General features: G+C 40.7%; 2 protein-coding genes across 5 annotated transcripts; both read left to right on the forward strand.

Annotated features, from left to right (window-relative positions):
- The first annotated feature begins 413 nt into the window (after nt 1-413).
- abhd17b (abhydrolase domain containing 17B, depalmitoylase) lies at nt 414-29,756 on the forward strand. Its single transcript, XM_036598517.1, has 4 exons — nt 414-790; nt 4,596-5,072; nt 27,833-28,012; nt 28,632-29,756. Exons 2-4 carry the CDS (start codon nt 4,606-4,608, stop codon nt 28,849-28,851), a joined length of 867 nt encoding a protein of 288 aa, XP_036454410.1. The 5' UTR covers nt 414-790; nt 4,596-4,605; the 3' UTR covers nt 28,852-29,756.
- A 7,407-nt stretch (nt 29,757-37,163) lies between these two features.
- On the forward strand, nt 37,164-101,669 carry cemip2 (cell migration inducing hyaluronidase 2). 4 transcript variants are annotated; one of them, XM_036598487.1, is made up of 24 exons: nt 37,164-37,345; nt 43,632-43,971; nt 45,210-45,350; nt 47,211-47,778; nt 58,657-58,826; nt 63,742-63,930; nt 66,785-66,954; nt 68,259-68,471; nt 68,966-69,171; nt 71,423-71,492; nt 76,215-76,343; nt 80,258-80,346; nt 82,559-82,690; nt 83,504-83,539; nt 83,954-84,109; nt 85,712-85,889; nt 89,109-89,324; nt 90,305-90,516; nt 92,476-92,658; nt 93,311-93,527; nt 94,948-95,049; nt 95,139-95,284; nt 96,841-96,947; nt 97,389-101,669. In XM_036598487.1, the coding sequence occupies exons 2-24, from the start codon at nt 43,653-43,655 to the stop codon at nt 97,583-97,585; spliced, it is 4,146 nt and encodes a 1,381-aa protein (XP_036454380.1). In that variant the 5' UTR covers nt 37,164-37,345; nt 43,632-43,652; the 3' UTR covers nt 97,586-101,669. The 4 variants fall into 4 exon arrangements, with proteins under 4 accessions (XP_036454380.1, XP_036454382.1, XP_036454379.1 ...); XM_036598489.1 differs by lacking the exon at nt 37,164-37,345 and adding an exon at nt 37,439-37,482; XM_036598486.1 differs by lacking the exon at nt 37,164-37,345 and adding an exon at nt 37,495-37,794.
- Nucleotides 101,670-144,179: the final 42,510 nt, after the last annotated feature.

A 144,179-nucleotide genomic window follows, 5' to 3' on the forward strand; every position in this document is an offset into this window, starting at 1 on the left:
TGTAGTGTACAGCGTAGGTCCTGAAACTGGCTTCTACAGCCAAGTAGTGCGCTAAATGTTAGAGAGTTGTGCAGCTTATGGTTCAATAACAGTGTCTTATATGCCATAATGATGTTATATCGCGCACCATCTGGGTGCAGAAGCCCTTACTTCATGTCCTACATAGTGCACTACATAGGGAGCCGGGAGCCATTCGGGATTCATCCGGAGGATGCGCGGCCGTGTTCGGCGTTTCTCACTATTTGTTTGTCCCCATTGGAGACGCGGCGTCATCGTAGTAAACGCTGATTGGCTCCCGAGACGTCACTCAAGCCCAGTCGTGTTTACCTTGCGTCTGATTGGTCGAACGGCCCTCCCAACAGTGTGACGTGCGTGTTTGGTCCCTTCCTCCAAGAACCTAAGAAATCCGGTGAAGCGCGAGCTGCCCGGTTTCTGCTGCTCGCTCGCTCGCTCGCTCTCGACGCTTCGCGCCGGTCGATCTGGGGAACGGCGGCCGAGGATTTTGTCCTCTTATGGTTGGATTTGGAGTGTCAGACACGTTTATAATTGGGACCACATGTTGACGAGGCTTGCCGAGCTCCAGCGGTCGGCGGACGGTGTCGGAAGAGTCTCGAGGCGGCGTAGCGCGAACGTTACATCTCCGCAGCTCCGCAGAAAGAGGAGGAGGGAGCAACCGGCGCGTTGCTGCTGCTGCGGCTACGGAAACGTATTGGCTGATATAACTGACAACGGTCGATAAACCGCTGGATACATCGCTCCTCATCCCCGTAAACGAAACAGAAAGCGCTCGGTAGGTGAACTACATCACTCACAGCCTCATAACGAGATTCCTGTCTGGGAGAGTAACTCGGTGACCGGAGAATCCACCAGCAACAAACGGTGGTTTCTGACCGAGGGAGACCAATAGCGAGCAACGGTTTTTATCCACAGGTATCTGTTGTTAGCTTTTCTTTCGCCAGCTTCTTTCTCCAGCTTTCCGTTCCACCTTAAATGGCTCAGCTGTTACATTCTGGCGCCTGAGGCGCCTGTAACATTTAAGCCGTTTAAGGTGGAGCGGAGAATTCGAGGAGGGAGCCAAACGTCAGGCTCTTACCACTTGGCTAGCTAGTTAGCAGATACCTTAGACCGTTTAAATAACGTTATAAAGGCAAGAAACATAGTTTTATATTCATAAAAAAAACATGAAGTCCATGAATATGAACGTACGTTTGGTTAGCCAGCTTATATGTTGTAAATAAACTTGTAAATAAATGCTAATTACGAGCTAATTCTACCTCAGATGCTAATACAAACCCTATGTAAGTCCTATAGCTATATAGAGGACCAATACAGTCCGAGGTGGAATAAGCAGAGAGAGAGAGAAGTGGTTACTTATGTGTGGCCCAAACCGAGGTCAGTTCTGTCCATGTGAATGAATGTCTGCTGTTAAAAAGGGCAGCAGTGGTGCCAGAAACTGCCTTATCTCGCTTTCTCTTATGAATGAAGTACAGTTGCCCTGCTGAAGCCTTATCTACAGTCACTGTAGTGAATGTATTACTCTGCAGCTGTGACTCACACGGGTGATAAGCATGCTCAAATGGCAATGTTTCACACAAAACTGGATTTCTCAGCTGGAGAATTTAAGCCAAAAGTAAAGATTGTAAAGTTGGAACGTCCCTCGTCTCCTCTCATTGGCTAAATGTTTGCCAGGGAAGTTTAATGTAGTGTTTAAACACTGTAAAAGTTTCAAAAGGTACAGTTTATATGGGACATGGAGACTAAGCTGCCAAAATGAGGCCTTCTGGAATTGTTTTTGTGATGTTAGGAGAACCCAGTCCATTCATGTTGAAGGTATAAGGAGTGTTTCATCCTGAACTGCTTCTCCAATGAGGCGTGATACTGGGCAGCCAATCAGAACACAGGTCATTTACATGCATCAGCCTTAAAGGCACATTAACAGAAGAAGCCTGTTTAATTCTGATACCGAGAGGTTGGAAAATGGTTGTGTGATGTATAAACGTAGGAGTGGATCTCACCTCTTCTTCCGTCTTCTTCTGTTGGACGGTGTAGTTATCCAGCTAACCTAGACCCCTAAGGACGCTTTCACAAGAGTCTTCAGTAAGCTGGATAATTCAATCCCAAACTCTGGACTGTCCAGTGGAAACGTCTTATTATTCCTTTCCTAGAGATTTGTTGGGCCTCGTTTATGCCTGGCCTTATCATATGTCTGAGATCATCTGATCATCAGTGGATGCTAAAACCTCCCGTCCTCGCTGTAGAAGGATAGCCTGAATCAACTGTCTTCACGGCAGAGATGAGAGCAGCTGTGTAGCTTTTTGCTTCGTCTCCTCTAGTTTGTTAATACTTTGCATTAACAGTCCACGCAGTCATAATGTGAGCGAGAGACTGGCGTATTGTTGTGTAGTATACCAGTATAGGGGATAGAAAGGAATAGCCAGTCTTTTAGGGTTAGCCTTAGACTAACATGGACACCAGACACAAAAGGCTTGTCTGAGGTGCTGCCAGATTTGGTCAGCTGCATCAGATGGCATTGCGGTTTCCTTGTCTGAACAACAAGTCGTGGACCAGCTGGTACTGAAGCCTGAATGACTGTAATGTTTTCCACATTCCAGCAGTGTCTGGCAGTCGGAGGAGCAAGTGTGCGGGACACATGTATGACACAAATGACCTGAGAAATTCAACAACACTAACGTTGGCGTCTTGTTAGAATTCCCCATTCCACCTTAAATGGTGCAGCAGTCATATTCCGGCACCGGTACAAGTGCTTGAGTGTAACCATTTCAGGTGGAATGGAAAATTTGGAGAAAAAGTTGCCTCAGAAATTCAGACGTTACCCAGATTTGGCACATATTTTGCTGCAAAGCACTATTGACACAGGTTTATCTGTATATCGTTCAGTTTTGTTTTTGCTGTTTTCCACACTGATATATTTCAGGATTACTTTAGTTGTTCCTTAGCTCTTCTCCTCTCGGACAGGCTTGACTTTGGGTTTAACTTTGGGTCTGGTTTACTGTTAAATCCTGCTCTGTGCAACCCAGTCCAACCCCATTGACCTCTAGCAAGTCCATGGTATTTTCCAGCAAGATAATCAAGGGCTGGAGAATGCTAATGCTGAACCTGGCTCAGGTCAGAGCAAAGAGGATGCAACAGAAAAGTGGAGTAGCCGGGAATTCCCAAGGTCTGGATCCAGATCCAGACCCTCTCTAGTCTAGACTCATCAGGCCCGTCTTTTCAGTTGAGCTTACACGCTCAGAGAGGGAAGTGACTGTGTTCAGTGCCTCAGGGAAGCTGAACTGAAGTGTGAGTCAGTCTGATTCCAGTGCACAAGCACTTGAGCTGCCATGAATTGTGGCTTGGAGTTATTGCCCTCTAGTTCAGCGTTGCCTCGTTGTAGGATATGCAAAGTTGCGGGGAGTTCTAGTGAAATTGTGTCTAGTGAGCGTGGAGCTTTCTTGGTATCCCATGACTAACATAATGCTGAAATGGAGGCTAAGTGCTTTTTGAATGCTTATTTTTCCGTTTTGAGTGCTGAGATGGGACTAATGGGACTATTTTAATGAATGCAGGGAATTACATCACTGATAGTTTATTATTTTCTTTCTCTAGATTCTTTTTCTACCCTTGGATGCCTGTTAGGTTTAAAACTCCAAAGACTAGACCAAGATTAGTTGAGTTAAGCTTGTCCAAGACTAGGTTAATGTCTATTTAGGAAGGCCGTGTAGAGTGCTTTGTTTACACACAAACCTGTTTTTCATAATTTCTGTTTAATTTAGTTGTTAAGACGTAAGCAAAGTCATTCAGAGTGGTTTGATGTGAAGTGATCGGTTGTAGAAAAACTTGCCAACTCAGAATTGTTCACAGTGGTTGGTGGTGTTGGGAACAAGACGTCTGAAGAGTGTGTTGCCGCTAAAAGCTACCTCACAGAAAGTTATAACGTGAAACGTTTAGAATAATGCTGGCTGATGTCTGAGACACTGTTTTGCGATAGTTTAGAGAAGATGTTGGACTGAAATGTATTTTTAAAAAAAATGCATTCACAGCTGAGAGGAGCTGAGAGGTACATGAAGGACATTATATAGCAAAATAGTAACCAAAGAAAGAATTATTTTTTCGGATTTCCCATTATTTTATCATCAACAGATTCACTGGTGTTTTAAAGGAAATAAAATCTCTCGACTCTTGGTTCTTATCACTGTCGCTACAAAGAAAATCCACACGTTTTTCTACATTGGACCATTTCACACTAAACCACTCTGAGATTGATTTTGAATACATCTAAATGACTGAAATAGGCAGAAATCTTTAAAAAGTGGTGGAATGCAGATTCTCCGTTAAACCAGTTTTACTTTTAGGGTTTCCTAAAATCTATTCCTGGAGGATCATAGTGCCACATACAGTTTTGTGCTTCTTTCAACGCTACTAATTCATGACTCATACTGACTCATGATGGGCTGGATAATTAGCGGAGGAGCATCCGGGACTAGATATGTTGAATCTTGGTCTATCTTTGTCTAGAAAACCAGCAACACATTTTTTTTTACAAGAGAAATACAGAGAGATCTTGTTACTAATCTCATTTCTTGCCCCCCTGCCAGTGATTTTAGGATGAATCACCTCTCTCTGAGTGAGCTATGCTGTCTGTTCTGCTGCCCGCCGTGCCCGAGCAAGATCGCCTCCAAGCTGGCCTTCCTGCCCCCTGAGCCCACCTACACGCTTATGTGTGATGAAAGCGGTAGCCGCTGGACGCTGCACCTGTCCGAACGTGCTGACTGGCAGTACTCAGCACGTGAGAAGGACGCTATAGAGTGCTTCATGACGAGGACGTCTCGGGGCAACCGGATCGCCTGCATGTTCGTCCGGTGCTCACCCAACGCTCGCTACACGCTGCTGTTCTCCCACGGCAATGCAGTGGATCTGGGCCAGATGAGCAGCTTCTACATCGGCCTCGGCTCACGGATCAACTGCAACGTCTTCTCCTATGACTACTCGGGCTATGGAGCCAGCTCAGGCAAGCCCTCCGAGAAGAACCTGTACGCGGATGTGGACGCTGCATGGCAGGCTCTCCGGACAAGGTGAGGTAGCTCACTGTAGCTCACGGTAGTTCTTAAATTATTTGTCCAAAATGGACATAATTCCTCTAATATTTGTTGGGCTTGGATTGGTTTCAGATTTCACATTCAGGTTTTTCATAGCCTGTCTTTCATGTTTAACAGACTTTCCCGTACATTTACTCTGCCTTAGTTTTTCTTTCTTCTATATTCCTTCTCTAAACTGTGGAAATGGATTAATCTCCTTCTGATTTCCATTTTTTTGCATAATTGGTTTAAGATCGTCGTACAAAATATAATATAAGACAAGGAGAGCATGAGGATAGAAAAGGAGAAAAGTTTTACAACACCTACATCACACATGTGGAAAAAGATTGTGCCACTTGTGGCTGCAATAATTGTGACAGAATGCTTCCTATAACGACATCAATCTCTTACATGCTGTGGAGGAACTTTGGCCCACTCATCTTTGAAGAATTGCTTTCAGCCCAATTGCAGGGCTTTCCAGCATGAAGTTTGCTGTCTTGCCGCAGCATCTGGTAATCTTTGACTAGGCCACTCCAAAACCTTTGTTTCTTTCGAGCCATTCAGACGTGAAGATGCTCTTGTGCTTCGGATTGCTGCATAACTTGGTTGTGTTTGAGCTTTAGCAAGTATTCCAGGTTGTGAAGCAGCAAAGCACCCCTACACCGTCACACTTCCACCGCCATGTTTCACTGTTGGGATGATGCTCTTAACGTGGAATGCTGTGTTAGCGTTACGCCAGATGTAACGGGAACCATTCTTCCAAAAACATCCACTTTTGACTCCATGGAAGGCTTGGGGTCATCAAGGTGTTGTTTTTTGCAAATGTGACACAAGCCTTAATGTTCCTCCTGGTTAGGAGTGGCTTTTGCCTTGCAGCTCCCATGGATACCGTTTTTACCCAGTCTGTTTATCTCTCTTTATGTAATCATTATCAACTACATTTAGTTAATTTGTTCACTGAGTAATTAAGGGGGAAATTACTAATGTTTTTCCTTCAGTAAATGAAATAAAATCATTTAAAAACTGTATTTTTTATGTTTATGCAGGTTGTGTTTGTCTTATATCAAATTTAGTTTGGAATTTTTCTTAGGCCAACTTTTTGGCATTGAGGTCTGCCCAAGCCATCGTGTAGCACTAGTTCAAATTCGGGATGTTCTTAAAAGAACGCTGATTGATTAATAAATTCACTAAAGTGGAACGTCAACTTAATTTTGCATAGCTGAGATTTAGGCTTTTAGTTGTTTATCTGATGATTGATGGCTGTCGCCATCGCTAAAGTAAAGCTATTATTAGGAATGTCGAGTTTTATTTGGTCTCTGGTTGGTGCTGGATTGGTTCAGACAGAATTGGTGTATGGCTAAACTTAGTACTGTAGGCTGATTCAGACTTGGGCAGAGGAAGTTCTTGGGCTGTACTTGGGTTCTGATCACAATTTCAGGCCTGATTAAACTTGTAGCTCAGTTTGGCCCAGCTTTGTTCTTGGAGTCTCAGAGCATCTGTTCTGTTGGTCTTATCTGTAATCTGTACTGTGATCTACAGTGACTCAAGGCCTTCAGAAGCATATAAATATTACACCCAGATATGTTGGATAAGGGATGCTGCTTGGTCTAAAGCAATTAGTTAAAGTGGATCTTTCAAAATCCCTGCGTAATAAAATAACTGCGATGTAAACAAAGTCAATCAGGGTGGTTTGTAGTGAAATGATGCAGTGGGGAGAAACTTACTGACTTGATTTCTTTACAGTGGCGGTGATAGGAACCAGGGGTTGTGCTGTGTACCGTGCAAATACAGCCATTTTATTTACTATGTAAAGTGAACCTACACATGTCTTTGAGTTTTTATATGTAATGTTGATAGTAAAATAGTAGTAAATCTAAACAAATAGGTTTTCTTTGGGGACTATTTTGCCTTACAGTGCCCTGCATGTACCCCTCCACCATGAATGGATTAAAAATATGTTTTATGTCAAAATATTCTCAAAACTATCATAAAAAAATACTTCTTTGACATCATCAACATAACTTTCTGTGACGGAGCTTTAAGAGGCATTAAACTTTTCAGTCGTCTGGTTCCCATCACCACTATGTGAGTAATTCTTGATAACATTCATGAATTTTCCACAGAAGTGGAAGTTACCGTTTTGGAGATATGAGGTTTTGTTCCGACAGCAGCGATATGTGATATGTACTGTACTTAAGAGTAGCCTAATCACATGTAAAGCATTGCTTATTGTGGTAACAGTGGTCATTAGTGTGAAATCACTGCTGACTGTTTTTTAAGTAATCCAATACTGAACTGTGTTTGCGGGAAGGCCGGCCTTCGCGACTCTTCCTCCTTTGCGATGTGCGCATTTTTGCTCAACTTCATGTGCAACCTCTAGGCTGCAGTCTCTCTTTTGTTGATCTCAGGCTGTTTCAGGTAGACAGCGGTTTGCATTGCTTTAGTCATCGTTCTTTACTCTAGTTTTAAGCCAGTGAAGGTTAGACAAGCTGATCTTCTTTTAATTCTCTGCTGAAAATGTTTTTTTTTAGACATGCTGGAAAAGACTAGATATGAATATATGCACTCAGGAATATGTGACTTTCTTTAAACAAGGCAAAGTGCAGCTTCAAACCGGCTTCTTCGTTTGTCTGAGTTCCTCTCTACCCCTTGATTGTCCATCTTTGCTGTCGTCTCTTCCCTGTGACACCAGATTTGTTACTCTGATTCTGTCTATTCTTGCTTTTTTTCTTGTTTTCCTGTTTGTCAGTCTTCCCTTTTTTGTGCTTCTGTCAGCTGCATATGGCTCTCGGTTACTCCAGAGTGTTTGTTCACTATTCAACGCACATAAATGCACAAAAGCGTTTGGACGCTGTAGCTGTTATTGACCCCCAACCCCCCTTGAAGATGCCTCCAGCCCTTCCCCCACTTCCTCAACTATACTCACTGTTGGCTGACGTTGTTTTGCTGATGTTCACTTGAAGAAACTGTGCTGCATAGGCTGAATGGGGTTGGGAGGGTCAGTGGTTTGAGCTGTTGTTCAGTGTGCAGCAGGGACGGAAATTGGAATGCTGAAAAAAGCAACCAGTGTTTTAACGTTACGTCAGTCCCAAAGCCAGGAGAAAACTGGTTGATTTTGTTCCTTTGACATAGGTAGTAATAACTGTCCTTAATTGAATATAATATTAATATTGGAAAGTGTAAAGACAATTGTTTATATTGATTAGGCCTTTGAATTTTAGTCTTTCAGTACTTGGTTACATAACTAGCTACACAGTTGGAAATGAAGGTTCTGTGCAGGTTCGGTACATTTTTTCGTTCAGGTACATTTTCATTCGTTCACTGTACAAACAATGTAAATGTTCCCTCAGAGGTACAACAGTGGTTTTAAGGTCCAATTGTGAACCTTAGATAAATATTTGTGCCTTTTCATAATGGAATGTTTCAAAACAGAACAGTAAAATAAAAAGCCTTTGAGACGAGACGGGGTGTGTGGAGTCAATACAACGTAGAAAATATAATTTCAGTGGGTTATGGTACAGTTATGTTCCCTGACTAAAGGTACTGAGATGTACCACCTCAGTGACAGTTTCATGCCTTTATTTCTGAGTGTAGTTAGTCAGAATGGCCATCTCTAGTCTGGCTAGCTAAGATGCCATTCTTCTCATTTTCATGAATGTAGCATAAAACAAACAAAAAGCAAATCTGTCTACTGCAGGAGTCACCAGTCTTATCCACAGTGGGCTGGTATGGCTGCAGAGTTTTACCAGTTTTTGAAGAACCCACCCACACGTATCTGGACATATATATAAAAATATATATTTCTCTGTGTTTTGGCCTCCAGTCCACACAAAAGTGGCATTTTTGTTCTTTGTAAACAGATTTCTGAAGATGCTCTCCAGTGATTTTTGGAATATTCAGTTTTCTGTGTTTTCGCTTGGATGCGTGAAACTTCTTGAAAATGCTAGCATCCCATTGTTAACCTGCACATGTCTCTGGCTGCTGTTATTAAATGTGTTCTCTCTGAAATATGACCATATTGTTTCTGTGCACTCAGCAATTTAGGGGTGATTTTGGAGTTATCATGTTGACTGAATTTGGTCTTTTGATGTTTTCTTTAAACCAAAGTAAAGAGGCAACAGAATGTAGTTCTTTTAAGTGGGGTGTAAAAATACCTTAATGATTCTTAAGTTAGATTCTAATGAAATCCTTACGTCATAATTCGAAAGGGGTGAAAAGGTAGAAAAGCTTGGCTGATCGGGACTGTATGGATGACTGTATGGACCGTGGTTTAGCCATGGCAACTTAAACAACACCACGACAGCAAGCAGAAGGCTTTCTTTCACTTGTTGAAGCTTTTATTTTCGGGCAGCAATCAGACTTTGAATCTGTGTGAATTTTGAGTTACAGAGGTCATGCAATGTTTTTACCAAGCCTCTGTCACATTGTCTCTGCTTTAGCTTTGCGGCTTGCTTTATATTTTGCACACAGTGTTCTTCCTGAGGTGTAAGACATCAAATATTAAGCCATATTATCGCCCCCTGCTGTGCCGTCACGCTTGTGCGAGCGTTGTTGAGTCTCATGTAGACAAACAGATTTTCAAAAATGTTACTGTGTGGACGAAGAAAAAACTAAAACGAGTGGAATAGTGTGTGCTTCCGCTTGATTACAGTAAAAATCTATAGCCACACCGGGCCTTCATGGGCGAAGCTTGGTGACCACTGATTCAATGCATACTTTAACCTAACAAGGTTTTATGTTAAAGCATTTATTGTCGGTTTAATTTGTGCCCTGGTGTGCACTCCTAGCAGAAACGCCTCATTTTAGGATGGTTAAAAGCGATCACATAATCAAACCGCTAAGATGTAAAATAAGTCATTCAGAGTGGTTTGGTGTGATCCTATCATTCTAGAGAGACTTACCAAGTCAGAATTGTTCACAGTGGTGGTAACCAGACATGAGTTTAATGGAAAATTCCACTGCTTTTTAGTAAAAGTACATCATTTAGTCATTTAAGTTGTAAACAAAGTAATTTGGAGTGTTTTGATGTGAAATGAGAAACTCACTGACTGATGCTGTGGTGCTGATAAGAACCAAAGCTTGTGATGTCTACGGCACAAACACAGCCATTTTATGTATGATCCAGAACCACCAGTAAACCTACATGAGTCTTCTGAGTTTTTCTACGTAATGCTGATGGTAAAATAGTGGTAAATTAAAAAAAAACAAAAATTAGGTTTTCTTTGGGGACAATCTTGCTTCACAATACCCTGCATGTACTTCTCTGCCATAAAAGGATTTTAATATATTATATATAAGCGTATTTGAAGCTAAAACAAATGTCTTAGATGTCAGGCAGTGTATTAATAAAATTTCATATAATAACTTTCTGTAAGGAAACTTTAAAAGTTATTAAGCTCTTCAGTCGTTTGGTTTCTGCAACCACCACCGTGAGCAATTCTGACTGTGTAAGTCTCTCTAGAACGTAGCATTTCACACCAAACCACTCTGAATGACTGTTTACATTTTAACCTTATAATTATGTAGGAAATTTAAAAAATTGCTGCACTTCTATTTTTAAAGCTCCTTCACAGAATGAAAATGCTCCAGATTTATAGTTTTACAATAGTTTTGAGATGATTTTAGCTTCTTTTTTTAGTTTTACCACTGTACCATTATCAATATTACATATATAAAGATTGATTTAATTCTCCTTTAAGCACAGTCTGCTATGCTTTGTAGTTGCTCTTCTCTGTCTTGTACCACGGAATGTGACCACATACTATCACATGTGCTGGCTTTGTGTGCATGTATGCTATGCTTATGGGTCACGAGAAGCTAATGCTGCTGAATGTGACTCTGTGATGTAGCTAAAGATTGCAACGCAGTTGTTCAGGCCAGAGAAAAGCAAAATACAAAGAGGCTTTGTGTGCGTGAGCACATGAACGCTTCAGTAAGTCTATGCGACAGCAGCTTATGTGTGTGTATGCGCTTGTCTCGAGGTCTGCACCATGTGGGTGTGTTAAAATGCACTCTTGCTCTCGTGTGTGTGTGTGTGTGTGTGTGTGTGTGTGTGTGTGTGTGTGTGTGTGGTGTCAGTAAGCACAGCTGATGCTCTTGAACACATTCTGTCCCTGTTTGACAAATTTCGTCCCTGGGGGCCACCCAGCCCTTTAACGACAGAACTACAGCTCTTCTACCATTACAAACACACAGAGACTGTGGCCAGCGTGGATTAGAGATCGGACAGATATGAGTTATGAAAGTTTTCCTTTTATAATGTTTGGACCACTCAGATAACCTTGCTGTAACTGTCCAGTCTTGGCCCAATCGCCAGACGGGGGCGAGTTTGAACCCCAGAGTTGCCACAGCCGTCCACGACTCCATGTCCAAAAGAACATAATTGGCCTCGTTCTCCCTCTCCACCCAATCACTCCGTGTGAAGCTAGTAGGCCTTTCATAATTACTACATAATTGCTTGATCAGTGTTTTGAGCTGATTGCAGTTATTTTCCTCAGATGTTAGCTTTTATGGTGCCGTGTTTACGGTGCTGCAAACAGTGTTAGTTGGGCATGTTTTCATCTGCTGTGTTGAGTTGAATGTTGAGGTAAATGAGGTAAATGCAAATACAGGAAAGCAAGAAACAAATTTGAGTTCATTGAGGGTCAACTGACTTCCTTTAGCTCCTTTAGAGGGCAGCAGTGAGTAATGTTTGTTTATATGATGAATGTTAATAACACCTTTAGAGGGCAGTGCTTTAGTCAAATGTGGTTCTTAACTCCAGGGAGCATGTTTTCAGTACTCCGAAGTCCAGTGACTGTGTGCTTTACACCGCTCCAGCCGACACTTGGCATTGCACATGTGTGCACCTGCTTAGCCATGGAAGCCCATTTCATGAAGCTCCCAAAGCACAATTCTTGTGCTGATGTTGCTTCCAGAGGCTGTAGTGAATGATGCAACAGAAGACTTTTGTTTTATAAAATCACTCACCAGGCCTGCTTTGTGAGTCTGTGGGATCTACCGCTTTGCGGCTGAGCTGTTGTGGGCAGATCTAGCAAGGCAGAAATTTCACAAACTGACTTGTGGCAGACCTGGCGTCCTATGACACATTTGAAGTCACTGCGCTCTTAAGTACAACCCATTCTGCTGCCATTGTTTGTCTGTAGAGGTTGCAAAGCTATGTGCTTGATCTTATACACCTGTTAGCAAAGGGTGTGGCTCAAACACCTAAAATTATTAGGAGGGTTGTCCACATACTTTTGGCCATATAGTTTTATTTTGATGCAGGGACATAACTAAGCAATAAAAACCATGTAGAGCCTTCCAAACATTCCTGAAACTCTTTATTGGAAAAAGAGTATGCGGTATTTCTAGCACCAAGGAAAACTGTTAGTTTAACTATATTGCGTTTCCAGTACGGCTGCTGTTAGCTGTTCATATTTTAAGCAGGAGACTAAAGCCATAGGTGCTTTACTTCCACCATGAATTTATGTTTTTACATGGAAACAGCAGGGCGATCACCAAGTTTAATACATTTTTGTCCTTTAATCTGTCTTATCCTACTATATTGAGCTTGGCACTAAACAGTAGACGTTCTGATGTCGCATCATCCCTCTGCTGACTCATATGATCATATTCACACAGCTGTGAAAGTCAGAGACTGATCCCAGATCAGCACCGTTACTATGAGAAGCGTGATTAATACGAAAGTGTCAAAAGACTTGGGAGCTGAGATCAAAGCTCCACTAAACTAGCCTGACTGCAGCTCACACAGGGTTTAGCCACAGAGTCGACATCCTCTTTTTCACTGAAGAATTAGCTCGTTTCTGCCTTACTGCGCACACAGTTTGCCTCGGTGGGGAGTCTCACTCCTGTAGGAACGTTTTTTTTTTGACAAGAAGTCCATTTGACAAGATAATTGTACTGTTAAATGTAAGTTTACTTGGTTTAATTGATCACTGAAATATGTATTTAACACTTTATGTATTATTATTAAACATTGTTAGTAAACAAACATTGTATACAAACCGGCCACTTCATTAAGACAACCTCCTTGTTTCTGCACTCTTTGTCCATTTTATCAGCTCCACTGACCGTATAGGAGCACTTTGTAGTTCTACAGTTACAGACTGTAGTCCATCATACTTTGTTGCCCTGTTCTTCAAAGGTCAGGACGCCCACAGGACCACCACAGAGCAGGTATTATTTGGGTGATGGATCATTCTCAGCACTGCACTAACACTGTGTGTTAGTGTGTGTTGTGCTGGTACGAGTGGATCAGACACAGCAGTGCTGCTGGTTTTTTTAAACACTGTGTCCACTCACTGTCCACTCTATTAGACACTCCTACCTTGTCAGTCCACCTTGTAGATGTAAAGTCAGAGACGATAGCTCATCTGCTGCTGCACAGTTTGTGTTGGTCATCCTCTAGTCCTTCATCAGTGGTCACAGGATGCTGTTGGCTGGATATTTTTGGTTGGTGGACTATTCTCAGTCCAGCAGTGACACTGAGGTGTTTAAAAACTCCAGCAGCACCGCTGTGTCTGATCCACTCATACCAGCACAACACACAATAACACATCAACCACATCAGTGTTACTGCAGTGCTGAGAATGATCCACCACCCAAATAGTACCTACTGTTTAGTGGTCCTATGAATAGCAATAATAATAGTAATAGTAATAATAATAATAATAATAATATAATAATAATAGGCTTTCTCTACCTTTTCCTTTCCTCTCTTTCTCTTTCTTCCTTTTCTCTTTCTCTCTCTCTCACCTCTTTTTTTCTCCTCCCTCTTTCTCTCTCTCTTCCCTTTCTTTCTCTCTCTCTCTCTCTCTCTCTCTCTCTCTCTCTCTCTCTCTCTCTCTTCTCTCTTCTCTCTCTCTTTCTGTATTTCGGTATTCACACACACTCCTTCTGTTCAGCATGTAGGCTAAGCTGCGCTGGCTTGTCCTCCTTTTTGGCAGAGCACCATTTTACTCCACTCATTCTCATGCAGCTGCACCGTCCACTCCTCCGCTGGGGAGGGGAAAAAAGAAAAGTGGAAAAAAACACTGCCATTCTAATCTCATTCCATCAAAGCAGGCCGATGTCGCTGAGATTGATCAAATTATACTGAGCTAGAAATTGCATGCTCTTGAGGGAGGAGGAGAGAGGGAGAGGGAGAGAGAGGGAGGGGGGGGATGCTCTTTCAGACAGCTAGAAGAATGGCATTAGCATTGAATGGGACTCGACAGCCCCAAAATCAGTTCATTTCTACAGAGCGAAGGAGAGCCGCAGAGCATGCTTTAGCCGTCTCGGCCCAGATACGATGCAAAGGAACGCTCTGCCACTTGATGCTGTTGGTTGAAGTTGTGGCTGTTTGGCTGTGAAGCGCGTTACTCGGGCCTCCTCCGATTAAAGCGCCGCTCCTTTTAACCATGTGTAGTTTTATCCTCCGTTTTGAGTTTTTCTCTGACGTGGTTCAGCTGCCGACCGGATTAATTCGTCACTCTGACACGGCGGACTCTAATCCACACGAAAAAAGCTCTTTCACAGAAACAGGAGGCCTCAGGTAGCAGCAGCGTTTGGGGTTTTTTGTGCTTCACAAATTCGCCATCTGATAAAGCAGGCAGTGTAAGCTAGTGTGTATCAGGCTGTGACGAACAGACCACTGAAGCATACGAAACTTCTAGAGCTGTTCCCTTTATGTCGCTTCAAATCGGTCATAGGAGGGATGTTAAAGGACAAATACGTTAATGTTTGAACCAATGCTTTTGGTTAAAAAGTTAATTTAATTTCCGCTAAACGGTTTATACTTGAATAACAGGGTTTTTCATCCAACTTGAGGACCATTTTTGAATTGTACACGAGGTTGCAAGAGCACAGCTTATTCTGGTAGCCCTTCTCAATGATGCACAATTCAAGGTTTCGACTCCTCGATTCCAATAGTATCAGAGCAATCGATGAAGAGAAGTAGCAGAAATTAAACAAACCTCAATGTAGTTTTGCACTATTGCAAGTAGAATATTTAACCATATGCTGCAGTACTGAGGTCGGCCACAACTGGCTCTTTTTAAAAATTGTGTTGCTTCTGCTGAATGTAGCCTTAAGCTTCAGCCTGCAAATGTGTTTGTTAGCCAAAGGTTGGCCTATGAAGTTAGACCAATGACAAAAAAGCTTAAAGGCTGCAATCTACCGACTTTATATTGATTATTGTTGTTTAAACTATGCCAGGTCAGGTCATATGTTTCTTATCTTGGGCGAATAACAAGTAAGTGGACTTAAGTTACTGTCGTATCTGTTACATTAGGCTTTGTTTTTTTATTCAATGAAGATTAAATCGTTTTTATATAAATAAAACAGTGCTGTGTTTGACGTTTTCATGGGGCGTATCTGTGATTTTAGGCCAAGGTTATAGGTTATCTGTCAAAACACTTCATATCCGTAGGTCATAGTGTAGGTCTTGGTTGACTAAGGTTTTCAGTTGACTAATTATATTTATTTATTTAATTATGTATTTGTTGCTTTTTCTAATAAGTGACATGTAGGGGGAAAAAAAAACACTTTAAAACATGGTTTGCGTGCGCTGCTGCAAGTCGCCCTATTAAGCCTGAAATAATCATTTAAAAGTCAGGAGTTTTTAATTGATCACTGTCATACAACTTCATGTGTTAACATCACACTCAGTCTCAAAATAAAGGTCTGGGTCGATGTTTAGGTCTCAGATCATGCAAAATCAACATTACACTGATGAAAATATGATGACAGTAGTAGATAATTCACTTCACTAAGTTTTGACCAAGTTCTCTTTGAATTCTCTTCCAACATTCTTGTGATCGTCAGATTCATCTGCTTGGGGAAGGGGTCCAAAACATAACCCATGTTATAAAATGTTCTTCTGCACGTTGTGTGCAATTACAGTGTCACCAGCGTGGTCTTCAAATCCCCAAATCTTACCTTGTGCCCTCTGCACACAGTGCAGATATCTGACTCTTTGCCAGTACCTTTTGTCTTTCTGCAGTGCAGGATGCAAATGAGCCTGTTAATCATGAAATCGTGGATCTATTCTAATCTACTTAAAATGGCATGACGTGCTTCTGCTCTAGCTGTTGTACGCTAATCAAACTATACTCATCTATTAATTCAACATTCTAAATAAGCTACAGCATGCAACGGTGAAACGATTATGCCAGCAATTCTTCTTTCGCTTTACCCAGATGGAACATTGAGTGTGTTTACATGCACTTAATAATCCGATCTTAACCGGATTTCTGCAGTTATCCGATTATTCAAATGGTCATGTAAACACCATACTCCGATCTAGAAATCCGATTAAGAAATCCGATAAAGAGAGCTGGATTTTAGCTCAGTAAGCAGATTTCCCAGTGCATGTAAACTCTTACTCTGATTTCTTTCTGATTTCTCAGTCAGCGCATGTGCGGAAATAAGCAAGCAGCGTCGCCGCGAGACACAACAAAACACGTCTGGAGCGATGCTGAAACCAACTACATTCACGACGAAACGAAGGATTTAAATGTTGTTTTAAAGCAAACCAAGACCAAGCTGCTCAGGGGGTCTCTTCCACTTAGGGCCTGATCCCATTCCACCCCTTGCCCCTACCACTTAGCTCTTAGCCCTCCATTTTGCACGTTTACGTCCAGGGGTAGGGTGACCTGATTTTTGATGAGATAGAGGGGTGGAGCGAAGTGTTGGAGGTTTTTCAGAGACACACTCCAAACAGAGTGTTATGAGAAAAAAAAATAAAACAGGCAAGATGGCTGCACAAGCGACCAAAGAAACACTCAAATGTGATAATTTTCTCCGTTAACAAATCATCGTTTTATCTTAGTTTCAATGTATTATGGTCCTTTTCTTCATAACAAGCATAAAAAAAAAAATCGCTAATACTATGCTAATGTCTCGGTAGCTAGCTAAATTTCCCGTTCCAGCTTAAATTGTCCAGCAGTATCGAAGCCTGAAGCGCCAGAATGTAACTGCTGCTCCATTTAAGTTGGAACAGGAAAATTTGAACGAGGAAAAAAACGACTTCAGCTTCATGTCAGTGAAGAATTAGGGTTGGGCGATAATAAATAATTATCGTATCCCACTCTCTGAAGACATATGACTCCCTAAATGTAACTAAAGCCCAGCAATGAGGAGCTGAACTTTACCCTCCTCTGCTATCACTGCAGACTGGCAGGGTCGCCTACAGAGCAGCGCTAGTAGCCGGTTAATGAAGTAATGTCCTTCTTTATTTGAGGATCCCGTTTCATTGAGAAGATTTTAGTTGCTACCCGTTGTGACTCAGTTCCAAGGGGCAAGGTGACACTCGAAAACAAGGGGTAGGGGTGAAAATAAGAAATGGGTTTGGGCCTTACTTGGTACGCACCACAGTTTAGATAACTGCGTTCCCACCAAACCTGCTGATTCTGAGCACACCCTAAGAAGGTCCCTGGACACTTTGTGAGCTGACCCAGTTTTTTGATCACCAAGGGTGAATGTGATATAAAGGGGTTTAGACTCTAAATATTCTGCTAATTGAGAAGCAGGAAACCTAGAGTGATGTTATCACTGCTAGGCTAGCACTGTGCTAAGCAGACAACTAATGATGAAGTTCAAGTTTACAAAAGGTCCCTAACGTTAGGTCCCAAATGAGGCTTTATTTGTATCGAAATGAGACAGTGATTGCAGTTTTAAAAGGGGAGCAGAGTCAAGAGAGAGGCGATACGTCAGGACTGCTTCAGAAAAGAATTGCTCTCGTTTCATTTGGGATGGTAGCAGGCAGAGACAGAAGGGGAGGAGAGAGCGAGAGCGAGAGAGTGAAAGTGAGAGCTGTCTTTCAGTAGAAACTGTAAAGGCATGTTTTCCAACCTGTAGCTGTTTGCTGAAGTGCGGTTCAGGGTGGTGTTTGCTTTCACTACAGAGACAGAATGAGAAAAACAAGTATAAAGACAGTCACGTCCTCAAACCTGTGTGGTTAGCTTGAGGTAATAACACTTGCACTTCCAATAGCGTTACATGATAAATTACATGTTCTGTATGTTTCAAGTCCAAATCTGATGTGTCTCGTCTGGCCATGGTGTCAAAAGTGGAAACGTTAAGTATGAGTGCTGCTGCAAAACTAAATAAAATAAACCCAACACTCAACAAAAGCACAGGGTCCACCAGAGTGCCCAGTGCAACAGCGTGAAAATGTAAAGAATTTTCAAATCATTTTTGGCCATGGCCATACAGTTTGAAAATGGTTAGATTATAAAAGGATGTAAAAAAAAAAAAATTATATTTGATGTAGACATGAGTGACCATGGCATTAATGTAAAGTCACAGTTCTCAAAGAAGTTTTCATGATACAGGACATGTTGACATGCTGCACTCAATCCAGGACAAATTATTCTAGCTTTGAAATGAAACATGCAGTTGGGAGGAACTGACTGTGTCCACGATATACTCAGAAAAAGCATATTGTGAGGTAATTTATCACTGTAACAGTAAATATTTTTATGTTGCTAATCCCTAATTTGATGTCTCTTATTTCATTGGCTGGACTAATCATTAATGGTTAAACATTTAAAGATAACTGTTGTGATCCCTGTTGTTAGTTTATTTGGACCTTTATAAGCAAGAAGTTTGATGTAACTGGACCTTTGGAAGTTTTAGTTTAGTTGAATACTTCTGGTCTGAATATATCATATCGGTTATTTTAATTAAAATTATTGTGGTCTAATATTAAAATGAATATCAAAGTCTAGAATTGACATTTTTTAAAGGGGTCCAAGCACCGAAGGTTTTTCATCCAAACCCTACGAAACTACGAAAGTCTGAACCTCAATAATTATAGAAAAAAAATTGCCATTTGTAAACATGGCAGCCACATGCCAATCACTCCTTCTGGATCAGAGCTGTAACTTATGAATGTTTTGTCTGATTCCAATGATACACAATAGTAGATTATCACCCTTGAGCTAAAATGGATTTTCAAGTATGACTAGATAATTAAACACGGTGTCCGCCATCAATCAGTCGGCTTTCAGCAGGCATTTGACAGGCTTAACATTGCCAATCACCTTTTCAATTATCTTAGAAACCTTCAAAAGAATTAACCACTGAGTGGCGCTTCTCAATTTTGCAACAGTTTAATCAAGTATACCTCATATGTCATTTCATTGGAGGACATGAAACTGGATTCAAATAATGCAATAATGCAAGTGTTTTCATTAAACTGTACTGTAGTTCTTCTGCCACAAATTCTTTAAGAAACATCCTGTTTGGGGGATAATCTAGTTTTAGGATTTTGATCTGGTCATTTCAAAATAATCTGTGGCATCTGGAGGCCAATAATGATCAAAAAATCCTTTTTTTGCACACCACAATAGAGCATATTTATTAATATTTCTGGCCTTGGCAATTTTGAATTCAATTGGTAAAACTCCTAAATTGCTAGTCTGATCATCTGACCCAGATCGGTCGTGGATTTGTTACACAAGCTTTGTTTGATTGTATCAGTTACATAGTGGTGTAAATGACAAGAAACCTAAAAGAAGTTTCATCACAGCTTGGCTAAACATTGCTGTCTGTTTTCATGGCCGAGGGTGTTGCCTTAAAGAACGGCACATCCTATGTGTGTTGCGCCACCTCGGGACGTCGATACGCCCTTCTACCTACCTGGCCAGGTGAGTCAGAGATGAGTAAGCGGGTGTGGCTGTTTAAAGTGAACACATGCACACAGTTTTAGGAGAACATGTGACCCCAGAGGACCTGTGTAGCAATCTACTGGCTGTGTTTTGACGGCAGCAAACTGTGAAAGAGAGAAAAGAAATGAGAGAGCAATAAAAAACAGCAGAACAGCACCAGAGATAGGAGGGATAAGGCAGAGACCAAGAGATGGCGGAGGACAGCAGCTCAGAGGAAGATGGGAAGATGTAGATAGAAAGGGAGAAGAAGTGTAGGAAAGCCATGGGAGCGGAAGGATGGAGGCAGCTGGAGGAAGGAGAAAAGGAAACGGAATGTGTGGGCGATTCAAGAAGAGACAATGAAGAAGAAGAAGGAGGCAGTTAAGTCACAGAGGAAGCCGCTCAAAATAACAACCCGGACTAAAAGACAATCGCCGCGTTTGAATGTGCCTCTTCCTATTCACCGTTCCCTGCACTGAAAGATCGTCAGAGTTATGTAGAGCACAAGAATAGAGAACAGAAATGGTTCCTAATCACCGTTTCATTTCACCGTCAGGAGCACTATATGGAACGTTATTATAGAGAACAGAAATAGTCCACTATTCACTATTCTCTTCATAAAACACTATTTAAGAGAACAGAAATGGGCTCTAATCACTATTCCCTACAATGGGGTACTTTAGGGAACCCTATTATAGAGAACAGAAAATGTACATTAATCACTGTTCCCTCTGCTGGAGCACTACATAGAACACTGTTATATGGAACTGAAATTGCCCCGCAGTCATTATTCCCTACATTGGAGCACTATATAGAACACTGTTATAGGGAACAAACATGGTCCCTAATCGCCATTCCCTACAATGAAAGATCAAGAACACAGTCTAGAACGCTATTTTATGGAACATGACTGGCCTTTAACCACTATTCACAACACTAGGTCACTTTAGAGAACTGAAATTGTACACTCTCTCTATTGCCTACGCTGGAGCACTATATAGAACACTATTATACGGAACTGAAATGGTTCTCTAGTCACTGTTCCCTATATTGAAGCACTATATAGAACACTTTCATAGGGAACAGAAATGGCCCCTAATCACTATTCAGTACGTTACAAAATTAGGAGCACTATATAAAACACTATTAAAAGGAACAGAAATGGTCCCTAATCACTGTTCTATGCATTGGAGAACTATATAGAACACTATTACAGAATAAGGTTAATGAAAGGTTTATGGGTCATGAATTGCACACTACCTATTGCTGTACATTGTGGTGTTGTAACAGTGTGCTGGATGCTTTCTGCTGTGTTTTCCTACAGCGCTACAGAATGGCAGACATCCAGAGCGGTGGACTATACAGAGAACAGCACATGGTTTATGACCTTGTCAATGGTTTACATGTCCAGCTTAATTTAACCCCTACAATTTACGGAGGAACCCTGTCGGAGTGTCAGAATCACATCGGGCCTTTTTTTGGAGACGGAGATGGTTTGAATTGTTTGTGATGTCGGAGATGGAGTTCCTGTCTTCTACTGAACACTGAGCTGGGGGAGGGGCGGAGGGGTGGGGCGTGCTGACAGCCTCTCCTGAAAGTCAAATATTGACCGGTCGCCTAGCAACCAATTCCCGATGAGTCCTGTGAGGGCAGGCCCCATAGCAGCCATGGCAACGTCTCCTGCCCAGGAAGTAAAAAACAACTTCCTTGACCGTATCAGTCAGCGAGACGGCACACGCATAAGGCTGCTGTCGTCATCGATGATGTGCCTTTATTTACAGTATTGCATTTGTTTCTGTTTCTGCTATCAGTCGGTTACTCTTTGTACATCTGTACTGCAGCTTATTGTCTACAGAGAGGAGAATCCTCAGAATTACTGGGTTTATCAGTGTGAAGTTTCAGCATTCAAGCGTATAAATGACAGGATATCTTTAGATCCTCTTGTACTTCTCCATATAGTAAGTACAGGCCTGTACTGAAGCCAAAGAGAGAAGGCATAAGAATGAGAATGGTTGGCGAGAGAGTAATGCACTATTGAGCGTAAATGTCCCCGAGGATGTAATTACCCCGCTGACCTCGTGTAACCAGAGAGAGTCATCCATAAGGTCGTGTGAGTTTATAATTGAGGGGTCGGTGAGGGCTTCCGGCTGAAGGTGTAGCCTAAAACAAAAACAAAACCACAAGACATGCTAGGAGTGTAACAAATGGAAAAGTATTTGATTTATTTGCCTGTCAGATTTTGATAAAATGTACACTTTTGGAATAGAATACATCGGCTGTCTCGCTATCTTGTTTGTGGGTTACTTTAAAGATAAGGTCTTAAAGCTGATAAACAGCAATGTAGCTAACTTTAGCTAAGTGAAGGAACTGTTTTTTTTTGGTAGCTAACTACAGCCACTTTCAGATTACCAGGCTGAAGTGGTACAAATCTATTTTTTTCCACTAACAGGTACAGATCTAATGTTGTCGGAGCTGTGAGGGCATGCAAATCTGATCTTTTTTCTAATCAGCCACTTTTATATGTATTTTATATATTTTATATATTCGTATCCGATTTGTGGTTGTGGGCCCCGTGCTGGTAAACGTTGCAGAAGCAATGCTTTTTCATCTTCGTCTCGCTCTGATAATGAACAGCTGAGAGCTGCTCAGAGCAAGTTAACTTCTCGACAGAGCCACTGATACTGGTTAGTTTGTCACTCTTTGTGTATCTATACCACAACATACGGTTCACAGAAAGGAGAATCCTTCTTAGTCTTCCCTGAGCGCTGGATATCAGAATTACTGAGCTTATCAGTGTGAAGTCTTTCAGCGTTCGAGCGGAAAAATGATAGGATATCTTTAGTGCGGGTTCCTCTTATACTTTTACACATAGTAAGTGCAGGCCTGTACCGAGGCCAACAGAGAAAGCGAAAGAAAGAATTAGAGAGAGAGAGAGATGGAAATAAGACCCGAGCCCTGAGCAGTGCGTTTCAGGATGCAGGTTTATTCGCATTAACAACAGATTTGAGTCACTACGCGACTGTGAACCATCAAGTTAGAAAGATCGGACACAAGCAAAAAAACAGAATTCAGCAATGAGACTTTGTACGTGAACGCGGCCTAAGTAACCAAAGACCCGATGATGACCATATTCACTGGTCAGTCACACGTTTTTCTGAGCCACAAGCTGCTGTGGTTACCGCCACTACGCTCTGCTACTGCAGTAATTCACTTGGTGGATCCAATGTATGGATCCGATTTAGGACCACATATGAAAGTGGCTGAGGTCGGATTTGAAAGTGTCCACACAGCTCTGAAAACATCAGATCTGAGTCACATTAGGGCAAAAAATCAGATTTGTGCCACTTCAACCTGGTAATGTGAACGTAGCCTTTGATTCCTGTTAGTTACAAACTGGAAGTGTGGCTTAACCCACAAATTAGTGTGAGGTGTGTCAAAAACAAATTACATTTTCTGAAACTCACAACCAAAATTCTTTTTTTTTTTTTTAATTAATACACTTTTACTTGATTGAAACCTAATACATTTCTAAAATTGATCAATTCTGCTTCTAATAGAACAAAACTGACCTGGCAAACTGTTTACATAGAACAAATTTACTAAAATTATGACAGCATGTGGGCTGGAGGATGTGCCATGAAACCGTGAAATAACAGAGAACAGTCGTTCCAAAGAAATTAATGCCACTATTTTTAGTTATACTCTGTACTTTGGCTGTCGTTTATGGCTTTGACATGCTAGCAGGCACTTTCCTTTCTGCTTCTGCTACTTTGATACATTCTGTGTGTCGTGTGGTCGTGTTTTCAAGTTTTGCCAAATCTGTAATGGAGAAGTTCTTGAGCGTTGTGTCCTCTCGATAAACGAGGGATAACAATCTTAGATTCCATTAAAAAGATACAATGTGTTTTTTTCGACTTTGGTCTACGGATACCCAAACTCTTTGAATGCATCTGCTTCTTGTTTCTTCATCTGCTTTCAGTTTGTTGTTTTTATCATCAATCAAATAATTTGTCAAGTTTTAGTTTTTGACACCTTTTTCTGCCTTTTTTTTTCTCCTTCGGACACTCTTTAAATTGAACGCAGGGCGTGAAATGCACCTGCTTCCAGTGAGCTGAACAATTTTTAACTTGTGGGATGGCATTACAAATACATTTAATATTTTGCCTGCCACGTTACATGATTCGCGTCAATGTTTTGAGTGACAGCTTATTATCATTTACATCAACAATGACGTGACAAAGCAGCCTTGCTAGTCTGTTCTGTTTTGCATTATGTAATACAGTCGAGGAGCCTTTAGAGGACCCACCAAGTGCAGTAGGAGAGCACTAATGTGAGCAGTGCTGTGGCCTTCACAAACTGAATGAACGACACTGGTCTGTGGGTTTATGGCCTTTGGAAAAGCCTGGTACACAAGTTCATCAGGTTGTGCCATCAAAAGGAAAACATTTGCACTAATGCGTTCTTGACTTGTATTTAACTGCTTTGTGGTCATATGACTTTCCCTGCGTAGGGAAAGCCCGAAACAAGTTTTGCCACCTTTAGATCACGGAAAGCAGACATGCCCTCTGAAAGCATTTTTATTTCCTCAGTAATTGCATAAATGGCATGGTTTTATTAGCGGATCTGTCTGAACAAAGCAGTTACTTTCACTTTATTTAGATAGACCCCTATAGATAATGTTCATGCTGTTTACAAATTATGCGGTGAAAGCTTTTAGGGCAAATTTAAGATGTTTAGATGAAATAGACGTCAAAGGCAAGAGAAGCATCTCTAAAGCGTCTACAATTGGCTGTCTGAATAAAATGTTCCCCGAAATATGAGGGAAATTGAATAGTTATACATTTGTGGGTGGTGCAGTAATACTCGTCCAGTTGTTGACTATTTTTAAATGAACAGAAATATCTGAACAAAGCGATTTATTATGAGTTTTCTCCCTAAAGTAAAGCCTAAAATTTTTCAAAGAATATTCTTAGACTGGGTGTTGTTTTGAACAGTGAATGATAATTGCAAACAAGGAGAAGAACAAAATTATAAGTGCTTTACTGTGCGCTCCAGTGTCTTTAGGAACACCACCCGTACTCCAGACATGAGCTCTCTGTGTTACCAGAGTCAGCTGACTGGTCACATTTACTCTAATCAGGAGTGGAATGCAGTCTCAGCAGCGCCCCCTAGGCGACAAACACCATGTCTCCAGCCTGACCAGTTCAACTTAACCTTGCAGTTTCCCTTCTCACAACCTGATCTCAGATCAGGCCTAAAAATGGCAACTGCTACTGACCCTGCTGGTCTACCCTAGAGCTCTGGCCTTTTAAGGGTCTGCTGACTTCTGACCTACACGTCAGGCTCCTGACCTCAGTTTCATTTACTGCAGTCCCAGACTGACAGGTTATATATATCAATTCACAGGGTTTTTTGACTCACTGCTTTACCACTGCTACTGTTTAACTTGCTGTTCAAAATGCATGTGAAATAATCTATCTATCACATACTGATTCATTAGAACACTTCTGATTTATTTGTTTCTCACAGCAAAGGTTCCAAATAAATAACAAAACACAAAATATATGCATATTGTTTCCTGCAACCCACTGTGAGTTCCAACCCACAGTTTGTAGCCACTGTTAGAACACTCAAAGGATCCTGACTCGAACTCTTACAGGATCACTTAATAATTAATGGAAACTGCATTATGCTATACTACACATACTGTACTAGTGAATAGACTTCTAATGGTGGTCTTCTATTTTTGGACCCAGCTTAAGTGTTCTGATGATTCATTGATTCTTTAGGGTGCTCATGGGATCGCCTGCTGATTCACTGATTCATTACAACACTCGTAGGATTCCTCTGTTTACCTTATTCGTTAGGACTGTCATGGGATCATCTACTGACTCACAAACCCATTAGAACACTCATAGGATGACTTGCTGGGAATGGAGGGTCAGTATCGTCATCCAGTGCCTAGAAATTCCTGTGATCCCTTGGGCCTCTTTTCGACCGTAGGGCCGAGCGATTCTCTGATTCTCAGCACGGAGAGTAACTGTTCCTGTGGCTTTTCCACACAGACACGGTTCAACACGGAACACTTACAGCATGGTTAGCTAACTGTGTTTAGCGTAACACATGTCAAACCATCAATCTAACAACTGATGCTAAATGTTAAATAGCTGGATGACAGAAGCTGCACTGACGCAAGTTAGATGACTCAAATCTGAGGGAGCGGAGTTGGCCGGCTGGACAGAACGCTGAAATTAAACTTGTTGGTGTTTGGATCTGTAGCCTCCTAGCTAGGCTAATGCTAGCTGGCTTCTCTCTCCATGTTAGCAGCCCTCCTAGTTAGCCTAACTAGTGGCCTACAGATCCAAGTATAGATGATAAACGTTGAATTTTAAGCTCTTGCTGGGCTAAACTGACGCTAGTGTATTTAACAGGCTTAAGGTGCCACCTACCACAGTACAGCCTGGGCACCAGCTAACAAATACTCAAATAACACACCTTTCGAGGGTAAACACACCTAACCACGCACCTAACTAATGCTGTGATGGCCATACAAGAGGCCTTAGAATGCTGGTTTGCAAAAGAGACCTGTTACTGAAGAGACCAGGACTGAAAAGGCTCAATGTGTCTTTCTAAATGGAACATATCATATTGCTTTTTACCATATCATACCACAGAGGCTGAGCTGTGATAGTGACACAGGAGACTCTGTGTAGCTCTTGTCTGAGATATTGCTGTTACTACTGTAAACCACAGGCTTCTTTTCTCATGGCCTCCTCCATTTATCATGTTTGGTTACTGTTTGCATATCAAGGACAGAAACGTTTGTGTACGAGGCGTAACTGCTGTCAACGGAGTGAGTAACACGCTATTGGTAGACTCGCTCTGTACTTGCAGTAATACAAGTTAATCTTTCTCTTTTCCTTGCATTATACACAGTGGACACAGTATCTAACCCACATATCCACCCACGTACCACAGTCACGTTAAAACCTACGGCACCTACACTACCAGCTAAGATCCACTGTAGCACTGCAATTCATTGCGACTGGTTAGAGCTGGAACTGCAAACCAAGCAAGCCAAAATTTTTAAATGTAAATTAGTTTCTCTCTAACATTAAGTGTTCTCACATTGAAAAACCATTAGATGTCTGAACTCCATAATCCATACCAGAAGGCAGCGTCTCACATTTTTACCATGTTTTAATCAGCTGGATAAAAGTTACCATACCGTATCAGAAGCAACGCACAGCGGACAACTATAGCACATGGAAAAATGGTAATAAACAAGAAGCTCAAGTCCATTTATCAGCTAATTATTGTTTCACAAACTCCGTTTTGGAGCTGAAAGAAGGTATGAGTTGAAAAACAGGTACCAGTTGTAGTCCATCAGCAAAATGTCAGCCATAAGATTGGAATTGCTATGTTCACAGTGTTTGTGGTAGCAAACTATTCCATCTGTTATCAATGACAATGCTGCACAACTTCATTCCTCTGTTAGCCTGTTAGTAAGCATGCTAAACACTACACAACTGGCAACAACAAAAAAACAAAGGGAATAAACTGAGGGTTAAAACCAAAGCAAATAGCCAGACGAAGCAATTATTGACAAAATTTATATGTATTTTGAAACTACTACAAAATGGTTTGGCGTTACAAAGTTGGCATTACTAGCTGATCAGGCTCACTAAGTGCATTCCCCCCTCCCCTCCACCCCTTGTGCTACAATTGGTAACGGATAGAACGAGTATGGATTCGTTTCAGTTCAGATATGTGTGTGGAGCAAGCCAAGTGTGACAGTGGCAAGGAAGAACTTCCTAAGAACAAGAGGAAGAAACCTTAAGAGGAACCAAGACTCAAAAAGGGAACCAATCCTCCTCCACATGGAAAGGAGTATAAGGTTTAGTCATAGTGCTGGCTCAGCTCAGGTGTTAATCATTTGTCTCATATACAGGTGTGATATGAAGCGAGTGTGTAAAGCAGGGTCCTCCGGGACCTCCCGAGGGTTTGCTTTATTCCAGCTCCCAACACATTGATGGTGCGAGCTGTGGACAGTCTGGCGGGTGGGTCTGAGCTGGTTTTTGTGTTTTTGTGTACATGGTGTTAATGGTGTGTCTCTTGTTGCAGGTACGGTATAAGGCCGGAGAACGTGATCATTTACGGTCAGAGTATCGGTACGGTGCCGTCAGTGGATCTGGCCGCTCGGTACGAGAGCGCTGCTGTCATCCTTCACTCACCGCTTACCTCTGGCATGCGCGTGGCCTTCCCTGACACCAAGAAGACCTACTGCTTCGATGCCTTCCCCAAGTCAGTATACCCTTCTATTGTCTCTTCTTTCTTGTCTTTCTATCAGTGTCTTGCTGGCGCTCATTCTCTTTTTCTGTCTTTTTGTCTTTTCATTCATTTTTCTCAACACTTAATGAACCCTGCTTTGTCACCCACATAGGTGTCATACATACCATCTACACATTTAAAGTGGAATTCCACTTTTTTGTTTAAAATCTTTTGCATAATTAGATGGTTAAGATGTAAACAAACGGTTCACAGTGGTGGATATAGGAACCAGACACCCAGACAACATTAATGCTTGTAAAAGCTCCCTCAAAGAAAGTTATTACATGACATGGTTGCCAGATGCCTGGAACATTGTTTTGGAATAGATTTTTAAGATCAATTTTTGGCCTTAAATGAATTTTTTAAATATACCAGGAGTAAAAAGGCACATAAAAGGGAACAAAATAGCCTCCAAAGAGGCTTCATATTTGCCACTACTTTCGATCATTTCATTAACGTTCTTAATTCTGGATTCATCAACATTGTTAGGGTTATACATATTGCGCACTTTGGAATGAATCTTTTTTAGTTGCTTATTATCCGGTTGTGTGCTTTGCAACCGCAAACCGCAAACCTTTGTTCTTTTCTGCAGCATTGACAAGATATCGAAGGTGACGTCTCCGGTGCTGGTGATCCACGGGACGGAGGACGAGGTCATCGATTTTTCTCACGGCCTGGCGCTGTACGAGCGCTGCCAGCGACCCGTGGAGCCGCTGTGGGTGGAGGGCGCCGGCCACAACGACGTGGAGCTCTACGGACAGTACCTGGAGCGCTTGAAACAGTTCGTGGCCCACGAGCTCATCAACTTATAAAGCGAGCCGAGGACTGGGACCGCCTGGACGCGGTGGATGATCGTACCTCTAAAACGCCCCTTTTTGACAACTGTGAACTTGACAACGTTTAGCTTTTTCGGTTTTTGTTTGTTGTCTTGTTTTTTCTTTTTCTATATGTGGTGGTGCAGAGTGGCTTAGCAGGAGCTGGCCTAGCTGCCTTTTGAAGGGGTGTGTGTGTGTGTGTGTGTGTGTGTGCGCGTGTGATGGAAGGGTTCATTTCGGACCCCAGCCCATCCTTATGAGGTCAATCATGATTTCTTTTTTGTGTTTGACTACTGTACATCAAATCTAACATATACTAAACCTGTGTGTGTGTTAGGGCTGCACGATATAGACAAAATTTCATATTGCGATTAAATTGGAATATGTTTTGATTGCATTTGCAGTTTAACAGTGGTGCGGCAAAATAGAAGTTCTCAGCCGAAACCAGAAAATACTGAAAACTAAAACAGTTCACGCAAAATAAACTGACTAAAGTTTCTACAGTATGACGGCTATAGTATGTGCCATGAAATCAAACACACAACAGACAGTGTTTGGTCATCTATGGCTTTAATTCCATTATGTTTTTTACTTATACTTTGCACTTTGGCTCAGTCATAAATTTTCAAAAACGTAGGCTACAGATAGCATTAGCGCAGTCCCAGGGACTTTCCCTTTACTTTCTGTAGCTTCAGCGCATCAAGAAAGATGTGGTATAAAACCTGTAGCGGATACGTTCTTGGGTGTCGTACAATTGTATGAAAAAGTTTAGGCATCCCTGGTCAAATTAGGTGTTGTTGATTTTCTAAGTGGCAATTTGTGAACAAATCCTCTACAGACAACTCACTTCTGCACTTTTGAAAACACGATTGGTTTTTATTTGCTGAATTTAACATATTGGAGAAAAAAAAAGAATAATAAAATGTGACCTGTGTAAAACTTGTGGCACATTTTATATTTTGTGTTTTATTTTTTTTCAGTGTTAAACTCGGCAAATAAATAGAAAAGGCTAAACTTTGCCAAAAAATGCCATATTTAGGTTTGTTCCCTGTAGATGTTGTATTCAAACAAAATCAACAAAGTGTACTACGACTGGAATTGTACAAACTTATGACTTGATATCTCCTCTCGATACTCAGCATAAACAGTGAATATAATCTTTTGTCTAATGTTCCTTGTAAAATCCTTGAAATACCTCCAAGTGAGCGATATTTTCACTGTTGATCTGCTGCAGCTCAAATTGTTTGAACCTGTCCGTGCTTGTAGGAGAGCAAAGAAAACTGTTTTAAGTCACAATGTCTCATTTAAATTATGTGTAACATCTTTTTCTGTGAGACTTCATTGTAGGCCTGCTTAAACTTTTCTTTTCTAGTCTCAGTTTTTGTCTGCTTTTCGTTTCCGTCCAAAAACTGAAGATGCTATTTAAAACCGTATTCAACTGAAGATTTTCTGGTCATCCCTGCTATGCCATCATTTTTCCAAACACCCAGAGAACATCTGTTTGGTCAGCTGTTCATTAGAGGTTCGTTGCATATAGCAGCCTCTGCGACACCAGTATTGTGATAATGATTAAGGAACACTATATCGTGCAGCCCTTGTGTGCATGTGTGCATGTGTTATTCTAGACCTGGACAAGTACTGTACAAACTGAACCGCGGCCCAGACATGCACAGTCACCATGTAAGCGATGCCAAATGCTCCTCATAAAGAGCTTTATTGCAGAACCTTTTTTTTGTAGACACCTTTCTAGAGCATCTCTGGTCAAGTGTACATTCTCCATCCGTGTTCTTACCTGGTTTCATTTTGCGGAGCGTTCAGTGTTCTTAAGAGTTTTCCGGCTTGTCTATTCTTACAATAGGTCTTTTTCTCCTGGACCTTGTTGGGGGGAAAAACAAAAAAACAATGCTGGACAATAATGATGGAAGAACGGCCTGTTTCCACTCTTAAAGACTAACACCTCACATCTGTCTTCATCCTGAACCGAAATGTTATGAAGTGGAAATTGGACATGACGTCAGACTCCAGGCCACAACACCTGGTTCAGGTTTCCAGGCTGAACTAGCTGAATCTTCAGGGCTGAGGTTCGACAGCCCTAAAGTGGTAGTTCGTAATCATGCTTACCCGATTTTTCCCCCTTACCCCAAATGTAGATGATCAGCCAAGACATGTTTGGTGTCTGAGGTTTGCACTGGAGCTATGAGGCTAATGTAGCAAGTAACTGAAGCTTAGTCTTAGCGACTTAGCATTGTGCAAACGGCACCATCTGTAAAAATGGACAGAAACAACATAAACAAGTCTATTTGACGTTATTTGGTCTCAGCCCACGTGTACACAGTGCATAGCTATGGGAAGCCAAACTAGCCACAAACGAGGGTCTGTGGTTGCTTATGTTCTCAATCAAACGGCCCCTTCCTGTCAAAGTTGACGCTTGTTGGCCGCCTTAATTAACAACAGCATTAGACTATTAAAAGCTGGCCTGAGTAACAAGACGACGTACTAACTCGATCATGTTTGACCACCTACATTTGGGGTTGATTCCATCGAACTATCTTATTTAAGCGTTAAAATCTGTGACCGTTTATGAGGGCTTCGTTTAGTCAGGTTACTTCTGTGCTCCTTTTGCACTTTTTTAAAACTCTATTCCCACCATTACGTCTTCTCGTCCACTTGCATGGGTATTACTGGGTTACGCTGTACTGGATCATCATTTTGTTGTCTCGTATCTCATCACAGCTCCGTTTGTAAGGGTATGAGGCTTCGCCGAAAACCCTGTATTATCAGGCTGCATTCTGATTGGTTCGTGCTGCGGTGTTGCCATAGAATCAGAGTGCTGTATTCTCTTTCTGTGGATTGTTAATACCGACCACTACCACAGAGCGTTTAGACTGGTCCTACGAGTTTGGATGAATGTGCTTGAAGATGTCTATAGATGAAGTATCGATAGATAGATAGATAAATAAATAAATAAATAAATAAAATACTCTCTGTATATCTCAGCTTCTAACAGATGACTGTTGTCCTATTCCACTTTGTACATATTGTTCGTTTGTACGGTCATTTTTTTAATTGCTGTATTCTTAAAATGGTAACAATGCAGGTTATTACTAATATAACTTGAAATGATAATTATCGTTATTAATACTATTATTACAGTGATGGTCAGGATGAAAGTTTATTGCAAAAAGTCATTTGATTATCCTGACTTAATGTTTTTTTTTCTTTGTTTTTCTAAGACGCCTTTCGTTTTTGAAGGAAATTGTCATGATGTATGTTCTGATGCTTTTAACGATAGTTCTAAAATAATACGAATAGAGGAAATAAAGAAGAGACAAATAAATGTGGTGTATCTGGTTTGTCCTTAGAGTCTTGAAGGGTAAATACGAGCTCAGCTTCATTACCAATAAATACACATACATAAGGACGGGGGGCCAAACCTGCAGTGGGCATTGCCGTGGGGTCAAGGAGTCCAGACGTGTTCCATCCTTCCACAGTAGCCAATTTCACCAATGAGCTCTCTTCCTTAAGAGTTGGCTTGATGAAAAAAGTCACAGTAATAAACCAAGACAGGTTTGGATAATCAATTTAATTCTTGATGAATCAACGTAGTTATTACTTCACAATATGAATGACCAACTCTGCCCAGGTCATTACAAATCCATGTTCAGCAGTCTGAACATTCTCCACAAGGGGGCACTACTAGCACTCGAATTGATTTTGGACTTGCAGCGCTCGAAAGAATGTTCAGATCAGATGTTGTTTATCGACCATGTTATTCTGACTGAATATCTGTTGACTTCAACAGCAGACTTGGTCAAAAAATCTTACAGCAGGGGTCTTTTTTAGAGTGCACCCCATTTTTTAAAGGTTAAATATATTTAACGGTCTAGACACACACCAGTGAACACATTACAGAAATTACAGAAAAACAAATCACGTTAGTAAATTTGGTCACTTAATGGGATGTCTGGGCCTGAATTCTTTAGCTAGCACTTTGACACAAACCAAGAATTTGAAAAAGTGCTTAAGTTCAGCACTTAATCTTTTGGTTCAATCAGGACTTTCCCTCACTAACCAGCTCACCCAGTAGAACTTCATAGTCGGTATAAAGTGATAAATGAGGTGTTTTTGGAAGGAATATATTGTCGCTTTCCAAAGAAAAACAAGTATGTCCAAATGGTAACTTTACAGGAGAGGGCAAAAACACTCTTACCTTTCCATTTAAGTCAATGTAAAGAGATTTTATTCCAAGTGATTTTGGAGCATTTCTATTGGTCCATGCATTTTGAACTTTTCACACAACATAAGGGACAGCTGGTGTGTTGAAATAATACAGAAAACTAAAAATCTTCAAAAATGGAGATACGTGGTTTTCTTTGGACAGCAACGATATGTTTCAGAAAACGGTCACGTTAGCTGGTGAAGCTGGTGAATGAGCGACGTATATCAACTAAAAAAAAACTAATGCCTCTTTCCCACTCAAGTGACGTGGCTTTTTCACCAGCCAATCATCAAAATTATTTTCTCTGTGTTTTATAAGGTATATTTCTTTTATAGCATGACAGGTTAAGAAGCCAGTCTTCTAGGGTTCCAGAAAAAAACATTTTGTATAAATTTTATTGGATTTCTCTTATATTTTGGAACCAATCCCTTAGGAATCCTATTGATCATCCTAGATCATCCTAGAGTGTTCCTGTTGGACATCCAAGTTAAAAGATTTAGATATGAGTTATATTCTGTAATAAACAATGCATTTAAAATGCTGTCTTACGTTTCCATGTAACTACCAAAACACAACTGCTGTGTCCAAAACCACATACTACTGTACTACACATAGTATGAATGAATGGACTTCTTTTGGTGGTGCACTGTTTTTGACATACTCTTTAGTGTGGTAGTATGTGGTTTTAGTCTGGGGACGGGGTCTAATTTTAGCCACACACCTGCATTTTAAAGCAGGAAGTGAGACTGCATCCCTGTCCCTTATGGCCACATGGTGAGCAGTTAGATCCCATGGGTCCCAATTTCTCAAAATCAGTGTGGAACATTAAGAATCGTCAGTACCGAAAAACTGCATTTTAAGTAAACTTTTTTGTGTTTTAATTAAAATATGATGATTTTGTTATGAAGCGAATGAAAACTTGACGCACACTAAGTGGTATGAGTGTACTTATTATTATTATTATTATTATTATTATTATTATTATAACTAATGGTAGTACCAATTGTGGTTTATGGTGACAGAAGAATTGCCAATAAACATAAAGATGTGCTTAAATGAGTGAGTGTGTTAGTTAAACTGCACTTTTTTCCTGGTGAATTTCTTTCTGGAGACCACCTAGTTAGTGACCCACAGGTAATTTGAATTTGTGACCCCTGGTTTAGAGCTTCACTTTCTGAAATGAAGCTCACTTCTCAAGAGCAGTGCATTTGGATGTGTGGACTTCAGACTTCAGACCCCAGTCAGCTTGATTTTTACTGATGAACCGAATCAAACCTGAACCCTAAACTTCCACACGGTTCCCGAAAACTACAGGATTCTTGAATTTTCTTGCATTATGGTATTCCACTCCTTAGATCACACTTGATTCTCCAAAGCTTATTACCAGTCCTCTCAAATCCAGTGCTGTGGTGGACAGCAGCAAAACCCAAGATGTGAAAAGTTGTGCTGCAGTGGCCTCTTGTGGTCAGACTCTAAATTTGCTATTACAAGAAAAAATGGTCTAAATCTGCTTGAATAACTTTGCCCTTTAGATGCCATGAGGGAATTCAATTAGTGGAAAAAAGCACTGCAGAGCAAAGCCAGTGCTTTTAGCTCTAATGGGCTCCACTTCATGGCACTTAGCACCACCAGAGTTTACAACCTGAAGGTCAGAGGGGTCTTATTAGCAGTCTGGAGCCGTTGACCTTTAATCTCCAAAGCCTGACCTGTCTTCTCTCAGGATGTCGTCTAACTCTGGGCTGTGTTTATAATGAAAGAGTGGAACGATCTTGCCTTTGGAGTTGAGTCTATGTTTGAACACCCTGGTCAAGTTTTTTTGTTGTTCTAATTGAAAATAAGTGAGCACATCCTTTATGGAGAACACACTGAAATATGGCATTTTCTGCACATTTGAGCACATAGAGGCACTCACTCCGGCCAAAATGAACAGGGTTACCATGGTTACGTCTGTTCTGAACAAGCCTGCTCTCCTCCTACTGTGGAACCGCAAAAGTCCCCTGAGATCTTCTGGTTTAAAGATGAGGGAACCCCCTTTCTGATGGTGTAAGTTGAAGGTGGGAGGAGCACTTTTTTGGGGTGGATTTTTAGGGGAGTATGGAAGTCTGGAGAGGCCATGAGGTAGTTATAATTATCTGGATTGTTATCTTGTAATAACAAGTGCACTATCTTGTGATCTCAAAATAACAAAAGTTGTTAACTTGAGACCACAAGATAAATAACTTGTTATGTCAAGATAACAGCTTATAAGTTTTAACGAGTTAAGTATCTTGTGATCTCCAGATAACAAAGTTGTTATGTTTCCATAACGAGTTAAGTTTGTTGTGATCTCAAGATGACAAAGTTATCTTGAGATAATGAGTTAAGTATCTTGTGACCTCCCGATAACAAAGTTGTTATCTTTAGATAAGGAGTTAAGTATCTTGTGATCTCACGATAACAAAGTTGTTAACTTGAGATCACAAGATAAATAACTTGTTATGTCAAGTTAACAATCCAGAAAATTATAGCAGCAGCTCATGGCGTCTCCGGACGTCTGTTGGGGCTGTTTGGATGTTTTTTTTTTGTCTTGCTTGCTGGCGAACTGTGGGGGGATTTCCAGTGGCTGTATGGTGTATTTGCATAATGCATGCTGGGTATTGTAGTGAGAGAACATTGATGAATGAAAGTACAAAAAAGACACCAATGAGGCTGAGAAATGCTTTACTGAGCTGCTGAACATCACTTAACATGACAAATAACACATTACACGCTTCTTAAAGGCCTGAATTCCCTTTAAGGCTAAACTGCTGTGACCGTTGGTGGAGTTCAGGAAGAGGGAGGAGAAGAAAGATGATGAGAAACATCTTCTGCTTGTGAAAGGTTTCTAAAGGACACTATAGAGGAGCAGAGAGAGGCCACAGTATTTGACCTCAGGAAGACTAACTCGAGGACACTCAGCAAAAATTAGCATGTGACGTAAGCTGTCATGACATTAAACATTACAGCATCTGACAATTACACATTACAACAACAACAACAACAGCAACAACAACAACAACAAAATAATAATAATAATGATGATGATGTTATAAGGATCATGTTATGATCTATTTAAACTCAAGGCATTAATAGAGATCTAATAGAGAGTAACGCTCTAAATAAAACAAAATGATCATGTATTGGGTACTTTCTATTGGGAGGCATCTATCCCAAACACTAACCCCTAAATTTACATTTGTGAAATTTTTTTATTATTTTAAAAGTTTTTTACTGTTTTACTTCATTTTGATTTTTTTTCCTGAAGTTGAAAGATGTAGATTTATTGTGGGTTTAGTTTTAAAAATAAAAACAAATCAAAAAACGCTGTCCCACATTTTCATCGAAACACAGAAAAAAGGTTTTAAAAGGAAAAATGAAAAAAAAAAAATTTAAGAGTTTTTGTCCATTGCCTTGAGCCTTATTTTAGCCACGCCCCTGACGTAAATGTGTCCCAACGTCTGAAAATCAGTGTGTAATATTGAGAGTTGTCAGCACAGAAACTGCTTTGTGTTTTAATAAAATATTATGAAAATAAAAAAAATAAATATTATGAATTTTTGTGTGTGCAGCTGTTCAAAGCTGTGTTTGCTCGCCATGTAGTGTTTTTGAGTTCTGCTCAAAATGAGCTAAAATTGTCACCGAAACAGTCACGACTGAATGAAAATGGATTGTTAAATTATTTGTTCTAATAAAATAAACATAATTAAAGTACTGTGGTCACTCAAAGCAAAAGGATTTTGGTCTAAAATACAGTTAAAAGTACAAAATGTGTTTTCAACTCATTTCGACCGGTTCAGTGGAATAATACAAATACAAATAATAATACAATACAAATTTTATTAATTTAAAAGAGAGAGAAAAATAAACTCATGAGGCTTTTAAAATATCATCATAAATTACAATATTTTATGTTTTTCTGGTGTTTTATAAATCTAAAAGTCCCTAATATTGAGGCAAAGCGTAATAATCACTTTTATGAACGAGTTTGCGTCGTGCGTGATGACGTAGGCACAGAGGCCCCGCCCCCTCCTCGCTCTCCACCGAGCGCTGCACGCGCCTCTTATTTCACTTCCTCTCAGAGCGGAGCGGGTCGGAACCGCACGAAGACAAAAGCGGCTCAGCATGTCGAGCAAAGCCCGGAGAGCGCAGATCAGAGCCGAGATCTCCGCCGGACCGGTCAGCCGACACTGAGCTCGGGTCGCTTCCGGAGCGAATGGAGAGAGAGAGAGAGACGGAGGAGAAGATCTGAGAGAGGTGAGAGAGAGAGAGAGAGAGAGAGAGAGAGAGAGAGAGAGAGAGAGAGAGCAGAAGATCTGAGAGAGGTGTGAGAGAGAGAGAGGGAGGCGAAGGAGAAGATCTGAGAGAGAGAGAGAGGAGAAGATCTGAGAGAGGTGAGAGAGAGAGAGAGAGAGAGAGGGAGAAGGAGGAGTGGAGTCCGCAGAGAGAGGAAGGTGAGAGGCTGGCGGACTTCAGCGGGACAGCTGTGGGGGCTCTGTAGGAGTTTTGGGGAGCACAGAGACAGAACAGTGCTATTTCAGAGGTTTTAGAGCGCCGGACTCTTAGCTTCGGTTTACTAGCAGGGAACGGGAGAACAGGATTTGCGAGAGCAAAGTGAGACGAAACGATAGTTTTGCAAAAGCATAGTGAGACAAAACCAACGTTTTGCATGAGAGAAGTGTGACATAACCACAGTTTTACACGAGGTAAGTTATGAAATATCATAAATTTGCGAGAGCTAAATATGACAGAACCATAGTTTTGCCAGTGCTGAGTGTGACAGAACCACAGTTTTGCCAGTGCTGAGTGTGAGGGAACCATAGTTTTGCGAGTGCTGAGTGTGAGGGAACCATAGTTTTGCAAGAGCTAAGCATGATAGAATCGTAGTTTTACAAAACCTAAATGTGAGAGAACCAAAGTTGTGCGAGAGCTAAGTATGATAGAACCATAATTTTGTGGGAGAACCATAGTTTTGCGAGGGGTAAGTGATTTAATATCATAATTTTGCGAGAGATAAGTATGATAGAATCATAAAAGGAGAACCAATGTTTTGTGTGAGTGAAGTGGGAGAAAAACAGTCTTGCAAGAGGTAAGTGATGGAATATCATAATTTTGTGAGACTTAAGTATGATAGAGCCCAAGTTTTGCAAAACCTAAATGTGAGAGAACCAAAGTTTTGCAAGACGTAAGTATGATAGAACAAAAATTTTGTGAGAGCAAAGTGTGTGAGAACGGTTGTTTTGCAAGAGGTAAGTTAAGTGAGGAATATCATAATTTGGTGAAAACTATGTAGGATAGAACCAAAGTTTTGTGAAAGCTAGGTATGATGGAGCCAAAGTTTTGGGAGAGCTAAGTGTGAAGAACCATAGTTTTGCAAGAAAGTGTGAGAGAACCAAAGTTTTGTGAGAGTGAAGTGTGAGAAAAACAGTTTTGCAAGAAGTAAGTGATGGAATATCTCAATTATGTGAGAGCTAAGTATGAAAGAACCAAAGTTTTGGGAAAGCTTAGTGAGAGAGGAACATAGTTTTGCGAGAGCAGAACGTGAGAGAACCATAGTTTATGAGAGGTAAGTGATGGAATATCATAATTTTTCACTCGGCAGATATGATTGAACCGAAGTGTGGGAGAGCCAGTCATGCAAGAGCTAAGTGAGAGAAAGCCGAAAGCCATAGTTTTGCGAGAGCTAAGCCAGTACAGCCCGAGTTTTGCGCGAGAGTAGCCTGGTTTTGTAAGAAAGAAACGTGAGAAAACAATGCAGTTTTGCGAGAGGTGAGCGCTGGCTGAGGGACACCAGTAGCAAGGTCAAAGAAATTCTACACGAAATGATTATCCAACTCCGTTTAATAGATTTTGCTGATGCTCAGTAATTGAAGAAAATGTCTGAAGCAAAAGAGTTTTGTGAAAACAGCCGAGTACATTTTCAGGTACCAAGGTTGCCAAATCTTTCTGGACTCTTTGGGACCAGTAATGTTAAAAATGTGAGATTTTGTTACTCAGTGTAAAAACTATAACTATTTGAATACGGAATCCAGTATTAGATTTTGGACTTGTAGACTAACTGAATCAGTAAATCAACTCTCCTCAGGTCACTTGATACTTGATACTTCTGTCAGGATTCTGTGTTGTTTTTACTGTTTATTTTCACATTTTGTACATTAATTTCAGCATGTGAGATTTATTAAGCCGCATTTTCAGCAGCAGATGCCTCGCTGTGAACACAGCTTATCTCTCATTTTTAAGACCCCAGTGCAGCCGTTAAAATATGTACTTCCCATTAGGGTTCTTTTACGTGATTGCTTTCATGTGTTTGCTTTCAGAGCGTCCCCCCCAACACCCATCTTCAGTGTTTTAGAGAAGTCATACCTGCTGCTTTAGTGCAGTTCTGTGAATTTCAAGTCCTAGATAGTCACCGAGCAACCATTTTTCATATGCATCACTTACTGCAATATCTAAGCAAAATGTATTCATATACAGCATGCTAATAGCAACATCTAATCAACAGTCTTATATATATATATATATGTGTGTGTGTGTGTGTGTATAGATGTGTATATATATATATGTGTATGGATATATACACAGCATGCTTACTGCTACATGTAGGCAACTTTTATTAATATACAACATGCTTCAAGCAACATCTAATCAACGTTTATTCATATGCAGCATGCAAACAGCAACATCTAAGCAATGTTTATTATATTAATATTAACATTTATTAAGTCACATCTAAATATACGTCAAAATATTTTTATATTCAGCACTTAAGCAACATGTATTTATATGTGGCATGCTTCCAGTGACATCTAGGCAACATTTATTCATATACAGCAAACTAAAAGCGACGTCTAAGCAATCTAGTTAAATATTAAACTAATTTTTGGACATAAGGTTCAAAATCCTCCTGGTTTAGCATTACAGAGATTGATTGATTTACAGTATTTATTGCTGTGGGGTTACGAATGCAGTGAAATCAATATAACGCAGACATTTTCGTAAAGTAACCCAGCGTCACCTAAATACAACAATGCTAAGTACAATAAATACACAACTGAATATTGATTTGAAATATCTGTGAAATTTAAGCAAATATCCACCGGATTTCAATGGGGCTGACACAGTTATTCGGCATTAGTGATGTTTATAAAAAAAAACACGTCAACAGATATTTATTGGCCGATTTCTGATCTTTAGATACCGATATTTTTTTTAATGTCCAACCTAGAGCGCATTAACAACTTAACCTGAAGAAGCCGACAGATAGAAAAAATGACAGATAGTCACGTACAACATATGCAAGTCTGACTGTCAACAGAAGCACAACGTTGCCTTCGACCACTGGAAAAGAAAACATGCTGGTGTCATTCGGAGCCAGCAGAATGGTCAGTAAACATTGGCTTTCCCTCTAAACTGAGCCACTCCCTCATTACCATTGCCTTTACGAACATCACTAAAGCTCAGGGTGTTACATTCCTAACGGTAGTCACTGGAATATTCTAAGCCATGTCAGTTTCTGTTAATTAGAAATATTCAGCAGCTTCTTCAAAAAACAACTGAACATTCAGCAGCTCCTGTTGCAGTGTTAGCTACCTAACTACGTACAACTGCCCAGTTAGCTTAAACTGCAACTCGTTCTGTAAACCTACCTTTCACGTTAAAAAAAGGCATCCACTCGTTCTTGAAACGTGTTCACACAAAGATCATCTAGTGAACCAGTTAAATCATGCTGCAACCTGAAGAACTATATACTGTAATTCGTATTATGTCCCTTATTTTTAGCTAATGCTGTTCACTTACTGTAGCTCAGTATTATGGGCTTAAACAAAGCACCACATTTGTTTTTGTCCGTGGTGGTAATTTAGCTCTTGGTAAACAGCATCTCAGTTGGTCAGAACATTGCCAAGCATTTTGTTGTTACTACTCTTCGCATTTACAGCCGACGTTTAAGCCGATTAATTGATTATTTAACGATTAATTGACGAATAATCAAATTAAAAAAAAAATTTGCAGGCCTAGAATCCAGTATCATCATGCATCCCTAACGTTTCATTACAAAAATCTAATTTGGCCAACATGTTGACATTGTAACCTCTTGTGTAGCCTGGATGCGGACGACCCCTCTGAGCTTTGCTTTGCTTGGACACTCATATTGAATGCCGTTAAAATTATACCTCACTGGTTTTTCCCTAGTCTCTTCTTCTGCATTCTCTGCATTAACTCCTGAGACTGGGCCGTAAAACAGAACTTGTAGCGGATGGAGCCCTCAGGATCTCCGGAGCGCGTTATTAAGGCCCTGAGACCTCCCTTTTTGCCCCGAAGGGGCCGTTTCCCTCCCTGCCTGCCCGCCCGGCTCTCATTAAACCACTTGTTGATTTGTGGAGAGGAGCTGCAGCGGGGCCTTGAAGGAATCTGCTGGTATTCATTTACCCCCAGCCGCTGTCTCTGTGCTCCGAGCAGCCAGACCGGAGCGTGACTCGGGATTATGACTGCGCGTGTTATTTTTGAGCCATGTGCACGTGCGGGGGGTTGCAGTCTGCAAGGCCGAGAGCGCTTCCGAAGTGTCGGACTGGTAGTTCTTGGGAATCTCCCTTTAAACAGTGGCTGCACCGTGATTCTAAAAGCAGACTTCAAATCCTTTCAGCAAACAAATCAGGACAGTTGGGCTACTGGGTAAAGAGGCCTGTGTTTGCATGCATTGTGGTGGACAGTGCTCTCAGAGCTGGGGGTGTTTGGGGAAAAGTGTGCTCCTTTTGGCTCGAGGGGGTGGGCTCTCTTTCTCTTTTTCTCTCGTTCTCTCTGTTTAGCTTAATTGGTGCCATGTGTTTGTGTAAATACCTCGAAAATGTGAAAATCCACAAAAGAGCCCCCAGCACGAAACACACGCTGCAAAACTGCAGCCTGAAATTCGAACCGCGCGACCAGAGAGCCATAACAGCTCTGCTGAAGTCATGCTTGCGTAACTTTGCTATTGAAACAGAGGCGTGCGGACGCATTCTTTATAGTGATTATATGATGACATAAAAAAATGAATCGCCCTTTTCCAAACGGAACCGAGGAGTTTCATGGAAGGAAAATGCTTGTTAAGGAAGCCTCATAAGAATAGAGGTATTTTTTTCACATCATTTAAAAGTGACAGCTGCTGCTTATGTTGAGTAAACATTTGTTTACAAATGGGAAAGAAATTTTGAAAGCAGGACCAAACCAGGTACACTTTTTTTTATTGCAGTGGTCTTGAAAGCTGGGCCTTGAATCCAGTTATCAGTCCGGTAGGTGAGACACAAAGTGGTCAATCAGCTACGTCAACAGTTCTGTTAAGCACCAGTGATTCTTAACTGCAGGACTTGAACTACATGCATGGTCAGGATTTGAGGACAGGCCTTAATGGATGGGGTATCAGCTACATTCTTGGCTGAAACTGAAAGCGTTCAGTTCAGGAAGGTTGAAAACCAAACCTGAAGAAAGTAGAGCAAAACTGAGCTGACAGTAACGTTCAACTTAAATGTACTACAATTATTACTGTATGCACATTATGGGCCTATGAAATCCAGCGTCCCCAACAACAGAGAACGGTTGGTCATCCAAGACAGTTCCATTAATTTCATATTAAAGTCATATTTTGCTCATTCGCTGCTTTCTGTGTGTTTTTTTGGGTGTAATTTTAAAAGCTGAGGCTACAGATGGCATCATTGTAATTGCATGGGTGTTCCATTTGGCTTTTGTTGTTTTGCTGTGTTCTGCGTATCAAGCGTGATGTCATGTTCTCAAGTAATAATAATAATAATAATTTGCTTAAATTTATATGGTAAAACAGTAAAAGCAAAAATAAAAACAATTGAAGGACGTGTTTAATAAAAATGGCAATAATTTAAAAGAAATAAAAAGAAATTAATAATTAAAATAGGAAGACAACTGATTAAACGCTATGAGAATGAAAAATAAAAACAGCTTTTAAAGCTGGTCACAGATGATGCCTGATGAATGTTAATTAATAAAGAGTTCAACATTTTTGGGGTGTAAAAACTGAACGCTTTTGTGCTTCATCCTGGGAACATTCAATAAAGCAGCACTTGATCTTAGAGCACAATTTAGCGCGTACTATGTCAGGCATTCTGAGATGTATGTAGGTGCTAATCCATTAAGAGATTTTTAACCAGTAAAAGAATTTTAAAATCAGTTCTTAACAGGACAGGCAGGAAGTGTAATGCAGCTAATGTTGCTAGGCCATTTATTCTCTCTTTTTGGTATGAGTTAGTACTCAACATCCGATGCCAGCCTAGTGTACGCTGCCGCACTGCGGCTCAAGCTGGCAGTGATTGAGGGTCAGTATAAAATGCCATGTTACTCACTTAATAAAAATAAAATCATTTTACTTTAACGATGTGGCTGTATTATCTAAAAAGACAAAAGATTTGATTGGTATCGGTCAGTGCTCAACATTAAGGTACTTAAATCAGGACATCCTTTATTTTAAGTTAGGTTTATTTTAAGTTACGTAGATCCAACAGTGACTCGAGCTTATCCCATGTGATTTTTCATCCTCTAGAAAGTGGCAGACGCTTGGACCATGCAGGTGAACAATGGCCCTGGCCGCCACCCCGTTTTCATGGCTCCGTCCAACGGATCTGCAGGCTACACCCCAGGCAGGGTTGCACCTGTTCGGTCTCCGCCTCCTGCCAAAGCCCCGCCCCCTCCGCCTCTGAAGCCCCCATCCCTTGCCCCTGCACGCCCCGCAGCCTTTCACCTGTCTGAGGCCCAGAGCCGGAGGGAGCATGCTCAGAACCAGCAGAGGAAGAACACTTACATCTGCGCCGGAATCTCCCTCGGGGCGCTCCTCCTCACGCTCATCCTTGTCCTCAGCCTTACGTCTGGAGACGTCCTGGATGGTGAGAAGCTGCATGTGTTCCACAGTTTTGAATCAGTGTTTTCAATGTTATAAGAAATACGCCACACGATGCTGTGCGTTACATAGATTTCTGAGATTTTGATCTATTATTAATTAAAATCACAGTAAATACTTTTCCTGCAAAGCTCTGTGATACTTTAGCTGTAGGTTATGGTTGCCAAGCATAATGGTTTTATTAATGTCAATACGGAAGGAATACAAAAGTCAGTTGTTTTTGATTTTCCCCAAGTTTCTCCCCAATTTAGTCATATTCAAATCCACCCACTAGTTAGGAATCCCCCAATCACATGATACCACCAGCGCTACGAGGGCAAAGGCAGCAAGGCTTCCCCCGCATCTTTTCGAACTGCCACTCACACAACGTCATCGGACAGCTGAACGTGGTCGGAGGAAAGCGCCAACCACCAGATCTGTTACGTCAGTTAAATCAGTTAGATGCCTGCACTGACTAGCATCGTGCTGAGTGACTGAGGGGCCCAACCAGGGAGCAAGGCCAGTTGTTCTCTCTTGGACTCCTGGCCATGAACTGGCGATCTCCTGACAATAGGGCCAATGCTTAGATAGTTGCCCCACTTGGGAGCTCCATTATGTTACATCATAAAACATATTAGTTATAGTAGAGTATGGATACTATTAGGACAGATTAAACAGAGGCACTTAGAACATACAGAGGAAAGATCCGGGAGATACACCAGTGGCCGATGGTGAAGTCTGTCAAATGTCTGGAAGATCCACATGTTGTGTGCGATCTAGACAGGATGATGGATATGAGAACATGGTGGAGAGCAAGTCAATATGAGCTTGAGTCAGGTTTTTAGATCTTCCAGAAATAGATCAGGAGTTCCCACAAGGGGTGACAGCTGTAAAGCTCATTATAAACCATGGTAGAACTCAGAGGGGGACATGATGGTAGACTATTCAGTAAAACCTCTGGGAAGTGCAGGTGAGGCTTTTATATGTGTTTATGTATTTTCGTCTGTAACTATGCTTTTGCCAGCAAGGCTTGGCCTCCATGAACACACAACAATCCTGTTCTGAATCCCAGCTCAGCCCAGTGGCAGTAGAACATCTCCTGTTGGCCCACAACCCAAGAGCAAACACATAATTAATCACTTTCTTCGTCAGACAGTATGCTCAGCTCCTAATCCCTGCAGTGCAGTACACCAAACAAGCTTCCTATGTGGTAACATCAGTCATGTTTCTGTGTGTTTGTTGTAGAGAACTGTCCGGATCACGACCCGACTTTGAGTAACTGGAACCCGGGACATGACCTGAAGAAGGCCGTGGTGGTGGGCAGCGGAGAGCGGTTCCGCCTGGTCGCCTCTGCCACACTCCAGTCTCTCACTGTCCAGTCAGGAGGTGAGGTTTGGCCTGCCAACTTCATGGACAAGGGGGTGAAAATGCACACTTGATAGGCTCAGATCTGCTAACAAAATTTCAAACAAAAACACAGTGTATAAAGGATTGTTTCATTTTTGAAGGAAAAAAGGTTATCCAGCACCGACTTGCCCCATATGAAAAAGGAACCCCCTTAGATACCCTGCAAGAGAATGTCTGGTCAGCAGTCCGTGATCTGAAGCCGAAGCGCAATTGGGTTACGCAGCAAGACAACAATCCTAAGCACATGTTCAAGGCTCAAAAGACAGGTCTCAGGTCTGTCTCAGGCAAGTCTCAGGTGGAGTCCCGAGTCAGTACAGGCAAGTCTCAGGTCAGTCTCAGGTGGAGTCCCGAGTCAGTACAGGCAACTCTCAAGGCTCAAAATAAAATGAAGATTTTGGAGTCAAAGTCCTCACTTGAACCCCAATGAGATGCTGTGGCAGGATCTTAAACTGGCTCTAGTTTGGCACAGTCCTGCAAAGAACATGGGAAAGGCTGATCTTTACTTTTAGGAAGAATTTGGTTTCAAAATTGTTCTAGGGTTTAGTGGGGGATAATTACTTTTTTTACATAGGTGCTGCAAAACTTTCTTTCCTTCAATTATAGAAATGATCATTTAAGAGCTATGTTTAGTTTTTCCTCATGTTCTTCTTGTCATACTCTACATTTTGTATGAGGATCTGAAACCATTTACAGTGACAAATATGCAAAAATAGAGGAAATTTAGGAGAGGCTGAATCTTTTTCACAGCACAGCACACACTACCATGTCAGTGTCGCTGCTGCTGAGAATTAGCCACCACGCAAATAATACCTGGACAAGAACAGTCCTGTGGTCAGAAACTTTCCAGTGGTGAATAGAGTAGAGGGGGTCGATCAACTGTAAAGCAATAGATGGGCCACAGTCTCTAATTGTAGACCTATATTGTGGACCTATAAGGAAGGTGGAGCTCAGAAAGTGGACAGCAAGTATGCAGATCAGGGCTGCCTAAAGTTGGCCTTCAAGGACATTTGATTTGGCCTGCCAGAAGGTTGCTTCCCCCACTTTACCCAATAAAAGAGTGAGCCTTAATAGAAAAACCTATAAAACAAATTTTGTAAAAAATGTATGGCACCATACAGTCATCACTAACTGCAACACAGAGGTAACATCACACATGTAGCTACCGGTTATGAGCTATTAGCAAAAGTAGACAATGATGATAGACCTCTGAGGTCACGTTCTCATTCTGTAGTTGCTGTCTTGCTCTTATATGAAAACTCCAGGTCCAAGCTGGTTATCTTTATGGGAAAAATTAATGCCCAGTATTAAACAAAAATATCCCAGAAGTGGAAATAGGAGCTACACCACCGCTACTGAATTGACATCATAAAACTGGCAACCTCACAAATACCCCAAATAAACCAGGAAGCTTTATCAAATGTGGTGGTTTAGAGGCTTTGACAGTTTTAGGCTACAGTTTAGGTAGCTGGTGTTGGTAGTTAATAGTGTTGAAGTTTAAATAGTGGACCTAGTAGTAGATTGGCCAAAAGTATGTGGACACTTGACAGTCACACATGTATGAGTTTGTTGGACATCCCATTCCAAAATCATGGGCAAAAATATCGAGATTCTGGAGTGTGTCTGTAAGAAAATTGTTCCCATTCAGTCAAAAAAGCACTTTTGAGGTCAGGCACTGATATCAGAAAAAAGACTTGGCTCGCAATCGACATTCCAGTTAATCCTGAAGGTGCTAGTGCTCTCAGCCAAGCACCTTGAGCTTTCCTACAATGTTTGTAAAGATGAGATGTTCACTTCATTTGTCTCAGATGAGTCATATGTAATCATTGTTTGTCTTTGCAGGGCTGGTGGTCTTTGCGGACAACAAGGACGGCTCAAAGAACATAACCCTACGAACGCGCCATGTTCTCATTGAGAATGGGGGTGCCCTCCACATTGGTGGCCCAAAGTGCCGCTACCGTTCTCGGGCCACCATCACACTGGTTGGCCGCTCAGATGACACCTCCATCGCTGAAGTTCCTGGCTTTGGCCGTAAGTTTGTAGGCGTGAGGGCTGGGGGCACCCTGGAGCTCCATGGGATTGAGCGGCCATCCTGGACCTTCCTAAGCCGCACGGTGCCCGCCTCGGGCCTGGCCACAGGCGGCTATGCTTTCCAGAAGAACTTTAGCAGGGGCATCAACCTACGAGTGGTGGACCAGGACAGTGGTGCTGTGCTGTACACTCAGCGCTTTGACACTCATGAATCTTACAATGACAGCCAGAGGCTCGGCCAGCTGCTGCGGACGCTGCCATCCGGGCGCATCGTAACACTGGCTATAGGAGACTCAGCTGTCAAGAGCCTCCTGGACGAGACTAAAAGGACCATCCAAGAACTTCTGGGCAGCACATACGTGAACAACCTACAATACAGGTACATATAGCGCTGATCTTCTTACATACTGTTTTCAATAATATGAAACTAGTTTTATTGCAGGTACATGTTTAAATGATTCTAATATGATGCTAAAATTCTACCACTTTACAAGTTTAAAATAATGTGTGCCAAGTTGTAAAAAAAAATAAAGAAATTGTAGAATTAAAGTCGTCCATCCTAGATAAAGTGTTGCAAACAGGGTCCGTACAAAAGAAAGAGCCACCGTATCTCAGACTGAGAAAACCGAAATAACTGAAACAAAGAAAAATACTGCAGTGAGTACTGAGCTTTATCACGGAAAAGTAAAAGGAGCACGGAGAGTTTCACCACAATGTAATCGCAATGTAATTTTTTTTGCCATATCACCCACCCTTATGTCTGAGAATAGAAAATGAATAATTACCGCTCTGTGCTGTATGCTCAGTGGTCTTTTTTAAATAAAGCTTTAAAGCCAAAAAATTATACCGCCAAGTGGAGGTTAAACAAATATGCATCTTAACCTTTTGAACTGAGCCCGACCTCCTTTCTCATGCTTCATTTCTTTAGCCTGACATCCAGCACTTGGTAGCTGGGAAACATCATGAGCTAACTCATTAGGACAGTAAGAAAATGTTCAGTTATTTTTTAGTGTTTATTGTGTTGTGTTATAAAATCAATCAAAATTGACAGGCTACATTATTTGTTGTAATATATTTGTTTGCATTTTAAATGATCTGGTCGGTAAAATCTTGTGTAAAATCTTTGTCAGTTGGCCGCAAGTTGAGGTTGAGAACCCCTTTTGTAGATTCCATACTGACTGAGAAAGCTGCAAAACATTGAAAAGAAAGTTGGTGTTTCTAATGAAGTGGACAGTGGGTGGAAGTCTAAGTAGATATTTCTAATGAAGTGGTCAGTGAGTGGACATACAAGCAAGATGTTTCTAATTAGGTGGCCACTGAGTAGACATATAAGGTATAGGTTTCCATTAAAGTGGCCAGAGAATGGACATACAAGGTATGTGTTGTTAATAAAGTGGCCAGTGAATGGACGTAAAAGGTTTAGATTTGTTAAAAAGTGGCCAGTGAAGTACAAAGTACGTGTATCTAATAGTAACAGTGTTTAGAGGTACAAAGAATTGTAGAACTAACAGTCTCATAGTACTAGTGTATTCGTGGCATATGCAGAGAAATACTTTGACATTTTAGACAGGAAACGCAAGCTTGCTACAAAGTCTGGTACCTAGAATCAGTATTCATTACAAGAAATGTTTTTGTAGCTGTTCTATTAGTCTCTTGGGAACAGTAGCAGGGGACACTGACCCCCATCACTGCTGTGTTTGCTTTGATAGCAGTGAATATTTAAAGTTGTTTTGTTTGACCACATAAAGTGTCCTGTTGTTTCAGTCCAAGTTCACTGGGTCTAACATTAATGACTTATATCATTAATGTCTTATAGGTTCATATCTCTGCAGTGCACTGTGGTAGAGTCTTTGGATCTTCCCATGCTTGTTTATTTTGTGGAAAATGTTCCCGAGAAGCCCTCCCCTTGTTTCCCATTTGCACATTCCTACAGGAAATATACCTCTAGAAGGTCAGGCAGATGCATTTCCAGGATTTGTGCAGTGGAAAAAAGCTGACTAGTGTGTTTCCATGCCTGTCTCCACAGTTCTCCAGTAGGACAGACTGCACTCAAGGCCAGTTCATGATTGATAAATTCCAGTGATGCAAATGGTTTACCGCAAAATGTTTGGAAAATGCTCCATCCTTAACATCCTTTCTCAAAAGAATAGTTTGGCAAGCAATCTAAATTGCATGGTTTCCCCTTAGCCCAATTGTAGTTGATCAGTCAAGGCGAGTTTGGCATCTGAAGTTTAATTGTTTAGTTTTGCACTGAAGCTACGAGGCTAATGTAGCTAACGAGCAATGGATGTGTATAGCCCTCTCGTTAGCCTTGTGCAAAGTGCCTGCCTAAATAGTCACAATTGCCTCAGATAGCAACACACCTGGTAAAACTGACTTGGGACTCAGTCTGTGACTGATCTGAGACTTACTTGTACTAACTCGGGACTCCACCTCAGACTGACCTGAGACTTACCTTTACTGACTCAGGACTCCATCTGTGACTGACCTGAGACTTCGCTGTACTGACTTGGGACTCCACTGGAGACTTGCCTGTACTGACTCAGAACTCCACCTAAGAGTGACCTGAGACTTGCCTGTACTGACTCAGGACCCCATCTGAGACTGACCTGAGACTTGTCTGTACTTATTTGAGACTTTAATTAAGTGCCAAGACTTGAGACATGCATGTTGCTTGCAACTCGGTGACTTGCTCCCACTTCTGCTGTTAACTGATAACAAAGTGTCAGAAACCACAGAGGCAAATCTATTTGAGGTTACTGAACACTCAAAACAGTGGGTGATGATTTAGACACAGTGCTTGGGTACATAACTTTCCAGCTCCATTAGTCTCATAGCTCCAGTGCTAAGGACGCAAACTTCCAAACAGGTCTTAATCAGCCAAGGCATGTTTGATGAATGAAGTTTGTGTAGTTTGGAGCTAGAGGGCTAAGAGTAACTATTCCTTTAAGGCTCGCTCTTTACAGAACGTCATTTTTTACTTATTTTTTGGCCTGGATTTCTCACACGATGCATTTATTTCCTCCCAGTGTGGACTGGTCTTTCAAACCCCGACTACAGCGTCCCCTCCTCTGCCCCAGAGACGTGGAAAATCTGGCTGTTTATTTAAACCTCCTGTAGCCACAGCTTAGCCTTTAAGGCTCCAGGCCAGGGGAAAGAAGAGAAATGAGCTGGTGTTGGGCTGCATGGAGGAGGCGTGTTGACGGCAGTTTTGTGTTGGGTTGTAGTGTAGAAGCTTGAATTTGGAACGAGAGGAAGTAAGGGGCAGGATGTACACACAGTGAGGTGTGACATTCAGGAAACCTGACTCAAGCTTTTTACACCCACTGTGATCTAAAACACACACACTTTGACACTTCGTCCACACACCCACATCCATTTACCATTTAGGGTCAGTGGTCGGTTTTGTTTGTTTATATATTCTTTTGGACCGTTTTTATCCTTTATATTGAATTTTTAATAATAACCAGCATTAACTGGGAAGCTGAGGTTGGTACCGGGCCAGGGATTATTTGATACCATGCTGCAACAATGCGTCAGTGAGCTGCGGGAGTTAGAAATCTACTGTTTTATTATTATACTTTATAGAAATCATATAATCTGAGTGTTTTTATTTATGCTTTCATTCTTTCCATTATATCTTATGGAATGTTATACAAACTGGCTTACATCACATCTCTGTATGGCCTCGAGAGTGTGTGTAGGTTGCCAGTGGCTGCTTTCAGCTGAAGGCTGACGTACATAAAGAAGGCAAAAATGAAAAATGATATGAACAAATGTTTTACTGGGGCTGCAAACCGCATTCAAAAGCATCATTGACTCTAAAATATGACAGCAGAAAAACTGCTAAGAAAAACAAGGGGCGACAGATCTACTGTAGATATATTTGAGGAAGCCTCATGTACAGGAGTCACTTGGAGAGCCACATTAAAAACAAGTCACCAAATACTTTTGGAAACTGTTAGATATTGATAGAAATTAGCCCGCTCATTTATCTTTCCATAACATACAGCACATTCCAGTACGAAGTGATGTATACAAACCCTTATGTTAATTGTGATAGCCTTTTATGGCAAAAACTGGAGCTGAGTTATTAGGTATATTACATGTTGTCAGCTTCTATCATCAGTTATCAAGAGTTTTCATATTGGTTGGGCTGTAAGAATAGGAGCACTATACAATTCTGGAGAACGACTGTTGATATTTGAACTCAACAGCAAAACCAACACACTCCTCCCTTCAGGGCTCCTTCCAAAACTCTGCTCCCCAGTTTCGTGGACGCACATTGTCGAGGCCAACGCGCCTTTTCAGATCTTGTGGCCATAAAACCCTTCGTAAACCTTGTACACAGAAATACCATGAAATAACGTGAGAGTGAGCAATGGCACAGCAAGTAATGTGGCTAAGGTTAGCTCGGTAGTGGGTTAGCAAGCTGTCACTACAGTTGCTGTTGTGAAGCTAACCAGCTGCTATTATAAATATGCACAAGCAAGACAAAACAATACTGACCTATTGATACTGTGAAACAGGAAACATGAGTTAATGTTACCCACCTGTCCAGCAGGAGCGACCTCCTCATCCCTTTTCGGGCATTTCAACTCTCAAGCTGAAATCAGCGTGCCCTCACGCTATGTGGACGGTCACTGTTTGGGGAGGGCAAAACAAAGCGTGGGGAGGGCGATGAGTTCACAGTGCGGGACTAACATGCACGTGCGGCCGTCCTGGCAAAACAAAAAAACAAAAACTCAGATTACAGCACAAACAAAGGGGGTGTGTCTTCATTCTCTGCTCAGGACAGTTACTCTACTATATCTTTACATGGAAAATAGATGTTTGCTGCTATTTTAATGTTTAAAATGTCACATATATCACCTTTAAAGCTGTGTACCTGTCAAGAAGACTTAAAGGGTTAAGGTTAAGAGCAAACCTCCTTCGTACTCAGATCTATGTCTCTCTCTCTCCTTCTGTATGTATGTGTGTATATATATATATATAAAACTTTCTCCTGTATGGATGCCATTGAAGGCTCGGCTGGCGCTGGACTTTGCCAGCCCGCCCTGCGAAAACAGAAACATCTGGCACTGTATGTCTGCAAAGTTACGCAACATATGCCAGCAAGGCCAAACTTCACAGACTGCCTCCCTCCCAACCACCACCACCACAACCCTGACCCCAAGCAAGGTGCGGTTCCCTCCTGTGCAGTTTATACCACATGCTAAGCTCTGATACCTCATCACACTGAGATTTATGAGTGGAGCAGCTTCCTATCTGGACAGCATAATAGAGTAATCTTGTTAGGTCAGATACAGTAAAGCTCATTTACAGGAAACTTTTGTTTCATGTATCAAGTTCACAAACTTTCCCCCTTACACAAAATGTACTTGATGAGCCAAGACATATTTGGTGTCTGAAGTTTCTTTCTTCAGTCTATAAAAATGGAAAAAAGCGTGTTGTAAATCTGAAAAACAGTACAAAAACCTATACTAATGTCTTTTTGTCAATTTTTGTAGATAGAAGTATCTACCACATACGCGAGTCTGCTGTGGACACCGAACATGTCTTGGCTGATCGATTACATCTGGAGGAAGCTGGGGTGGGAGGGAGTTTAAATTAGGCTGTTGCTGGGATGGGTGGGAGTTTAAATATGGCTGTCGCATATATGTAGAATTTTACATTAAATCTTGTTTAACCATCATATGTTTTTTTGTTATTTAAAGATTTAAATGGTCATTAAAGGACATCTGGCACAATATCTAATATTGTTGTGTCAGTTATATTGCGTATGTGCACATTATGATCTGACTGATAGGAATTTTTTTTAGCTGATACCGATTTTAAGAGGCTAAAATTAAGATAACTGATGATATCGACCAGCATAATTGTGTATTTATGCATATTTATTGTTTCGATTTAAATATCATACTTCCACACGTTTAGTTAAACAAAGTGGTCATTAGTGACACTTCAACTTTCTGTCCACTTCTGAGGACCCGTAGTCCCACCTGTTCAATTATATTAAAATATTATTATTTTTTTTTATACATAGAACATTATATACAGTGTATTGAACATATAAGATTTTTGGTCAAACAAATTGCATATAAACATCCTTTTGGCTGCACCAAACTGTCCTCTTTTGAAACCTTTTGCTTATTTCCTGAGTTTTTCGTAGACCTTGGAGCTAAATTCTCGCTCTGTTTGAAATGGTTCTTTTCATTAACACACTCACTGTTCGCTCTGTTGGTTTAACTACATAGTGAACTGACCGGGGTACAACCATGGAACGGCGGACAGTATTTCTGTAATACGGAGCAAATATAGAATGCGAATGGGTGACGACAATGTGGCAGATTAAACATAATAATGCTGCCGATGCTTTGAAGGGGATAATCGTCATGCCTCTGCTATAATGATGGAAATCACATTGTTTTTCCATGTGTAAAGAACATGGGCATGGCTGAACTGAGTGATTAGGAGGGTGTCCACATACTTTTGGCCATAGATTGCATCCGAGAACTGACGTTCAACCCAACTTGAGCACTCTGGTTCTTGCTGGATTTGGACAAACATTTCAAGCCCTAGTACAGGCTCCGCTGTAATTACCTTAAACTTGGCCTACTGCTTGTGCTACGTATCCTTATCGTCCCCTTAAAAGCTTTTAAAGACTAACGACGCATGCTGGCTCATTTTGACCTCTCGCCCTGTTTGTGTAAACCTGACCCTGCACACAGTTAATAGTTGGTACAGACCTTTCCGCTGACCCTTCATCAAACACCCACAAGAAACTCCTCAAATCCCTCTGTGCATCCCAAACTCCATTTCAACTCAGTTTTCCTGGACACACTTTGCACATCTGCCGCGGCGGAACTTGTGGTCATCTGCTCTCCAGTCAGCTAATGAGACTCTTGAGCCAAGGCCTTCCGCTTATCCGTCTGAATACCCAGGTGACTCTTCTTACTGTCCTACAGGAAATGGACATTATTGCTCTGCTTTGAAGTGGCTAAAGCTTTGCTGGAAAAGGGGCTGGACTGTTTGATTTTTGGCCAGATAAGCCATCATTAGAACGTCATGTTATTTCGAATGGGGAACAAAGCATTGTGATTGGTGAAAGGAGGTGTCTGATGTTTTATGACCAAAAGGCAGGGGTCAGTTATCTTTCATAGTGGGACATTTGAAACTCTGCCTATTGTTAAAGTGCAGGAAACCCTCTGCAATCTACACATATTTGCCTGTTTCTGATACCTAGCTTTAACAGTAAATAGAACCACAGTGCTGCATACATGGTGCTGTCCAAGCTTTTATATATTAGCCCCTCTTCACCCTGGTCTTTAGTGGTCAGAACCCCCACAGAACCACCACAGAGCAGATATTATTTGGGTGGCGGATCATTCTCAGCACTGCAGTGGAATCAAGTTGTTAAATAACATGTAAGACATTTGCTTCTTCAGTTTTGCACTGGAGCTACGAGGCTAATGTAGCTAACAAGCAATGGTAGCTAATTCCTCACTGAGGTACCAGTAGTCTTTTAAGTAATCCTAAATAGACTCATGTAGTTTAGGATACAGTTTGACATACTGTTAACTACAGAACAGGACAGTAGCATGTTAGCATAGCTTAATAATGGTGGCAGCCACCTGAATTTCGTGTGTGCTTCTGCCCTGAACTAGCCGCTAGCTGGCAAATGCAGAAAGAAGCAACATAGCTAACATTAATACTAAGAAGCCAAATATATTACTGTAGCTGTATAGCTGTACTGACTGTCTTCACTAAAGTGGAGAAAATGGATTCCTCAAACAAAAGAAACGACTTGTCAAATGTGGAGGACAACAAGCTAACACCAAAAGTTAGCAAGTTTGCTAACTATCAAGATATCTTACCTCAGTTTGGCCTATTTTCTCTGGCCGAAAGGGTAAAACTTGTCTCTGGTGTCCATTTCGTGCAGCACTAAGATAGAATCAACAACCGACATAAGAGTTACGGCAGTGTTAGCTTTTGAATTTATTAGCCTATTGCTTATTGACTGTGCTAGCATTCAGGATTAACTGGCACCACAGGGATTCCCAGTGGTTTTGTCGCATATTTGCGTACATGGGTATCGTAATGAGAGAACAGAAGACATAATGATATAAATGTGTGTGTTCTGTCAGATTGATGAGGTTGAGGGATACAGTGCTGAGCTAGAATGTTACAAAAACATAACAGATATGGTAGTAAATGGTCGTTTTAGGCTGGAAGGCGCATTTTTGGGATGTTTTTTTACTGATATTTCTGAAAGGTTGCACAAAAACTGAAGGAATGCTGGAGGACAGATTGCCTGACGAAGCATTCACCCCCTGATCCCAGCGCATTTACTGTTTTATTAGCTTCTGTCTTGAGGCTTAATTAGAATCGAGGCTTGAGCTCGGTTTATTAGCTTTACTGGGAGTTGGGCAATTACCGGACAAAGTTTTGTTCGTCTTATTTGAACTTTACCTAACCTTCTTGTTTTTCTCTGTCAGAAATAACAGTTAATGAGAGAGAGTTCTTGAGTTTAGGCGGTGGAAATAGTCCGTGGAGCTGTGAGCGAGAACGAAATGAACACCAGTTGAAGTGCTTTTCATGTGTAGCCGCAGCAGTAGTGCTAATACCAGAAGCTCTGGGAGCTTAACTAGCCTGTAAAACACTTACATCAGGGATTATTTTCCTGTTAAGCTCGATCTTTGCAGGAAAGCACTGCGTCATCATTCATTTCAGTCACAGTTTTAGCTTCCTGCCTTGCCAAAAACTGAGGTCACCCTTTGGTATGTGGCAGAGAGAGTGAGAGGGTTTGTCATGACTAGCCAGCAATGAGGCAGAGATGAATCACTTAGTAGAACTAGATCATAACATGTGTTGGCTGTATGTACGTTTTAAAAAATCCCAAAGATTATGTTGCTTTGACATCCAAGAGCCTGGGCTTCATGCGGTGTTCACCAAAGACAAGCAGATGGACAAATTTTACCTCATAAACTGCAATTTGTTCTACAAGTCACAATGTTGCATCATTCTCAGATGTTTCCTGCCTAAAATTGCTGTTCCGTTTGCATTGTAACTGAACCTCACTAATGCTTTTTTGCTGCCATGTTATGAGCAGTTTATTTCTTCTGCAAGGAAGGAAGAGACCAGTTAGTGTGATGCCAGCCAGTGGCTTCCATTTCCTTATTGCTGACTTTTCTCGATTTCTGGTATTTTGTGGAAACAGGACGAGTCTTTAACTTTCTGTTGACCCTTTTTCATTGCATGTGGAATTAGCTACATTGAACTACAGTACAGCTTCTTCATAGCATGATCTAAGGCTGTAGGAACGACAGAAACAGTATCACAACCTGTTCAGAGGTCTTCGAAGATGGATCAAAGGGTTAGCAAGTTGAAATGGAACTCTGCACAGTTAGTGGGGCTGTAGGAAAGTCTGCACTTCATGGGCATGGCCCCACCCCCTCATCTACCACTCTTCCTTAGTAGCAACTTTGAAAAGTTTGATGTGAAATTGAGTAAATGTTACTCTGCCAACAAGTGCAGGAGGAAAAGCAGATCATTATTGCACACAGTTGTGAAAGAGATAATGGTTAAAAACTTGATGCTGCGGTAATAACAAAGAAGAAACATTCACCTGCATTATAAACACTTTAAGCGTGAAGATTTCAAGAAGCATTTAACGGTTGGATGTTTGAAACATTGTTACTGCGTTCCAGTGTGGATACTTATTTCCATGGACACTCGATAGAAACGGAAAACCTGAGCTAGGCTGATAACATTACAACATGCTTGTCTCAGCTCAGCAAACTGACCTGAAGTATACTGAGGTAAATTCATTTGCATTAAAATGACTTCACTGTGCATTTCTTGTACTGCAGCTTCTGCTGTCTCTCTTCTGTCACTTAGTCTGTAGCCAAATGCTGACCCTAACCTAACATTTTTATTATGGGTGTAGTCAACATGAAGCATAAGTTCCTTAACATGAGCACATTGCCAAGGACACAATTTTAAGGAAGTGGCTGTTAAGGCAGAGGTTGCACAGGTTCATTGGCTTGCTGCTCCAGCTGATGTTGACTTGGTCCAGAAACAACGCATTTCTCAAAATAACATACGGGAACATTGTCCTCTGAGGACAATGAGTCTTCATCAGCATCCAACATTGTACCAGTTAGCTTGTTTTGTTTCTTTTTTTTTTTTTGGCCATTGTTTTTTCTTGCCCTCACTGAGCTATAATAGCTACTTGGATATCAGTCAAATATCAGCTACCATTAAGCTGAGCCTGAACACAGCTGAGCCTTACCCCTCATAACTGCTTTTGCACTCAGTTTAATGGAGTTACTAAATGGCTAAACAAGGTTATGCTAAATTGATAAGTTTACTTTTACTGAACTGTTGGGTTCACATCAGCAAATTTAGTGCCACCAATGAATTTTTGTTTTTTAAAAAGTTACAAAACTGCCCACGTATGTGGACACCATGTGTGAAAGATTCATTTTGAACCATTTAACTCGCTAACCAATTCATCTAGCTTCATAATATAGACTCCCACACAGTATCTTTAGCAGAGGGCGTGTCGTGAAACAGCTGTGCCAAATCTTGTAAGTTGGCCTACGAGTTCTGAAACGAATTTATTATCAGGTTTATAGATAACAGTGTGTCATACTGTGTCAGAAACCAGATAAGCAAGTGTATTAGAGATTTCTTAAGAACTTGACTTGATAATAGACACAGGTGTGATGACTTAGGCATGTCTTGGCAAATCACATTTAACTGACAAGGGTGTGGCTTTCAGCGAAACATCCCCAATGAGATACTATTTTCACAAAATATTTTGTTGAAGTGTTGAAGTCATTACGACTCCTGGTTCCTATCACCACCACTGTAAAGGAATCTGAGTGGGTCAGTTTCTCTAAAATCAACCATTTCACATCAAACCACTCTGAATTGCTTTCGAATGACCTGAATTATGGCGAAATTTTGAAAAATCTGTTCCACTCTAAGTTGTACCTTATTCATCAGAAGGGGATGGAAAGGAGGGATGGTCGATTTACAAGGGGGTCTTAACTGAGGGGTAGCCAATGGACCCCCCCCATCAAATTGCTGTGCATGTTTAATTTTTTTTTTCTGAACTGTTTCACTGTAAAGCATTTGGAAAGTAGATATGCTTTGGAGTCTGTAACAAATGTGCTAAAAAGGTAGAGATTTTTATTGAACTTCCTCTGAATTCATTTGAATGATTAACCTCTGTCTGTCTCCTTCACAGGCAGGCGTGGGCCCTAGTGGCAGTGCTGGGCGGAGGAAACGGCTCATGCACAGAGGACACCCGAGAGCACGAGAACCACGACACGGGCGGCAGGGCGCTCGCTCGCCGAGACTTTGTCACAGTGGATGGCGTACGCTTCTCTGTTGCGGCCTACAGCGAGTGGAGAAACGGTGCGCCCTTAAACCACATTCAATAAAACAGAACAGTGCTCACAGGCCTGGAGATGGCTAAAAATACTGTTTATACCCCAACCGTAGTCAGTCAACTGAGACAAGTCTAAGGTTTGCCTTTTTAGTTTTGTACTGGAGCTACGAGACTAATGTAGCTAACAAGTAATGGAAGTTTATACCTACGTGTTAGCATTGTGCACACTGCATGCCTAAATCAATATACATTTGCCTCAAACTGCACTCAAATAATCTAAAATAGGCTTGCTTAAGTGATTTCTGACACTATTTGAGAGACTGTTATCTTTAAACATAAACTAAAGTATAGCTAGTATTCTCTTTCTAAGTAGTTTAATTTCATTCTTGTCAGCACACAACATACAGGCACAAAATATGTCCCGTGAATAACTGACCAATACCCAATAAATGGCCAGAATCTCCTCATTTGATTTAAACTGGGCAATCCTAATCCTGGTCTTGTGCCCATTAGCGGCACTTACACCTTATGTTGTGTTCCTCTACACTCTCTCTGTGGTCGAATCAGAGAAACTCACCAAGCAAAAGCTAACCACCAAGCGCAAGCTAACCTTAAAAGCATAATTGAGCATAGGCATATCAAGCTAGTTTGTCGATCATCTGTCCATTTCTTAGTTGAGTGGGACACCCCCATATTCTCTGGAGGCACATCCAGTTTTAAAGTGAAAAAGAAGTTTACCTGTTTAAGGATGTTGCCATATAAAAGCTGAATAATGTTTTAGTGAGTGGACACAGTGGGCTAGTTTACAACATGACCTGTATATGACACATTTCACTCCTTTCTTAATGCTTTGCTTATGGGAGTGTTGGAATAAGGGCTGGCATAAAAGAATATTAGGACATGCCCAGACAGCTCTCAGATAAACAGTCTCGTAAGTGATTTTCAAGCTGTGTCTTATTAAGTTGGCTTGACAAAACTAAATTGCTGTTCTTTGTTATATAACAGGACACATTTTTCGAGTTAAAACCACAAAACTTTGCATAATTGTAGAGCCTGCATAGATATTATGCACTTTATTATGTGCTTTTGGGACTGATTGCATGTGTGGTTTTCATACTACATTTGGTCAAACAGTTTTCCCATAGCAAACGAATAGTCAAACGTTGAGAAAGTTCAGATCTAACTGCCACAAATGATGACAAAGAGGACATCTCTCCCACTGACCCTCATAGATATTGCATACAGACTCACAAACATACTAGTACATATTAGCAGCCACCTGGAACACCATAGAGATGGCCTAGCAGCAGCTTAGCGACCACATGGGTATAACATAGCAATGACCAAGGAACACCTTAGCAATCTTCTGGGACACCACAGCAACACCTTAGCGACAACTTAGGATAACTTAGCATTGGCCAACAATACCTTAGCAACCACCAGGATTACCAAGGCCTAGTAACAGCTTAGCAACCATCTAGGGGAGTTTATAGTAATGTAATTTATAGTAGTTTTATTTTTTTTTTAATAACACTCACTTTTAATATCATACAAATACTTTTAATATTAACCTCGTAGCTCCAGTGCAAAACTAAAGAAGCAAACTTTGGACATCATGTGTCTTTTCTGATTGTCTACATATGGGAGGGCAGGGGGGGATTTCTGTCAAATGACTTTTTCACCAAACTATTCCCTCAAACAGTCCTTTACAACAGGCTTTTCTTTTTGTTAATGCATAGCTAAGCTCTGTGTATTGTTTCTGAGGGCAGTTATTCTGTCTCCAGGGTTTGAGAGCAATGACCTTGGTAGCTCCAGCAGGCTTCCTTTCATTTCCTAAGAAACAAAGGCAGCTCTATGTATCAGACTCAACTGTGTGGTGGATGACCAAGTGTGTGGCTATTATCGGTGAAGGACTAGCGTGACTCTGAACGCTCTTGAATGTGGAACTGCTTGCAGTGACAGGACGAATGTTCACAAGGTCTGCATTGACCACACTGGCCCATTTCAGCTGAAAATCATAGCTGTTTTGGTCTGGAAATGTTACGTTCTGTGATAAATTGTCACATTTAAGCTCTTGTAGCTATTATTATGGGCTTGGACTGCTTCTTCGAATTCTTAGCAGCAGTTTGAAGTTGTATTTCTCCTTAATGCAGTTATATAAGCAGGAGGCACAACTCATATTTATAATGTGTGTCATAGATCATCTGATAGGCTCAGAATATGTAGATGTACATTCACTGGCCACTTGGTTGGAAACATCTACCTTATAGATCCATTCTCACAAATTGAGCAGAAAACTATACAGAAGCTTCATCAACTAAATATATCATTTTTTTCGATATTAGTGTGTTCACTCTTTACCTTTGCTAGAGCTTCCGTTCTTTTCAGGAGTCTTGCTTTCAGTTTTCAAGGAAATCTGCAGGGATTTGTTTTTTCACACCTCCAAAGTTCAGTCTTAGAAGTTGGTTGTATTTTCTACTTTGCACAATCCAAGTGATCCCAAGCGCATTCAGTGATGTTGAGGTCTGGACTCTGGAGTGGTCAGCAGCTTCTTGAGCTTCTTCACAGCTCAGTGTTTATACCGCTGCTTCAGATTTTATGAAATGTCATGAAGTTGCAATTACAAAACTCTGCTGAGGGCTTTTAATTTGAATTGACAGTTACAGGAAGTCGAGGAACATTGCATGAACAGTCAGAGCAAAGTTGAGCCAGCGTTCCAAATGATACGGTTGTCAGTGGAGTGGACTGTCCAGGCTGACTTAGCACACTGTGAGGAGGTTGGGTTGACCTTATTTTGCAATTTTATTGGGTTCAGTTTTAAATTTTGTGGACTTTTGCAGACATAGGTGGTCTGAAATATGAATAAAGTGGGTCAAAAGGAACTGTTTATCTGTTTTGGACTGTATACCACTTGGCTACTTGCTTGTTATACTGTGTTAATGCTAGCCAGCAAGCCAACGAGGGCAAACTACTGTTAAGGATGGTATATCTTGTTTGTTTACAACTTTACAGTGAGAAAATGCACTGAATGAAACGGGTAAGGCTGAAGGCCTGTGCCTAATCTTCAGTGGCTGGACAGTAGAGAAAAGAAGCTGAAGGTGGGGGAAATGGCTTGAGGGGGGTTGGTCTTGACCCAGTCGTGGGGTAGGGGGACGGTGTCTGGCCTGTCACCGCTACTGAAAAAAATCCTAGAGGACACACTGCAGCTACACATCCTTTCAGACCCATACCTTTGAGTTTTGAGTCTTCTTGCAGTGGAAGGATGGACAGAAACACCAGGTCTGAAGCAAGAGTGGAGCTTTATCTGATGGGGACAGTTTTAGTGGTCTATCAGGTCTTGTTAGGACTTTTAAGGAGCTGATTAGTTGTTAGGAGTCCCACTTTCTGTTTTGGAAGTCCAGTTTTGAAACTCCTTACTTTTCTTACCTTATGCAAGTGAATTATCTCACCTGTTGCAGTATATTTTACCAGCCCCCCCCCCCTTATTCATCATTGGTCAGTTTCTGTCCACAGGATCACTGTTGACAAGCGGTTGGTTTGGCTGTTTGACCATTTTCGGCACAGAAACTGACCACTGATTAAGAACTATAGCAGGGGTGCTTAGTCCTGGTCCTGAATAATTTAGCTCCACCCCTAATCTAACACACCTGATCCAGGTAATGAAGGCCTTCAGGGGCATCTGAACATTAGAACCAGGTTTGTTGGATCTGAACTCCCCAAGATAGTAGATCTCCAGGACCAGGACTGGGCCATCCCCCGATCTGTGGTCTCAAACTGTACATCAACAAGGCAGAAAGGTTTCTGATCAGCAGGCTGGTGAGGGTGTATGGAATGCCGTTGTTGTGTAACGCCACAGGTCAAGTCAAGTCAAGAGGCTTTTATTGTCATTCCATCTATGTACAAGTACACAGTGGAAGGAAATTACGTTCCTCCAGGAACAACACAGTGCAACAAGGAACAAGAAGTACAAAAGTACAAAATGACAAAGTGCGAACATGCAGACAGTGTGCAAACTAAAATTAAGCTAGAAACAATAAAATAAATACGATAAATTAAACAGACATTAGACACAGTAAACAGACCGGACAGTGTAGCACTGACACAGCACAGATTTCTGGACATGAGGTAGTGGAATAAGGTGCAGACATATTTAACATGATGTGATCTGTAAGTTACGTCAGATAACATACATATACACAGCAGTTACTGAGGTAGTAAAACAGTTACTGAGATAGTGAAAACAGTGTAACACAGTGTAAACTCAGTATTGGCAACAATGTTCCAGATAGTGCAAGTAGAGCATCAAAAGAGGTGTGTATGAGTGTTGTTTAGTTCAGTCCTTGTGAGTTTAAAAACCTGATTGCTTGAGGGACAAAGCTGTTGCAGAGTCTGGCAGTGATGGCACAGATAGGTGAACAGGTGTTATTTTGGATGGCTGTATTCAGCTCCAGGCTGTTATTTTTTGCATGCCTGCTCTAAAAGAATCCTAATCTATTTATTGCACGCCCATGAGGGACGGGGAATTTTCAGATGGGCGTGTGAATGTGTAGCGGCTAACATTCCAGAGCCCCTTCTCACTCTCCTTCAGTTCACAGGCAACTCTCAAAAATCATGTTCTATCCCTGTGATCTGCTCTAGCGCTATGGTGCGGGTCTGTTTGACACGTGTTCCCTTCTGTTTGAAATCTGTAGTTGTTTGTTGTTGCGAGTTGTCAGTCTGTTCCAAGGCCGCTTTTATGGTGTTTATATGTCATCTTTGTTCTTCTCTGTTCTTCTCTTTTTTCTGGAACTGTTTGTTTCACTTTTTTGTCTCTTGAAGCAGCTCAGTGCAGGCCTGGGTGATTAAACGATAATGAAAATTGTTGATCTTTTTCAATAGCAGTTGTGCTTTCTTGAGGTATTTTAAAATTTGAAACAAACCATGTCGTCATTTGTCCGGCAGGTTTCCCAATATCAGGGTTCCAGGTGGACGCAGTGGACCAGGTGGTTCTGAACCTGCAGGATGACGTCAGCAGCTGGAGAGCTGGTGAGCGGATCGTGGTGGCCAGTACAGACTACTCAATGCACCAGGCCGAGGAGTTCACCCTGCTGCCCTGCCCCCACTGCACCAAGAGGCAGGTCAGAATACAAGGTGAGAGTTTATATGGTTGTCCACCAGTGATGAGCATTGACTCCATACACACTCTATGGCCAAAAGTATATGGATACCTGACCATCACACCTGTGTGACATTGTTAGACATCCCATTCCAAAACCATGGGGATTAATATTGAAGTTGGCCTACCTTTGGTAGCTATAACAGCCTCCACTGTTCTTGGAAGGCTTTGCACAAGAACAGTGGGAGGGAATTTATGCTCATTCAGTCAAAAGAGCATTTGTGAGGTCAGGTGCTGATGTTGGATGAGAGGGCCTGGCTCGCAATCAATGTTCATTTCATTCCAAAGGTGTTCAGTGGGGTTTAGGTCAGGACTCTGAAGTTCCTGCACATGATTTGTGCACAGGAGTACAGTCATGCTGGAACAGGAAAGGGCCTTCCCCAAACTTTTGTCACAAAGTTGGAAGCATATAATTGTCTAAAATGTCTTTGTGTGCTGAAGCATTAACATTACCCTTTACTGAAACTAAGGGGCCGCAGCCCATTATCCCCCCACTACCAAACAGTGGGGCAGTACATTGTAATTGTATTTCATTTGTGTATTTTATTGTGTTTGTGGCTGTTTGTGTGCATGTTCTGCTGCGGTTTGTGATTTGTAATACCTTGTCAGGAGAGGCTGTTTTACTGCTTATTATCTTTTTGTTAAAACCTCACTGTGTTTACAGCTGGATTGATTGATTTTTCTCAGCATTTCAGCGTCCATGCCTCAGGGACATAAAGCAAAAACTCATCTTTCAGTTTATCCCTGAAATATAATAAGTAACAGATGCTGACAGTGGAGATAAGGGATTTTTCTCATGATATTGACTGAACTGCGTCTTCCTCTGGGACAGGAAAAGGGTGGGGGATGTTTACTGGTTGTTGTTTACTTATGAACACACGGATGCTGTCAGTAAAGAAAATATCCAGTGTCTCTCGGTCTCCAGGGGTTGTTTGATCAAAGTGAGTTGGTATTTGTTATTTTACATGAAGCTGGCACTGGGGGCTTCCCTCAGTCTACATAGAACAATGTTTTTATTACAAGAAAAAAAAAGCTTGTTTGTAGACCACAGACCCACTAGGGATGGGCATTTTTAAGTAGAAGTGGCAATATGTGCTTACTGAGGTTAACCTTTTTATCTGAATGGGTGAGACAGAAAGGAACCACTGTTTTTAAGTCAGGTTTTTTTTTTTTTTTACCAAATCAGCTCAGTTAAACTCAACCTGGCTATGACTGAGGTCAGCTCAAGTCGGCTATGACCGAGCTAAACTTGACTGTGACTGAGCTAAACCTGGCTATGACTGTACTAAACCCGACTATGACTGAACAGAACCCGGCTATGACTGAGCTAAACCTGGCTATGACTATGCTCTGCAAAACTTGACTATGACTGAGCTAAACCCAGCTTTGAATGAGCTAAACCTGACCATGACTGATCTAAAACCTGGCAATGACTGAGCTAAACTCGACTATGACACAACTAAATCAAGCTACGACTGAGCTAAACCCAACTATCACTTAACCTAGCTATTACTGAACTAAACATGGCCATGACAGAGCTATGACAGAGAGACTATGACTGAACTAAACCCGGCTATGATTTAACTAAACCTGGCTAACGTTGTGCTCTGCAAAACTCAGCTATAACTGAAACTAAACACAGCTATAACTGAAACTAAACCCAGCTATACTTGAAACTAGACCTGGCTATGACTGAGCTAAACCCAGCTATAACTAAAACTAAACCCAGGTATGACTGAGCTAAACCCAACTATGACTGAGCCAAATCTGACTATGACTGAACTAAACGCAGCTATACTTGAAACTAGACCAGACTATGACTGAGCTAAACCCAGCTTTAACTGAAACTAAACCTAGCTATACTTGAAACTAAACCCAGCTATAACTGAAACTAAACCCAGGTATGACTGAGCTAAACCCAACTATGACTGAGCCAAATCTGACTATGACTGAACTAAACGCAGCTATGACTGAGCTCAACTAAAACAATATAAATAAAATAAAGTGAAATAAAATTATAAAACTTCTTATAAACTGAAAAAACAAGGGGCTAATAAAAGCTGTATTTCAATAAGAAATAAATTCAATCATAACAGCATATAGCGCACATGCAGCTGGGCCTGAACTGTAGTAACAAACATGCTTTAAAATTATTGTTAAATATTGAATGTATATATAATTGTTTTTTAAGGGGTTAATTTGTTGACGAATATGTGAGTACTTGTTTGGAAATGCCAGCAAGTGTTCAAAGCCTGTAAAATGCTGTTGGGCCTAGCGAATGCATAAACATTAAACTGATTTGGTGATGAGTTTTTTTTAGTTTACTTCTTTTTTTAGTGGCCAAAATGTGAAATGCTTGCCTGTAGTTTATTACAGCAGCAGCCAAGAGGTTTTACGCCTCTCCACCACATGCTGCACTTTGAATCCTTTGCTCTGCTTCCAGACACAAAACATTTCCCAACTCTGGTGATCAGTCCTGGTGCCAAGTCAGGCCTTAGCTTGGATTAGCTGAGCTGTGTCTCAGCAGACTTTCCTCCAGTAAAGGTTCCATGCTTTACAACAATAATGAAAAAACTCAGTTTGTCCCTTAGCTCAGATATAGTTTATCAGCTAAAACATGTTCAATTTGTCCCTTAGCTCAGATATAGTTTATCAGCTAAAACATGTTCAATGTGTGAACATGTGGCTACGTTAGCCTCATAGCTCCAGTGCAAAAATAAGATGCCTTAACTGATTAACTGATTTGGTTAAGGGGGAAATCTGTACATTAGATTTTTTGCTTTAACATAAACTGCCACTGTAGGAATTTGTTGTATGCTTTACTTTTAGGGAAGCCGCAGTTCACTCACATGGGCGAGATTGTGGATGGAGTGGACATGCGAGCGGAGGTAGCTCTGTTGTCCAGAAACATCCTGATCCAGGGAGAGATGGAGCGCTCCTGCTACGCTAACAACTGGTGCCAGTACTTCAGCCACGACACCTTTGGAGGACACGTCAAGGTCAGATTATTCAACGAGATGTTTGTGTGCATTTTTGCTTGTTTAACACTGACTTTACACTACTGCCAAGCTGCTGGCCTGGTTTTCTGGGCTTAGAAAAGTGCTTTGGTCTGCTCAAGGGAAGAATTCTTAGGTGGGAATGAAGGTGTGGTAGCCACTCTCAGAAATCTCAGAGTGCTTTTAGATGAATTCAAGTGACAAATGAAAGGAAAAACATGTTACATGTGCAAAAAACATCTTAAACAGATGATACAATCATCTTTGAATATAAAGGAGCATCTGGGAAAGCAGAGTCCTTCCTGAGCAAGTAGAGGCTCGCCACTTTGCCAAGAAATGCCTCAGTGTACATTCCCAACAGCTTAGGCACAGATGGCACTGTATTAAAAACCAGCCTGCTTCTGTGATGGATATGAGCACATGAGCTCAGTAATACTGTTTAATGCTGTGTCCACAGAAGCAAGTTAAGACTGTACAATGCGGAAGTCATATGTCAACAATGCCCAGAAACGCTGCTGACTTCTCTGGGCTCAAGCTTGTCTGAAATAGACTGTTGCACAGTGGAAACGTGTATTGTGGTCTGATGAGTCAGCGTTTCACTTGGGAACTGAAAAGTAAACTTATGTTTATGGAAATAATGCACGTCATGTTCTCCGGGTCAAAGATGAAATGAGTTGTTACCAGTGTAAAGTTCAAAATCCATGGTCTGTGATGGTATGGAGGTGTATTAGTAGGTAACTTGCACACATGTGAAGGCACCATTAATGCTGAAAGACATACATACATTTTGAAGCAACATACACTGCCTTTTAGATGACGTCTTTTTCAGGGACATCCACGCTACAGCAGCACAACCATGTAATCAGAGAGTGCAGGGAATGATCTCTTTCAATGATGACTGTGCTCCCATACACAGAGAATGAAGGGTCACTGAATGGTTTGTTGAGTATGTAAATGATGTACATCGTATGCTGTGGTCTTCAGTCACTAGACCTCAGTCCAGTTGAACACTTACGGGAGATCTGGACAACTGTGTTAGACAGCACTCTCTACCACCATCATCAAAACACCAATTGTGGGAATATCTTCTGGACAAATGGTGATCCATCCCTCCAGTACTGTTCCAGGGACTTGAACAAAGCCATGCTAAAGTGCACTGAAACTGTCTCACAGTGGCCCAACACCTTATTAAGACTCTTTATGGTGTCTTTTTCCCTTTAATTTGTCTGTAAATCCTTAATTTAAAAGTAACTAATAGTAACTTTGTTCTTTCTTTTTCTTTCTCTCTCTCTGTCTTTCTTCTGTAGATCTTGGGTAATTTCACCTCAGTGCATCTCTCTCAGGTTGAGCTGAAGCACATGGGTCAGCAGGCGGTCAAGGGAAGTTACCCCGTCCACTTCCACCTGTGTGGAGACGTTGACCAGCGGGGAGGTTACAACCAACCAGCCTACCTCGATTCTCTCTCCATTCATCACTCTTTCTCTCGCTGCGTCACCATCCACGCCACTAATGGCTTGCTGGTGCGTGTATGAATGTTTGAGCAGTGACTCATATAAAAATCATTGTGCCTATAATATTTGTATATGTTTGTATTTGTATTTTATTTTTATATATATATATATATATATATATATATATATATATATATATATATATATATATATATATAGTTATTAGAAACACCCACCTTGTTCTTCCACTCAGTGGCCACTTCATTAGAAACGCCCACCTTGTTCTTCCATTAACTGTCCACTTCATTAGAAACACCCACCTTGTCTGACCACAGGACTGCTTTTGACCACAAATGAAAATGGATATGTCTAAGTCTAAAATGATGTAATTATGATTAGCAAATTAACTGAGTGTAATTTAGTGTAATGCTTTGTTTCTGATGAATGATGAAATGGAAACAATAGAACAGTGTTTTTAGAGATGTTTGGACCCTGCTGTACATTTGAGATAGAAATTGTGCCAAAATGACCAACGCTGCTCCTCCCTGATTGTTGTTTTGAAGGTACGGGACACCGTTGGCTACGACGCACTGGGTCACTGTTTTTTCCTGGAGGACGGGATCGAGCAGAGGAATACGTTCTTCCACAATCTGGGTTTAGTGACCAAACCAGGCACCATCCTGCCCACTGACCGCAACGATACCATGTGCACAGAGATACAAGACCGTGTGTACAAGGGCTACATTCCCTCACCAGCCACTGAGTGCAAGTATGACATCACAGACTCACGTCGTGTGACTTAGACAAGACATGCTTGGTGTCTGAAGTTAGCTTTTATAGTCTTACACTGAAGCTACAAGTCTAATGTAATAATTGAAGTAAATGAATCTTATATAGCAACAATTAGCACTGTGTCATCACATACCTGTCTCAACAGTATCTCTAATAGACTTGCTTATGCAGATTCTAACACTGTATGACATACTGTTACCTATAAAAATGGAAAGAATTATGTTAGCATAGCTGAAAACAGTAACAGCAGAAAATTGAGGTTCAGTGCTTTCATAACCTAAACACTAACTAAAGAAGCAAACCATAGACAAAAGATACGTCTTGGCTGATCGACTCCATTTACTGTAAGGGAGAAATATAGATTGTTTGCTGAACTATCGCTTTAAATCATGAGCCATATTTACCAAGTGCAGCCCTGCTAATCCAATCATATTCTTAGGGTCTAAAGGACCGAAACAGTAACCTACAGTATTTTTATCCTGACAGTTTGTGGGCTGACAAATGAATCAGATTTGCACAGATATTCGCCTTTATTGCCTTAAACATAGAACCTATTTCGAAAGTTGACATACGAAGCTAACATCAGCTTACCTCAATAAATGCACCAATTTACCTCAATAAATGCACCAGTTTACCTCAATAAATGCACCAGTTTACCTCAATAAACCACCCAAATAGTATCTGCTCTGTGAGGGTCCATGGGAGTCCTGACCACTGAAGAACAGGGTAAAACGGGGCTAACAAAGTATGCAGAGAAACAGATGGACTACAGTCTGTAATTGTAAAACTACAAAGTGCACCTATGTAGTAAGTGGAGCTGATAAAATGGACAAAGAGCGTAGAAACAAGGACGTGGTCATAATGTTATGCCTGATCGGTGTATATTAGTTTTTGTGAACTGTTGTGACAAATAGTGAGAACAGGAAGTGGATGGAAGCACTGAGTTAACTTTAAACAGAGCTAAAATGCTGTATGTGTGGTGTAGCCCTGTTTACTGCTGCTGCAGCCACCTCACATCAAGCAGTGTCTCTGTACAACATGCCAGCGATTTCTGTAATATTTCTGTTTTCAAAAGAACAAAGAACTTTTATATGTAGTATGAATTTGGTAGATGTTGTCCAGATGTAGCTAGCTACGCTAGAGGCTGTTGCTAACTGTAGCTGTATTCCCAAACAAGGAAGCTAGTTTTCCTTTGCTGCTGGCGCCAGCTGGTTAACGTGGAGCAGGTTCTGTGACGCATTTACAGCATTCCAGCGATTTCTCTAACATTTTAAAAGCAAACCAAAACTTTTATATGTAAAGTCTTTTTGACAAACCTTGTTTAAACTCTCTTTTACCTCATGGTAGGCTAGCAGGCCACAGGCGCTAATTAGCAGTTTAAGCAACACTTATATATGATATAACTTGAAAGCTAGCTGGCTAGCTTTGTTAGCAATGTGACCCATATTTACTCACGTTCACGAACCGCAGCTCTGCTAATCCAACCATATTCATAAGGTCCAAAGGGCAGAAACAGTAACTTACAGTATTTTTATCCTGACGGCTTGTGGGCCGACACATTCATCAAATTTTCGCCTTTAATGACGTACAAACTGCTCCGTGTCCAATTCATGAAACCTTCGAAAGACGTGGAAACGAGTAGAAATTAAAGTGCAAAATGATGCCACGCCCACCAGTACCTCATTTACATATCATTTACATGAAGCATACCCTAACTCATGGAGATGTTTCTGTTAGGAGCTAATGAAAGGACAACATGGCTCTGCTTGTAGGCGGAGTTTGAGGTTGAACAGTGAATGAATTGCGCCCCCTACTGACCAAACTTCATAGTGCTAAAAATAAGCGACTTGGAAAGAATAAAATGTGAACGTTTTAGTTTTTTAAGACAGTAGAGTGACGTGATTGTGTAGTGTGATTGTTTATGTAAAATAACACATTTAAACGCTGTATTATTGCAGCTTCTGTTTTTTATTGCTTATTTTGTGGGCGGGGTCTGTAGTACAAAAACAAAAGCATAGTGTAATGTATCTTTAAATGGAACATGGAATAGTTGCAGCATTTGTTTACATCAGTGTGCATGTAAATTATGTACTTTTCTGCTGGTTTGCAATGAGCACCAATTATTAGTATTTCTCCTATTTTCGATTGTGTTTTTGTTATTGGAATTATAGATGATGTTGATAATAGTTTTAGTTTTCTTTAATCTCTCGTCTGTGTGTTCGCTTTAGAGCTGTGTCTACATTTTGGATCGCCAACCCAAACAATAACCTGATCAACAACGCAGCAGCAGGTTCACAGGTAAGTCTGACCTTCTTATCTTTAGTTTTAAGTTAAGATCTAGAATAGATTTTTATGGTAGTTTCACATCAGAGAAGCAAATTATATTTTCATTTAGGAATTCTGACTTAAAACATCAAGTTAGGAAATCCTAAACTGCTCAACCTGGGTCGATTAATTAGTCAAGTCTGTTGCCTAGCAACCGACAGTACGTACACTGCTGAATACGTCATCAAAATAATGTTAGTTAGCTAGATGGCTAAGTTAAAATAAAGCTAAAGTGCAGTGAAGTTAAAGATAAAAACGTGAATGCAAAAAATATTATTATAGACATTTATAATTATAGCTAGGCTTTAATACACATACATGTACTATTTGATGTGTTTGATTTTTTGGGGAACTATTTATCACGTAGGTATTTAAATACTGGATCCTGCAGCCCAACGGGGCAAAAAATAGCTGAGAGACAGTAATTCGGGATTCACCGACATCCATACTCGATAAATGATGCACTCTTTGGCTATAGAGGCTGGAATTTCTAAACTTTCATAGCTAACACACTATTTAGGGAGTACGGAGCCATTTGGGATTCAGCCTGGGTTTGATGCTGCTTCTAACCGAAACACGAACATTTGAAGCGTGTAAGACATTCAAGTGACATTTGTAGACTTTTACACTGCCATTTTACAGTTAATCATACTGTAAGTACTTTAATTCAAGCCTGTGATATTGAAGATTGAGCTGTTTAGGCTGTTAGCTCTTTTAACCTGTTTGCTAGCTGACCAGCCTAGTTCTAGTTAAGAACATAAGTTGTCAGCTCTTCAGTTTAAACAAAAAACAGGTTCTTACTTCATCCATATACTCAGTGGTCCATGTGAGCAGCATGAGAGTCAAAGATTATTCCATTAACAGCACAAGGATTTTTCGTGCTGTGATACACAGTTCAGTTGTTGTGAGACGGTCTTAGGTGTGTGTATATCGTGGGTTTTACAACAGCTTCGAACACGGCTCAGCCAATCGGATTTTAGGACCGGAACGATCCATTTTATGAAACTCATTTAAGAACAGTGCTGGTAGAAAGTAGAAAGTAGGTCTGGACAGTGCATGGAGTAGTTACAATATATCCGCTATTAGTTTTCATGAAGATACAAGAGTAGGCAATATCGTGACCTTAATGCTCCTCATTACACACATTTTGAAGCCCATCATTCTTTGTAGTGAATAAACATGATAAGCCTAAAGGTGGCTGATATGGCAAAACATATATTATGTAATGTATTATGTTGTGCAAAGGTTGTAGCGCATATGTTGTATGCTTTTTTCCAGTATGTATAACAAATAAATAGAAATTGTATCTTAACATTTGCAGAAAATTGCCATATTTAGGTTCCGTATAGAGGATATGTTCATTTAATTTTACTCAGAAAATCAATGAAACCCCCCAACATTTTTCATACCACTGTATCACTGCACCAAAAGACTGAAAATATGGAGATACATATATATTTAACCATATTGCCCAGTATTCTAATTCTAACCAAGATTACGAGTGAAAGTCCTAAGCCAGTAATTTTGCATGATATTTGAGATTAAGTAGTTAATCTGCTAGTAATGAAATTACTCATAGCAGTTAAATCTCCTCCATTCCACTCTTTTATTAAATCTTTGTTTGGCAATAAACTGGTTGTTTGTGCTGGTTTGGCGTGATGTACGTAGCAGAAGATTACGTAAACACAGGGATGTGCCAGCAGTTTATCCTGCAGTTATTACAGCTCAGAAAAAAAAACTGATCTCATTTCTGAGAGAGAAAGAACTTGGGTTCATGGCACCATAACTTGGTTTAAAAGTACATTTATATCTGATCAAAGCATTCTTGAGCATCATGTAGAACCATCAGACAGTCAGTACTGTTCTTTTTTTTAGGAGAGATTTAGGAATGCAAGAGTCACAGATAAAAACAGCATTTTTCTTATATGAAGATGTTAAGAAAGCATAAATTTTGCAATGTTCAGAATTATTTCAAACTTCTGAATGGTTCACACTTGAGCAAACAGCATTTGCAGTTAGTTTGATCTTCTTAAGTTAAAAAACATTGTTTTTGACCAATGAACTACTGTTCTATTGCTTGTATTTAATTTATTATGAATGTCTTTGTTAGATTATAATATGTAGTCCATCGTATGTTCTATTGTATATAGAGATGACATGATACAACTTTTTCTTTTCTAAACAAACTTTCTACAATTTGTGGTGTACAATTTCTGTTTATTTGCTGAGTTTAACATATTTGGGGAAAAAAGTAAAGTATAAATTATGCCAGAACTTTTGCACAGGCCACATTCTATTCACACTAACTAAATAATAGAAAAACATGCTTTTTGTAGCCAGCGAGGAGTCTTTCTATTTCTGTTTTAGGAATTTTTGCCCACTCTTCCTTGGAACTCATCCACTCTTCCTTGGAACTCATGGACTGTCTTGCCTGACCAGCATGTTAAAGATCTACCCACAGATTTTCGTTGATGTTCAGAGTGAGGGACAGTGATGGACTGTGAGGGTCATTCTAAAAGCTTGTGTTTCTTGAAATAGTTCATAGTGGATTTTGATTTGGATCATTATCCTGTTGTAGAAGCCAGCCTCCTTTTAGCTTCACTTTCTTGACTGTAGGTGTTTTCACACTGGAGCTTTATTCTTGACCCAGGACCTCTTGCTCTATGAGTTTGGTACGTTTGGTCAGGTTTTGAAAGCTGTTTTCGAGCCCAGGAGTGGTCCAGAGAACAGACCTCTGGACCTCCTGAAATCGGTGGTCTGGGGTTCAAGCGAGCTCTGGTGGAATTGTGGAATTCTTGTGTGTGAAAGCAAACCAGCCATAATGAGCCCCTCCCCCAAAGAAGCCCAGAATTGGTCCTGGGTGCAGACTCATGTATTCGGGACAAATCCGTTCTTCCGTGTACATGTGAAGTATTTCCTGTGCCACTGGCTGCCAAAGCATAATAGACTCACCGTGTGTTTGGGTTAGCAAGGTGTTCTTTTCATCAAATGCTGCTTTTCCAAACATACCTTTGGTGGTGGTACGTGAAGAGTTCCATTTTACTTCATCAGTCTGCAGCACTTATTTCCAAAAAGTGTCTAAATGTTGTTTTGCATACCTCAGGTGTTGTGATGAGGTTACAGGTAAGGTTTCCTTTTGATGACTCTTTTATGCAGATAATGTTTGTGCAAGAAATGCTGCACAGTAGAACGGGGCACCACCACTCCTCTATTAGCTAAAGCTTCCTGCGTCCTTCATCCTTTGCTGTCAGATTGGGTTTTTACTTTGCATTTCTGGCCAACATACAAGCAGTGCTACCTGATGAGCTCTTCCAGACCTTTCCTTGACTTCCACTGTTCCCTTTAACTGTCAAATTGCAAGCTGAAAGCACTTTGTCTTTTTAAAGCCTTTTTCCTGCTTTGTTAGCTTCACTTTCAGATCCTCAGCCAGCTTTGCAGAGGAGCCCATGGTTGTTAAGTGTGAGCAGGTTTGAAGAGTCAGAGAATTTATTATGCTCTGAAATTGGCATCAGAATGCAATACCTAATGGCAATTCTTGACCTGCCTAATGAGTCAGTTAAGTTCTGAGACTTTACAAAAGAAAGGGTGTCTAAACTTATACACATGCTACAATTTTTATATTATTTTTTTCTTCTCTTTAAGATATTGCTCTGTTACTTTATATTTGATTAGCATTTGTAAAAAGAATGTTTTTTTTTTTTTAATAGTTTGCTGCAGGGGTTGTATTTTGAGCTAGTTTGAAGAACAGAGTTTGGTTCCTGATTTCTCACTGCACTCCACCCATCGCATACATTCCGTCAACACACGTGATTTAACTTCCAGTTCACCCTTCAACCCTGAAGGTTGGTGCACAGACTGCTGGTCAGATAGCAATGCAGAAGCAATGCAGACAACAGTCTCATCTAGTTATTAGATAACGAAAGGGCAAAGAGAAAGGTTTAAGATGAACATTGATAATGTAGAGACGAATGGGCTTATTTGCATTTATAAGCGCTCAGCTAGTTTTCTGATACGTTTAATTTGCAGTGAGAAACTGTCAAAAACTAAAAAGTCGCGAAGCTGAAGTCAGTTTCTTGATCGAATTTTCCTGTTCCACTATGAATGGTGCAGCAGTTAGTTTGTAGTGCCTAAGGCACCTTTTAAGGTGGAACAGGAACGTTTTAACAAAAATCGGGCGAATGAGAAGTAACTTCAGCCTCGTAAAAAATTGAGAGACATTTTACAAGAAACTACTTTTGTGGAAAAGTTTCCTGCCAGAGATGCGAGAAATAGCTGAGCTAAAACCTAAAAAAGAGCAAAGCAAGTCTGCCAATACGAAGACATATTTACAGCCAAAATGGTAAAATGGACATAAAATGTTGTGGCTCTCAAGGTGATTAGATTTTTGTTGAAAGGACAAAATGACTCTTCTTAACATTTAGGGTGCTGACCCCTGGTTTAGCCATAGCAGGTATTTGATGATGACTACAAATAATATTAGGCTACAATGAGGAGAACGCACTGTTACACATTAAATCAGTACCTGTATTCATGTTTTCATTCCAATGTTAATGTTTTCAGGGCAAGTAAACACTGTATATATATATATATATATATATCATTCTACCAAACTGGTTCAAAGTTACTGTGGGGCCACAGTAACTTTAGAATGGTCCATATAATCAAACTTACAGTGTTTTCTTTCTCTTTCTCCAGGATGCTGGGATTTGGTATATCTTCCACAATGCCTCCACAGGGGACACTCATGGGCTGGTCCCTGAAACGAAAGCAGAACTCACCCCACTGGGTATTTTCTACAACAACAGAGTCCACTCCAACTTTAAGGTACCTCAGCATTTCAACAGCGTGACCAAGATGTGAAATACATGGGGGATGTCTCAATTTAAATTCTAGGGGGTCTCTGAAAATAAATTTATTATGATGTTAGGCTGATATTAGCCTGCTTCTGTCACAGTGGGTAAGCTCCTGTCTTTGGTATTCCGAACTAACTAGTGATGCAGCACTGGTCTGCCTCAGGGTGGTGCTGTATCATGCTGGTTTACCCAGTTGGTCCTTCGTAGTCTAGCAACTGTAATTATACCAAGGATACCTTGGAAAATCTCTACAGTATGTCGTAACGTATTTGTAAATCTGAATACTTGCCCAGTTTTCCTAAGAGATTGGTGAAAAGAGTGAATTGAAGCTAGCCTCAGCGCTGTTATGGCGAGTGAGCAGCCAGCCAGCATGGGACCCCCAGAACACCAGGGGGTATTACGCACACTGAGCATGACCAAGTAAAACTCATATCACTGTATTAACAGCACAAATTCAACTGAACGCTCCATTATAGAATTGATTAAACTCCAAAGGACACTTAAGTATTTCACACTTGGAGCTGTGTAACTTGCGTGTTTGTTTCGTAGTAGTTACTAAATAAGTTTTAAGGTTAATAACTGGATAAAAAGCCTTGAGCTTTGTCATATCTCCATCAGCCTGAGCATTTAAGATGCTAATAGGGACACACTGAAATATCCACAGAAAGAGAAAAAAGGCAGAATAAAGTAAACTATTAAATAGATCTACAGTAAAGTGTCAAATTTAACACTGTTTAAATCATTTAAATGGTAATGAAAATGGAAAAAAAGTGAATAAAAACCAATGTTTTTTTTACTTTTCTGCACCAGTCCGCACAGTCATGTTCAAACAATTTGAGCTGCAGCAGATCAACCGTGAAACTCAAACATGGTCCACTGTGACTGTGTGTGGTCACACACTTTTTTTCCATGTTATCAAACACTTTTTATACATTTTTCCCAAGTGATCATGTTTTTTCACATGATCACACTTTTGTCACATTTTTTCCCCATGTGATCAAATATTTTCAAATGGGATCACACATTTTTTCACATAGAGTGCATTTGGAATGGGATGTGCAGCCTGATTAAATTCAGATATCTCCCTATGTCATCAAATATTGAATTATCAGTCAAGTCTAAACATCTGACTGACCCCGATACCGATTTGATCCCAATATTGCTGTGCATCAGAAATGACCAACTCTAACCAGGCTAGCAGACAGAACATTACCCCTTTCCATGCTGTGCTGAAGCCAGTGGAAATCTACTTAATGTGGATTCAGTTTGTACAGCCCAGAGCTGAAAAAGTACACAGTCATATGACCTGTTCACTGAACTCATTCATTCCTCTAATTCATTTTAATGTATGTGAGTCAGTTTAATATGGCTGCTAACTGTGTGTATGTAGCCTGAATAAATAATAGTATTTCATGACTCCAGGACTGCAGTAATGGTTTAACATGGCTATGTGATATGCCGCTGTTGGTGAAGAAGCATATGGAATCAATTACAGTGTTTTTATTTGTTGTGATGAGTAAACAAATCATCTTCATTTCTTGGAAGCACTCCGCTGTTTAGAGTAGAAGGCCGTGGCACACACCACGCTCTTAATTATGGTCTGTTTCAGTGACTCACGTGCTTTAATAGGTTGAGGAACAGGCACAGAAAGCTGAACTGAACTCTGTTTGTGCTGTTTGAGCTCTTTAGTTATGTATTATATTAAAAATGTTCATTCCACTGTGTTCTTAAGAAAACTGGAAGGATGGAAGGTGAATTAAAACTTACTAAAGGCTGTTTTATATATCTGAAAGGAAAGGTTTCTTCATAAACACTGACACAGGGGTAGCATAACACCACTTTTCCCCATATTGATACTTGTATTGAAGCTTATGATGTATAATAAAATAATGTATAATATGAGTGAGAGTCATTGGGCCATATCTATAAAACGCACCAGCAGATTCACCCTGACGTTAAGAGCAAATAGCGTTGCGGTAACACATTTACTCATTCTTGATTGAGGATTACTGGTGAGTTCTACTGCTTGTGAGAATTGAGGCATGGCCTGGTGCTGTTATATCAATAAATATGGCAAAATTGATTTGATACCACAACACAATCTGCAAAAAAATAACGCCTGAACCACTTTGACGGTAATAAAATGGTGTCTTCTGCAGTGTTTCCAGACATGTTTAGTTCCACGTACAACAAATCACTCATACAATCTCATGCAAAAAGACAGGCCAAGCCAAAATTGGCAAAATATTAAGCTTTTAATGGCCTTAACAACAAATCATTGAACAAACAGATGAAGTAAGTTGACATTAGAGAGCATTTCCCTTTGATTTCTTTAAATGTTGAAGTTTTGCGGGTAAACTTGCAGAAAAAAGAGTTAATAATGTTCCACTCAGGTTTGATGGCTTCAAACAGTTGAAAAACATTGCCAAGCTAGTTTGTGTTTAATGTGGGACCAAATAACCAGGCCAAAAATCAGTAAAAACCATCATATTTTGAGCTTGGTCTATTTTTAGCACAGGATTGCTTCGTCCTGCGTCAAGTTCCATTTTTGATGAATCCCCCTTGGATGTATAGAAAGAAGGTTAAGCATGTAATCCAAATAAGTGAAGTGTAATTTGACATTTTGACATATTCAAATTCATTTAGTTGCTAGATTTTGATCCTGTCTTTTATTTAAAAATATATATATATATTTTTTTTAACAAAGAATTCAGGTTACAGTTACATTTTTACAAGTGAAAATCCATTTCTTAGAAGTAAAAACTGAATTTTTACTAGACAAATTTTTACTTGTGGAATTTTCATTAGATTTGTGCAAATCTAATTTCTGGTATAAAGAATGACTTTAATTTCTGTGTGTAAATTGAAATCCTGAGAACAGGAAATAAAAGCTAAAACAACTTATTTTTTTTATTCCCACTTCAAGTTAAACTTTTAAGAGTTTTGAATAGTTTAACTTTTAATTCTGTAAAACACAAAGTATCAAATGTTAACCTTTAATTTACAGTAGTAAAAACTTTGTAATTATAATGAATTGGAAACAGGCTTGAATTCTTACCAATGAGAAATAAAATATTAAATGCTGAAGTAAAAAAAAATAATTTGAAATGTTATAATTCAATTTGTAGCTCTCTTTCTGAGAATTTTGGTTATCTTTGTTACTTTATTTCTTTGTTTTCTTTGTTGCTTTGTTTTTGTTTCTTTTACCGTATCCATTTGAAGCTTCAGTTAGCGTGGGTCTTTAATATGTATGACCTCATTTTCACATGGATTTTAATTGGCTGTTGTGTACAGCACCGGTAAAAATACAGCAGTGTTAAAACAGACACCAGCGCACTAATGACTGCAACGATGACTTTATGAATAGCTCTTATTTGCACATTTTGCATGGTGTAGCTCTGCTATAGCCATATTTTATCAGTCTGGCTTGATACCTGTTACTGAATCACTGACTGACTGATTGACTGACTGGCACCATTGTTAAAATCTTTGGTGAATGCATCGCCAGAGATACGCAGCAGGTGACGCTAGACGTCACTAAATGTCGCCCTCCTGATGATACTAACGTAAAGCTAAAAAGTAATGGAAGAAAGCAGAAATGCATTCCTTGAAATTTGTCAGAGCGGCGAGTACTTCTATTTGAGCTTGAGCTCAACTTGTTAAGCTTAACTGCTACTTAAAAAATCCAAATTATCGACACAACAGTTTTCACTTAAACCACGTTTTCTGCACGTAGAGGATTCTTACTGGTTTGCATCACCTGTTGTCAACATGTCATTTTCGCTGTAAACTCAAGGCTAGTGATGGTGCTGTGAAATTAGCACATTCTAAAGCATGTCTTCGTTTCCAGTCCATCCATGTACAAACATGCTTTTCTTTTCCCAGGCTGGCCTTTTCATTGACAAAGGAGTCAAGACCACCAACGCCACCTCTACGGACCCTCGCGAATACCTCTGTCTGGACAACAATGCCAGGTTAGGCCACTTGTAACAGTTAGTTAAGACCTTATAAGAATGGAGAAATACACATTCCCACCACTTTATTAGAAACCACTACCTTCTATGCTTTTGTATAGTTGCCAGAAATGCAGACTCAGGTTAGTGACTCATATTAAGTGAGTTATGGTGTACTCAACCTTCACTGACTCCAGCATTATTGCATTAAATGAATCAAGCCTGTAATAAAATTATGTTTGTTAATTTGGCTGTTTTGCTGCGATCATGCACAGTCATTGCTACAGTGACAGTCGTTTCCGTGTCTCACAGCAGCATCAGATTCAATACGGCTTCAAAAAACATAACACTTCAATTGATCCTGTTTCAAATTTTTTTTTGCAGTTCTTCAGTAACAAAAGTCTTCAGCTGCACAACCGTATGGGGCCTACGTTGTCATATTTTCTGCCTTGTTTTGTGGCACACAGTCTAGCACCTGTATTCTCTGATTACGCAGCCATTCAGAATGTAGCTTCTTGTTATCATCTTGAAATAAGCATGTACGTACCTGGAAAAAGACGGCGTCTAAAAGGCAGCATTTATTGCTCTAAAATGTGTTCAGCATTAATGGCACCTTAAAAAATGTGCAAGCTACCCACAAATACCGCCCCCCCCACCCCCAAAATACCGTGACAGACCCTGGCTTTTGAACTTTAGGCTGGTACCAGTCTGAATGGTCTGTTCTTTTTTTGGTCCAGAGAACACAACATCCAGGTTCTTTTGTCAGACCACAATACATGATTCCACTGTGTATCAGCCCATTTCAGACAAGCTCAAGCCCAGAGAAGTCGGCGGCGTTTCTGGACATACGACTTCTGCTGTTAATAATACAGTCTTGTCTTGCATTTGTGGATGCAGCGTTATACAGTGTTTGACAACAGTTTGTCAAAGCCCCTGTGATTATATCCATCACAGAAATATATCAGTTTTTTATACAGTGCCATCTGCAGGATTGAAGGTCATTGGCATTTACTTATGTGTTTTTGACATTGCCTTTTACGCAAACAGATTTTTCTGGATTCCCTGAATCTTCTGATGATATTATGCATGGTAGAGGGTGAAATGCCTAAAATCCTTGCAATCGCTTGCTGGCTTACGTTATTCTTAAACTGATGGAGTCTTTGCTGATGCATTTTTTGGTGAGCCTTGACACACCCTTGATCATAAAGGATTAGGCTTTTCCTAGATGCTCCTTACATACAAGATTTTTTAAGCTTTCACAGTGTTCCCAGTTGTAAATTGCTGCTGCCCCGACTTTTTTGAATTGTTTTGGCAATTTCAGTGTGATGTGGTGTTTAGCTCCCCCGTCTGGCTCTCTCCACCACCATCGATGGCACTCTTGAGGGCAGCGTTGTTTCAAATTGTGAATATTTGTATCAGATTGATTAAACATGACTGTAATCCAGAGATTGCACTGGTTATGCAGTAATGTAGATACAAGCTGGGATATATGCTTGAAGGCCTGAACCTAATTATAGCTGTGAGATTGGTGTGTGTGTGTGTGTTTGTCTACGTCTGTGTGTGTGTGTGTGTTTGTCTATGTCTCTCTGTGTGTGTGTGTGTGTGTGTGTGTGTGTGTGTGTGTGTGTGCACTCTGGAGAGTCAGGTTCTGTTTACAGTGAAAACACATCAGCTGAGATTGAGTTTCCTCTCAGCTCACTCACTGTGGAGTAAGTGTGTGTGAACGGAAGCCTCCAGACCTCCTCTCAGACTGTGTGTGTGTGTGTGTGTGTGTGTGTGTTGAGTTCCACATTACATGCATGCAAATACGTCGCCTTTCAGCAACATTTTTTTTTAATGCTAAATATGCCGTTCATGTGAATTGTGTAGATTTTGATGACACAATTTTGATTTTGATTTTTTATTTTACAACAGTTAAGGGGGTCTCTAATAGAATTCAGAGAAAGAATCCCCCTCCCCCTCCCCCAGCAAACGCAGCACAGCAGCTCGCGGTCATTATTTGGCCAACCCACAGATACAGTATTTCATTTTTAGTGGCCTATCAGATCTAAGATAACAGATATGCACACCAGAACGTGAAAAGAGAGCCATATTTCGTGAGTGGCTCAGTTTCGAAGAGCGCATAATTTAGCATTAGCAAATTCGTGCAAATTTTTGCCAATACTCAGTATCAAGTAATATGGAAAGGTAACTTATGATATGAATTTGTCTTGCTGTCTCGCTCCCATCTCAGGTTCCGCCCCCATGAGGACTCGGACCCTTCCAAGCCGCGAGTGGCTGCTCTGATTGATACCCTCATCTCCTTCAAGAACAACGACCTGGGCGCCTGGATTCGTGGAGGTGACATCATCATCCAGAATTCTGGGTAAGTAACACATTACCATCCAGAATTGACCTGCCCAGGCTCCACCCACAAATGCCTGCTTTCGTAGCTACTGTTGTGAGGTTGCACGAGCTTTACAGGAGTGTTGAGGAGTGTTATTCTGAAACTGTTGGATCTGTTGCTGATGCATTTTTGTGGCAAGCCTCGACCCACCCTTGCTCATAAAGGACTAGGCCAGGGGTCGGCAACCCAAATGTTAAGAAGAGCCATTTTTTCCCTTAAACAAACAGATTAAGCGTATCAGGAAACCAGCTGGAGTGATTATACTGCTTGTTTCAGCAAGACAGTGCCGAAACACATTCTGTGTTACAACACCATAGCTTCATAGGAAGAGAGTGCAGATGCTTGACTGGCCTGCCTGCAGTCCAGACTTGTCTCCCACTGAGAACGTGTGGCACATTGTAAAGCCCAGTATACGGCAAGGGAGACAACTGAGGTGTTGTATCAAGCAAGAGTAGGAAAAAAAAAATCCACTTTCACAACTACAACTAAGTTCCCAAAGGATTAGTGAACCTTGTTAAGGTAAAGGTAATGAAAACAGTGGTAAAAATGCCTGTCCCAACATTTTTGGTGCATGTTACAGACATCAAATATAGAATAAGAGCATATATACACAACAAAACAATACAGTGAATCAGCTGAAACATGAACTGTCTTTGTGTTGTTTGCATTGAACTGATTTTTTCAGTTTGATTTACACAGAATTTGATTTATACAGAGTTTGATTTATTATTAATAGAACGATTGTGATTCACATTAATAGAACGTGACTGCACTTTGTTTCTGTTTCTACAGATTTGCAGACAACGGCGTCGGTCTGTCGTTCGCCAGGTACGTCTTTGAAGTGTGTGGATGTGTTTTTCTGTCTCTCTCCTTCACTGTGGGCTCATTAGCAGAACGAACATCTCTTTATTCCAACTAACGGTCGCCTGGATCTGCTGCGGAATATTCTGGAGTCAGTCGGCGACGAGAGAGCTTTTAGTTTTCATCCTCAAACATCAGCTTCTCTCTTCCTGCCCTCCAGCCATCACTAATGAACAGTGTTACTGTTTCCTCCCTCTCTCTCTCTCTCTCTCTCTCTCTCTCTCTCTCTCTCTCTCTCTCTCAAAACTCACTAGTGATAAATGGGGTGGACGGGGGGACAGGGAGACATTACAATTTGAAAGTCATAATAATCAATAATAATTAAATTCTCTCTCTCTCTCTCTCTCTCTCTCTCTCTCTCTCTCTCTCTCTCTCTCTCAGTGATGGCAGTTACCCTAAAGACATCGGCTCCAGTCAGGAGGTGTCCGAGTCTCTGTTTGTGGGGGAGAGCAAGAATCGCGGCTTTAACGGAGGGCAGAATAAATACTGGGGTGCAGGAGGAGTGGACAACAAGATGAGGACGCTGCCCCGAAACAAGTGAGGGAGAGATTAAAAACTACTTTGAGTCTCTTTGACAAAGAACCACATTTAGAGTTTCATATTTGGCTGCAGAGCAAAGCCTCAAGCTCTGTGGGGATAACAACAGTAAAACCTTTATGCTCAACACAAAATGGCTCGCTAAAAACACTATACACCTTTTATATGGTCACGTCTGAAAAAGGTAAACTTCTTCACTTTAATGCTGTTTGTACAACCAGGGAATGTACACACATGAAACGTTAGCAAGGCCGGTTGAACAAACGGACGGCAGGCAGACAAACAGATGAACGAGCTTGCGAGCTCTGTTGTGCTTGCTTGGTAAGCTTTCGCTTGGTTGTTAGCTTTTGAGAAAGAAGCCATGGATGAAAGCAAAGCTCTTTTAAAGCTGTGTGGGAGCCACATCAGCCCTGGTTGGTGAGGGTAATGCTTATGTAAGCTTTACCTAAAATTAGCAGTGTCCAGTTTATATATCATAAGTAGAGAAATATGGCCAAATATATCAGCCATTTATTGGACTCTGGAATGTCTCATCTGTATTGTTTGAATTTGACAATAATATTGACACAGTATGAAAGCTGAACCTATACCTAGTTAGTCAAGTCAAGTTAATGAGCTAATATCTGGTTTCTGCACTACTGTGTTATTGTGGCATCTGGCTCAAATCGATAAAATGTCACAAATATGAGTGTAACTTGTGGTCATTGCTCTCTAATGAGGCCCTTCCACATCACTAGATGAACCACTAACCCTCCTGACTAAAGTAAACCACAACACTCACCGTATTATTTGACATCTTGATGGTGAAGTCTTCCTGAGTGAGGGGATCTCTCAGCTGGTGCCGTTTTTCTGTGGAGATTGTCGAGTGCTGATGGATAGTTTCATCGCGTTGGTCAGTTTTGCAGCTGTTTAGACGCGCGCTCTACTTAACTGCTGTGCCGAAAGTTTTAGTGCTCCCCTGGGACGCTGGTTGGAATGCCAAAGCCACATATACACTGGAGTAATTCTTCTACTGAAAATCTTATCAGAACACAGTGTGTTAGTATACTTTATTACATTGTAATTATAAAATGCAAATCAAAATTTCACTTTATTAAAAACCCCTACCTCATACTTCCGCTCACTGGCCACTTTATTAGAAACACCCACTGTGCACTTTCGCTCACTGGCCACCTTATTAGAAACACCCACTGTGTGCTTCCACTTACTGGCCACTTTATTAGAAACACCCACCTTGCACTTCCCCTTACTGGCCACTTTATTAGAAACACCCTCTATTTACTTCCACTCACTGGCCACTTTATTAGAAACACCCTCTATTTACTTCCACTCACTGGCCACTTTATTGGAAACACCTTCTTTATAGGTCTACTATATTCATTATATTCCATTCTCAGTAAGTTAACCCTTCACTTGAAGACCACCACCGACAAATATCCAGGCAGGACCAGCTCTGTGACCATTGACGAAGGAAACAAACAGTTTACCAACAGAATAGCTGCAAGTAGTAGTTTCTAATAAAGTGTCCACTGAAAACAAGTTCGCTGGGTTTTACTGGCTGGTTCACTGTGACTGTCTGCATGTGCTGTTTTCTACCTGCAGAACGTTCCCCATCCGTGGCTTTCAGATTTATGACGGTCCTGTGCGGCTGCTCCGGAGCACATTTAAATCATACACCTCAACGTCTGAACGCTTCACCAGCGCGGTGGGCTTCAACCTGAAAAACGCCTGGCAGCTCACCCCAAGAAACAACTTGTCCAGCCTCTACTTCCTGCCCAGCGTGAGTACTTTTACACAAATTTATGTATGTTTTTATATACAAGGCCTATTCCGCGCCGTGTCAGAGATCACCCATCATTTATTTAATTTCCACTCAAACAGTCATTAAGTACATATTAGTAACTTCTCAAGAGGTGGTTTTGAGGAGATTAGATATAAATGAGCCACTTGAATAAGGAAGGAGAACATCAGGAAAATAAGTGAGGGGGGGAAAGGGGAGTTAAAGAACATGATTTAAAGCTACAGAGAAAATGGGACTTCTAACAATCACCTGGAAGACTTGGTAGACACCAAAACTGTCCTCATCAGATAAACCACACTTAAAGCTTTCATTATTGAGAAATAAGAGAGAATCAAGCTCCAATCTTGCTTCAGATCTGAAAAAATCCACAGGAGTAGACAGCAGGAGGTGACTGAGGGTCTGCTACGTTTTCATTTTCATTTGAGACGTGACTAAAACATCCCTAACTCAGCCATTCAGCTAAAGAAGATAGCGTAAGCTGTTTGTATTGCATTATCTGTGCTTATTTATGGCATATTGATCTAACAGTTATGACAAAACTCACACCTGAGGAAGAATGAGCTGGTCTACCACCCATTACTAGTGAACTTGTGTTGCAGAAGCATCAAGCACATTTTGTGCTGCACCTTCTCATGCGCCGATATATGACTCGCCAAGTACTTCACGAACATCTCTAGATGAAAGCTTTTGGAAATCTCTTTCAATAAAGAGGTTAAACTCAGGCCTGAGGATGAGTAAAGGTGGATATAGCTCTTCCCTGTTGTGGAAAAGCAAGGATAAAAAACTTTTTGTTAAAAGTAGTTGAACTTTCCAACACATGGGCTGTGGAAAAGCCTTTTCTTCGGTCCTTGGGCCAACAGTGGGTGGAGTTCCTTGAAAAATTGTGCCAAACGGTTTGACTTCACTTGCATTTCTGTTCCTTTTCCTCATTATGTTTTGGACGCAGACTGGCATCATTCATTGACAAACTCACGCTGGGCTTATAAATAGCTCTGGTTAGGGCTGTAGGGGGCCTGGTGGAGGACAGATCCTTTCGTAAGGTTTTACTAGCATGTTATTGGGGGATTGGCCTGATCCATAAAGCGCTTTTTGTTAACCCCTAGAAGTCACAGTTATTGCAAACAGCCACCCCCAAGGACCAGTACAGTAATGACGCAAAGAACTCTCAAAGTCCAGAGCCAAAAGCTGTGCTTTTTAGCTTCTCTGGGCACGAGTTTTAATATGGAATGCCTATATCAGACAACAGTATCATTTATCTGCCAAAGATGGCACCTAGCTAGTTAGCTAGCTAGCAAAAGTCTAGGCTAATTACACTGGGACACTTTAAGAACTTGGAGTTGGCAGCTAACTAGATAGCTGATAGATGGAAACTAACTACATAGCTAGGAAACCATATAGGTTAATTACAGAAGAACACATTGACAACTTGGAGTTAACAGTGCTATTTATCTGCTAAAGATGGCAACAATTAGATAGTTAGCAAAGGGACACTTTCACAATGTTGAATTGGCAACAGTATTGTTTATCCGCCAAAGATGGCAGCTAAGTAGCAAGCAAATATGTAGGCTAATCACATCAAAACACTTCCACAACATGGAGTTAACAGTATTATTTATCTGCCAAAGATGGCACCTAGCTATCTAGCTAGCAGATGTTTAAACTAATTACATTAGGACACTTTCACAGCTTGGAGTTAGCAACAGAATTATTTATCTGCCAAAGATGGCAACTAGTTAGCTAACTAGCAAAAGTCTAGGTTAATTACATCAGTACACTTTGACAACTTGGAGTTAACGGTGCTATTTATCTTCTAAAGATGGCCACAAGTTGGCTAGTTAGCAAAAGGACACTTTCACAATGTTGAGTTGATACAGTATTATTCATGTGCCGAAGATGGCAGCTAACTAGTTAGCAAATATGTCGTCTAATCACATCAGGACACTTCCGCAACATAGAGTTAACAGTATTATTTAACTGCCAAAGATAGATAAGGTAACTAGTTAGCTAGCTCTCAGAGGTCTAGGCTAATTCAGGACACTTTCACAATGTAGACTGAACAACAGTATTATTTATCTACCCAAATGGCTACTAGTTAGATAGCAAGCAAAAGTCTAGGCTAATTAATCACATCTGTACACTTTTTCAAGTTGGTGTTAACAGTGTTATTTATCTGCCAAAGGTGGCAGCTAGCTTGCTAGCTAGCTAGCAAATGTCTAGGCTAATTACATTAGGACACTTTAACAACAGTATTATTTATCTGCCAAAAATGGCAAATAGCTTAGATAGCTAGCAAAAATCCAGGCTAATTACATCAGGACATTTTCACAACTTGGAGTTAACAGTGCTATTTATCTACTTAGAAGGCAACAAGTTAGCTAGTTAGCAAAATTACACTTTCACAGTGGTGATTTAGTTTTATTTATCTGCTAAAGATGGTAACTAGTTAGCTTGCAGAAGTCTAGGCTAATTACATCAGGACAATTTCAAATCATGGATTTAACAACAGTATTATGTATGTACCAGACTAGTTAGACAGCTGGCAAAAGTCTAGGCCAATTAATCACAACAGTACACTTTCTCAGCTTAGAGTTAACAGTATTATTCATCTGCCAAAGATGGCAGCTAGCTAGCTAGCAAAAGTCTAGGCTAATTACATCAGGACCCTTTCACAACTTGGAGTTAACAGCAGTGTTATTTATTTCTTTATAAGGTAGCGACTAGATAGTGAGATGTCCTAAAACGCTTTATGTGGGGGATAAAAATTTTAATGTAGCCCAATGTATTAAAATAGCTACGCCGGTACACAAAATTTCTCTCAGATATTACTGGTCATGTGTTCCTAGTTTGTTGTTTCAGTACAAAAATACAAAAAATGGGTTGAATTACAAAGTTTGTTTAGCTAGCTTATTAGCTCACTGAGGTTTTTGACCCTGTTTGACCTATGATGACCTTGTGATGTTAATTATGATCTCGGGAAGCCTTTCAAAGGTTCTGTTAATGTTGCATACTGAGGTGTTGTCTCATGTTAAGAGCTGGACACAGGGCTCTCCAAGCTAGCTCCATTGGGTTCTAGATCTGCATCAGATGGAATCTAGTGTACTTCAGCAAGGCGTATGACACATGACTTTATCTTATTAACATTTGACAGATGACCACATTTTAGAATAACCCTTTTCCTTTTGTCTCTTATATCCCTAGGTGACCCTTCGGGCGTTTTTTGGGAGGCCGGGTCAGTGGTTTGAGGACAACGATCTAGATGGTGACAAGAACTCAATTTTCCACGACCTGGACGGTTCGGTGAGCGGTTACCCCGACACGTACGCAGTGAGAGCCGACAACTATCTGGTCCGCCACCCCGATTGTGTGAACATGCCGCAGTGGAACGGATGTGTGTGCAGCGGCCGCTACGCTCAGGTCAGGAAATGAACCTGGACATTTTCCTTTGTAGTTACACACAACATATAAAGTGATGTATTCTAATACGACATCCTTTGGCGATCTAGAGTTATTGCCATTTTGCTATACATTCACTTTACATATCATAAATATTTAAATCAGTATATTTAAGTACAGTCAGGGGAAACAAGTATTCAGACAATATGTTAAAATATGTGTAATAGTAAAAAAAAATCTAAATCTAGTTCTAATATCTATAAATACTGCAAAAGTAAGAATTTTATCTTGCAAATTGTCCTAGTGTCACCATATGAGATGCTTCTTTGGCAAGAATTCAGATATAGAATTCCACAGTGAAGTATGAAGGTGGGAGCATCATTATGTGTGGTTGCTGCTCTGAAATCAGTACTGGAAACATGGATAGAGTGATGTACCAGAAGGTATTAGAGTTGTTAATCTCATCAGCCATGAAAGAGGAGAAGCTGGATGTTTCAACAAGACAATGACCCCAAACATGAAGCCAAAACAGCTCAAGACTGGTTTCTAGAAAGGTGAAGGTGGCCTAGCCATCTCATGATTTGAGTCCCATTGAAAATTACTGGGGATTTTGAAATTGCGTCAATATCAGTGGGACTCTCTCGAGGACCTGAAGACAGTTTGCTGAGAGGAAAGGACCAAAATTGAACCACAATGCTACCAAAAACGTATTACTTCTTACCGTAGACACAAGTCAAAATTCATTATGTGTACATTGGAAGTAGGTGTATGCACTGGAAGGTTATTGAATAACCAAAACAAAAGTGTCTGAACACTTGTTTCCTATCACTGTATTAAGTCTTAAATGTTTTTAATCTCATTTAGATTTAATTTTAATTTCGTATTGATGGGCTTGAGATGCACTTTGAACTGATTTTCCTATTTATTTTGTGTAAAGTGTAAAGTTTGTTATGTACACAGTTGTGTTAATCATGTTACACTTCATCCTCTGTTGTTTACAGGTGTACATAAAGACTCAGGGTGTGCCCAACCTGAGCCTGTCGATCACCAGAGACGAGTACCCCGATAAGCCTTTTGTGCTGAGAGGCATCAACAGCCAGGGAGCGCTCTCGCAGCAGTACCAGCCCGTTCTGATGATGAGCAAGAGCTACACGCTGCACTGGAGCAGAGAGGCGCCCAAAGAGATCGTCCTGTCGCTCGTCAACTTCGACCTGTGAGCCACAGCTGAACTAAACAAAGCTGTTGAAATTCACTGGTTTAGATGTGAACGAAGGCATTCAGAGTGGTTTGATGTGAAATGGTTCATTGTAGAGAAACTAACTGACTTAGATCTCTTTTCAGTGAACCTACATGTGTCTTCTGAGTGTTTATATGTAATCCTTATAGTAGTAAAGTAGTGATCAACCTGAGAAAATTAGAGTATTTTTAGGGACCATTTGGGTGGACGTCTGGTTCCTATCAAAACCACTGTGAACAGTTCTGCCTTAATAAGTTCCTTTTAGAACAGAGCATTTCACACCAAACCACTCTGAATGACATTGTTTATATCTTAATCATTTAATTGTGCAGAAATTTAGAAAAATTTAAGGAATTCTGCTTTAACAAAGGTTCAAAATGACATAATTTGACCTTTATTCCAAATGTAGTCCATCATCTTTGGTGTCTGCTTTTTCAGTTTTGCACTGGAGCTACGAGGCTAATGTAGCTAATAAGTAATGGAAGCTTATATGCCACCAATTAGCATCATGCAAACTGCATGCATAAATTATCACTACTTGCCTGAAACGGGGCGGCATGGTGGCGCAGTGGGTAGCGCTGTCGCCTCACAGCAAGAAGGGCCTGGGTTCGATTCCCGGCCGAGTGACCAGGGTCGTTTCTGTGTGGAGTTTGCATGTTCTCCCCGTGTCTGCGTGGGTTTCCTCCGGGTACTCCGGTTTCCTCCCACAGTCCAAAGACATGCAGTCAGGCCAATTGGACGTGCTAAATTGCCCCTAGGTGTGTGTGTGTGTGTGTGTGAGTGTGTATATGTCTGTCTGTCTGCCCTGCGATGGACTGGCGACCTGTCCAGGGTGTATCCTGCCTTCCGCCCAATGACAGCTGGGATAGGCTCCAGCACCCCACCGCGACCCAGAAGGATAAGCGGTTTAGATGATGGATGGATGTATGGATGCCTGAAACTGCAGTAGGAGCCACATAGAGGCCTGAATTTTGTCTGTACTTTTGCCCATTTGTGATTTATGCATGCAGTTTGCATGATGTTAATTGGTGAGGTATAAGCTTTCATTGCTTGTAAGCTACTTTAGCATCGTATGCATGCTTTGGCTGATCAACTACATTCGGGATAAGATCACCAGCGAAAATTCTTAGAGCTGTCAGATGGAATCAGAAATCTGATTTTAATTTTGCCCTTGTTTATACACTATATGGACAGAAGTACTGGGATATACCTCTTAATCATTGAATTCCAGTGTTTAATTTGGCTCCATTGCCACAGGTGTATAAAATCAAGCACCTAGCCATGCAGCCTGCCTTTACAAACATTTGTGGAAGCATGGGTCGCTCTAAAGAGCTCACTGAATTCGAGCGTGATACTGTAATAGAACGCCACCGTTGAAACAAGTCAGTTTGTGAAATTTCTTCCCTCCTCAGTGGTGTTATTGAGAGGTGGAAGAATTTAGGAACCACAGCAACACAGAGCGAATCGCCGAGTGCTGAGGACCATAATGCATACAAGTCACCAACGCTTTGCTGACTCAATAACCAGTTCAATGAGCATAAATTCCCACAGACTCACTCCAGAATCTTGTAGAAAACCTTCCCAGAAGGGTGGAAGCTGTTAAAGCTTCAAAGAGGGACCAACTCCATATTAATGCCTATGGTTTTAGAATGGGATGTCATAAAAGCTTCTGTAGGTGTCCCAATACTTTTGTCCATACAGTGTATGTCAAATGTTCAGATACCTTGGACTTTTCTTTCTTAACTCAGTTGATTTCATACCTCAAAGGCAAAGGCACGATATTGCCATCCAAATCACAATAAGCACATTATCACTGAACCTCTACCTGCTGTGCAGCAGCAATTGAAAAACCAATTAAAAAGCAATTCCCGACTTGAAATTAGCATAAAAATATACTAAAAATGTGTTTTCTGTGTTAATGTGCTGCTGTTGTAGTGGAGACTGGACTCTATTAGGCCTCTGCTATCCATCAGACACGGCCTTCCAGGTGATATCGGACTTCTACCATCGGCAGAACAACGTGTTTGATGGAATGGAGGACTACGGCTCCGTCTCCTCTCTGGCCGAGCTGGAAAAACGAGCCATGGATAGGAAATACTTCTTCGACAAATCTACTGGGTAAGAGGGCATAACAGTCATAACAGTGTAGATACTGAGTGCGTTATTTGATTATTCAAATGGTCATGTGAACAGAATACTCGGATTTCTTAGATCTGAGTAAGGTCTAGAAATCTGAGTAAGAAATCCGATAAAGAGGCTGGATTTTAGCTCAGTAATCAGATTTCTCAGTGCATATAAACTCTTACTCTGATTTCTTTCGCATTTCTCAGTCTGCGCATGTGGGGGTTAAAAGCATTAAGTTTTATTTTATGTTGATATCACCTTTTTTCTGTGAGTTTATTGGCTGGTTGCAAAGCAGACTCGTGTAGATCCGGAGTTTTCCATTATCTGATTACTCAAGTGCATGTAAACACATTGATTGGATTACTGACAAAATCTGATTTTTTGTAGTTATCTGATTATTAAACACATTCACTGTCTCAGCAGGATTTAAGCCAAACTACACACACTTTCTATTCCGATACTGATATTAAAACCTGATACTGATACTGATATTATTGTATTCACTGATACAATCCGACTTTAAAAGCAACTACGAGATGTTTAATTAAAGCACCTCACTTAAGATGAGCATCTAAAAGTACACTATCATGCTGAAACTGTTTGTATACAGAATGTTTGAATTAGGTGTCTCTCTGTCTCCCCTCAGGCTGCTGTGGCTGTACGCTCGTGCCCGGCACGGCCGCAGCGGTCACAGTTACTGCTCCATCCGCGGCTGTGAGCGGGTGAAGATCACGGCCACCACCAGCACCAAACAAACCTGCAACTGCACAGCCGCAGCTTACCCCAAATACAGCCGGGCTCCCAGCGCCGCCGTGCCCATGCCCAAACCGGTCCAGTCCTGCAGCCGCTGTGGAGCCTCCAAGGTCAGATCTGACCACCTCCTGCTGTTTGTTCTGTGTAGTTCAGTAGAAATCAGTAGCTCTGACTGTCTGTAACTGATCACAGTCCCGTTTATAACGATTTTTAATGGGGAGGTTAAACAGGAGCAGCTCAGTACTGCTTAAAGAAAACTACCATCCACAAACAGAACATTCAGCGTTCACTTTCATTGAGTTTCTTTCTTTTTTTTCTCTTTCGCTCCACTTCAGGATCATGCGTTGGAAGTTTGTTCTGTCTCTTCCCTTCTCTCTCTTTTCTTTCTTTCTTTCTTTCTCTCTCTTGCTCTTTCTTTTCCTTCCCTCTTTCTCTCTTGCTCTCTCTATCTTTCTTTTCTGCCCCTGTTTTCTCTCTCTTTCCTTTTCTGTCTTTTTGATGTCTTTTTCTCTTTTGTACAGAGCCCTGCTGGTGGCATCCAATATAAATAAAAATAACGCGTGGGAACAAGATCCTAATGTGTGGCCACGACTTAGTAAGGCGTGGGAATGAGATCATGCCTTGCGAAGTCAAGGCCACACATTAGGATCTTATTCCCACGTCTTACTAAGTCATGGCCGTGCATTATTTTTATTTATACAGGATGTCCAAAGTGCAGCTCCGTACATTTGCTCCCCTCTTTCTGTTGCTCTTTTTCTTTTTCATTCTTTCTCTCTCTCTCTCTCACTCTTTCTTTTCCTTCCCTCATTTCTTTCTGTCTTTCTTGCTCCCTCTGTCCATCTTTTTTTTCTTTCTTTCTTTTCTTTTGTCTTTCGCTTTTTCTTGTTTTTCTTCTTTCTCTCTCTCACTTTCTCTCCCTGTCTGACTCCTCTTTTCTGTGTCTGTCTTTTTCCCTCCCTCTCTTCTCTTCTTCTCTTTCACTTTGTCTGTCTTTCTTTATGTGTTTCTTTTTTCTTTCTTTCTTTACTTTTTGTTTCTCTCTACTATTTTCTTTCCTTCTCTTTGTCTTTTTTCTGTTTCTGTCTCTTTTTCTTCTTGTCTATGTCTTTTCCTCTCTGTTTCACTTTATTTTATTTATATCTCTTTTTGTTTTCCTTCTTTCTGTTTCTCTTTGTTTCTCTCTCTCCTTTTCTTCATTTCTCTCTCTCTTTTTCTGACAATCTCTTCTCTCTGTCTCGCTTCCTCATTCTGTCTGTTCTCTCTCTCTCTCTCTCCCTCTCTCTCTTTCTCTCAGGCTTGTAGAAAGAGGAAGTGTTGTGGTGTGATGATGTTTTTTCTCTATTATCAGTTGATAAATTGATCAGTAATCAGTAGATTAAAAGGTCTCAGTTTCTTAAGGTTTAATAAAATAACTGGTCACAAAAATTAGAAGTTTATCATAATTTTCTCAGCTCGTTCAGGTTTTGAAAAAACAAAGTCTACATGTGCTTTGCTTTAAAACGTAATGTCCTTTGTTTTTCCTTCCTGCAGCTGGCCTTCTCAAGTGACCCATCAATCAGCTACCTCCAGACCCAGATCAAACCCCTCAGCGTCGCAGAGGAGCAAAAGAACGACACTCAAGCCTTCATCACTGTAAGCAGCACCAAAATCCTTCTCAAACCACTGTTAAGCAAAACACAGCAAGCTGAAAGACCACGTTGTTGAATTGTTCTCTCTCTTAGGTGAACAACGTGCAGTTTAGCCTCACCAAGATTGGCTTCCTCGTGGTTTCCATAGATGCCTGCACTGGCAAAGTCACAAAACATTCATTTTTTGCCAAGCTGGACTCCAAAATGGAGCAGTATTTCAAAGCTGGGATCCCAGTACGGTAAGAATGAGGGGGGGATGATGTAGAGGGAGATACTGGAGGGGTAAACTGTCCATGTTTCTACAAGTTTTCATACCTGTACTCACATCTGGCCACATGATTCCAGTCCATGAATTTGCCTCAGAGGAGGAAGATCTACACAGAATGCTACATCACTCTGTGTAATGGCAGCCATTATAGAAAAAAGGAAAAACAATAAGAAAGTCCTGCTCAACACATGCGATTTGGTTCAAAGTTGTACTAGACTCCCACTAGCAGACTTGTTGTAGTCCAGAAACCTGCCCCATTCTTGGTAAAACTTCTTAATTTATTGTTTTCTAGATCAATTTCTCAAAGTAAGGGATATTATTAGGTTTAGACCTGAATATTCAACTTTTTTGGATATTTGTTCGTTGGTTTGGTTGGTTTTTCATTTTGGGATTCGGATATATTAGTTTTTTGTGGGTATTTTAAATGAAGGATATCAGTAAAGGCAAACAACAAAATACCATAATGTTTGAGGTTCTCCGGAGAAACTTGGGACAACTTATAGTTACAGTCAACAAAAACTCCACCTGTATTCAGGTTATTCAACAAAAATCCCACCCATATTCAGGCTCTTCAACAAAAAGACATAGTACTAATGAACCTATAACACACACACATCTTCTAAGTGGCTTAACCGGGGTACCCAGAGGAAACCCATGCAGATATAGGGAGAACATGCAAACTCCACACAGAAAGGACCCTGGCCGCCCTGCCAGGAATCGAACCCAGGTCTTTCTTGCTGTGAGGCGACAGCGCTGCCCCCTGCACCTCCGACACGTGCCACCCCCGAACCTAAAACAGCCCAGCATAAACATTTCTTCTCTTTAAAATAACTGAACTAGCATGTGTTCCCAGGGTGGCTGCAAACAGTGCCCTTTACTAGGGCAGTGATGTTCATACCTAGAGTTAGTCCACCTTCATAATGGTTAGCCCAACATAATGGTTCATGGTTAGCCCAAGCATGCGCTGTGCTATTACCCTGTAACCTGCTGTCAAGAGAGGCTAGCAGGTCTGGTAGAGTGAAGCCACGCTGTAAAACCCGCAGCACTCTGCGAGGAAAACGGCTTGCCTGAAGATTCATATTTACAGTGTTTGAAGTCGTGGATGTGCTTTTAACATGGGATTTGACTATGCACTGTAGATTATTGACGAAGTTTTGAACCTCAAAAAATGGTATTCGGGACAGCCCTAGATATTGTATATGATTTTGGAGCACTGAGTTAGCCTGGATGGCCTAGACGTAGTCCAACTGACCATGATGCAGTTCCTGGCACAACAAGGAGGCTGCTTATCAGGAAACCTTGATTGGATGAGATGTTATCAAATGGCACACCTAAGAGTAAGACTCCAGACTCCAGAGGGTTTAATGGGACTGAAATATGCAATATCTGCTTAATTTCTGTGCTTATCTGTTCATATATGAACTAGTCCATATGCAGTGAGATAACAGGAACTTTCAGGGTGGATAAAAATAGCATGAATACAGAATAAGCGAATTAATATATTGTAAGTGTTGTGTTTTTCCCCAGGTCAATTGTTCTGCTAGCCTCGAGAGGTCAGCCTGATGGATTTGCCGGCATCGCACAATATCTGGTCCCCCTGGGAGCAGCTAAAATGGCGGATCTGAAGGGGAAAGGTTGGCTTTGTACACTCACCAGTATATCCTGATAGGTTTACAGCAATAGTGTTGGTGGAGCTCACTCAAGCCGATCTCATACATAAAGTACTTGATCTGATATCAGCTAGATAGTATCATTAGATTGACACTATTGCTGAAGTGGTAGCTAGCTAATGGTGATTAGAACACAATTATGGCATTTTTGGCCCAATTTTGCTGCACAATTTCTATGTATTTGCTTAGTTTAACTTATTGGAAAACAATAAAACATAAAATGTATAATGAGCCATAACTGTTGCACATGCCACATTTAATGGTTCATTTTTATCCAATATGTGAAGTTCAGCAAATAAACAGTAATTGTCTCTATTCAGATATTCACCCTAGTTTTTACACTCTCTTAGTTTTGCTAGATGGGAAATGTTGATAGATTCTCTCTTTCCCATCATTTTCCTCCAGGAAGTCTCGCCTTCTTCGGCTTCCACAAGTCATCATCGGCCCAGCCATGGGCGTCCCTCCAGGTCGGTCAGGGCGAGGAGGCCGCTGGCCTGCAGGAGAGATACATCCCCCTCTCCCTGGAGGAGTACGCCTGCCCTCCGCCCACAGAGGCGCCTGCACGCAAAGATCTAGAACTGCTGAGGAAAGCCCTGAGTTGAAGGAGTGAACCTTTCCCAAATGTGAACAAGCATCATGATGGACAACACATTGAATGTGAATTAATGAACTTAATTTATTTATGGCAAAAAAAGAAATTTGGGGCTGGGGTATTTTATACAGTGTGCGGGTGGATGTGTTCGTATGTGAGAGAGAGAGAGAGCAAGAGAATGTGTACGTTTTGTCTCTCTGTTGTTTGTATTTTGTCTGAGTCCATGGCACCGTCTGCTGCACTTTCAGAAAAACTCGAACTTTTAACAGGAAAGAACTGAGCAAGTGGGAGAATCAAACAGCAAAGTTAGGAAAAGTTATGATAAGGATCCTTAACACTGACAGTAGAGCAGTTAATCAGCCAAATCAAACGAGAAAACTAGGATGAGGAGTTTCCTCAGTGGCTTTATGCTTTAGTGGGCAGTCTGGTTCAGTTGTAGGTCGCACTGAATTGAAACTAGAGTTCATGTCTTTAACTGCACTCGGTGCTGTCTCAGGGCCCTGATGCACCAAGCCGAATGTCGGCCATGGGAAGCCCTCAGGTCGTCGGTTGGCTCTAGTTGCCTCTTGTCAGCGCAGTTTTTGCAAATTAAAGCTTGTTGAATCCGCGCTGAAAATTTCCAGCTGAAAATGGAGTGGTTTTGAGATATTCTGGCCAAAAAAAGCATAACATAAACATAAAATAGACATAAGTGAAGTATCACAATCAAACACTTAATACCATTTAAATGCTAATGAAAACGAGAAATAGTGACTAAAAACACTTTCTTTTCTTCGTTATCCTGTTCTAGTCAGTACAGATGTGTTCAAACAGTTTGAGCAGCAGCAGATCAACAGTGAAACACTCAAACACGGTTCTCTACAGCTGCCTGCTCTACAGTCATTAATTTAGCTCTTTAGCACTAACTGATTTAATAAAATTCTTTAATGGAAATCTCGTTAATAATACTAACTAACTCATCTTTTGGTAATAAACTTTTTTACCCCTGGTTTTTAAAGTTGTTACTGTAATTATATGCGTTCAATAGATCCTGCTGAGGTTTATGGCTGTTTCTTTTCTTTAAATGATGCACACTAAAGCCAGTTACGTGTTGGAGCACCCCCTGCTGGAGGAACTTCTGACTGCTAGGTGCGCCCCCCAAAGCCATGTCCATGCGCTCTACATACATATTAAAAAAAACGTTCGTTCAAAATTCTAAATGAAATGGTAAATTGGCAAGTTTTCGGTTTCTGTTTTCGGCTGAGCATGTCCGAATTTTGTTTTCCATCAAGAATTTTTATTTTGGTGCAGCAGCAATGTTTTTTTCACTAGGGATGGGCATTATAACATCTTTTGCTATGTGAATGCCTGATTTTTTTAAACCAACAGTGTTTGAATATTATATTCCCAATGAGGAAATCTGTAATATTGTTATATAAATTAGGGATGCACCTATAAGAATTCTCATATTTTTCATGGACATAGGCATAGAGGTCTGCTACCTGACCCAAGCCCTGACAGAACATAGTTTTGGGCTGGGTTTGGGCCAGTTTTTTACATGAATTGGGCTCTAGCTTGTTTTCTAATTAGTGAGTGTTTTGGTAGATTTCACACACACTGAATTTTGTGCATTTTTGCATCAGTAGTAAGAGGAACTTTAGCACAGCAGAACTACTGTTAACAGTTTATCAAAGTAGGGTAGATGCTGCTCTCTGCCACATACAATCAGCAGTTCCACCAAAATATGCTGATAATAAATACTGCTTGTGTGTAAGATTGTTTCGTCGCTCAACTCAAGGACTTAGCAACAAAGTAAAGGTCTGTAAAGCCACGTCTGTGATGGTCCATCTCTATTAGCGCATGCAAGTGGGTTTGGGTGGGGGTTGAGCTTCAATTTCATGCTAATACTGAAGCTGATAGGACTACATCCCACTGGATTAGCACTACAGGGAAATATAACATTTACTTCTGTAGGATTACCTAAGGAATCACTGAAACATTCTGCTTTTCCAGAGTACAACAAATACATCAAATATCAGTTTGAAATATTGTCTAGCATATGAGAAAGCTTGTAACGTTGACTTAAAAAAAAATAAATAAATAAATTGTCAAATAGTTATGAATATACACCAACCGCTTAATGTACAAACGTTCTTACGCTCACTTTCGAAAACTGTATTTATCATAAACATGGACATTTGAAGCGTGTAAGACATTTAAACAATATATCACTTTCAAACTTTGCAGTTTTACGTTTTTCCTGCTATGCAGAGTCGTGTTAAGTTCCAATTTTGACAAGAGAGGCAACGCTGAGCTAGCATCGACCATAGTTGCCGCTGGTTCTTTCTCAGCTTGGTGTGTCTGGGCCCTTTAAGAAATAATTTGGTGAAAATTCTTACACGATTTTCCTGACTTACCTCAGATGTAGCTAGTCAGCTAACATACTGTTACCTGTAAAAACAGCTAGCACAGCTAACAGCAGTAGTGACTGTTTTGAAGCCATACATTTGTCCATTTTTGGAGATAACAGTGTCATACAGTGCCACAAACCACTTCAGCAAGTCTAGTAGAGATTACTCGACACCTCAGTGTGGTTTGAAGCAAGTGTCTGATGATTTGTGCCATGCTAATTGTGGCTACTAGCTTCCATAACGTGTTAGCTGCATTAGCCAGTGCTAAAACCAAGGAAGCAAACTTCAGACACCAAACATGTCTTGGCTAATGGCCTTCATTTGTGGTAAGGATTAGATTTTTCTCTGAGCTGTTTCTATAAGCTGACCCCAAAGTTAGCTTACTAATGCTAGCGTTTTGTACTCCTCCCTGGAGCTTCTGAAGCCATTACTGGACTTGATACCTCTACAGCGTTTAAGTGTGAGATCCTTAGGCTAAATGAATCATCTGTCCTCTTTTACATATTTAATACTTCTTTTTCATGGTGTCCATTTCATGTTAGAGATCTAGCATTGCTAACATCCATAAACCCATGGCTGCTTACACTCATTTAAACTCACTTTGTACTGTTTCATAGCGTTAAGCGTATGCCGGATCATAAGCATCTATCTAAGTGTTTTTTATGGAATTTTCTACATTTTCTACAGTGCAAAACTCAACGCGGCTGTTTTCTTTATGTCCACAATGCAGGTTTTTGACTAGAATGCCACTTACAACAAATGCCTCTTGTGATGTGTACATACGACACTGGGGGGCAAAAAGTTGTGCCAAAGGTGGAAGTAATAAGTCATTTTTTGGCCGTAGACCCTTAATTAGCAGCTTTGTTGCCAACACAGTTGAATGGATGGTTCTGATATACTTTATGGGTTAAACGAAATGCCAAATTGTGTGTTCTCTTGAAAGGGGAATTCCACCAGCTTTTCAAAATTCCAGCATAATTCGTGCGCTGAGATGTTCAAAGTCATTCAGATTGGTTTGATGTGAAGTGGTTCATTGTAGAGAAACTTACCAATAGATTTCTTTACAGTGGTGGTGATAGGAACCAGGTGTTGCAACATCTACAACACAAATGTAGCCATTTTATTGGTAAAATAGTGGTACATTTGAAAAAATACATTTTCTTTAAGGAATATTTCACCTCACAATGCCTTCCATGTAGCCTTAGGCTTAGAATATATTTAAGAAAATTAGGTTTCAGTCCATAACTCATAAAACAATGTTTCGGGCATCACATTCGTAAGTTTTTCATGTAATATGACCACCACTGTGAACAATTCCATTACTCTATAACAGAACTGATTTCCCATCAGACCACTCTGAGTGAGTTTGTTCACATCTTAATTGAATTTTGCAGAAATGTTAAATCAAAAATCAGTGGAATTTTCCATTTAAAGACTTGTTGAATGATGGTAAATTGCCTTTTTGTTAACCACTGTATTGTAAAAAGAGAGATTTATCGTAGACAATGTTGAAGTCAGATTGTGTTGGCTGTATGGTGGGGAGTGTCGCAAGATGTAAAAGGGCTTGTTACCAATATACAAGTGCCTTTCTACCTTTTTATATTTGTTCAATTAGTAATTTTCTGTTTTCCTTAGTAAAGCTTTTGTGCTGAGATTTGATATTCTGTTCATTTTGAGTGATAAAACATTTATACTTTGTGATAAGAAAGTGGTGTCGTTCTTGTGGTGATACATATACTCACACTGATTATGGTGTAATATGCATTTATTATATATTTTATGGATGTTTTGGCCTTTGGTCAGAACAGCTAATGTTACTAACAAAAATAGTTAGCCAGTTAGCATTACACTGACATCATGCAAATTGGTGACTACAAGCTTTGTGTCAGCCATGCTAGCATATTTGGTCAAACTGTCCCTTCAAAGCAGCGGTCACTTAACATTTACTCCCGCCAGGCCACCACCACCACCACCAGCCTAACTCTAATGCATCTGATCTAGCAAATCAAGAACATTAGAAGATGTTCACTGGCTGGAGAAAGTGTGGCAGATGGTGGTTGGAGCTTGACTCTGCAAGAATGTAGATGCAAGAACCAGGGTTGTTGACCACTGCTTTAAAGGGAAATTGGGGGAAAAAGGTTGATGTAAATTGGTTTAAAGTAGAAATGGTTCATTACAGGGGTGGTGATGGGAATCAAGGGTGGTAATGTCTACAGTACTGTTTCCTTTCTATCCAAATAATCAGTGAACCTACAAGTGTTTTCTGAAGGTGTTGCTCTAACTGATAAACGCAGCATAGTAACTGCAGGAAATCAGCTTTCCTTGGCTAACTCTGCAATGAAGCGTTGCTAAATTTAAATTGCAAGTTGGTATAAATTGAACACATTTACTGTAGGAATCTGTCATTATATGGCAAAAAATGATCTAACCAAGCATTCTGGTTTTGACTATTCGTGAAACATGTGACATAAAAATCTGGAGCTAAGTCCACGTGGCATTAGTAGAAATATGATAATGGTAAATTAGTACTAAATCTGAAAAAAGCACTTTTATTTTGCCTTCAAACACTCTTCCACCATGAATGCATATTTTAAAATTACATTTTAGGCCAAAACCTTCGCAGAAAACATAAAAACGTCTTAGAAGGAACTTGAAGGAGACAAACTCTTCAGACGTCTGGTTTCTGTCACCACCACTGTGAACCGTTCTCACTGTAAGTTTCTCTAGAATGGAATGTTTCAGTTATAGACGTGCAGTGTTTTTCCCTGCTCCAGTCCACCTGATGCAACTTGCCAGATTGTAATCAAGCCAGTCTTTCAATGTTTAAGCAGGAAAAATGCCAGACAGGGATGCCCATGGCCATCTGGATTTGAGGAACCTGCTGTAGGGAAACATTGCCACTTGGCAGCATCTGCCACAGTGTAGGCCTTGGCACGAGCCGCCACTAGAGGGCAGAGATTTTTTATTTTTTCCCCCCTTTTTGGGTACAATATAATCTATGCTTTTTCTCTCTCTCTCTCTATTTTTCTCTCTCTCACATCTTTGCCGTTCTCTCTGTCTGTTCCGTGCCCCCCTCCTCCCCTGCTACATGACACTGTTAGTAGATTCCCTGCAAAATCAGGGCTGCAATTTTGACCAAATTACCTCCCGTATTACCTGCCAGCGGTGCGGAGGGTGCAGAGGGAATTTGATCTATTAAGCCCAGTATGAATTCTGACAGGCGCTCCACTGCGGCTCTGTCATACCTCGTCACTTTCCTTTTTTCGCCTGATGAAAAATGCTCATGATGGCAGCTGCTTGCTTTTCCAGTTACATTCCTGCAGACACAGGCCAAACCTGATACGGCTAAGTGTTTGATACGGAGCGTCTTCAGTGCTGGATCATGTCCTATAAAGGGGTCATATACAGTCAGGGGAAACAAGTATTTAGACACTTCTGTTTTTTGTTATTTAATATACTTTCAGTGTATATATCTACTTCAAATTTACACAATGTCTTTTGATGTAGTACTTAAAAATGTGACTGAAAAATATGAAGTGTGAATCCACATTTTTTTTAAAAAAACTGAACTGATAGATAATAAAATATTAAACTCCTACATTAAACCAGTGGCGAACGTTTATGAACAAACTTAATATTGGCTTCATGAGGCCCTTAATATACTGTCCCAAGTAGTTATTAGGTAATTCTAGGCCGTTGCACAAGGCTGTTCCTTGTTATACCAGTTGGTGCTAAGGTGTTGCTATGTCGTTCCTGTGGTATCCCAGGTAGTTGTTTAGGTGTTACTAGGCTTTTGCTATGGTATCCTCTGGTGGTTGCTAAGGTGTTGCTAAGTTGTTGCTATGTAATCCCAGGTGGTTGCTAGAACATTGCTAGGTTGTTGTTATGGTATTGTCAGGTGGTTGGTAAGGTGTTGCTAGGCCATTGCTGTGATTGTTACTATGGTGTCCCAGGTGGTTGCTAAGGGTTTGCTATTGTGTCCCAGGTGGTTACTAAGGTGTTTGCTAGGCCATTGCTGTGGCATCCACTGTAGTTGATAAGGTGTTGCTAGGTTGTTGCTGTGGAATCCCTGGTGGTTGCTAAAACGTTGCTAGGCTGTTGCTGTGGTGTTGTCAGGTGGTGCTAAGGTGTTGCTATGCTGTTCCTTGTTATACTAGGTGGTTGTTAAGGTGTTGCTTGGGCATTGCTATGGTGTCCCAGGTGATTGCTAAGGTGCTGTTAGGCCATTCTTGTGGTATCCACTGTAGTTGTTAAGGTGCTGCTAGGTTGTTGCTGTGGAATCCCCGGTGGCTGCTAAGAAGTTACCAGACTGTTGTTATGGTATCCCACATCTTTCTAATGTGTTGCTAGGCTGTTGTTGTGGTATCCCAGGTGGTTGCTAAGATGTTGCAAAAATAAAAACATTTTTGTGCAAATTGGACCTGGTATCATTACAAAAGACGTTGCCATTGGTTGGGAAGATTTTCACAACAAGTGATGAAGGTGAATGAGCTTCCTTACATTCATAGGGACAACATTATTAAACAACACAAAAAGTTACAGAGCCAGAACAAAGACTTGAACATCTGTGTCAGTGCAAATGGTTTGATCATATGCAAGTGGAAAGTTCAAACCACAACTAATCATCCTCGAACACAGGCACCATGCAAGATTTCTCTCAGACTAATCAGAAGGAAAGAGCAGCGGTCACTGGAAAAGAGTTGCAGGACAATCTGAAAAAAAAGCATTAAACAGGACATTTTCAAGCAATGCACTCTGGTTAAATGAAATAAAAATAGAGTGATAGCTTGCTAGCGCAGCTGGAGTCTTATCAGTGCAGAGCTTGACATTTCAAGTAAGTTTTTTGTTGTTTTGTTACATTATCTATACTTGACAAGCAAGACATTTGGCTAATTTTAGCTGCCGATCCTGCTAGAAAATTCAGCATGGCTGGTCACCAGCAAAACCAGCATAAGTTGGTTTTTGGATGCTGGTATGCTGGTCAATCAGCAGGACCTGCTTGGTGACCAGCTAAACCAGCACCAGACCAGCATAAACCAGCTTAGACCAGTGTAAAATGCTATTTTTTCAGCATTTAGCTGTAGCTATCGCTAGCCCTTGCTACAGTGTGGTGTGCCTCACTTTTTTTTCTCTTGAGCAAGGAGCTAATTTTTCACAGCACATCATGTATTATGCTATCAGCACTTACCCTTCCTCCCAAAGTAGGGCTGCCAACAAGTAATACATTTTTTTGGTGTAGTTATTGGCTTGTTTGCTTAAACTTTTAAAAAGTATTTTTTTTTCATTGAAAAAGCAGAGTCTGTTGAAGCTAAGAGTGGACAAAACAAGCTTCATAAAATGCTCAGCTCAGAGACCCTCCCTGATACCATGTTTCACTTGGAAATATGTTACAGTGCAGAAGGAAAATGGTTTAACTAAACCATTGAAAAAAGCAGCCTTATAAAGATTGCATTTGTATTTTCTAACTTGGCCACATGGTGGCATTGAAGTGCTCACTGACAGATGTCATGATTTTTGAAAGAAACTTTCTCCACTGCATGAAAACATTTCCTTTGCAGTAGAAAAAAGGTTATTTTGTTGGTAATTCTTTCTATGTCAAACTTTCAGGCTCATATTTGGCCCTTTTTGACAATTTTTCCATAATAGTTTGTTGTATCTGAGTCTAGATCTTCTTTTTTCACACTGTTAAACATTTGTGCGCCAAAGTTGCTGATCACTACCTCACATTGGTGAAATAGCATTGTGACAAGAACATCATGAAATTGCCCAAGCCTAGTTTCAGTGAAATTATTTATTTGAGACATGGGTTGCAGTTTCATTGCTTTGTGGAAGATGTGCAGATCTATATACTAAACCATCAGGCAGTTTACTGCCCTTGGTTTTTCATTAACTGTTTAGCTGATGTGAGGACATGGATGGTTGAGAACTTCCTGAGTCTGAATAGTAACAAGGCAGAGGCCATACTAATTTCCTCTCCAGCTACAATTAAAAAAGATTGCCGTTTCTATTCCGGGTTACATTGTCTCTTCTTCGACCCAGATAAGAAATTTGGGAGTGATTTTTAAGCCCACTCTGTCTTTTGAATCCCATATCAAAAAAAACTTGTAAGGCAGCCTTTTTCCATCAAAAGAGCGTTGCTAGGATCTGCCCTTTTCTCTCTTTTGCTGCTGCTGAAACTATTTTCCATGCTTTTGTAAAAAACAGAATTGACTGCTGTAATGCTGTTCTGAATAGCCTGCAGTATGTGCAAAATTCAGCTGCTAGGGTTTTAACCCACACTAGATCCTGGGAGCTCATCAGTCCAACTTTGAAGCATCTGCATTGGCTCCCATTACAGTATCGTGCTGTTTTTTAAATCTTTAAATGGCCTCACCCCCTCCTACCTTGGTAGTCTGCTTCAGTCATACTCTCCAGCGCCCACTCTTCACTCCTCTGACTTACATTTGCTATCTGGTGTTGACCAGAGGAGGATGGGTTCCCCTTTTGAGCCTTGGTTCCTCTCAAGGTCTCTTCCTCATGCTCTTGGGATTTTTTTCTTGCCACTGTTGCCATTGGTGACGCTCATGGGAGCTTGGACCCGGATTTTTCTGTAAAGCTGCTTTGTGACAACACCTGTTGTAAAAAGCGCTATGTAAATAAACTTTGACTTGACTCCCTCTAAGCTGCGTACCTTTGGTGATAGGGCATACAGTGTTGCTGGCCCCAAGCTGTGGAACAGTCTCCCCTCTGAGTTGCGTGCTTTGTACAGTTAAGTCAAGTGACACTTATTAGTCCCACAACTGGGAAATTTCTTGATGGTGGGCAGCCCAATCAATGGCACCCAGGGAGCAGTTGGGGGTTAGGTGCCTCGCTCAAGAGCACTTCAGTCACATACTGTCAGCTCAGGGGATCGAACCAGCGACCTTCTGGTCACAAGGCTGGTTCCCTAACAGAAAGACGAGAAGGTCCCACCAATTCAAAGGACCACCGTTCAAAGCTAGTCTTAAAACCCACCTTTTCCAGCTGGCTTTTGGGTGAACCAGAATTGTGATTTTCAAATTATTTGTATTGTTTTTGCATGTTTGTACATGCAACCACCTGGGAATTGCTGCGCAATCACTGTGCATTTTCTTCACTTTTCTAGTTTTATGTTGACATCATTTTGTTGATGACAGGATTGACTTCTTTCTGTTGAATTTGAATAGACGTATAGGTGATTGTGTTGATAATCACAGTATCTTATGTAAATCTTAGCCACAAGACATTTTCACATTTCATATTCTTTTTATTTTCCCACAAAAACACAGTGCAGTAGATAAGATAGCAAGCAGTCAATTTCATTTGCAAGCATGAGGCCTTTCTTGGCTATAATTAAGGCTTCAAATCCAGCAGTACAAAGCTCCACTAGAAGCTATTAAAGCAAAGGCATGCAGTGTGCCTTTCACGGATTACAGCTAAATTGACTTCATTTTCAAGCAGTTGGTTTAAGTCAGGCTGCTGCGTTTTAAACGCCAACCAACCGCTCTGGTCGTGTCTTACATTCCACTCCTAGTTCTGTATGTAGTGAATTACTCTGTAGGGAATGGAAATGAGTGGCCTGATTAGGACATAAAGTAGAATAGATTTACTGAAACACTGGGACGCTTAAGCCCAAAAACCTGTGACATCATGCTCAATTCAGTAGCGTAGCAGGAAGCTAACTGCTAACTCACTGCCTGCCTAAAGAGAAGTTAGCAAATTTGTGGCCTGCAAGTAGAAAAGTCAGGCAGCCTGTTATACATTTCAACATTTAAAGACATCACAGATACTTGAAAATGTTTAAATTGTTGGATTGTCAGTCGTTCAGGCCCTGTCTCTCTCTGAAACGATTGGTTAGTGCTGAAGTTTGTTCCTTATGTGTTAACATGTTAACTTGTGTGTTAATTTATAGAATGACATTAGGGAACAAATGTTTCAGTGCCCTAGGATCACATCTACATTGAGATTCCCAAAAAATGGCTAAATTCCCAGTTAGTTTCCCAAATATAAAACAAATCGTCAAATTTGAGATGCTCAAATTTATGTGTTGCCCACATGGTTGTCCCTATGTTCCCAGGACCCTTTATTTGCTCACTGAACTTCTTGGAAACTGCATTACAAAGTTGGTCTAACTAGCTAATCAGCTCGCTGATGCTAACCTAGCTAAGCACATCCCTATTAAAGAAATCTGCACTGGTTGTCACTTGTATGATCACTGGTGATGCTATGCATGGAGCATTATTCATATTTCAGCTGATAAAAGACCTCATTTGGAGGATTGAGTGACATTTAGCCTTCGATAATTAACTACGTAGGCAAGTTTACCTTTGAGAATTCGAACACCACAACAAACTAACACACTATGCAGTGCACTATTTCTCTAACAGGGAGTGATCCAGAGAACCAGCATGAGGGAAAATCAAGGAGCAGCCGCTAAAATCCCACTCAAATGCCACTTGTAAAGCCTCATTAGGTACGTGGCCTTGTGAAACAGCATTTCTCTGGAGAAGCCTGAGAATATTGTAACTCGTTTAAGACCAACTAATGAGCTGTCTCACTATGACTTCAAATATTCAGTATGAACTATATATATGAATATATGAATATAACTGTGTAGAAGTGAGACTTGATTAATGCTTGTGCAGCCTAATCCTATCCAAAAGTAGCATCTATTTATATATGTAATCTGTATTCTAGCACAGCATATATATAGGTAGCCTGATTATCTTGCATAGTTGATTAAAAAAGATTTTGGACCCTTTCACGCAAAGTCCTTTCTGTGATGGATATCACCACATTTCATTTCTACATCCATAAATGCAAGCTTAGTCTGTATTAAGCACAGTGGAAGCCAGCATCCAGAACAATGTCTAGAAACACTGCCGAGTTCTCTGGGCTTGAGCTCATTTGAAATGAACTGAGGCACAGTGTAAACATGTTTTGTAGTTTGACGAGTCAACATTTCAGATCATCAATGGAAATAATAGATGCTGTGTTTTCTGAGCCACTATGTAGATTGTTACCAGTGCAAAGTTAAAAATCCAGCATCTGTCATGGGATGAGGGTGTATGAGTGGGTAACCTGCACATCCATGAGGGCACCATTAATGGTGAAAAATACACACATTACAAATGATAACTTTACAGTGGAAGGAAAAAACATTCTTAAATTTGAATAGAAGTTAATGGAACAATATTTTTTCAAGTAACTTTGGAGCATTTCAGTGCAGTCATGTAATTTTAGCATGCTATAAATTGTGTAAAAAAAAGAAAAGTACAGAACAACAAAAATGGAGATACAAGGTTTTGTTCTGATGGCAGCAATATGCTGCCTTCTAGATGACATCTTTTTCAGGGAATTCAGTATGGCAACACCAAGCCACACTCTGCATGTGTTACAACATGGCTGCTTAATCAGAGTGCAGGTGATAGACTGGCCAACCTGCAGTCCTCTCCTGTCTTTTAAGGGGGGGTATAATTAAAAATTACAATTATTTAACAAGAACATTTTGTGTTAATTATTTTTAAATATATATTTACATATATGTAGCCCTATAAACTATATGAGCAAGTCTACTTGTGATTACCTAACAACTCCACAGTTTGAGGCAAGTTTGTGATGATTTAGGCATGCAGTTTATGCAGTGCTAATTGGTGGGGTATAAGCTTCCATTATTGTTAGCTTCATTAGCCTCCAGGGTAAAATAAAACAAGCACATTTTAGACATCAAATGTGTACATTTGCAATAATAAAGTTGTGTAGAATGATTTTTTAATTGATAAATTCCTTTAAAATCCTTGAGCATGTATAAATGATTTGAAATTTCAAAAACTTGGGGCATTTGTGACATGCAAATAAAAAGTGAAAGCAGTGATTTGTGAATCTACTTTGAACTATATTTAAACAAATTGCTGCTGTGGGAACAAAACCGTTCCATTTTTGTTGTTTTTCAATTTTTGACATTTCAAAATGCATGTTGTCCTTAACATTGTGTGTGAATTTCATCATGAATGGACCAAAAGAAACAGCCCAAAATTATTTGGAAAAAAAGTCTGGGTCCATTGACTTACATTAAAAGTAAAGCACGTTTTTTCCCTTTTCCTGTAAAATTATCATGTTCCGATAGCAGCGAAACACAGCACAACTACAAGATATTTAGGGAACGTTTTTAAAAGGAAACGTGATGTAACACAGTGGTCCTGTCCCAGCTTTTTTTGGAATGTGTCGCATTAATTTTGGAATGAACATATATTTACAAAAGAAACAACAAAATTCATAGAGTAAAATATCAAATGCCATGTCTTTGTACTGTTTTCTATTTAATTCAAGTCAAACAGAATTGACTTAATCACTGCTTTCTGCTTTTATTAGCACTTCCCACCCTACCTCACCTTTTTGGAACTGAGATTTGCACCATGTTGAGATTCGTAATTGTCTTATTGGTCTCTTTCTCTCACTTGCTTTTCTTTCAGTGGCCCACACACATTCGTAAAGCCGTGACTGACAGTGTTATGCAAGTCACGTCTTTTCTGTTCAAGCTTTAAACTGCGTTAACATCCCGTTGTCAGGCCTCTCTCATCTGACGCATACGTTTTTTTTCTCTTTGTAGACAAGTTTCTTGCTCTGGTCCTAACATCATGTTTACTTGGAAGCTTGAAGCTTGTTAAGGATGTTTGTTGGAGAATGTGGGTGAATATGGGTGCCTTCGCACTCATATGCATTTGTGTGAGTGTGTGTTTGTGTGTGTGTGTGTTGTGCAACAGCAGGCGAGGATGTTCCCGCATAGTCGAGGCATGGGGTTGTGAATAATTAAACGCGTCTGAAAGCAACATAAGGGTGCGCTGCCATGGCAACGACCTCCCATGGATGTAGCGCTTGGTGGGGTAATGTAAATGCCGGCTCTAATGTCAGCAAAGGATTTAATAAAATCCCCAAACTACTGTAGAAATAAACCCACAGTATGGTGATTCCCAATGGCAAGCAATGCAACCTGGTTAGCTTTTCTGTGTTTTGCAGACTCTGAAATAAAGCAGGAACAGAAACACTTCACTTGTAGTTTGATATTACATTGGACACTGGGCCTGTGTTGTTTCTGGCTGCTTTCTGTAGATGTTTCAAGGTTCATTTCAGGCCTCACCAACAAATAAACTGGTAGGAGGTAGTATGAACTGATAAAAGCCTAATCCCTTAGACTTGAATGAGTTTTCCAGAGTGAGATGTGGAAGCAAACCTGGAATTTAACCTCTTTCTGTAGCCCCCCCTAGTGGCCATACTGCCAGCGGAATGGAGATCAACTTGGATATTGATAATAATATGATGAAATAGAGTATTTTTCCAGTGTTGTAACACTGTCAGCTGTCCGTATGTGATGTGTTAAGCTGCTAGTGAGCAATGAGGAGCGAGAACCCCCTGTATGTAAAAACAATTCACACCTCTCCACAAAGATGGCCGTGCTGACATAACAATACTTAATATATTAAACTATCCTGTACAATTACCATAAAAATAACAATTAAACATAATGAAAACACTTGTATAAATGTATTTATTATATTTAGTTGTTATTTTATTATGGCGCTTGTACTTGATTCACCTAAACTTGCTCACCTACGAAGGCGAAAGCTCAGTTCGCCACTGGTTTTGCAAATCTTACACAGTTTTATCCCTCATAGTCCAACCAAGGGACCTCCGAATCAGATGCACTTACAGCTACTGTGAAAGGTACGGAGCCCTGCTGGTGACATCCCGTGTAGCCATGCCGTATTAACGTGCGGGAATGAGATCATAACTTGTGGCCACGACTTAGTAAGGCATGGGAACAAGATCATGCCTTATTAAGCTGTGGTCAAGGCTTAACCATCTCATTCCCATGCCTTACTAAGTCATGGCTACACTTTAGGATTTTGTCCCCACACCTTACTAAGTTGTGGCCTTGACTTCATTATCTCGTTCCCACACCTTACTAAGTTGTGGCCACGACTCAATTACCTCATTCCCATGAATTTTATTGGGCCCAACTAAGCAAAGAACCAGATAGCGATGCACCAAAATGAAATTCTTGGTCAAAGCTGAAACAGAAAAGTAATAAAATAGTTCTCCAGAAAAAAGACATTTAACATGTTAAAATTTGTATGTAGGCCACAACATGTGCTGAAAAATCTAGTTCATTCAACAGTTCATTCAAGGCAAAGAGTGGCTTTATTTTCAGTTATGCATTGCACTTTTCACTTTTGCACTGTCATTTATGATTTTAAACACTGATGCTGCGTATGGCTTTGGAGTGCTAGCAGGGACTTTCTGTGTTGTTTTCAAGTTCTTGGGCATTGTACCCTTGCTTAACACTTAGAATGATCACAGATTACTTGTAGATTGTCCCTTGTAGAACCGCAAAGTAATTACACATGACTACAGTTGATCCACTGCAGCTCAAACTGTTTGAACAAGTCTGCGCTGTCTAGGGCAAAAGAACTGCACGTAATCAATTCTCATATTCATTTCTAAAGCTGTTTGTAAAGTCTTACATTTTGAAACGTTGTAAGCTTATTTAATCATAGTTTTCTTTGGTCAACACTGAGAGGGACAGGCCATCAGGAGGACCAGGACAATTATCAAAAGACCACTATGCGTGTGAGCCACAGGGAGAGCGAGGAAGTTAGAGACTGTATTAAAATATTCGCCCACATGTCCAGCATTGTTGTTTCTTGTGTAGTCCTATATAAAATGAATGCAGACCACCTGGAACCTTGACCCTTGCTTAGTTAGCTGAGACCTTTGCCTAGATAGTTGGCTAGCTAGCTAAGTTGGCCAGTTTGGTGAATCTACTTGTAAACTAAAGCTACTAAAGTAGCTGCTAAAGCCGCTAAAGTCTGGGTAATTATCTAGCTGGCTAATTAATAGTCACTCCAGTTCTATGGGATAGGGGAATGTAGTGGAGTTGCTGTGATAGTGGGCTGGTCTAGACTAAAGTCCAGGGCTGAGTTTAGTTCCCAGTCCACACCTGGGTAAACGTTTTCTCTTTCATTCATAATTTAATTCCAGCAAGACTTCAGTGGACCAGGGAGCTTCTAGAGGAGAAGTAGGACATCTCTAAACCTCACTGGTTCTCCTGGGAAGTAACTATGTTGGAGGTTTCATTCCAACAGCGACGATATACAAGATCTGTCCATTCACAGTAGATTTATTATCCTTTGGTTGGTGAAACTGGAGAAGAAAAGACCCGTTGCCAAGCTATCATGCCAAACTCAAGCCTTCTTCTCAAAGAACGGTCCTTCCACACTGAAACACATCCATCACACATCTGTTGATGGGCCCTTTTCTAATCAGGCAGGACGTCCAGAATGCTGGATGGAGGGAAAAAAGCTATGGAAGGCCATGCCTCCATTCTTGATACACTGTGCTTTGATGGGGCTCAATGCTGATGGGTTTTATCGCCTGTTGCCATGGAGCTTTTTCAGTGTGGGTGGGTTGGGTGATGCACCGCTTGGTCCTGCTGAATGTGAGCATATGGGGCCTCTCCTCAGCATCCTCAGAACCTTCTGATGGGTTATGGATTTTTTTGGAGGGGCTGGTTAGAAAGACGTTCGCTCAGTCACTCATTGTTGATTAGATTTTGCCTTCATTGAAAGCCTTTGGACTGCAGAGACTGATCAAATCTCTCTCTCTCTCTTTCTGTAGACCGCTCCTTTCATTTCATCACGCTCTGCTAATGTATCCGAGTCGTCTCATTATGGATATTACTGGACACCATCATGGACTTTTCGCTCCTCGGAACACTCTGGCTAAGCACCATTTAGAGGGAACATGTCAATATTTTTCAATATTATCAGAGTTATGGAAGAGACGATTAGGTCAACGTGTGCCAAATGCTTATTCTCAGATCGTTCAGCCATAGGAGGTCAAACTCAGGTCCTGGAAGGCAGCATTCCTGCAGAGATGAATGTTTTCCCTCTTCTTTCAGGCGCTATGCACTATATTTTTATACTATACCATAGGTGCATGACCAATGGAGCAAGTGGACTAATTGCACCTCTACTTTTATTAGAGGGGAGCATACATACACTTCAGAATAGGGAGGCATTAAAATATCCTTGCTCTTATTAAGCTTTATTGAGCCAATAGCTGCTAACCAACTACAAATTACCAACGCTACTTCATTGAGCAGCAACTTACTAACAGGTGAGGTACTGAACAGAGAAAACCCTTCTGCAGGTTTTAATGCACAAGTACTGTTTACTGGCTTTATTTACCATATTGGGGAAAAAAATTACACATAAAATTTGGTCAATATGGAGCCCCTGAAGGGACGTGGTGCATTTTTTGGTGAAAGGGACATGGTGTATTTTATTTTTTTTTTAGGTTAAAATCTGGTGCGGATCAGGTGAGCACCCAATACTATCAAGTGAGCACCAGATACTATGTGGTGAGCTCCTGATACTATTAGGAGAAAATTATAGTATATAGTATATACTATGTAGTGAGCACCCTTTGCTATATGATGAGCACCCAGTACTAATAAGAGAATATATATATATATATAAGTATATAATACATAGTATCTGGTGCACACCTAAAAAAAAAAAAAAATACACCACGTCCCTTCAAGGCCTCCGTAAGTCTATGCAAAAGTTATGGCACATTGTTTATGTTATGTTTTTTTTCCCAATGTGTTAAACTCAAGTGAATAGTGAATAGTGCCAACAAAATGTAGTTAGACTGGGGTGTTCACACTACACACAACAAATGTTATTAAGCACAGTTAACGTACACCTACTGTTCAAATAAGGCCTACACCAGAATTTAACACCTTGACTAGAAATCTTCATCTTAGACTGGAGGTTCTGTTTGTCTTTATTTAGACCAGTGGTCACCAACCCTCCTCCTGAAGATCCACTTTCCAGATTTTAGTTCCAATCTGTGTCTAAAATGCTGCCCCCTCCCTCACATAACACTACTGTATCTGATCCAGCCAGTCTGAGGAAGTTAACTAGCTGGAGCAGGTGCATTCAATTGTGGTTCAAACTAGATTCTGCAGGAAGGTAGATCTCCAGGATCAGGGTTGGTGGCCACTGATTTAGAGATAATTGGTGATTTATTATTATGGTATTGATATGAATTAAAAGACAGTAAGCACATTATGGACCCAGTGCTTGGGTAAGGGTTGTGCACAGTAGGCCTGGGCAGTATCTAAAAATACTTATCAAGATATTTTTTAAATCGAGATTATCGATTATATCACACATTATATTGCGCATTTGAACATTAACTATTTACGGAAAATCCTTCATAAAAATCACAGTTTAAATAATATCATGTTTTAGATTACACCTGATGTTTTATTAAATATTACTGCAAACGTGTGTTTATGAGCACCTTCTGGTGCAGATTCATGATGACTAGCGTAATAGTAGCACTGGAATTCAACTATAGATGCCTTTAAAAAACGAAGTACCACAAACCAAATTTAACAATGTGAACCACTGGGACACCTTAACTGTACGGAAAATCTTGCATATTTTTCCTGATATATAAATCACACTCTGGGAAACTCGAAGCAGAAACAGTGAGGAATTTACTTTAGTGTAGCCTAACAGCTTTTCAAAGACCCCATAATAACCCAGTGTTTCATGAGTAAATGTAAAAACAACATTATGTGTACATATTATTTAATATCATTTGATACCATTTTCCTGTGATGGACTGGCGACCTATCCAGGGTGTTGCCTGCCTTCTGCCCCCTAAGGGTCACTTAAAAATACATTATTAAGCTATTGGAACCCATAATCTTAAACTACTGCATAATGATCCCCATATTAAAAGATAATGCTGTAAATGTGTGCATCTCTAAGTTCAAACACTTGAGATCAAACACGGCTGGTGATCTGGCGAGATGGAAGACCCTCTGTTCCGAGTTTATTTTAATTCCTGTTGTCCTTTCATAAGACCTCTGTGATGGAGTAGCATAGAAACGAATGTGCCTTGTTCTTCCGGAACCTTCTGCCCATGACAGACTCTGAGACACGGCAAATCAAAGCTGAGCGCTGTGCTATGGGCTGCCGACAAAGCGTGAAAATAAAGAGGACGAGAGAGGTGAGAGAGGGAAACAGAGAGGTTTCAAAGGTGCTGGAGACCTCAAACAGTCAAATGTTTGTACAAATGTATAAATGATAAGGAATTAATATGTACCAACTCTTGAACAAATCTACCTTAGTGTTCATGATTATTTTCTGGTAATAATACTGTTTTCTCACCATTCACTGTATTATATACATTTAACTTCAAGCAATTAATCAACCTTCATTTTGACTCAGAAATCAAAATGAAGGTTGATTAACCCCGGAGGTCTATGAGACCTACACTCGTGACAATAAAATGTGAACTGAGTCAGGAGAGTTCAGTTCAGCGCAGCCAAAAGGACGTTTATATGCAATTTAATCTGTGTTATATGTCCTGAAAATGTTCTGTGTATAGAAAAGCACTGTAGGGGTAAACAGGTGAAGGCTTACATCTTGCTATATCAGCACAGCACATAGGGAGAACCAGTTTATCCAGACTAAAAACATTTAGAATGTCATTTGAAAGCACTGATGAAAAAATGAATTGAAATGGAATTTAGACTTAGTATTGAACTGATCATTTAATTATATCATGTTATTTTATATTATATTTTTACATTTTGTTTATCCATGAGCTAATGACGACTGTTATTGTCATCAAACTGTCATTCAACGAGTGCTATAATTAGAAATTAGATTTTCTTGGCACTGTTGGTGATGACATTTTTCCGAACTTGGGTCAGTTTTGGGCTCAAAACTTGTCGATGTGGTTTGGGTTGTGTTAGGACAAAATTTTATCAGGCTCAGGTCGGGGTCTGACCCAAAACTTGCTGCTGAGGTTTGGTTTGGGTCAGGCTTGGACAGTTTCTGGGCCATGTTTTGGTTTGGGCCAATTTCAGACAAATATCTTCTGAACTCGGGTCAGATTTGGGCTCAGAACCTGACAATGTGGTTTGGGTTGTGTTAGGACAAAGTTTTGTCAGGCTCAGGTTGGGGTCTGACCCAAAACTTGCTGCTGAGGTTTGTTTTAGGTCAGGCTTGGACAGTTTCTGGACCATGTTCAGGTTTGTTTTGTGTCAATTTCAGACAAAATTTTTTCTGAACTCGGGTCCCGTTTTGGGTTCAGAACCTGACAATGTGGTTTGGATTGTGTTAGGACAAAATTTTGTCAGGCTCAGGTTGGGGTCTGACTCAAAACTTGCCGATGAGGTTTGGTTTGGGTCAGGCTTGGATGTGTTTGGTTTGGGTCGATTTCAGGCAAAATTTTTCTGAACACGGGTCAGTTTTGGGTTCAAAACTTGATGTGTTTTGGGTTGTGTTAGGACAATTCATCATTGGTTCGTTTTTGACCACAGGATCACTAGTAATCAGATATTATTTGGGTGGCTAATGTACCGGTTACCAGTTATTGCAATGACAAATGCCATGATGTTTAATGCAATGGCATCTTATGTCACATACTCTTTTTTACCAACTATAATCCAGTTAACTGTCATGATATCTAATAATTTGACCCTGTAATATTACTGGACATAATCATGGCTCCATGTGATGTATGCATTGAGATGGTTATGTCAATGCGGTGTAGCAGCATTCAAGTAAAGTGTTATCAATGTATTTATGCTCTGAAATTTGTAAGGGACTAGATACTAGCTAACACAAATTGTGCATCAACAGATGAGATACAGCCCCTAACTGTACAGCAGCCAAGTGGAAGACTTTCTAATTGACTGACCAATGAATGTACGTTCCTAATTGACAAGGATGGACTTTTATTTGGCTCTGCTCTCTTCCATAGTTTCCCCTTCCCTCCCTTTATCTCCCACTACCTCCTCCGCTTCTCTGAGCTCCAGCCGGTAGGGAGCTCTTCATTTATTCATTGCGGAGGGCACCGTTAAATTAGCGCTCGTTAGCCTCCGACTGTTTGCTTTATTTTATTTGACATCATTAGCCCTCCCCTCTGTACGCTAGTGCTTATAGCTCCCTCACCTAGCAACCTGCATCAAGGAGCAGGCGGGGCGCTCACCACCCACCACCCCCCCCAATCTCGGCAGGACCTCTTGGTCCTTGCACCTGCTGTGGACTCGATTCCGAGAGTCAAACGCTTGTCTGAGGCCCAGGTGCCTCCCCTGATGACGTGTGACATGCGTTCACCACTTGGCACGGACAGCCAGGCTTTTTTTCCCCTCTCCATTTGACTCTCAACCTTGCTCATTCCCGCCATCTCGTCCTGCCCAGACGTTTTGCGGCCTTCTCCGGTCTTGCATATCCATCCTTACAATGGACCCATCCGTCAAGTTCAAGGTCTAACGGAGGCAAAGCAGCAAGGGTGTCTTCAGGCTCTTGCTGTCATTTGGTTTGTTTTGAGGCTGAGAACAGGACAAGGGTAAGAGGGAAGGCAATCTGGGGCAACCCTGCTGCAGGATGCGATGACCAAGGGGGGCAGAGCCGAAGGGAAGCCCGTCGATTTCAGATGTGTCACGGGGTCAGGATGTACTTTGTTGCTGAGAGGGCGCACAGAGGATCTCACCTGCGGCCCCTGATAGACGCCCATCATCCTTTTGCATGCTAAGTTTCTAGGAGGCCTTTTTCCAGGTCCGGTTTCCTCTTTTCAGGGAATCAGGAGGCATTCCTGACCGCAAATCGAGAAGGGTCTTCCAAGAAGTTAAGGATTTTGACACTGGTAAGGGTTTTTTTTTTCAAATACTCTCTCTGTTGCAGTCAAAAAAGTTTAGATACACCTATTCTTATAGCTTTTTCATCAAAACCACAAAATTAATTGTGATCCAAAATACTGGCCTTGTACCAAATAGAGCTATTTAAACCCACTTTACCACACAACAAAGTCTTGCATTAACAAGGACAGACATTATGTTAATTAACTTTTAATGAGGACACAGTAATTAGGACAAGATGATGGTAGTTTAGACTGATAAATAAATGTATAAATGCAAACAACTAATAACCTGAAGTTCATTTGAATAAACACTTAAAATTTCAAGCATACAGTCAATCAGGAGTGTCCAAGCTTTTGACTCAAGTCATTACATTGCTATTGCTGTTCGGGTACTATGAGCTGTTATCTCGGGTCAGCTAAAAGTTGTCGTTTGGCCCAGTGACTCATGTTCCACTTTGCTTTCACAGTCGGGTCAGAAAAGCTGCTTCAATAAGAAGGCTGATTGTGCCTGTTGTGTGTGGTAAATAAATGATAGCTGTTGCTCGTCCACCATCTGTCCATGACTGCGTGCTACGCGCCTGGCGAGAGGGTTTCTCTGCCATATGCTTTTTTCCCATGGAGAAATCACTCGTCAGATTCTGTCCTTTTTTTGAAACTCTCCATGGCTAATGGAGAAAATCAGTGGTGTCAGTTATGTTGGGAGTGATCATATGCGACTCATCTCATGTGAGTCAGCAGCCTGACTGGAAACGTCAAAGGAGATATGAGCATCTGTCATACATACACAAACTCTGTTCCAGAATGGCTCTATATCACAAATAGTGGCTGACAGCAATGCCTTCAAACAGGTCCTACCTATTGAATGAAATGTTGAACCTTTTCCATTTTTTAGCATAGCTGCCTTTATTATACTTCACCTGAGTGACAAATCCAGCTTCATACTTGCCGTCCACCTTATTAGAAACAAGTGCCTTGTACCTCAACTTCAATTTCACTGACTACTTTAGGAGGCCCACCTACCTTTTGGTACAGTACAAAAGTCAGAGACCACCCTTCATTTATTGACTTTCCTGTCAAAACTACAAGTAGCATGTCCACCCTTAGCATTTATTGCAGCTTCTTTTCTTTTCAGGAGACTTACTTTCAGTTTTTCAAAGAAATTTGAAGGGATATTTTTCCACACCTCCAAAGTTCAATCTTAGAAGTTGGTTGCATTTCTGCTTCCCACAAACCAGGTAATCCCAACCACATTCAGTGATGTTGAGGTCTGGACTCCGGGGTGGTCAGTCTGTGTCCTCAGAATGCTAGCAGCTTCTTTGGTTTGCAAAGTTTATCTCCTTTTTTCAGTGAGGGCTTCTTGACAGCTACACATCCTTTCAGACCCATAATGCTGAGTTGTTTTCTCACAGTGGAAGGATGGACAGAAACACTTGTGGATTGTTTCAAATCTGAAGCAAGAGTGGAGCTTGATGTCCTCCTCTCTTAAAGATGAAAACTTTAGGTACTGTTTATCTGATGGAAACCGTTTTGGTGGTCTACCAGGTCTGTTTTAATTTCTCAGCTACCCTCTTCCTTATTTACCATCGGTCAACTTTGACCACATATTTTAGTGGTGGATCATTCTTAACACCAACTATTCTCCAGCCAAGGCTGCATCTGTCAGAAAAGCCTCTTGCCTTTTGGATGGCTGATACAAACTGTACATCAACAAATTGGGCTACAGCTTGTAACTGTAATTGTTATAAATTGGCCAGTGAGAGCATATAATAACACATAATTTCTAGGAATTTGCAAAAATATCAGAAATCACTCACAGCAAACAATGAAATCAAACTAGGACTAATTGTAAGCAGTCTGCCAGCAGGAAAGATAACAGTGTCCGACATCATTTTTCATGCGAATAGTTCTGCACTCATTAGGGGCTTGTGCAAATACACTGGCACACACAGTGATTTGTCGATGTGGTGCTTGAATTATTGATGGCTGTACACTGCTAAAAATGCATCCCCAACCTTTTTATCATTCATCAAAAGCATGCACCAATTAGATGTTAAAAGGCGCACAGGTAAACAGCCCAACTGATGAAAATGTGATGAAAAAATCCATGTTGGCCCTCTCCATGTGCGGCATGCAGAACAAATTCCTTGACACCATGATGGCACCTGAGTCTGACACCGAAAGACAGATCTTACACTCATTAACAATGAAACACAAAGTGATGAAGCGTCCTTTTGGTGTTTGTGGCCGTCCGGTTCCTTGTCATGCGTAAAGGTTTGAGGATTAACATTTTTCCAAAGGATGACAGATAAATTAGCTCAGAAGAGAGGCAAGGCAGGTGAACAAGTTTGTAGCAGAGTAGAAGTGAGAAGGGAAATAATGAGGGAACAGGATGGTGAGAAAGAAAATGACAAGAGCAAGAGTGGAGATGAGTTAGGGACAGAGAGAAATAGTGATGAAAGAGAAGAGGGGTCAGTAAGAGTGAGAGAGAAAGTGGGGAAAAACGGCATGTGAATGTGCCACAGATCAGACTCTGACAGGTGTAACAGCTAAACTGTGTTCTTATAGGTGAAAAAGGGGTCTAATTCCAAGTCCAGAGTGTAGCAAGTAAAGCTTTAACCCCTAAAATCCAAAGCTTATTCCTTCCTAAGACTTGTTATCCAGTAACGACACAGACTACAATGCAAACTAGTGGAGATATTCTTAGGGTAATAGCAGTGTGTAGTAAAACTTTGAGGCCGCTGGTGGGCCCTGGCCATTTAAGGGGTTAATTAGTCCTGACATTTTGATCCAAACATGAATATAGCATGAGAATATTTAGCTTGAGCCTGACTTGATGCTACATAACAAAATTTTCAACCTGATTTTAACCTAATGAAATTCTGTCTGAAACTGACAGTAGTCTCATAAATTTCTGCCCTATTTGACTATAGCCCAACAAAATTTTGAACCCATCCATAGTCAAAATTCTGCCCCAATCCTACTATAGATGGTCCACTGTAGATGCTTTGTAGATGTCTGTCTTTAACTAACATTCAAATAAAAATCAATTAGAATGCAACTGAACTTGAAGTTGTGTATGAAAGATTCTATTAAATCTATCCCTAATCCTAAACCTAACCCTAACCCTAACCTCAAGGCAAAACCTACACCTACTCCAAAACCTAACCCTAACCATAATGTTGTTGATAATCAACTGAGTATATTAGTATCACCAGAAAGTTTGTTTTCTATAGGGGACCATACAAATAAAGTGTGACCAACACATTTTTGCCTGAACCCGACTGTAGTCCAATAAAATTCTGTCCAATTGACTGTAGCCTGACAAAATTGTGTCTGAATCTGACTATAGCTGACAAAATTCTGCCTGAATCTGACTGTTGCTGACAAAATTCTGTCTGAACCAAACTCTAGCCAGACAAAATTCAAACCCAATCCAACTGTCTGATTCTGACTGTAGCCTGAAAATATTTTTTACCAACTCGACTGTAGCTTGACAAAACTGTGTCTGAACCTTATCTAGAGCCTGCCAAATTCTGTCCCACTCAACTGCAGCCTGACAAAATAATGTCTCAACCCAACAGTACCCCAAAAAAATTGTCTTAACCCTTCACAATGTGTTTGGTTAAATCACCAGTTGGAGGCCGTCGGTTTTAGAAAGAATTTAGTCAGGCTACAGTAAGTATAGATAGAATCAGCCTATAGTCAGGTTAACCCCTTAAAATCCCAGCCTTATTACATACTAAAGCTAACTATTCAGCCACTACAGGGAATTCAGTGCAAACTAGCTGAGCTATTCTTAGGTTATAGAAGTTCGCAATAAAACTCTGGGCCTGCCGGTGGGGCCTGGCCATTTAAAGGGTTAACCTATTGTTAACCCTTTGTAGCCTGATTCCATCTGCACTCGACTGTAGCCTGACTAAGGTCTTTCTGAAACTGGCTACCTCCAACAGGTGATTGAATCAAATGTCACATTGCAGATGATGCTGTTTGTTAAGGTACCTACAATGACATCCATCATCAGATCAATTATCAATAAAAAATGAATCAGCAAATTATCAACTGTACAAAAATAATTTTTAATTTCACTTTAACAAATGTATCAATCAATAAATGCCTTTCAAATAACATCTCAAAAGTATTTTGTCTGGATAAACTTTATGTAATGTGTTGCTCTCAAGCTGGCCTCCTGGACATCATTGCCAACAACATGAGTGATTAAAAAGTACTTAAGATAAAAAAGGAAGAACAAAATAGGGGAGGAAATCTAGAGTAACTGTAAATGCCTGTGAAATTGGTTAAGATGGGAGACTTCTTATTCCAATCAGTCCTACCATAATTGTACATCTACACTATATGGACAAAAGTAATAGGACACCTACACATTACACCTACATGAGCTTTTATGACATCTTATCCTAAATCCATAGGCATTAATATGGAGTTGGTCCCGAATTTGCAGCTATAACAGCTTCCACTCTTCTGGGAAGCTTTCTACAAGATGTTGGAGAGTGTCTATGGGAATTTTTGCCCATTCTTCCAGAAAAGCATTTGTAAAGTCAGACACTGATGTTGGACGAGAGGGCCTGGCTCACAATCTATGTTCTAGTTCATCCCAAAGGTGTTTGATGGGGTTGAGGTCAGGGCTCTGTGTGGGCCAGTCAAGTTCTTCCACACCAAACTCACCCAACCATGCCTTTATGGACCTTGCTTTGTGCACTGGCAGGGCAGAAATTTCACACACTGACTTGTGGCGAAGGTGGCATCCTATGACAGCAGCACGTTTGAAGTCACTGAGCTCATTGGTATGACCCATTCTACTGCCAGTGTTTGTCTATGGAGACTGCATGGCTATCTGCTTGATTTTATACACCTGTTAGCAATGGGTAAGGCTGAAACTCCTGAACTCAATAGTAAGAAGGGGTGTCCCAATACTTTTGTCCTTATAGTGTATATAGTGGAGCTATAAGGAAAGAGCTCATAATTAAAGTGAGTGGAAGTACATGGTAAGGATTTCTAATAAAGTGAATGATGAGAGAATTTCCTGTTGGTTAAATGATCTGAATGTAAACGCACAGTTAAAGATGTTGAAAACTGTGGTTACCAGTAATGACCTGATGTGTCATTTTTTAAGTAAGAAACCTTTTTTTCTCTGCGGTATACCAGACTTATTAAAACAGAAAGTGCTGAGATAAATTCCAGCATTTCGAAAAAGAAAAGCAGTTCATATGCCTTGTCCTTTATTTGTAAGTTATTAGAAAAGTGTAAAGCTTTTGACATTTCATGATTTCTTTGGGATATCCATTCTTGATACTCTTCTCCTCTCAAAGATATTGCTTTTTCTTTTTAAGCTCTGCTATGCAAATAGTTTTGACCTTTGGAGAAAAAGAACAGAATCTGACGTGAGATTGCTTTTCTCTGCCTCCCCCATCAGGGAACAAGATTCCATGACAAGAAAACCTCAAAGCAGAAGAACTCTGCAGCCACACAGCGCAGATATGAAGGTAGGGAAAACGCTCATCTGGTGAAACAGACTAAAATTCACATTCAACATGTAACTCCCTGCACTGAATGAGTATCATAATACTCACACGATGCATTCACATTCCTAGTTTGGTCTTTGGCTTGCCAGTTGCAGTAAGGACTATGTGTTGGTTAGAGTATTGATACCCATTCCTGGTCCAAACCAACTGACACAGTGCCAGACACAGTATGAGGTCCACACATTATAGCACAGTGAATGAAAGTTCCTTGGTTCTTATTGCCAGATGTTGGTGGGTTTTTGTCAAATTTGCCATCTGACCAAAGTTGATTCACTTTAACAGTCTAACTTTCTTGTGGTATTACACTTAAACAGGTATTCCAGTCTAAAACGAGTTTTTATGTTACTTATGTTAAGCTGTAGTGAAGCATTGCATCCCACATCTTCATAAGTTTAACAGAATTCACAATTTTAGGCTGTTTTCATTCATCATTGATCTCTCACTACAATACCCAGCATGCATTGTGCAATATATCATACAACCTTTGGGAATCCCTGTGGTGTCAGCCAATCCTGACTGCTAGCCTAGCCACTGATCTATAGTTTAAATTAATTCAACCAAGCTAGCATTAGTGTAGCTTTTACCTCGGTTGTCGAACAAAATTGTCTTAAAAAAGCCAGAAGCCAGAGAAAAGACTTCAAACTGAGCTATCTAGCTACCTTGTTACCTTTATCTTTTAGCTTCTTGTTCTCTTCATCTGATGAGTCATTTCTGTCAATGGAGTACTCCATTCTCTGTGTTGTAATGATGATTTTCAAGACAGTTATATGGCTGCCATAAGTTCTACAGCTTCCTAGCAGTTTGTCTTTCTGACTAACTTCGGCATTCATCAGCTCTCTGCATTTGCTTGCCCCTAAAGATTTGCTCTAAAGAAGTTGTAATTTCTTAAGAGATCATCAGAAAAGGGGTTTTCTAGACTTTAAACCACAAAAATCACACTCTAGAGACTACTGCAGTACTGCTGTAGGACCCAAGTAATCATGTTTACCACATACATAGTAACAGTTACAGTTTTCATTTTGGCCAGAGTGTCCTTAAAGTCAATTCCAGAATCAGCACTGCTTAAGTCTCATTGCCCTAAATGGATAGTTTTGAGGTCCTGACACCTAGCTTCGGGTCTACACTGCCAAAACCCCCGAAGCAACGCTAAATGAAGTTAGCCAGCTGGCCAGCTCCAAACTCTGATGCTGTTTTGATTTGCTCTTTGGAGCATAAGCAGTTTGCTGCTGAACCTACAGAAAGAAACGGCTCAGGATTTTCTTATGGCAGCGAACCAACATGGCCCCAGGGAGGCTTAGTTGTTGTTCTGGTCTTAAAGTATTTCGGTCTTGCTTGTTTTCTTGGATCTAACAAGCAGCGTATTCTTTAAACAAAACACCTCAGACATTTTCCAGGGTGATGACTCAGTGTGTCGTGGCTTACCAGCACAGATCACCAAAGGGATCCAAGCTTTTTGCATATTCTTTTGAACAAACACTGTTCATAGACTTTACCCACACTCGTAACCTTTCAGGACCAAAGCAAGATGATCAATAAGTCAGTAGTAGACAATCACTGAGTCTCATAATACCACCAATGTTCATATTTGAATGATCAAAAATATCTGTAACTTTAATTAGTGATGGAAATCGTGCCTTGCATACAAATTTTGATTGGATGTACGGTTTTGTGCAATGTTAAATGAATTGTTTTTCCCCATAGGAATGAATAGGGTGCAAAAGTTTGTGCTCCCACCTTATATCATGTTGATACAAGTCCACTAGCAACACCCTATTAACCATTAATGGAACCATAGTAACCACCTAGCAACACCTTAGCAACCACCTGTGATACCAAAGCAACCACCTAGCAACACCCTAGCAACCACCTGGAATACTACAGCAACCACTTAGTAAAACCTTATCATTTTCCTGAGATACTGTAGCAACCACCTAAAATACCATAGTAACTGCCTGGAAACACCCCAGCAAGCTTCTAGGAGTTGATTGGCCTGTGCCATCACTCTGCATTTTTTTCAGGAAATGTACTTTTCTAGTTGTAAATTTTTGCTGTTGTTTGTATTTTATACATGATCTGAGAAGAGATGCTTCATGCGAGTCCAAATCTCTAGTACAGAATTTTCGATTAGTTTCTGTATTAGCTGCATGCACAGCCCTGTACAACAAGACTTCAAATAGTGCACCTTCCATTATAGAAAAATCTTCAGTCTGAAGGACAGAACTGAAGTCCTACCTGGAGAAATGTGCTGGTCAAGTGGCAAAACAACCAAAATGGTTGGTTAGTACTGTAGCTAGTGAGTTTTAAATGATCTGTAACTCATTAAGCTTCAGTTAGATTAGCTGGTGCTTCAGCTGGCATGCTTTCTATCCAAACTCTAAGCTAGCCAACCTTTACAAGTGTAGTCTCTGTCCTTTAAACATTACATTTGCTGCATGTAGAGCTTCATTCTGTCCATTAGTGTGAAATTTTCTCTATACTGAAAGTCTTGTCATTTGAAATGAGAGAGCACCTGATATACAACGTGCTTTAATCATTAGTCATTAGTTTGATTAAAGTCCAAGTCAAATCGCGAGTCAGTTTAGAGCAAGTTGAGTTGCAAGTCAGTTGACATGCAACTCGATTGGCAAGTTCCGATCTCTGGGTCTGAGATACTTTACTTGCTTAATTGCCAGTCAAAATGACCATTAGGTAAAAGTAAAAGCAGACAGACTTGTGTCATAATGCCACCAATTTCCATATTTAAAAAATCAAAAATATCTGTAACATTATTAGCGATGATGGTGTATTCTTCTTCTTCTTCTTCTTCTATTTCTGCCAGATTTTTGGCCTAAAAAGAACCTAATTTAATCATTAGTCTTCAGTCTGATTAAATCAAAGTCAAATCACGAGTCAGTTAAGAGCGAGTTGAGTCATGAGTCAGTCAACATGCAACTCGATTGGCTACAAGTTCCCAGCTCTGTGTCTGAGGTGGCCATTAAAAGCAGAAAAGATACATTTAACAGAAAAACTACATAGTAGCAAATTTAGTACTGATTTATTATTATAGCTTTTTTCCTTTTTGGGAGAATTGCTATCATTTTTTTAAAATCTGCAGGCATATTTTTCCACACCCCATATTTCAGTCTGCATTTTTTGCTTCTCATGATCCCAAAAGTCGTCCTAATCACATTAATTGATATTGAGGTCTGGACTCTGGGGTGGTCAGTCCATTGGGCCTCATTCACCAATATCTGCCTAAGTTTTTTCTTAAGAAAGGTCCTAAGAATGACATGTAAGAACAAATCCCAAATAAGAAACCATTGGTGAATGTAGAATCTTTGTGAAAACTGCTTAGGTTAGGGTTTTAAGAAGAAATCAGCAGCTTCTTTGTTTGATTTGCAGTTTTTTTTGTTCTCATTAATGGTTTTATGACAGCTACACATCCTTTCAGATCCATAGTGTATATATGTGTATATATATATATATATATATATATTTATATATTTATATATATTTTACATTTCATCTTGTGCTCTATCACTATTACTATAGTTGTTACAGTAACAAAGCAAAGCCTGAAAGCTTTTAACTTCATAACACCTTGGTTGGTTTGCATGTGGAAAATACACGACTCTAAGAGTGTGTCATCTGTTCAGACATAATAATATTATCCCACATTAATTGTTCACCACACCCCTCTCATCAAAACCTTGTTCATTCTCCAGATTGCTCTCTTGATGATTTTTCCACTTTACATTCGGATTCCCATCAATATTGGACTGCTTAATATTTGTTGTCCTCTCACTGTAATTGGCAGTAGCTGTAGCTCTTCCTCCACTGGCAATTCATGTGAGAAAATGTGTCATCAATAGTCATCTGGAGATGAGGAAAACCCCTTAGCCCACCCCTCCTCTTCCTTGTTGCTATCGGAGACCACATCCAACTGTCCCAGTGGACCCAATGGTTTCTGTTTTCAGAAAGGTGCACCATGTGGTCTTGAGAGAGTCATTCAGAATAGGTACCTTAACAGTGTATGTTTCTTAAAGCCCCAGTCAATGTAAGTTTCAGCTAGCAGACATTTTTGTCAATTAAATGACAGTAAACAGCAAAACTGTTTGTCAGTAAACTGAGGGCCAGTTCTAGGGTGGAAGAACCACTGTTCCAGGCAACTCCTGGAAACTCGGGTGCTTTGGATTCTTACTCAGTTAGTAGCCGGTGGCTTTTCTTGCGATGAAAGTCTGCGAGGGCTTTGTGTAAGGGAGGAACTGCATTCTTGTGGTGATTAAAAACAGTGTGACAACAGAGGAACAGAGAGGGAATCAGGGGGACTAATGAAAAACGAAGGGGCTGGAACCTTCCACGACTGAAACGTTCTCATTCTGTAACACTCAGCATCCGAAACCTCCGCTGTCTGTTTCCAAGTTACTCCTGAGGATGGATCGGTGAAGATGGAGATGAGTGAGGGAGCAAGGGAGCGCCAGAGATGGGAGGGAGGGAGCGAGAGGGAGTGTGTGTGAATGAGGGCGAGGAGAGAGAGAGTGAGCGAGAGCGGGGGATGCTACGCTCAGATCGTGAGCGGCTCGCTCAAACGTGCCGACTGTCTTTTGCCCGCTCAGTTTGAAGCCATCAAGAGGCTGAGGGAAGAGGAAATCTACCCAGCAAGGACACTCGCACAGACACAGTTTCCAGAGCTCTCACCTGCTCTCTCGTTCTGTGTTTCCTTCTCGCACTCTCTCCCTTGCTGAGCCATTAACTGAGGCAGCGTTGGCACATGCAACAGGGTGCGGAAGGCAAACTCGTTTCATCTTTCTCTCCCCTCTCACAACGAGGAGGAGGAGGCGAAGGGAAGGGAAAAAGAAGCAGGGAGGAGATGCCCTAATACCTGTGCTGCAGTTTGAAAGAGAGACCTAGTGGTCAAGCTTTAGCTCACTTTTCCTGGCTTTTTTCAAGTTCCTTGCAAGTTGACAGGTCAAGGGAGGATACTTTCGAGGCCATGAACAAACGCAAGTGGGAAGGAAGGAGAGAGGGCTTCAGGGCAAGCTCCAGCCGCGATGAGGCACAGGGGCCCAGCCGCCCCACCAGCAGAGGGCGCTTCTCGGAGTCCTGGAGGCGGCTCAGCTCCAGACAGGGGTCCACCAAGAGGTCGGGACTGGCTTCGCAGCAAGCAGCGGTAAGAACCGGAACAGCATCTGTCTGTGGCTTGCAGGGTGTCCCGCATAGAGTTGAGGGAGTGTGAAAGGGTGCAAGGGTACAAGCAGTGAGGGAGGGGTGCAGGATGAGGGTTGGGATCACATGTAGACTGGCTTAGGCATACAGGACCCAAAGGTCCCTAACCGGTCCTGACTCTGTTACTTTGAAACTTTGAAAGATGCTTGTTTGGCATCGAGCAGCATTCTAGTTCCTGTGTCAATCTTACTGCCCATATAGGCCTTAATCAATCTCTGTAAACAAGGTGTCAACATCCTTGTTTTCTAGGAAATCGATTCTGGACCCATGTCTGTTTGAAGCAAATATAATAGTGGTCTAGGTGGCACTTGGGAAACTTGAAGGCCAAAGACACTAACTTGAAAGAAAGTAACTAGCAAGGTAAGACAGGTGAAGAGAGCCACTACATTCTCGTCATCCATAGAGAGCTGTTACCTAGAAATGGACCCCAGTCGCTCGTTCTCTGAGGAGCAGTTTAGTTCAAGGGGGATCGCCTGTTGCTTTTCTTTGCTTGCGTGTGGGTTTCTTTGGCTTATGCTCTGTCTATGCAGCACAGTACCGTCCCTCTGTGGCTCCCAGTGCCTCATACACTAACAAACTCTCGAAGTTTCAGTGCCAGTTCAGTGTGAGTAATGTCCCGGAGTGGATATTTAGCTTGCTGTCTTCACTTGGGTGGACGCCAAGCAGGATTTAGAAGCTTTGGAGAAATACTTCCAAAACTCACTGTTCTTAGCTTTATCTGCTTTTAGATGATGAATTTATACACAGTCTTTTCCCAGTGTGTCAAGTTTCTTCTGAACGTTAAACAAACCTGTTTTCCTCCCCTAAATCTCTCTGGCTTTGTCATAGCCATAGATAGTTGTTGGTAAGGAAGCGCTCTCTCAGTTGTAGCTAAGCGTTTGAGTGTACCCTGCAGCGGTTTGTGCGCCCTGGACCATCTGTCCCATGCTGGAGCCTTCTGCTATCTTCTTCCCTCTAGCGCTCCAGTCCACACCACTTCCATTTGTTATTGTCATTCATGCTTTAAAATAATTACAGAAATCAAGAAAACAATTGACAGTTCTTTGTGCAATCATATCAGAAGCTTCAAATAACACTACTACAACAAAAATCAAGCTACTGTACAAGTTATTCATCCTCTTTCAGGAGGTCAGATCTCATAGAATATGTCATATATACATTCATACAGTTGTATGCAAATGAAAATAATTAAAAATAAAATTAATACACACACTGTTCAGAGAACTGTTAATACACAATTAATGTTTATTTGCTGAATTTAACATATTGGGGGGAAAAAAGTAAATCATAAAATGCAGCCTGTGCAATAGTTATGGCACCTTTTATATTTTATTATTTTGCCAATATGTTAAACACATAATTTCTGTAACTAAATAAAAACTATGCATTTGCTTTCAGAAAATTCCATATTAAGTTTTTTCCAAGGAGATAATTTGTTAACTTATTTTCAATTAAAACATGCATTTTGACTGGGGATGTTTTGCATATAACATTACATACATACAGTACTGCGCAAGAGTCATGAACTGCCTTTCATTTATTTAATTTACAGTCAAAATGGTTACAAAGTTGTTTTTTTTTGGCATCAGAAAAAAAGGAAGAAAACATTTATTTTACATAAAATCACACAGAAGCCTCAACAGCTGAATATAATTTTGCAGTGTGTAGTGCGTACACACTTTTCCTTTATTATAGTCTTCCTGGAGGTGTGGAAAAAAATGTAAGGGATATTTTTTCCAACCTCCAAAAATCAGTATTAGAAGTTGGTTGCACTTGATCCAAGTAATCCCAAACACAGTCAGTGATGCTGAGGTCAGTTTTTTCTCCTTTATCTGAAAAATGAATGCATGATGGTGGCAGTTTCAATGGCCTACCAATTCTTGCACAGTCGTAAGGTTTTTTCTTTTTACGTGTTTTCCTTTGACTTTCCCCCTCTTTATGCAAGTAGATTTTATGTCTAATATCTAATCTTCTCAGACATATCTCCTGAGAAATTAATAACTTATAAATAATGTTTTGTTGAATGAATCATAAGGACAGATCATAAGCATTTATGCAGGTCTACATTATACTACTAAATACATATTTATCCCACACAGCACTGAATGTGCAATAAAATTGAACTTCAAGCCAATCCACCTATCCAGCACCCATGCTTTTTTTGGTTACTGCAGTTAAGTAGAACTTCCAAAGGGTCTTGCGACGGGTTATTCATGCGCGCAGCCTCTCGTTCACGTTTGAAAAAAAAAAAACAGTAGGGTCTTTGTAGGTAGGTGTGAGATTATTTTGAAGTTGTGTTGCTATAGAAACTATGCTGGCTGGATGTTTCATATGGAACATGGTCATGATATTTCTCCTAGCAGTGAAGATGCCAGCTTGTGACAGTCACCCCAATGGGTCATAAATCAGTAGGACCTGTAGAAGCCCAGTTACCATCTCCAATGTGGGTTCAGTGACCACTTATGCGCATTCACCTTTTGCAGTTCAGTGTAAGGAGGTTCAGTCTTGAGGTGGTCATGATGCTGCTCATTCGGCTCTTCCTGATTGAGCCTTTAAAGACATATTTAAAAGGACACTCCGACTACAAGGAAGAATTTAATGATCACTAAATCTTTTGTAAACATGCTTATTTGCCTCCTTCAGTGGTGCCCAAGTAATTTCTATGGCTAGATTTTCTGCTTCAAAGAAAAACCCATTTTAATGATGTATCTTGAAGGTGACCGACAGCTGTTTGAAATGGAATTGGAAGCTGAATTTCATGTCTGTGTTTATTAGCCTCTACATCAGTGGCTACTACGGAAGACCAAACAGGTCATGAACTGTGGCTACAATTTTCTGGATTGTTATCTTGAGATCACAGCACAATTAAGTTGTGATCTCAAGATAACAACTTTGTTATCTTAAGATCACAAGACAGTTAGGAGATCATGACATGATGATCACAAGATAGTTGTGTTGTTATCTTGAGATCACAACTTAGTTATCATGTGATCTCCATAACAACTTTTGTTATTTTGAGATCACGAGACAATTAAGTTGTGATATCAAGATAACAGCTGTGTTATCTTAAGATCACAAGACAGTTAAGTTGTTATCTTGAGATCACAACTTAGTTATCTTGTGATCCCAGGATAACAACTTTTATTATGTTGAGATCACACAGTTAAGTTGTTATCTTGAGATCATGACTTAGTTATCGTGTTTTCAAGATAACAAGTTTTGTTATTTTGAGATCACAAGATAATTAATTCATGATCTCAAGATAACAATCCAGAAAATTATATTTACCTCCTGGCCTCTTTGGACTTCTGCAGGCTACGCTAGGAAGCAGGATTTTTTTATCACTGGGGTTTGCACAGAGTGGGGGGTTGAATAATGTAATTGTGTAATGCATTCTGGGTATTGTAGTGAGAGAACACAGTAGTTATCTTGAGATCACAATACAGTGAAGTCATGATCTCAAGATAACAATCCAGATAATCATAACTACCTCATGGCCTCTTTGGACTTACGTAGGCTATGCTATTAAGTAGGATTTCTTTATCCCTGGGGGGTGGTGGGGTGGGAGGGTTGTATAATGTATTTGCATAATGCATTCTGGGTATTGTAGTGAAAGAATTCAAAACTACAAAACAAATACAAAATTTTATCACACTGACGAGGCTGAGGGATATAATGCTGTGCTACAGAATACAAATAATGACAAACACTAAACTCTAATTTGTGGCCTCTTTAAGTTTTATGTGTTTATTTTTTACATTTATTTTAATTAATTATTTTTGCAATTTAATTTAAAGTAACATGCCAAACTTTTGCATATGACTGTATCCTGAATAGTCCAGCCAAGGAGCCTGAGGTCCTGGACCTGGACCATGGTTTAATCAGGCTAAGCTTAGGTCAAGTTTAGTCGTAGACTAGCAGCCAGACCAATATTGAACCATCGGTGTGCATGTAAACATCGTTAACGACTGACATCATGAGGGCCTAAAGCATGAGGGTACTAAGGCAGGGGAAGCTGACCTTTTGTTCGGTTCAGTGTCAGCAGAGGAAGTGTGATTTCATGCTCAGCAAGCTGAAAGCAAAGGTTTTAAGCCCCAATGCAAACAGCAAGAAAACTGCAGCATGCCAACACGACTATGCCCAAACAGTTGGTGTCAGAACAGACAAACGGCACTTTTAAGCACAGAATGCCTGAATGTGTGTGTGTGCCTGAGCGCTAATCTTCGGAATAAAGTAGAAAGTGTGTGGGCGCACATGCACGTGTGTACATACGTGTGTTAACAACAACCCTGGCAACAGTAACGTGTCACCAGAGTTTGCTATCTACCCATTGTTTCTTTGTACTCATTTCACACTGTGGCGGTGCATCATGAAACAGTGTTATAGTGAGGAGGAACATTCTGTTTGTTTTAATAAAAGCCACCTTCTGTACAACTCTTGATCTGAACTGGCCTGCATTTGCTAAAAACTCTGCATACAACGGTTGTCATTTGGTAGAGAGAGAGTTTAAAGTCATATACACTCCACAAAATAAGTGGGTGGGCATTTTTTGAAATTATGCAGGGTCCCATATGTGTGGTACATTAGCTTTATGGGTGGACAATATGACAATATTTGATTGTTATCATGCTAAATTTTGTTATGTCTGAGTATATTGTGGATATTATCGGTGCAGTGGTCAACTGCATGTTTCATTACAAAGAATAATGGAAATATTTACATCTTTGTAAGTGAAAGCATCCTAAATCCTTCAGTTACATCCCTCTGTGACTATTAGATCTAGGCCTTCAATTCGGGCGATGAATGTCAAACCCACCTCTACAATAATGCAAATTTCCGCTAGCATCCCTATGGGATTCTAGTAGTATGTTAGCACTAAGCTAACAGAGTTTAACACGAACATTTTTTGGCTGTTCTAGATTAAACACAGCTATTTGAAGCTTTTAAAAACATTACATGTTTTACTTGAAGTTTGTCACAGACATATTAGCATATATTTTACCTTATAGCAGTTTTATAGTGACTCAGTTCTGGTGTAGAGCTGCCGCCTCTGTTTTCCATTTCTAACAACCTACTAATCAGGCTGCTGCTCTTATTCACAGTCATAGACATACCTAGAACTTCTAGAAGGCCTTGAGCGATGTTTATTCTCACAAAATTGGTCCTATTTGCCCTCTTTCATGTCATAATTATGCTGATGGCAGTCCAGCACATTAGGCCTTCTCTTCAGCTCTTGAAGTCGTAACCAATAAGAGAGCTTACTTGGCTGTATCTAACTGGATACCACTGAGAAAAACATGTCCTGATTGGCCGATTTTCTGCTATGCATTTCAAGATTGCATTTTTTTTTTCATCCAAAACTTAAAAATGAAACAAGAGTAGTGCTGCAAAGATTAAAAACAACCATAATTCTATTAAATTGCAAACATGCATTTTTTAATTCCTAGAAATCATTAGACATTCTGAAGGCCTAGAAGGGCACTGAGGGTTCCGCTCTGCTTGAATCTAGTCAATGTATCTGAAAGATTCAAAAAAATTATATCAAGCAAGATATTTCTTCATACTAAATTATTATAAAATTAGTTAATTATTTAAAAAGAAAACTTTAACTTATTTAAATCATTTTGTTTAGTGACTTTGTCTTGTTCCATTGGCAAATAATTTTGAAAACATGTCAAATTATCTCTGAATGGAATATGAAAAAGTTTGTTAAAAAAGTTCAGAAAAGTTAAAAAGAGATAGATTGATTAAAGCAATAATATTTTTACAACAGTCTCAAAATGACGAATGTTAGATATTTTTACTAAATTTAAGATGATTTCACTTACCGAGATGTATTTTTGCAGTGTGGCAAAAAAAAATTAAAATCAGTTTCAGTTATTGAGTCATTTTATTTACTAAAATTGTCTTATTCCTTTGGTAAATAATGACAAATATTAGATGTTTTGAGCAGATTTAAGAGACTGTTGTAAGAATGTTATTTACTTACTAAGCTTACTAAGTCGTGGCCATGACTTAATTATCTCATTCCCACGCCTTACTAAGTTGTGGCCATGCATTAGGATCTCGTTCCCATGCCTTACTACGTCATGGCCCCAACTTAATTATCTCATTCTTACACTTTACTAAATCATGGCCGTGTGTTAGGATCTCGTTCCAACATGACTGAATTATCTCATTCTCATGCCTTACTAAGTCATGGCCATGACTTAATTATGTCATTCACACACCTTACTAAGGTGTGGCCACGCATTAGGATCTCATTCCCATGCATTATTTTTAATTATATGGGATGTCACCAGTGGGGCTCCGTAACATTTGGACTTTTTAAAAGTAATTTTATCATAATAATGTTTAAAGGAGGGAAAATTGTTCACCAAAAGAATAAGAAAATATCAAATTTCGCAGAGTTTAGTTTTGCTCAGGAGAATCGTGGCTAATTTAGTTTACAAGTAACGGACGATTATGGATCCCACATTGTAGCTCCAGTGCAAAACAAAAAAAAAAACAAACTACCAAAATCATGCATAGATGAACTACATTTGAGATAATTTGAATTGTGTACATTTTTGGTGTGTGTTGCTCCGGTATGAGTGGATCAGATAGAGCAGTGCTCCTGGAGTTTTTAAACACTGTGTCCACTCACTGTCCACTCTATTAGACACTCCTACCTTGTCAGTCCACGTTGTAGATGTAAAGTCAGAGACGATAGCTCATCTGCTGCTGCACACTTTGTGTTGGTCATCCTCTAGTCCTTCATCAGTGGTCACAGGACGCTGCCCACAGGACGCTGCCCACAGGACTATTCTCAGTCCAGCAGCGACACTGAGGTGTTTAAAAACTCCAGCAGCACTGCTGTGCCTGATTCACTCAGACCAGCGCAACACACACTAACACACCACCACCACGTCAGTGTTACTGCCGTGCTGAGAATGATTCACCACCTAAACAATACCTGCTCTGTGGTGGTCTTGTGGGGGTCCTGACCTTCGGTGTATGTTACAGATGCTGTTTATCCAAAAATCTGAAAAATGACTGATGGAACCAAAATCAGTTTCTGCTTGTAGTGTTTCGCCTTAATGTGTTTCCAAGTTAGCTCAGTAATGCATGAATCCAGCTTTCTGTACTCCTCTCTGGAGCTTCTAAAGCCATTACTGGAGTTGATACCTCTACAGCTTTCAAGTATTAGAGTGAGATTCTTGGGCTAAATGAGTCACCTCTCCTGTTTTACATATTTATTACTTCTTGTTCGGTGCATCATTTCATGGTAGAGATCCGGCAGTGTTGTCATCCATACAGGAAAGCTGCTCACATACATTTGCATACAACGTGCGGATCTTGTCTGATCGAGAAGGGGACACTTTTGCCAATTTGAGGGTCCACACCCTGGAAAACCAAATTTTTCTCACTATTTCTTAACATTGTTAAAGTTTCAAAACCAACTGTTCACTCCAGTTCATGCTAAAACAGCACTGTCATAGACATTGATCTGTATCTGCCTATTCAGCCTACAGCAGTTTAGCTCCACCCACTCACACTTTAGTTTTAAGGAGTGTTTCAGCCCAGACTGCTTTTTGAACAAGGCAAAATACGGAGCAGCAAATCAGAAAAGAAATCATTTACATATAGGAGTATGCAAAAGTTTTAACACCCTTGGTCAAATGGCATGTTTTGTTGAGAATAACTTGACATATCATCTACAGGGGACTTAAATATGACATTTTTCTGCCAATTTTAGTGCACAGTTTCTATTTATTTGCTAAGTTTCACTAAAAAAATACCCTGAAAATATATAAAATGTGCCCTGGCAACCTGTCTAATGGACTGGCAACCTGTCCAGGGTGTTTCCTGCCTTCCACCGATGACCACTGGGCTTTAGCACCCCCCACGACCCAGAAAGATAAGCGGCTTAGATAATGTGTGTGTGTACAAAATGTGCCAAAGTTTTGCACAGGCCATTTTGTTTTCCCCAGTATGTTACATTCAGCAAATAAACAGTAATTGTGCATTAAAATGTGCCGACGTGACGCTTAGAAAAACAACAAAAAAGCATGGAATTTGAGCAGGGGTGCCAAAACTTTTGCATAACCAAAACTTTACCCCTGAGTATCGGTTTTAAAGGTACCAAAACGGCATGTTTAATTCTAAGCAATATAGAAAGGTTGGAAAATGGTCAATGTAAAAATGAATTATGATACAAAAAAATCATACAAACATTGTAAAAGGACCTTCTAATAAATAAAAAATAAAACACAATAAAAAATTGCAGGATGTGGGCAATTTAAATGAAACTCCGGGTAATGTGATGTGATGATGTGATGCGAGTGCACCCTTGAAAGCGTTAAAGCATGAAGGTTTGGAAACATTCCAGTGGGCCCCACCATCAGCTCCGCAAGACCACTCCACCCTTCACCTACTTCCACCTGAGGCCTCATAATGCAAGTGAGAGTCTGCTGTTGCAAACTTTCTGTTCCTAAACTCTTCTGAAATCCGTCTTGGTTTGCCGCTCTGTGGGAGACGAAGCAGTCGTTGGCAGCAGCGGGATGCTCGCGCAAAATGGGAACGGATCAGTCGGGAATTAGCCGTGAGTGCCCCACCATACGGTTGTTGCAGAGGTTGGGTGAGGGGAGGGCAGGTTTCCTGCTGCTACCACGGGGCATTAAGCCGGGTGGACATGGCTTACTTTTGGTCGTCATGGCGACTGCCAAAGATCATGCACAGTGCAGTGCTTTTGAAAGTCTTCTACTTGCGATATCCTCTTTTGCTAGTCCTGGCAAGAAAGCTGAGAAGTCGTGATCCCTCTACAGTTTAAGGTATCTGTTGCATATAGTCTAATTACCACAGACAGTAATAACAGAAAACCAGCCGACTAGAAACTCACTTATTGTAGAATTGCCTTGGGCAGTCTTTGCACTAGGCAAAGGCAGGGTCCCCCTGAGTCAAGAGCCCCCAGAAAACACAAATTAGATGTACCTATTCTGAAATATACACCAATCAGCCATAACATTAAAACCACCTCCTTCTTTCTACACTTGTTGTCCATTTTATCAGCTCCACTACTTACAGCTAGGAAAGGATCAGACACAGCAGTGCTGCTGGTGTGGAGTGTCCACTCACTGTCCACTCTGTTAGACACTCCTACCTTGTTGGACCCCCTTGTAGATGTAAAGTCAGAGACAGTAGCTCATCTGCTGCAGCACAGTTTGCGTTGGTCATCCTCTAGTCCTTCATCAGTGCTCACAGGATGCTGTTGGCTGGATATTTTTGGTTCCCACAGCTAGCAGGGGAGATTTCACTGACCACTGTATAGAGTCACTTTGCTAGCTCAGAAAGAGTCCTTAGTCACGGGGAAAGTCTCACTCTGCAACTACGGTGCATAACATAGAAGGCCAGCCCGGAAGGTCTCGAAGGCCGAAATTGTCCTTAGCCACAAAGGGGTAGCATTTTCAGACAAACACCACCAGTCCAGGCAGCCTCATAGCCGCAATAGAGTGTCACCCAAGTGGCTGGCCCAGGCAGCCACGTAGCTGCGATGTAGCGTTGCTTAGGCAGCTGGCCCAAGGGCCCTCGTAGCTGCGGCATAGCGCCGCTAATGCAGCCGATCACTACCGGTCCAGGCAGCCCCACAGCTTCAGTTCAGCGTCATCAGCGGTCCAGAGAGCCTCATAGCTGTGATACAGCGTCACTCAAGCGGCCGGTCTTGACTGCACCATAGCTGTAATGTAGCGTCGCCCAAACAAACAGCCCAAGAAGCTTCTGAGCCACAGTTGGAAAATTGTTCTTGGCCGCTATCTCAGTGGATATGATGACAAACTTGCAAAGCAGTGACACCCCGCGGTCATGGTTACAACACACTATTCTGTATTACGTGATGACACAACTGCGTATAGACGAAGTATGAACAAGCTAATTGAGTGATAATCTACATTATGTAGGAGGTTGAGGAGGTGAACCAATAGCAAGTTACTAATTACTTCTCTCAAAATGTAATGGGATTAAGATATTTATTACTTCCTGGGGAATGTAATCTCAGTACTCATTCCTTTTATGTTACTTACCTCACTATATTGGCAGATAATTTGCTTGTTTTAGGCATTATTCTTTAAAACATGCAAAATTATGTGTTCATTTCACCTAACACAATTAAGTTTTTGAAGGTCTAGACATAAATTATCTTGTCATCATATAGTTTTACAAAATCTCAACATGTGTAATATTTCATATTTTAACTAGATTTAAGACAATTCCACTCGCCAAGACATAATTTTCTGCTATATAGACAGTTGCGCCAGTTGGGAGCCCAACTGTTCATTTCTGTCTTTGGCCTAGAGCCCCAGAATTACTAAATCTACCTCTGGATCTGCCCATTGGCTTCTATTCTAAGCCGACACCTTTTTCTGCTTCATGTTCCTCATTTTATCCACCTTCCACTAAACCATTTCACTTGTAACAAACCCGGATCTTCTCGCTAACTTCACATAGCACATTTCTGCCTGGATGTGGGTTGCTATGGTGTGATCTCACCTCCGTAACATGGGACGTAACTGGGAAGTACAAGCAGTCACAAGTGTTATGCTCTCCCACCAATATTGATGAAGTTTCCACGGAACATTTGTATTGATTTCTTCTATAGATCGCTCCACAGAAGGTAACACCTGCTGTGGACACTGGAGACCAGCACAGCTATGTAGCGTACACTGGAGACCAGGTTAACACGGCAGACCATGGACCTGTAGAAGCCTAGGTGAGATCTTGAAAATGGACCAATCTGTCCTGACAGCCACGAAAAGTCTTATTGTTCCTATAAGAGCAGAGCAGGAGAACATTAGTAAATTTTTCAGTCTCACTTTATTTGGATAGTCCTCTATAGTCCTCTATGGATTATCTACAGATATTGAAATTGTTAACAAACTATCTGTTGAAGCTCAGTGGATTCTAAACAGTGGTGGGGTAAGGGTTAGGATTTGGACCAGGGTGAGGGTTGGGTTTAGGTTTTAGGTTGAGTTAATGTCAGGGTTAGGATTAGAGCCAGGTTTAGAGTTGAATGGTCAAAAAAATGATATTTAGTTGAATGTAACTTGAAAGCAAATTAATTATCTACGAAGCTTCTAGTCTAATAAACAAATTTCCTGTCAAAATTAGTAAACAAAAGTTAACATGAAGATATGCATTGATGCTATAATGCATATACATGTGATAGATAGATAGTAGATAGATAGATAGATAGATGGATTCAACTTTATTGACATTGCTCTGTACAAGTACAAGGCAACGAAATGCAGTTAGCATCTATCAGAAGTGCAAATAGTAGCAATAGTGCAAAACGGACAGTGTAAATGTGCAATAACAGGCATAAATATGACGTATCTATGAAATATATAACTATATGAACAATATATACACAATTATATGTGGATTATTTTACTGTGTTTCTTTCTACAGCGAAATGGAAATGGAATGGAAATCAACTTTTTTTTTGGAAAACAAAATATTTTGTGCCTATAACTCTGTTATCAGATTAACGAGGACACTGACTCTGCGTTGAGCTGCTAGCGAGCAATGAGGGTCGAAAGGGAGTAATATACTCATGTGAAAGCTATTCTTTAATGCTTAATAGTTTTTTTTCTTACAGCAATTTGAAAATGCAGTACTGTGCATTGATACCACTGTATAAATTCTATTAACTTTCCTCATAAGTCTGCTAATTTGGGTTCAACAGCAAGGGTCCGTCCAACATAGATTTAACTAGCTTGTGGGGAATTAGCTCAGCTTTCTTTGTTCCAGCATTGCTAACCCTTTCTCTTTCATCACAAACAGCATTCCCCAGCCTCAGATGGAATAACAGGTGTGAATTGGAGAGGTCCTCTCCGCTGCAGAGGCACCCGAGCTCTGGGGAGCGAGTGTCTCTGACAGCTAAGGCGGTCCGCTGGGACCCCTGCTCTGCCAGTGGCGGTCTAATGAGCTTACAGTCCTGCCAGCATGCTGTTGGTAAAAGCCTTATCTAAAAACCTGTGCTACGTGGACAGTGCCAGAAGCAGCTTCCACGTTAGCCTTGTACACTTCTGTGATTTGTCGAGGGTATGTGCTGTAAACACAGGCACGTAGTTCACTCTTCCCTAGCAAACATACCCACACCTGCTGTTCACATATATTCTCTAAGCTAATTAAACTGCTACTGGCTGGACTGTTGGTTAATGAGGGCTATTAGCAGATTAAACTTTGTTTACTGACATGAAACGATCCGCACCTGTTCAGTCTGACGCAAAATATTGCATGCAAAATTGCATTTACATACACTTTATGTAGTTTGATTGTGGCCATATAAGAGGCTGCATGTGCTTGACCCCATGCAAGTCACGTTAGCATTGCTATTGTCAGTAAATGGCATGAATAACTAGAGTTAGTTTGCATATTTTTCAGCAATTAGACACATTCTTGATGTGAATTTGCATTGATTAAGCAAGGTCAAGGCTCATTTCTACTCCGCCACGGCGACTTTGATTACCACAATTAAGCGCCGTGGAATGACTAATGATTTCTATCCTAAGTCCATCCATAATAAGCGATTAATCCACTTATGGCAGGTTGATCTTGCTTGCAGAGGCTGATTTCAAGACAAAAGAGTAGAAATAAGCCACCAAACAGATAACAAAAGCACTTCTACAGCAATAATGCCTAGAACTCTTTAGAAAGTTTGTTTCTACAACAAAAAAGTACTTACATCTGGTCCTCAGATCCAATTGTGGTCCTGTGTTATTTTTTAAATGGAAGATAATTGAGCAATTTCAGCAAATGATTGGCTCCTGTATCATCACACCTGACACCTTGGTAAAGAAAACAAGGGAAAATGTAGACTACTTGGTCCTCAATGAGTGATCCTGCATGTGGCTGGGTATTGAAATTCAATACCACTTTTCATTTCAACTTTGAGGGGACTCTGCTCGGACCACCTTGAAGGGTTAAGGGCTTGTTTCATTAGGAAAATGCTATAAAAAAGATATATATCAATATGCAAAACATTGTAACCTACGGCACTTCAAATTGCTAGAATTATATCTAAACAAACATGCTAACCTAGTCTGCAGAAGTATTCACAACTGTAATGCAGCATCATCACAGTGTTAAGGTCATTAGGTTTTATATAAACTGCTCATCAACTTGGGAACATTACATGCACTTCAATATAACTGTATTTATTAAAACAATATACTTCTAACCAGCAAGCTTTTTCAGCTAAGGGGTAGTATCACTGTGAAGATAACCATTGTTCTGTCTAGAACCTATATATGAAGAGATTTCGTATCAGGGTGGAGGTCAGGGCTCCGTGCAGGCCACTGAAGTTCCTTCACATCAAACTCATGCTGGAACAGGAAAGCGCCTTCCCCAAATTGTTGCCAAAGTTTGAAGCATATATTGTCTAAAATATCTATGTATTCTGTAGCATTAACATTACTTTTAGTGGAACTAAGGGGCCTAAACCCTGAAAAACAGCCCCAGACTATTATCCCCCCTCTACCAAACCTTACTTTTGGCACTATGCTTTCTGGTAGGTACTGTTCTCCTGGCATCCGCCAAACCCAGATTTGTCTATCAGACTACCAGATAGTGAAGCATGTTTTGTCACTCCAGAGATAATGTTTCCACTGCTCCAGAGTCCAGTGGTGGCATGCTTTTTACCACTCCAGCTGACGCTTGGCATTGCACATAGTGATCTTAGGCTTGTAAGCAGCTGCTCAGCCATGGAAACTCATTGTATTGAAGCTCCTGATACCCAGTTCTTGTGTTGATGTTGCTAATAGAGGCAGTTTGGAACATCAGCTTCTTGGCTCAGCTGTTGTTGCTCCTAGAAAAGTTCATTCTACAATAATAGAACTTATGGTTGACTGGGACAGATCTAGCAGACAGTGCCACATTTAAAGCATCGTCTATAATATTGCACCATTTGTGCAAAATTAAACTGTCCACATGTTTTGCTGATCAGTATGTTCAGAAATTGCCCAAATCTTCTCGTTCCTTCTGTACTCCCTGCCACGTCTGAAGCCAAAACTCTTGTGAATGTGACTAGCAGCCTACACTGACCCTTCCCCCATTTCCTTCACTTCTGGACATGGGCCATGGCTCAACTCCAGGGCAAATGGTCAGCCTTGTCTGTATTAGGCTTGCTGAGTGGAATGACAGGCGGTACAATCATAAACACCATTAAATCTGCCCCCGTAGCTGCTGCTGGGGCTGCTTTTATTGCCCCGGTTCCTATTAGTGGCTGATTAAGCGGTTGCCCTGGTAACGCGCGTGACACAGGGAAAGTGATGTAAAATTTATGTCAGGCGAGCGTGGCATTTCCCAGCAGGACTATGTGGCACGGGGGGCTTACTGATATGGTGGGTAATTCCTACCCTGGAGTGCTACAACACTGTTCCCCTTGCTCTATCACACCTGATACAGTTCATCAAGGGCTTGGTGGTTAGCTAAAGAGTTGAATCAGGGGTGTTAGAACAGGGAAAGCACTAAAACGGCGCAGCACAGGGGTACTGTGCGATTGGAAAAGCCCATCCCTGGCTTAATGGCTGCAATGAGAGGAAAATCGATCAATTATGTCATCTCCTCTGGGACGTGCGCTAGGCTGTATCATGCACACAGTGCTAGGCTATTTCTAGCCTAGTCAGTCAGAACAGCTTTTCATGCTATAATGATTCTGAATATTCCTGCTGATAGCTATTTAAATGTCGATCTTGGCTATGCTTAA

Source organism: Colossoma macropomum, unplaced genomic scaffold, assembly GCF_904425465.1.
Source record: "Colossoma macropomum unplaced genomic scaffold, Colossoma_macropomum, whole genome shotgun sequence".
NCBI classification, from domain to species: Eukaryota; Metazoa; Chordata; class Actinopteri; order Characiformes; family Serrasalmidae; genus Colossoma; species Colossoma macropomum.

Excerpts from the sequence above, each read along its gene's own strand:
- abhd17b (XM_036598517.1), top strand. The coding sequence starts at position 4,606 with ATGAATCACCTCTCTCTGAGTGAGCTATGCTGTCTGTTCTGCTGCCCG. Across the intron at positions 5,073-27,832 it reads TGGCAGGCTCTCCGGACAAG|GTACGGTATAAGGCCGGAGA; the intron begins GTGAGGTAGCTC and ends CTCTTGTTGCAG. Across the intron at positions 28,013-28,631 it reads TGCTTCGATGCCTTCCCCAA|CATTGACAAGATATCGAAGG; the intron begins GTCAGTATACCC and ends TCTTTTCTGCAG.
- cemip2 (XM_036598487.1), top strand. The coding sequence starts at position 43,653 with ATGCAGGTGAACAATGGCCCTGGCCGCCACCCCGTTTTCATGGCTCCG. Across the intron at positions 43,972-45,209 it reads GTCTGGAGACGTCCTGGATG|AGAACTGTCCGGATCACGAC; the intron begins GTGAGAAGCTGC and ends TGTTTGTTGTAG. Across the intron at positions 69,172-71,422 it reads TCACCAGCCACTGAGTGCAA|AGCTGTGTCTACATTTTGGA; the intron begins GTATGACATCAC and ends TGTTCGCTTTAG.